Genomic DNA, 123,831 nt, shown 5'->3' on the forward strand with positions numbered 1-123,831 from the left:
AAAGGGTAATGGTCAATGTGGGAGACATGATTGGAAAATTTGCAGATGACACAAAAATTGACCACGTAGTTGATAATAAAGAGGATAGCTGTTGAGTTCAGAATTACATCAATGGTTTGGTTGAGTGGGCTTAAAGTGGCAAATGGAATTCAAATCAGAGAAGTGTGAGGTAATGCATTTGGGGAGGGCAAACAAAGCAAGGGAATACTCAATAAATGGGATGATATTGAGAAGGGTTGAGGGAGTGAGAGACTTTGAAGTGCATGTACACAGGTCCCGGGAAGGTGGCAGGACAGGTGGATAAGGGGTAAAGAAAGCATATGGGATGCTTTCTTTTATTGGGCGAGGTACTGAGTACAAAAGCAGGGATGTATTGCTGGACCTGTATGAAACACTGGTTGGGCCACAATTGGAATCTTGTGTACAGTTCTGGTCACCAAAGTACAGGAAGGACATAATTGCTCTTGGGAGAGTATAGAGAAGATTTACAAGAATGTTGTCAGAGCATGAAAATTGCAGCAATGAAGAAAGATTGGATAGGCTAGAATTGTTTTCCTTAGAACAGAGGAGGCTGCGGGGTGACCTAATTGAAGTCCACAAAATTGAGGGGGCCTAGACAGGAAAGACCTGTTCCCCCTAGCTGAGGGGTCAATTACCAGGGGACATAAATTTAAGGTGACTAGCAGCAGGATTAGAGGGGACATGAGGAAAAACTTTTTCACCCAAAGGGTGGTGGGCATCTGGAATTCAGTGCCTAAGTTGGTGGTTGAGGCTGAAACGCTCAACTCATTTAAAAGGTACCTGTACATGCATGAGAAGTGCTGTAACCTGCAAGGCTACAGACCAGGTGCTGGAAAGTGGGATTAAAAATGAGCAGCTAGTTTCTTTTTTCTCTTTTTATAGCCGGCGCAGACATGATGAGCTGAATGGCCTCTTTCTGCGCTATAACTTTTCTATGGTTCTATGGAAGCTTATGGAGGCTTGAAGCATGGAGGGCAGCTTGGATATTGTCAGGAAAGTCCAATATAGAGGTGATGCAGACATGGACTGGGGTTTCAACAGAGCAAGAGGGAACATACAGAGAGGGGCAAGGTTGAAGAGGTAGGAGAAAGCTAATTCAGGATCGAGTAGGACAGGTATCTGCTAGACGCGAGACATTTTTCTTATTAGCAAATGCCTCACATAATTGTTTGTGATGTGTTGGAGGTTGCAAGATGGTGAGGTGTATATCTTTGCTGAAAGGATTTGAAAAGCATATTAAAAAATATGCTTGGAGTCAATCAAGTAAGTATTTCTGATTGTTTCCTGGAAAACAGGCTATTCTATGCCCGCTGCTGATGGAAAAATAAGTATGTTCTCCAAAAGTACTATTTAAATTTAATAATTTGTGTACTTAACATGGAGGAACAGCTGTAAGATATGAGTTAGACAAATATTTATTTAATATGTGGCTTTTTAGCACTATATCAGATTTATACTTACAATATTTTTAATTAATATGAGTGAACTTCCTGTGGCTTAGTCCACGGCAAGTCAAGCAAAATGAATTAACAAATGTGTTAGTAAAACTGTCGATATACATGCAGGAATTGGAGGAAGATGCAGCTGCATATGCTACTATGTGTCAGAGAATGGTGATGCCCAAACAAGGAGTGTGTGACATACTTAGAAAATGTTAGACCTTATAGATTTAAGTATCGCTGAAAAAAGAGACATGTTGTCAAAGATTTCAATCCTGCACTCATCTAGACACATTCACAAGAATACCAAATCTCAAAGGGGACAACAATTTATACTGTATCAGAAGAGGTTGCTGATTGGTTGGCAAGTGGACTGTGATTGGTAGAGGTGCTGCCATGGAGAATGCTATACTTAGGTTCTGTACTACCAAGTGACTTAAAGTGATAATTGCTGGGCTATCTGGCTAGTTATGGTAAAGATACTTTTAAAGGTGTTCAGAATGTGGTTGGATGCTAGGCGGGGAGGACTTGAAGGGCTGACTCCAATGGTTGAATGCATGCATAATTACATCTTTGACCCTTGCTTTGACCTTGCAGTTTATTATCACTCTCTCAATGACATTACCGTCCTGTAACTGACTCCAACCTTTGGGAGAAAAACTTTCCCTAGCGTTTCAGGGAATGGCTGTGTTTTTAGCTTTTTATGTGACTTTTTTCTAACATCAATATAATTGCTATCTACAATATAAATACAACAATGTTGCAATATTACTCATCTATAATTGATTGCGTAAGAAGTTCTTCGTTATTTTCGTGAAAATAGGGTATTGGGCCTTGGATCAGGAACCAATCTCCCATTTATAACACTGTTCTAAGTTACAACATTTCGACTTGCAATGCATGGACTGTTCCCTGGTGTATTCTCCATGGCAATACCTTTACCAATCAGAGTCCACTTGCCAACCAATCAGCAACCTCTTCTCATGAAGAATAGATTGTTGTTCCCTTTGAGATTTGTGTCCTGATGAGTGCAAGATGAAAAGCTTCGATAACATGTCTCTTTTTTCAACAACGCTCAAGTAATGCACAGGCAGTCCTTGGACATATGACACAATTGGTTCCTGAAAACTGTGTCGTAAGTCGAAATGTCGTAACCTCCTACTGACTTTCCCATAAGAACAATGTTATAAATGGGGGATTGATTCCTGAACCAACCCTATTTTCACCAAAATAACCCAGAATTTTGAATTCTTATCAGTATGGATGAGTAATATCACCACGTTATCGTATTTATGTTGTAAATAGCAATCATATTGACATAAAAATCACATAAGCAGCTAAAAATACACATAGAAATATAGTATAGTCCTGTACTAACAGCATCGGAACAGCAACTGAGCATCTTGAGTCAGGAAGATGGGCGGCGCAGAACATTGATGTGCATGTATGAACGTTTCAACTTGTTTGCCAGCTTGGCATCGTAAAGTTGAAACCGACAGGGGAAAGTCAAAACAGGGTGTCAATTTATGAATGTCGTAAGTGCCGTTCGTCACAACTCGAACATCGTAAAGTCGAGCACTTCCTGTACTACCAAGCAACTATTTATAGATTTACACATTTGCTAACGTGCTCAACGTTTTAACTTTGCTAAAGTAACACCAAGAGTAAGACTTGTGTTTGGTTTATATGCCCTCATTTTCCAGGAACATCCGCACACCTTCCTCATTACTACCCTTTAACAAAGCCTTATCAGTCCTTCATAAGTGAATCTTCCCTCTAATATTTTATAGCCAGCTCACATCTGCTTTTTTATATTAAATATCAGAGGAAAAATATAGCCCTGTATGATAAATACCAGGTGTTTTATTCCAGTAAAATACACCAATCTTCATTAAGCTTTAACCCCCCATTCCTAACCTTAAACAGGTCTGCCAAAAATGGGAAGTATGAGAGAAATAATCACCTCAGGGGAATTCACTGCCTCTGTCTGCCCTTCTAAAGCATATACTTTTTAAAGTAGCAAAGTTTTAAAACTGGAACTCGACAAGCAACTGATTGATCTCAGATTGAGTGCATGAACTTTATGGCTATTTAAATTTTAAAAGGCTCCTCAGACACTAATAACTACACTGATCATCATACATTCCTGGCATCTATTTGCTTTTGTGTAAATAACAGCAAAATCCAACAGACACACCCAGGTGTAACTCAAGTGGAAAATCTAGGTCATGTGGCCCACAAAGCTGCATAGAATGCACCCAACTACCAAAAGCAAATGTTCCAGCACTATTGATACATACAACACATTGTGGATCAGTCTGCCTTCCGTTCGCCCATTAAAAACAGAACGACTCCATTCCTCACCTTGAATCCACCTCTGTGTAAGGATTCTTCCTGCAGCCACTAGTTTGTGGTGTGCTTTCATTAACGCTTCCCACCTTTTGCTCACTGTCATAAACCTTGTCAGCCATCCTGATCTAAAACAATAAGCAGTTTTAATAGCTTGCATTAGATATAATCAAAACAGACCACTGGTTTAAGTATATTCATCTAATTTACTCCTCTCTTCGGGGCTGAAAATCTATTTGGTGCTTTGCCCAAGTCCTATTCTCAACTCTCAGGCCTGATGAAGTGTCATCGACCTGAAATGTTAACTCAGTTCCTCTCTCCTAACCTGCTAACTATTTCCAGTATTTTCCGTTTTTATTGTAAATTTCCAGCATCCGCAGTATTTTACTTTTGCCCTAAGTCAGTACTGATCAGCAGGGGTCCATGAATCACACTCCAGCAGAAAAAGCAATCAAGGCCCAGCACCTCAAATTAGAATGAACAAGCCTGTCAGTCTCAGGATATAAAATTCTATATCACAGCTATGGGGAAAGAATAAATGAATGGGCCAAATGCGACTGCTCTTTCAAAAAGCAATGCGACAGGAACAATGGGCTCTATGGCCTCCTGTGCTGTATGATTCTATGGAATTTTAAAAGGAAGCACTCATAATTTACATTTGTTTGCTTTGTCGCTCAACTGGGAGCAGGAGAAGTTTTGAACCAAACCAGCCCTCTGTGGCAAACTCAATAGTCCTATAATTGAATTCCTAATTCAGAAGAGAAATTCAGAAACACCTCTACACACAAAAGGTGGAGGAAGTTTGGAACTCTCTTCTGTAAACAGCAATTGATTTCAGATCTGTGACTGATAGGTTTCTGTTAACCCAAAGGTATTAAGGGACATGGGACAAAGGCAGTTATGTGGAATTAGGTCACAGATCAGACAACGATATGGCAGATCACTTAACAGAATAACCAGCTGGAGGAGCTAAATAGTCTCCTCCTGTTGCAATGGGCATTCCAGAGAACGATTGACTGGCTCCTAGTGAGACCTGCAGGGGTAGAAATATCGCAAAGAGCTGGATTTTCTTGCTGTACTCAACTCTGGATTGCTTTGCAAGCACCTCCCAGGCCGCCAAGATAATATTGGTTGGGTGAGCTACACACCCTAGATGGCCCATCCATCTAGGGGTCAATCATGCATGGAGCTGGGTTACCCTTGAAACAGCTTCCACCACTGGGATAGTCAAATGGCGGTCGGTGGGTGGGTGGGTGGGTGGGTGGGGGGGGAGGGTGGAGAAAGGGAACTCATTTTCCTGCCTGGAACAGTACAGTGGTGTGCATTGGCTGATTTGGGCCATATAAACCTGCGCTGACCAGCCCTGCAGGTACATACATGTGCTTATTATTAAACAGTGAATTAGACAATTTTGTTTTGTTCAATTATTGAAATGCATTTAGTTCCAGATAATTGTCATTGCACGACACCAAAACCCACTTGTATTGCTGCCTTACCTTTTATTTATTTTCTATAAACTATAGGTACATAGGAATTAGGGAGTTTGTGAGCCTGCTGCCTCTTGCCTCTGGCTGCCCAGGCCCGTTGCTAAGGGCCGCACCACCGCCCCTCACCCGCGTGACCGCGATGCGTTCCTGTGACGTCAGACGCCGCCACGCAGACGCATCTGATTCATACCTGGTACCTTTTCCCGCGCTCTCTCTCCCCGCTCCGCGTGGACCCCTCCCAAGTGCAAACCCAGCCTTGGCCCTGGCGTGCATTGTTAACAAGTGCTCTGAGATAGTGAATATTTGAGCTAGGAGGGTCCTCCCCTAATTCCTTTTTTCACTCGACCCATCTTGCAAAAATACCAAAATAAGAATGGATGGCATCACCTACACCCTGCAAGATTATAAAAAAGAAATCTGCGTTTATATAGCGCCTTTCGGGACTACAGGTCCTTCCCCAAGCGCTTTACACCCAATTAAGTACTCTATTGGAATAAGAACAAAAAAAAGTTGTAAGGTTTCACCTGATGAAAGGTCATGGTCCTGAAACGTTAACTCTTGTTTCTCTCCACAGATGCTACCTGACCTGCTGAGTTTTACAGCTGTTTTTGGTTTCTTATTTCAGGTTTTCAGCCTCCACAGCATTTATGGCTTTTGTATAAGTACTTCATTGATTAGTGTTGTAATGCAGGACATGTCGCAGCCAATTTGCACATAGGAAGTTCCCATACATGGCAATGTGATCATGACCAGATAAGGTGTTTTTGTGACGTTGATTGAGGGATGAATATTGGCCAGGACACCAGGAATAACTGTCCTGTTCTTCTTATAAATTGTGCCATGGGATCTTTCACGTCCACTTGAGAGGGCAGACAGGTCTTCAGTTTAATGTCTCAACCACTGACCATAAGAACTCACTCATAATGGGCAGGGGTATTTTTCATATTACATTTCCAGGAAGACATTGACATCTATCTACTTGTCCATGTATCCATTTGATTATTTACAATTTTTTATTCACTCAGGGCATGTGAGTGTCCCTGGCTAAGCCAATATTTATTGCCCACCCCTAACTACCCTTGAAAAGGTGGTGATGAGCTGCTTTCTTGAACTGCTACAATCCATCTGGTACAGGTGTATCCACAATGCTAATAAGGAAGTTCGAGGTTTTTGACCCAGCAACGGTGAAAGAACAGCGATATAGTTCCAAGTCAGGATGGTGTGTGGCTTGGAGGGGTGTTTGCAGGTCGTGATGTTCCTATGCATCTGCTGCCCTTGTCCTTCCAGGTGGTAGAGGTCACGTGTTTGGAAGGTGCTGTAAGAAGATCCTTGGTGAGTTGCTGCAGTGCATCATGTAGATGGCACACACTGCTACCAGTGCGACGGCGGTGGAGGGAGTGAATGTTTAAGGTGGCAGTGGGGTGTTGGCCAAGTGGCTGCTTTGTCCTGGATGGTGTTGAGCTTCTTGAGTGTTTTTAGAGCAGCACTCATCAAGCCAAGTGGAGAGTATTCCATCACACTCCTGACTTGTGCCAAGGCCCAGGTCTACTTGACACCTTTGGTCTCTTTTTATATATATTACATCTACTGAATTTACACCTTGTCCTACAATCCACCTTGACCAATACCACTGGAGATCCACTGGCACCAAGAAGAAATTTCCATTCATCAGTTTAGCAAATTTGTTGATCTCAATTTATCTCATGTGACAAGATTCATAAGCAATGGTGGCGTTGTGGTTATATTACTGGACTTAGTTATCCCAAAGCTCAGACTATCTAGAGATGTGGGTTGTAAGCTATTACATGAAGCTATTAATGTATATAATATTATTGGAAAATATTTTTCTTTTAAAATAGAGGTTTAGTCTGAGGGTGTGTCTTAATTGGATTAAAACCAGCTGGTCTGGGTGCTTTGATGTATACTAGTTTTGATATGTAAGAGAGATAGAGTGTATTTGCATTTTTTGAATAGAGCATTCAAGAAGTGGGGTGAATAGCAGATTTATATTGCTAATAAAATTGATACTGTGAAAGGGGTTTTACTGTTAGAAGAGGCTGGGGATACAATGAGAATTTATATTCAATGGGCTGTGCTAGGTATAACTTCAGCAGTTTTGTGCCTAGAGCAGAGACAATGTGAGATCAAAAGCAGCTGCAACCCTCCAACTGTCCCCACAGGAACCAGAGTGAAAAGAACCTCATTTTGAATTCGTAAGGTGAAAATACTTTGCCTGGTGTCTGGTTAGGTCTATGAGTTGCTGTTTGCCTTAATGGAGATTAGGTTAGGAATTTGTTAAAAGTTATAATTGTAGTACTTTGTAGCCAGGTGTATATATTTAACTTGTATAAATTCATAAAATGTTTAATTTAGCTTAATATAAAACCTCTCGAGAACTGGTGGTCTGATCTCTGAATTTAGAGTTGCATCTCAAACATATCACTTAAAATGATAGGTTTTGACAGTTGTTTAAAGTTTCCCTATGGGATTTTTAAATAACTCAGCTTTACCAACTGCACAGGCATAACAAGTTCGAATCTGACTACGCTAGTTGGGGAATTTAAATTCAATTAATTAAATCCAGAATGAAAAAGTGGTATCAGTAATGGTGACCCCGAAACTATGATTCTGTCATTAGTGTGCTTTGGGGGAGGAAACCTACCATTCTTATCTAGTCTAGCCTATATGTAACTCCAAGCCCACAGCAATGTGCTTGATGCTTAAATGCCCTAGTAAGCCCAGCAAGTATGAAAGTAAAACGAGCACTGTGGGGTACCTTCATCTGGATTGTAGCAGTTCAAGAAGGCAGCTCACCACCATCTTCCCAAGGGCAATAAATGCTGCTCTTGTTAGTGGCATCCATATCCCCTGAATAAACAAATGTTTTAAAAATAATTGCACAGTGCTTTAACTAATTTGAGTGGGACTATTTGTCTTGGGAAACATGTCAACAATAAAGAGGTAGCTAACATGAATACAAACGGAAATACACCCATCAGATGAAAAAGTATTGTGAATTGACTGTCTCCACAATGCATCTGTATGTGACACAGATGTGGCACCATCTATAGGTGTGGAATTTCATTTGGGTATTTAAATTTCATAATTTACAAAAGCTTCAGTTGAGTTCCACTTCAGAGAAAGTTTCCATCCCTTCATAACAACCTGACCATTTTTTCACGCTTACAGCATGCGATGCGCCACAGAAATAAAAGGTGTATGCTTTTTCTCCTCTTCTCTCTCTCTCTGCCAATCGATAGTCTGTGAAGATCTTGTGTCATGTTGCCAGATGGAAGCTTCCAGAACAATTCTGCCTGAATGGATGTGCTGGTTCTGACAGCTGCTGCAACTGCAGCATGGAGCCACCGGGGGAATGAGATTTTCAACAGCGTGTGCAACATCAGCAGTGAGTTGAAATAGCTTCGGCTTAGCAACCTGCATCCTTTACAGATTGAGGTCAGGTGTTATTAAATATCATCCTTTTAACAAAACAAAGCATTGTTTATCTTTTTCTCAATCCTGGAGATGTTTTTGAAAGAAAGCTGTGTATTTATATAACATCTTCCACATTCTCAGGAAATCCCAGCGCACTCCACAGCTAATGAGGTACTTCTTTAGAGTGTATTCACTTTTATGTATGAATTGTGGCAGCCAATTTGTACACAGCAAACCCCCATAAACAGCAACAATCAGATAATCTGTTTTTGTGATGTTAATTGAGGGATAAATATTGGCCAGCACACTGGGGAGAGCTCCCCTGCTCTTTTTCAAAATAGTGCAATGGGATCTTGTACTCCAACTGAGAGAGTAGACAGGGCCTCAAGTTTAATGTTTCATTCAAAAGGCAGCACTTCCAACAGTGTATCACTCCTTCAGTACTGCACTGGAGTGCCTTGTTAAGATTTTTTTTTTGCTTAAATCTCTGGGATGGGACGTCAATGGTAAATTCACTTCCAAGGGAGACAGTAGACATCCATGACTGCACCCAAGTGCCCTTTCTCTGCCTGTGAGCCCACACTGTAGGTTTTGACTGGTTCTTTGACCACCAACAGAAAATGCTGTAAAAACTCAACAGGCTAGCAGCATCTGTACTGCAGAGCTCTGAAAAAGTGTCATATGAACTTGAAACGTTAACTCCGTTTCTCTCTCCACAGATGCTGCTAGACCTGCTGAGTTTTTCCAGCATTTTCTGTTTTTGTTTCAGATTTCCAGCATCCGCAGTATTTTTCTTTTATCTTTGACCGCCAAACTCGATTCCCTCCTTACATGCCATCTACTCCTCCCATTCTCCGACACTAGATAGTGGGAAAGGTGGCTGAAATTACCCTCCCTAGTCCATGGAGTGAAAGGCCAAATGTAGCTCCCTCCAGATGCTGCCCTCATGACTTCAATGCAAACTTAGAACTTCTGGTCCATGAAGTTCAGGACCAACAACACACGGCACATTTACACATGGAACCAAGGGGCAATAGCTCTGGCTCCTTCCAATTGTTGTTGGGTCTTAAACTTTTTAAGTATTCAGAGTTCACAAACAAAAACTCACTCAAATTACAGGACACAATTTGGAGTGGCTTGCAAGGTAATAACACCAGGGCGGGTTAACACAACTTCATAAACCCAACAGTTTATAAGCATTGTCTCCAACCTTTTCTGTGGCACTGGCTTATAGCACGTAATGCAATGCAATTTCATTTTGCCATTTTTCTCCAAGTTATCTATCCAAGCCTCTCCCCAGTCCTAAAGATGCTGATTCACAACTATGGTTGGTTCAATGGCCATCGATCGTCATCCCCTGGCTGTTCATGAAGCCGTGAATATGAGAATATTTACGTTAGCATAAGAGAGAAATGTTCTGATTGCCGGAAATATGAAATAGAAGCAGTGTGTAAATACTCAGCAGCTCACGTAGCCTCCAAGAGACAGAAAAAACAGAGTTAACGTTTCAGGCTGATGAGCTTTTGTCAGAGCTGGAAGAAATTAGAGACTTAACAGCTTTTAAAGTGCAGAGCCAGGGTAAAGGGAAGACCAAAAGTGGAGGTCTGTTATAGGGTAAAGGTCAGGAGGGAATAAACGACAAAAGGGATGATGGTGTAAGATAAAAGAGGGCGGTAATGGGACAAGTAAAAGGATAATGGATGGGTCCGGGGATAGTATAAATGGTCAGTGCAGAACTATCAACCAGCATCTCAAGTCTAGAAGCAGTGATTATGATCTAAGTCAACATTAAGGCCAGAAGACTGTAAAAGTGCTTCACTAACAGATAAATTGCTCAAGTTCGCATTGAGCAGACTCCAGAAAGATAAACAGGAAATGCTGCAAATACTCAGTAGGTCAGGCAGCATCTGTGGAGAGAGGAACAAAATTAACGTTCAGGGTCAATGATCTTTCATGACTTTGCCGAACAAAATCCATTAATCCTGGTTTTCAATTGACCTTTGGTCTCAGTGGCTTTTTGTTGGGGTGGGGGGTGCAGGGGAGAGTTCTGCATCTCCACTGCCCTTTGTGTGAAGAAATGCTTCCTGATATTACCCCTTAACAGCCTGACTCTAATTCTGATTTTGAGGTCATTCTGGCCTCAGCTACCAGAGGAAGTAATTTTTCTCTATCTGCCTTTAATCATTTTAAACACAGTTTGTCTTAAACGCAGATTGTGAGCTGAATGTATGAATCAAACAAGAGCATTTGCAAGTGACAGTGGGAAAAGAGAATTGCATCAGATTTCTTCTGGGCTCCAATCATTGAACTGAAAGGTATGGGCTATCGATGTGAAGCTGGTTTAAAGCCAAGTGATTAACCCCATCCAGCTTATAATCAATTTTCACATCTGCAGTGTTCCATTCATGGATCTCTTCACCACAACAAAAAAAAAATAACTTGACCATTAAAGATCCAACTACCAAATATGGTAAAATGCCTACTTCTTTTAACATTGAGAAGCCAGAATAAAAAAATGATGGCCCACAGTCCAATACACCACCAAGGTTAACAGGAGTAGCAGACATGAAGCAAAGGAGATTAAAAGCTGTTGTTTAAATCGCACCTTATGATTACAGCTCTAAGCATTTATACCCATTAATTTTTGAAGTGCCAGGGATTGGACACTTTGCTTATATAGAAGCTACAGCAGAGAAGGTTAAGGGGAGATTTAATAGAGATGTTCAAAATTATTAAGGGTTTTGATTGTGTAGAGGGGGAGAAACAGTTTCCACTTTCAGAAGGGTCAATAACTAGAGGGGATGGATTTAAGATAATTGGCAAAAGACCCAGAGACGAGATGAGAATTATTTTAAAATGTATTTTTTATGATCTGGAACATGCTGCTTGAAGGGTGATGGAAGTAAGTTCAATAGTACCTTCCAAAAGATAATTAGCTATATAATTGAAAAGGGGAAATGTTCAGGGCTATGGGGAAACAATGGTGAAATAGGACTAAATGGCTAGTGCTTTCACAGAGATGGGCTGAATGGCCTCATTTTGCACTAAAAGATTCTATGATCCTTTAATATGCAAAATAATAACTTCCCTAAAGACATTTTGTTCAGATCTCCAAAGCCACAAAAAACTGCACAAAAACTAATTGTACATTATGTCAGTACCTTTGATAAGCCCAATAGGAGTTGGGTTCCTATCACTTTCCATTTCGGTGTTAGCTCCACAATCAGCAACATTATCAGATAGAACTGACCTCATCTAACTGGTGTTACCTTAAGAACATAAGAACTAGGAGCAGCAGTAGGCAATTCAGCCCCTTGAGCCTGCCCCGCCATTCATTACGATCATGGCTGATCTCATTTTGGCCTCAATTCCAATTTTCCACCCTCTCCCCATAACCTTTCAACCCATTACTAATTAAAAATCTGTCTATTTCCTCCTTAAATTTATTCAGCGTCCTGGCATCCACTACGCTCTGAGGTAGTGAATTCCACAGATTCACGACCCTTTGAGAAAAGTAATTCCTCCACATCTCTGAGTTAAATCTACCACCCCTTAGCCTAAAACTATGACCTCTTGTTCTAGAATGCCCCAGAAGGGGAAACATCCGCTCCACGTCTACTTTGTCTACCCTCTTTAGTATCTTATATACCTCATTTAGATCTCCTCTCATCCTTCTAAACTCTAGCGAGTATAGGCCTAAACTGCTCAATCTCTCCTCTTAAGACAAGCCCCGCATCTCTGGAATCAATCTAGTGAACCTCCTCTGAACCTCCTCCAATGCAATTACATCCTTCCTCAAGTCAAGGGGACCAAAACTGTGCACAGTACTCCAGGTGTGGTCTCACCAATGCCTTGTACAGTTGCAACAACACTTCCCTATTTTTATACTCTATTTCTTTAGCAATAAATGCCAAATTTTCATTTGCCTTCCTTATTACCTGTTGTATCTGCATACTAGCTTTCAGCGATTCATGCACGAGGACACCCAGATCCCTCTGCACTGAAGCATTCTGAAGTTTCTCTCCATTTAAATAATAAGTCGACTTTTTATTCTTCTGACCAAAATGGATAACCTCACACTTATCCATGTTAAACTCCATCTGCCAAACTTTGGCCCATTCACCTAACCTGTCCATATCCATTTGTAAATTTATTATTTCTTCATTGCAACTTACTTTCCCACCTCTTTTGGTGTCATCTGCAAATTTAGCTATAGTACCTTCTATCCCTGAATCCAAGTCATTAATATATCTTAATGGAGTAAATAACATTAAAAGAAAAATGAATTGCCAAAGTCTTGGATAAAAGTCCTAATAAAGGTTGCTTCTTTATTGGGTTTCTTGATTGTTGATACTACCAGGTCTCGTGCTTTCAGTTGCTGGTGCAGTGGCTGCACTGTGTGCTATCCACAGGATGCACTGCAGCAACCCATCATGGCTTCTTCAACATCGCTTCCCAAACCCACAACCTCCGTCAACTAAAAGGACAGCAGGTGCACGGCAATATGATCATCTCCAAATACTCCTCCCAGACACACACCATCCTGGCTTGGCCATTTCTTCATTGGCGCTAGATCGAAATCCTGGAACTCCCCATCTAATAACGCTGTGGGAGCATCCTCACCCCCATGGACTACAGCAGTTCAAGAAAGTTGCTCATCAGGACTTTTCCAAGGGGAGCACATCAACATCATTGCTGTAATGCCAAAGAGCCATAGGTATCTCTCTCCATTAAAGAAAGACAATTTTGGCAACTCTTAGCTTGAGGGGCACCACTCCGCAAAGGGCAAGGGTAACTGGGTAAGTGCTCACATTGCTAGGGACACCCATTATCCCAAGAATGAAGATTTTTAAAAAAAAACACAGGCAGCAAACAGTGACGCCAAAGTAACATTAGATTTGTCAAGGCCATTAGCCAGGAGCACACAGTAAGAAATGAGGAGAGGAAAACAGGACAATAAAAGAACGGGGAAGTCACATAAAGACTTAAGGCATCTGTAAAGGGAGATGCACACTCACTTTCACCCTGACCTTTGTTCAGCCTCTACTGCAGGCTCCAAAAAAAAAAGATTAACGTTTGGATGGAGAAACTTTACCGTGAACTAGATAGAGCATGATGGAATATTTGTCTGTAGAAATGAACCTGGAGGTGACTTACTGCGTTGCAGGCTTAAGAAGAATCCACTGCAGCAGGAAATGACAACCTATTCCCAATAAATTATTGATGTGCGAGTGACAATGTGAAGGGGCATACGAGCAATTAGAAGTGGCACTTACAGGATTTGCTTTTTCAATGCCATGTCTATTTTTCTCTACTTCTCCCCAAGCGGCTGCATCTTAACTGAGATATGGGTTCCACGGGCATCAGTCACCTACAGTGCCTCATTCAAGTGGCCATCTTTCACGTGTGAACCTCAACAATACGCGTCTGCAAGCTATTACCACAGAAATACATAACTGTCAGGAAAACATAATTCTCATAACTTTATTCGAATTTATTGTAAAATAGTGGCATCTGTGTCCATATGTGTCTCTGACTGTGTGTGAGACTTAACTGGGTTAAAGCAGCTGGTCTGAAGGCTTTGATGTAAACATGGTAAACATGGGGGAAGTCTAGAATGTAAGGTGTAAAAGGGCATTTGCGTTTTTAAACAAACCAGATTAGATTCTTTTCAAAGGATGGGTAAAATGTGTCATCTAACCAGGTGAAGTTTAGAAACAGTATGTTTATTTTTCCCAAAGATTACTGGTAAAACTTAGTGCTGTGAGAGATTTTTATTATCAGGACGATAAAGTCCAAAGACATAGTGAAACAATGGGAATTCGCACTCAAAGGGGAAACTATGTATAAAGGAGTAAAGGCTGTGCGTAAGAGTAGGCATTTTTAAGATCTAACAAATGTGAAAAGCCTTCGGCATCTATGCCTCAAGCTGCTGTTTTCAAACAGCAGAAGTTAAGGAAACTCACTTTGATCTGACTGGGTCAGGGTATTGTGTGTCACTTTGCCTGAGTCTTTTAAAATCTGTGTGTCTTACCATTGCCTTAACGAAAGTGTAACTGTGAGTCAGTTTAAGTAGGGGATTTAGAAGTTATCATAGTAATAATTTGTAGATTTATATATGTGTTTAAAATCATTTCTCTTACTAATAAATGTTTCATCTAGTTTTGTAAAAGCCTATAAGACTTGGTGGTCTTATTATTACTGAATTCAAGGCACGCATTTCAAAATTTATACAAATTGCAAAACAAGCTGTGGCAATTTTTTCAAGTTTCCCTTTGGGATTTGAACAACTCAGCATTTACCATTGGCTGTGCCATAACAGTAACGATATCATGCCTCTGAGGTAGTAAAACATCCCAAGGCACTTCATAGAAGTGTAACTCAGACAAAAATTGACACTGAGCTCAAGGGGGAGGCATTAGGACAGGTGATTTAAAACTTTGTGGATTTTAAGTAGCATCTTAAAGGAGGATTTGTCACACATCACCCCTGTTCACACTGACCTACCTTATGTCCCGCTCAAGCAATACCTCGATTTTAAAATTCTCATCCTTGTTTCAAAGTCCCTCCATGGCCTAGCCCCTCCCTATCTCGCTCACACGACAACCCTCTGAGTTAGCTGTGCTCATCTAATCCTGGCCTCTCTGGTTTTAAATGTTCCACTATTGGTGGCTACCCCTTCAGCTGCCTGTGCCCTATGTTCTGGAATTTCCTCCCTAAATCTCATTGCTCACTACTTCTTTCCTCCTTTAAGATACTCCTTAAAACCTACCTCTTTGACCAAGCTTTTGGCCACTGCCCTAATATTGCCCTTTGTGGCTGTGTTCAACTTTGCTTCATAATGCTCACATTCAGCGTCTTGGGACGTTTATTTCATTAAAGGTGTTAAATAAACACAAGTTATAACTGTTGTTGTTAAGAGTTGCAGAGAGATTTAGGGTGGAATTAGGGGCTAGATGACTAAAGGCACAGCCATCAGAACAAAGGAGTGCAGGACGCATAAGAGATCAGTTAGAACAATGCAGTGTTATCGGGGGGATAGAACATAGAAGTTAGAACATGGAGACAAACTAACCCATCCCATATCTTTAAACCCATTTTTTTCATCCACTTATCCAATCTTATTGTGAAGGTTGACATAGTTTCTGCCTCAAATACCAAAGAAAGTCCTGACAGAAATACTTGCATTTCTATAATGTCTTTCGCACCCACAGGATGTCCCAAAGTGTTTACAGTCAGTGGAGCACTTTTGAAGTCATTGCAGTAATGTAGGAAACACGACAGCCAATTTGTGCACGTCAGCTCCCACAAACAACAAAGTGATGAATGACCAGCTAATTATTTTTCAAAATAGTGCCATGGGGCCTTTACATACACCTGAGGGGCAGACAAGGCCTCAGTTTAATCATCCAAATGATGGTACCTCCAAAAGTGCAGCACTTCTTCAGTACTATACTGGAGTGTTGGCCTAGATTTTTTTCTCAAGTCTCTGGAGTAGATCTTGAACCCACAACATTGAGAAAAGACTGCAAGATTCATGCACTTGCCACTGAGTTGTGGCTGACTGGGAAATGATTTCTAGAACTCTCTATGTGTGAAAAATTTTCTCCTTCTCTCTGTTTTAAACTTCTTACATTTAATTTTGTGTTCATAAGCCTCCTCACTTTTAGCACCTCAACAACAAGAAACAGTCTGTTCCATCCTTTCTTTATCATATTGCCCCATAACTCATGTTGTTCTGGTGAAAAATACCTCAACTTTTTAATAGTTTAGCCTTTTTTAATAATTGTATTTCCTTCTGCTAGTTAGTAGCCTAGTGAATCTACATTGTGCCCTTTCCAAAACCTCAATATTCTTCCTGGAGTGTGGAGCCCAATTCAGCACACAGTATTCTAATCGTGGTCTTATTAACATAGGGTTATCATTAATTCTTCACTTCCATATTTTATGCCTCAACAAGTTAAACAAGTGACTGAAGCAGATGCAGCACATTTATAAATAGGATTAAGGCGTATGTATATATCTACAAGACATTGAATCATAGATTGATACAGAACAGGAGGTCATTCGGCTCATTGTGCCTTGTGCAGCTCTTAGAAAGGTCTGTTGAATTCCCCTGCTCTTTCCCCAGCAACCTGTGAAATTTTCCCCCTTCAAGTAATTATCCAATTCCCTTTAGAAAGTTACTGTTGAATTTGCTTCCACTATTCTTTGAGGCAACACATTGCAGATAACAACAACTTGCAGCATTAGAACAAATTTTCATTTTTGCCTCTTGTTCTTCTACCAATTCCCTTAAATTGGTGACAACTCTGACCCTTCTGTCTTGGAAACAGTTTCTCCTTATTTACTCTATTGAAATGCTTCATGATTTTGAACACCTCTATTACATCTCCCTTAACTTCCTCTTCTATACACACAAAATTTGCAGATATATCTAAGAGATGATACCTCAGAGTAAACATGAAATTGATGACTGTGCCTTTGTGTCACTGTGAGCATAGCCTTCAATGGATCATGGCCTGTTTCTCAAAAGTGGCTGACGACGATGGACTATCCATCAGCTTAAGGAATAGAGAGATATCCAACCACTACCAAATTCTGACTATGCCCTACCTACTATAACTATCAATGACGCCACCCTGAAGACTATCAATAACTTCATCAGTCTCGGAAGCACAATCTCCAGAAATGTCTATATTAACAGCAAGGTGACAAATGGAATAGCCAGAGCAAGGTCAGTATGTGCTCGTTTACGCAAGAGACTGTGGAGGAAATGAGGCATCAAACTTACAACAAAACTTGCTGTGTGCAAAGCCATGGTAATACCTACCCTCCTATATGCCTATGAGGCATGAGCTACTTACTCCAGACATATTAAGCAGTTGGGCAGGTTCCATATGAGATGCATTCACAACATCAGGGGCATCAAATGTGAAGACAAAGTGCCCAATGCTCTAAAGAGCAGAAGCATCTGGAATTGAAGCACTCATCATCAGAACCCAGCTGAGATGGAGTGAATGTGTAGTACTTACAACTGATGATAAAATCCCCAAGGTGGTCATGTATTAACAACTTAAACTTGGATACCACCTGTGCGGTAGGCTGAGATTAAGGTTCAAGGAAATGCGCCTGTCCACCACAGACTGAGAGGAAAATGCACAAGAAAGAAACTGCCTGGGAAGCAATCTCAAGCAGGGGCATTATTTCCTTCCAACAGCAAAGGTAGCAAAGGACAAAGGGCAAGCCAGAAAGATTGGACCATCTCAATATAGTCTGACAATTCGTTCTTGCCCGCACTGTGGAAAGCCATGAACGCCTACAATCAGGCTCCACAGCCACGTTAGAATGCACAACAGATGACCCTACGCATGCAAGAGACAGCCATCCAATGATAACGCAATGATGACAAGGTCAGGAGACAATTATTAAAGACACGTGAGAGTGAGTGTCATTGATCGGTGAACATATCTCAGAATCAGAATGCCTAGACAGATGGTTGCTAAGGAACCAGCAAAGTTGTGTGTGATGCTGCTACTATGCAATAAGCATCACCTAGAGAGCTCAGGGAGGTTCCAGTTCAAACCTCTACTTTGTGCTTTTAGCTGTTCTCAGACAGGGTGGTAGGAAGGGTCACTAAAATAGGCCTCAGCAGCCGTAAATTGGAGGTGTTACATCAATTTCTCCCCTCCCCCAACCCGCCCCTTCAGGCCTGTGACTCCCTGCTGCAGTCAGAACAAGGTGTACATCAGGTGACAAAAGGACTAAGCTTCATTGTGATGCCCCACGGTCCATCAAGTTGCCAGCACCCACTGCTCATGTTCACACATGAAGACCTGTGTCAGCTGTAAGCCAGCCAGCTCCTGTGGAAATGGAAGACGAGCAGCCTTCAACTCCTGTGGAAGACAAGAACCAGGAGGAGGCACCACCTGCGGAAGCCCAGGAGGAGGCACCACCTGCAGAAGCCCAGGAGGAGGCACCACCTGCGGAAGCCCAGGAGGAGACACCACCTGCAGAAGCCCAGGAGGAGACACCACCTGCAAAAGCCCAGGAGGAGGCACCACCTGCAGAAGCCCAGGAGGAGGCACCACCTGCAGAAGCCCAGGAGGAGGCACCACCTGCAGAAGCCCAGGAGAAGGCACCACCTGCGGAAGCCCAGGAGGAGGCACCACCTGCGGAAGCCCAGGAGGAGGCACCACCTGCGGAAGCCCAGGAGGAGGCACCACCTGCAGAAGCCCAGGAGGAGGCACCACCTGCAGAAGCCCAGGAGGAGACACCACCTGCAGAAGCCCGGGAAGAAGCACCACCTGCAGAAGCCCAAGAAGAAGCACCACCTGCAGAAGCCCAAGAAGAAGCACCACCTGCAGAAGCCCAAGAAGAAGCACCACCTGCAGAAGCCCAAGAAGAAGCACCACCTGCAGAAGCCCAGGAAGAAGCACCACCTGCAGAAGCCAAGGAAGAAGCACCACCTGCAGAAGCCCGGGAGGAGGCACCACCTGCAGAAGCCAAGGAAGAAGCACCACCTGCAGAAGCTCGGGAGGAGGCACCACCTGCAGAAGCCCAGGAAGAAGCACCACCTGCAGAAGCCAAGGAAGAAGCACCACCTGCAGAAGCCCGGGAGGAGGCACCACCTGCAGAAGCCAAGGAGGAGGCACCACCTGCAGAAGCCCGGGAGGAGGCACCACCTCCAGAAGCCAAGGAAGAAGCACCACCTGCAGAAGCCAAGGAAGAAGCACCGCCTGCGGAGCAGAAAAAAGAGGCACCGCCTGCAGAGCAGCAGAAAGAGGCACCGCCTGCGGTGGCGCAGGAGAAACCTGAGGGAGAAACCTGTGAAAAACCAAAATCAGAAGAGGAAAAGGAAAAAGAGGAAAAAGAAAAAGCGCAAAAAGCTGGAGAAACCTGTGAAAAACCAAAATCAGAAGAGGAAAAGGAAAAAGAGAAAAAAGAAAAAGCGCAAAAAGCTGGAGAAACCTGTGAAAAACCAAAATCAGAAGAGGAAAAAGATAAAGGGGGAGAAGACGACTGTACTAGAGAACACGAAAAGCCGCTAGAGAACGCCTGTGCAGAAGCAAAATCAAAAGATAAAAAGGGAAAAGATGACACTGGTGCAAAACCAAAATCAGTAGAGGTAAAAGCTGAAGACGCTTGTGCAAAACCAAAGTCCGAACAGGAAAAAGCAAAATCAGCAGACGACGGTGGCTGTAAGTTCAAGGAACCAAGAAAAGACAGCACTGATGACCACAGCGAGAAACAAAAGGCAGCAGAAGACAAAGTCTGTACATGCAGAGGTTCGGCAGGAGCGAGCAATGATAGAAATGCACAATCAAAACCAGATGTTGGTGGCTGCAAATGGAAAGAACCAACAAGGGACAGCCAAGATAGAAACTCAAAATCAACAGGGTCCAACCAATGTTCAAAAGCAAAGCAATCCTTCTGCAGCTGTGGAAATCCAAAACCGCCTGCAGCCAAAACCTGTGCAGCTGCTCAGCCAGGAATCTGCATCTGTGGAAACAAACATTCAGAAAACAAATCCTGTGGGCATTCGCACCATTAGGCAGCACACGTAATCCTACGTGAAATGGGTTTGGGATAGTTTCCCCCGAGCTTCTTATAGGGAATGGGCCTGCAGCGCTGAACAACTCTTGATTTGGCAATATTACTCAAGAGATTTAGCTTTTAATTAATGACCAATCACTGCTGTGAGAAATGGAAAAGTGTGACACCAGTGCAATATGGGGTTTGCCTGAGCAGAGAACTTTACCCTGTCTCTAACAAGGCTGACACTGATATTTTCTATTTCCCAACACTTTGATGAGCGGAAACAAATTCTCACCAAGCCCACCACCCACATCGCCCCTGCCTTAAGTCAATGAACATTAATGGACTAATGGCAGAGAGAGAGAGAGAGAGAGATGAGAATGCTTTAAATTAGAATCTTTAAGATAACAATATAATCAATGCCAAGATCCACAACTAAAGACACACACATGGGTCACCATCTCATGGTATGTGCACTCCAGTGATGCTATGTACTGGAATAGGAGGGGAGGGCATGAAGCAGACACCACAACACAGTAGTTATCAATCCCACCAACAAGAGAGCGCTTATATGTCTCCCTTTATCAGGTTCTGCACCACATGACAATCTAATTGAACATATTGGCCTCTCACCTTGCCAGTCACAAACATCTCCCCCAGTGCTGCAGCAAAAATATATTTGGATCTTCCTGTTGTATAAACTGAAAAAGAATCTGCCCCCCACTCTGCTGCTGCTGCTACAGATCAGCGACTCACTAGGAGCATCAGAGCATGAAGACAAAGTTAGCTGGTAACTAAGATGGTCCTGTCAGAAGGTATTGAAAATGAAAGGAAATGCCAATTACATGGGTAAATACTCAGCTATTGACCCCTGGCTGAGAAGCATGATTGATCCCTTATATTCTTCATTTACTGTGCTTTTTGTTTTGTGTGAATTTGCGGCTCATCTGTCAGTATCAGAATTTTGAATAACCCTTCATTCTTGAGGAAAAGTGTTAGCACCAAGTATTCACAGTCAGATATGGTGCACTTAGATGCAAAGGAATAATGCGAACATAGAGACAGGAGAAGATCATTCAGCCATTCATTCAGTGAGATCATGGCTGATCTATATCCCATCTCCATCCACTCATCTTGGCTCCATATCCCTTAAATGTCCTTACATACCAAGACCATCTCTTCTGCCAATTTGCCTTTATCCCAAATTCCAAAGTATCATCTGCCCCCACTCCCACCAGCCCCAACCATGTCTAATATTTACCTCACAGCAGCCATCATTATGGAGTGGATGGTCTCGCTGCATCAAGGTCATGTGGAGGGCAATCAGATGTAAAGTAAAGCTGCCTCTACTCTGTATAGTATCTGTTCAAGATTGTTTGGGATGAAGATCAAGAACCTTGTTCAGCCTGTATGATCACATCCTTACAGATTACTAACCATACCATTTTCCCCTTAGCAACTAGCTGCTACCCAATGCCCCAAGCTCAACCTCAGACAAACAGCCCCTACTGCATCAGTGTCACTTTTTTGTCCTCAGTGGCAGTGGAATAACCTGGAATCCCCCTGGAATAACACAAGAGATCCCTCTTAAAAGCACAAGTGACATGACCATCAGCTGAATCTGCTTTGAGGTCCATTCTCGGACTAGGCTTCTTCTTATGCGTCTGGGATTTAGATCAACTCTCAGAGACCTCAGAATCATGGACAAGTACAAGACCATCGCTGCTGTGAATATGATAGAAAACGTACAACTGTCAATCGTTGTGTGTGACAATACTGACCCCATGAGACGTAATTCACAACACAGTGCTGAGTAAGCTAATCTGAACTATGCTGGCAATAAAGAAACGTGTATTGGCCCAGGCTGAGGTTACATCTCTGTGTGTATTTATTTTCAGGGCACCTAACATGTCAATTCAATGTAATCAATAAAGAAATATGAATGACAAACTATAATACTAAATTGGTAGAGCTTACGTCAGTCAAGAACAACCTTTACTGGTCAAACGATACCTTGAGCATAGACGGGCATCCTTCGCAGGACAATGTACTATTCACAGCCGGGGGGACCAGGTATATGGTCAAAAGAGGAATGGAGGAGGCTTAGGCATGGATCCCATCCATCCAGAGCCAGACCTTTCAGGCGTGAAATTAGGAAACATTGCTACACGCAAAAGATGGTGGAAGTTTGGAACTCTCTTCCGTAATGGCAGCTAATGCTGGGTCAATTGTTAGTTTTAAGTTTGAGATATATTTTTATTAATCATAGGTCATACGGGTAATGGGGCAAATGTAGGTACATGAAGTACGGGAAAGATGGTGGTGTATTGGTAATGTCACTGGACTAGTAATCCAGAAGCCCAGACTAATGCTCTGGCAAATGGGTTCAAATCCCACCATGGAAGCTGGTGGAATTCGAATTAAACTAATAAATCTGGAATATAAAGCTAGCCTCAGGAATGGTGACCATAAAACCTTAATCGATTTTTGTAAAGGAAGGAAACCTGCCATCCTTATCTGGTCTGGCCCACATGTGACTCCAGATCCACATCAGTGTGGCTAACTCTTAACTGTTCTGAAATAGCCTAGCAAGCCCCTTGGCCCAAGGGCAATTAGAGATGGGGTCAACAAATGCTGGTCTTGCCAGTGATGCCCAGGTTCCATGAAAGAATTTAAAAAAAGGTTGTAGATCAGCCATTATCTCACTGAATGTTGTGACCGGCTTGAGGAGTTGAATGGCCTTTCCGTTCCACTCAGTCAAAGACAAAAATATCAAGCCCTAGAGGTGATGCAGGGAGGCCCGTCTAGTGACAAGGACTTTACGTATGAGATAAAACAGTGGGAGAAGCAACCTTAGAAAAGTAGATAAGATAGAGGATGGCATGGATGAGGTAAATCTGGAACAGAACTTCAGGGTAAGTCAAGGAAGCAGGTCAAATAGGGCACGGGCTCAAGCTGGTAAAACCAAATGTACGATGAAAAGCAGGAAGAATTTCTTCACAAGGTGTGATCAGTGCTTAGAATGTACTCCGTCCTAGCTTTGGTAGTGGATGCAGAAACCTTAGAGAGTTTCAGAAGCCGGAGGGGGGACTACAGGCTTTCCTGTCTAGATGGATGAGCTAAGTTAGCTGACTGCCCTTCCTCCCCTGAACATGTTGGACTTAAAGTGAATTGGCCATGTTTCCACTTCTGACTTGCAGTTCCAGCATCAAGAACTCCCAAGTTAGGTATAGCAAAGTTTTAGAAGCTCCCTCTTCCCTGCCCAAACCACATGTCTTAACCCCAATCTTTGGAAACGCACCAAAGTGGCATGTGGCCCATTCCACACACAATTCAAAGTTATGTTAAACTTGTATAGGATTCTAGTTAGGCCACACTTAAATAACACTGTGCAGAATTCTATGCTATGAAAAAAAGACATAGAAACAATGGAGAAAGTGAAAAATAAATAAGCAAGAATGGTACAAAAACTAAGTATTCAAAGCTGCCAGGAAAGATTGAATACATTGAGATTTTCCTCTTTAGAAAAGAGATATAGAGGTGATCCAACAGAACTCTTTAAAATTATGATGGGGCTTGATACATTGGATGTAGAGAAGATGTTTCCATTTGTGGGGTATGCAAAACTAGAAGTCATAAATATAAGCTAAGCATTAATAAATCCAATAGGAATTCAGAAGTTTCTTTACCCAGGGAGTGATGAGAATGTGGAACTCACTACCACAAGGAGCCATTGGGGTGAATAGCATAGATGCATTCAAGGGGAAGTTAGATAAAAACATGTGGGACGAAGGATTAGAAGGATATGTTGATCGGGGTAGAAGAAATAGAATAGGAGGAAGCTTTTACCGAGCATAAACACCAGCACGGACTCTTGGGCTGAATAGCCAGTTTCTGTCGATTCTATGTAAATTGAAAGAATGTGGTCCAGAATAAGAGGAATGAAGAAAATTAGGGTTAGAAAAAGCTTACTTACTTCAGGCTGTCACTGGTTAAAATAAAAACACCTCCTAAGCCTCATTATCTCAAGGATTATCCGTCATGTATCTCAGTTCCACTTATTTTTTTTCACTTGCGTTTCTTCATTTCACACGCTGACTCCTCACTCTCTGCACTTGTTTTCGCCTGAGTGACAGCAATTTCACATGGTGGCAACTGCATGGTAGCATGAAAGCCCGTCGCCATGGCAACCTCATCAGTAACCAGTCTTTTCACACAGTATTGGAACAGGAGGTGCTTGTGCCATTGATGGAATACTTGAGATCCTCTCACTCAGCATGGCCCTTCTCTTGGTGAAGATGCATTGGTCACCCAGGGGCAAGCAGTTAAGGTGAAGCCATGGTGAAGTACTGACTCATACCGAGAAATAGAACTTACACTTCTGTAGCACCTTTCACGTTAATTATCACTCCTACTTAAGTACCTGAGCACATAAGCTTGGCTGATACTTCAGTGCAGAAAGTGCTGCATTGTCAAAGGTGTCAAGAGAAATGTTAAACTTAGAACCCATCTACCTGTTCAGTTGAATGTCAAAGATAAGGCAACACTATAAAAGGAGCAGGGAGTTCTCCCAGTGTCCTGGCCAACATTTCTCTCAGCAACTAACTCCACAACAAACAGATAAACTTGTCACTTATCTCATTGTTTGTGGGATCTTGCCGCATTACAGCAGTGACTACATTTTAAAAATAATCCATTACATTTGAAGCAGTCTGTGGTAGCCTGAGGATGCCATGTTCTACAGAAATGAATGATTTTTCTTCTTTCAGTTTCAGGTTCTAGAACAAATTAGCAGAGCTCCCAGTGACCAAGAGAATTACTGTACATAATGGAAACTGTAGCTTCAGCACAGAACCCATTACCTCAACACTGGGCCAGATCCACAAGCGAACGTCAGCATTCTGAAAAGGGGAAAAAAATAACATGCATTTATATACCACCCTTCACAACGTCCAGGCGTTCCAAAGAGCCTTGCAGCCAATATGCACTTTTTGAAGTGTAGTCACTGTTGAAATATAAAAGACATGGGGCAGCCCATTTGCGCACTGCAAGGTTCCACAAATAGCAATGGGATAATGACCAGATAATTCGCTCTCAAGACATTGGTTTAGGGATAAATATTGGTCAGGTCCCAGGGAACACTTCCCTGCTCTTCTTCGAAATAGTGCCACGGGATCTTGTGCATCTACCTGAGGGGGCAGATGGGGCCTTGGTTTAACATCTCATCTGGAAGACCGTACGTCTGACAGGACATGTGGCCTGGACAGATAAGGGGTTTTTCAGAACAAGTTAACTAAATAATAGTGAGCTATGATACAGATGGTATTTACTTATTTTTACTTTATTTTTATACACAGTTTATGATATATCAAAGAGCTTTATAAGCACTAAGTTACATTTTGCTGCCACTGCTATTATACAGCAGGCAATTTGTATACATCAAGGATCCACAAATAGCAATGAACTGCATGTTCAGTTAATCTATCTTGGTTTATTGGATGAATAATAAATGCTGGCCGAGACACCAGCTGCTCTTAGAATTGTGCAGCGGGATCTGCTACCTGTCTTGTGCACACAGAGCCTCGGTTTAAGCATCTCATCCGAAAGACGGCATGTCTAACAACGTGGCACTCCCTCAGTAACGCACTGGAGCATCAGCTGTAGTGAGGCTTAGAACACACAGCCCTCCGTGTCAGAGGCAAGCACTCTGCCTGTTGCGTCAGGCTGACACCCACAGCTAGTTTAATATTTCAGTTATAATGTTTTAAGGGTACTTATAAACACACATTTTAACTGAAGTAACCAGGAGATTAGGAGTTGGGAGCCCGGCTGTAATATATTAACCGGCGTGAGTAACCTTTCTATTCGTTCATGGTGTTGCTGGCCAGGCCATCATTTATTGCCCATCCCTAATTGCTCTTGAGAAGATAGAGGTGAGCTGCCTTCTTGGACCACAGTGCTGAGGGGCTTGCCAGGCCATTTCAGCCGACATTTAAGAGTCAACCACATTGTTGTGGGTCTGGAGTCACATGTAGGCCATGTGAGGACAGCAGATTTCCTTCCCTAAAGGACATTAGTGAACCAGATGGGTTTTTACGACAATGGTTTCATGGTCATCATTAGATTTTTAATTCCAGAGTTTTATTGAATTCAACAAAATTGCCTTGGTGGGATTCAAACTCAGGTCCCTGGTTACTCTGGGTCTTTGGATTACTAGTCTAGTGACAATACCACTATGCCACCGCCTCCCTGAGAGAGTTAATAAAGAGAATGTGTGTGTCAATGATTTTTCATTTTCATTTTGAAAATGGATTTTCTTAATATATTGGATTTTTAAAAATATTTTGGTAAACCTTAGAGGAGTCTATGCTGGCAAGAAAACACCATGTGAGGGTAAATAACTCAATGGGCAGATCATGTATAAATCAGGAATGCCCTGTTATAATCTCTATCAGTGGCATTAGATGATGTGTGTCAGAACAGTGATTGAAGTATAATTAGCTTCAGTGGCTTGGGCAGTGAAGGAACACTCCCACTCTTCTTTATCCATCCGGATTCCGGGGAGTTCCAGTGTGGACGTTAGTTAGAGCTTGGATTGGATGTGGGTGTTATGCCCTACACCCCCAGGACTGCTTTCTCTCTGGTTGAATATCCTGGTTACATTCCCCATCAGAGTTCACACATGAAGAATAGACACTCATGGAAGTTACCACAGGGCACAAGTTTCAGAAGGTGAAGCTGGAGAAGGACAGAAGAAACTTTCATTTGCATATTTAGCTTCTTTCTGCTTTGTCTCTTTTTCTGTTTATCTTTCCCCGCTTTTTATTTATTATAGACAGTTTTCCTCTTTTTTTTATCACCACTTAATCCATCATTTTCTGTTCATTGTGTCTTCTTTCTGTTTTCTGGTCTTGTATCTTCCTCCCTTGTTGTCTCCTCCATTTTCCCTTATCATGTTTTTACTTCCCTTCCAATTCCATAAAATCCAAAGGATTAAAGGCACCACCCATGATCGGTGATTTGCTGATAAACAGCCAATAGTAGTAGAGGGATATACACAGCCTCAGTGAGCATTAATAAGCTCCTGAGCTTTAAAATCTCTTGTACTGGGAGCCAGGGAGGGACCTGGTGAAGGAATCAGCTCCGGCTATCTTAAGGACATCCAGTCATTATACAGCCTGCAGCTGAAAGAGCCAGATGGATATTACCAAACAGCAGACTGCTCGGAATACAGACTCATTATCTTTAAAGAGACTTGGTTACTTGGAATCTGAATATGCCTAGACGGGGGACTCTACTTCTAATTTGTCTGTAAGTATGAAGCAAAGCAGGAGTCAACCAAACAGTGCACTGCTGATCTTCACCTTGTAGAATGAGACCAACAGCACCCTTTGTCTTCTGGGTCTGGGAATCTTTTTCAGCCGACATCCCACTGGCAGCATCTTAACAGAAACACCCGTGACTTTTTTTTTTAAAAAAAAAAAAGAAATTCAATTGACGCCTCGACAAATTTTCAGCTATGGACCAAGAGTCAACTCTGCTGGCAGGCAATGCTACTAACTTTACAGATGTGCTGGGTCACGCATTTCAATACTCACTCTCCTCCAGCGATGTGCTCTACAGCGACTATAAACCCCCTCAGAGAGAACTGATCCCTTTGCCCAAAGCCGTGCTCTACCTACTCATGGCTGCCCTAGTGGTGGTGGCAGTGGCTTATGCCATTGTGGGACATCTCCTTAAAGATCTTGCATATGACTTTGCAGGTGAGTTCAATGCGACTTATCATTTAAGATGGGGGTAGGTGAAATGCTTTTTGGACTTGGTTGCTTTGTTATTAAAGGGGAGAGAGTCAATGGTGAAGATGAATTTCCTATTGTAAGTTTCTTTCAGCAGTTTATATTGCAGAGTGTCTTTTAACCGAATGTTACACACTGAATCCCCTAAGATCAACCTGAGGATTGAAGTCAAAGAGTGGTCGTCAGTCTGTTTAACTCTTTCCTTCCCACCACTCTTCTCCACAGCTGACACTCCGATGCAGGGTTATGAGCCTGCTGCGTTGTCAGAGATGTGGGATTAGTTTTTAGTTGATCCTATCTGCCTGATCAGGTGGACCATAAAAGACCTTGTGACACCAATTGAAGAGCAAGGGATCTCCCCCAGTGTTCTGGCCAACATTCCTTCCTCAACCAACAGCATCAGAAAATCAGATTAAACTGCCATATACTTAATTGTTTGTAGAGGCTTTTGGCACAGCTTCCAACTCCGTGACCTCTACTACCTCGATTGAGGGCAACAGGCACATGGGGACACCACCACCTGCAAGCTCCCCTCTAAGCAACACACTATCCTGATTGGAACTATATTACCTCGCTGTTCCTTCACTGGCGTTGGGTCAAAATCCTGGAACTCCCTCCCTAGCACATTCTTGGTGTACTGATACCACACAGATTGCAGCAGTTCAAGAAGGTGGTTCACCACCACCTTTCAAAGGCAATTAAGGATGGACAATAAACGGTCAGCAACACTCACATCCAAAGAATATATAAAATCACTGCAGTATTTGCCAATACAAGGTTAGTACACTCCAAAAAAAAGGATTCATTATGTTGACATAACAAGCAACTGTAAAAATCCAAATACTTAACTACTTGCAATCCAATGTGTGCAATTTTGATTTCCTTGCTCTAAAGCAAATTGCCTTTGTAGACTTACAAGCCTGGTCAATTAAGGTTGCCCGATTTAACTCTGAGGTTCTCAGTAAACTCTGGGGGAATCACTAGCTGTTACTGGATTTTAAGAGCTCCCGCAATCTCATGGACTGAGGAACTCCACAGAGCTAGGTTCACCACAGTGGAAGGAGATGTTGTTTGAACAGCTTAAAATTCTCTGGCAGGCAGCTAGTACGTGGAGATGGAACTTGCAAGGAGTTAAAAGCAGGGCGACACTTTGGGAATAAAGGACAGGGAAAGCAAAGGGTGCCTGTTTACTGTGTCACTAGAGACACAATCAATAGAGAACGACTTCATTATTTTGTTCTGATCATCACCCTCTCTCCGGAAGGCAAGTCTCTCACCGAGGCACAATTATAGAGGGGCTAGCCCCATCTAAACGCCTATCCTTTGAATAACCAGCAGGCTATTTGACCATGGGGACCATCACAGTTGTCTGTTCCTGTTCCAACTTGCTGTCCTGACTCAGACACGATCCACATCCCTAGGCCTGAAAGGCCAACCAATACCTTAGCAGAGATCAGCCAAATTGAGAGATCGAACCAGATGGCCCTTGGGTGTGGGAACCATATGGTGGTTTTGGGGGGGGGGGGGGGCATGTATTTATCCACCAATGCCTGGCCTGTGTTGAGTTATTTCACCTTTAAGACCACAACCTCCAATTCATGTAAGTAGGTACATCATGACCTCAAGTAGAGACCAATGGCTCTTAGTTCAAATCGATGCTATTAGAGTTTAGCAATGTGGTCACCTAACAAAGCGCTGACTAGGGATTACAACTGGGTAACTCACAGCCCTTGCCTTGCAACACACTGAGAATGGTTGATACTTTAAAAGGGTGATCTGCTGAGTTGGATTATTCAGCCTCACCCTGTTAAATTGCTGCTATTAATAGTGAGCAGCATGCTATCAAGGAGCTGGGTGACCTGTGCTTAATCCATGCTTAGTTGCACTAAAAGCCTCCCAGATCTTACAAGCCTTGTTTAAAAGAAGTGACAGTTTAATCATCTCTCTGTTGGGGGTCTGTTCTCATTCAGTACTATCTGTGATCAAAAATGACGGTCAATCTGCAAATGTATTGTTTATACAGCTCAGGGAGCGCATCGAATGATTACACATATCTATCAACACACGCCTACTCTTGTTAATCTTTCAGCACTGCTTAGAACCATGAGCAGTTAATCTCTATTTACATCAATCAGATGTTACAGTCTTAATGGGACAACCAATTACAGATAGCTCAACTGAGCAACAGAATAATACATCAGTGCATCACATGGTACAAGACTCCAGCTGTTATATGGTGATCCTTGAGCAATGCCACAGGAGATCAGTTATATTATTTCTCAAAACCCTCGCTTCTGCTGGCTAGAGAGCAGAAAAACGGTTTTGTACAGTGACTGATGCATTTCAATTTGATATGCTATTGCTGCTATGTTGTAGAAAATGCAACTGCAATGGACAAATATGAATCTTTAGAATTGAAAAGCAGCTGTCATTAATGTGATCAGAACTTTAATCATCCAGTGTCTAGTCTCATCCTGGGCAATCTGTGACAAAGGAAGATCCCAGCAAATTGGGAACTGGGTGACGCTGGCAAAGGCTGCACTGATTGTCCATCCCTGGTTGCCTCAAGGTGTTGGCGGGATCTTTTCTTGGACTGTTGGCAGCAGAGGTTTACTAGAATAGCACCAGCAATGAGACATGTCAGCTAATGTGAAGCGAATAGAAAAACTGGATTGCTCTCGGTGTCTGGAATTCCCTGCCAGAGGAGGTGGTGGAAGCAGGCATGACAGTGGTGTTTAAAAGGCTGCTTGACAAATACATGAATAGGATGGGAATAGAGGGATACGGACCCCGGAAGTGCAAAATGTTTTAGTTGACGGGCAATATGATCGGCGCAGGCTTGGAGGGCCGAAGGGCCTGTTCCTGTGTTGTACTTTTCTTTGTTCTTTGTTCTGAGAAAGTTGAACGCGTCCAAAATTATGAAGGACTAAACTTTTCCCACTGGCAGAGAGCTGCCAATCAGGGAACAGATTCGAAATCATTGGCAAAAGAAACAGGAAGGGAGAGGAAGAAAGGAAACCTTGCAAAGGAAAAAAAAACGCAGGGCAATAGGGAAAGTACAGAAAAGAACATCAGCAGATGGGCTGGGGTTTTTTTTTTAAAACAGTCCAGCTGATTTTCATGGTTACATTCCCTGGTGCTAGCCTATAAATAACCAGATTTACCAAATTCAACAATTTACCAAGATGGGATTTGAATATCTGGCCCCTAGAATATTTCTCCAAAATCATAATTATGATAACTATGTCCCTTGAGAAACCAAATCACTCCAACGTTCCAAACTAGGGAAAGACCAAGACATCACTCCAACAGATAACCAATCATTTATCTTCTGTCTGTATGAATATAGTATTTCCACAGAAGGCAGCCATTACATTTCCACTATTAAAATATGGAATATTAAACTAGTCTCAGCAGTGATTACATCAGTAATGGCCTAGGAAGACATTCAGTTGTGGCACTCGGAAATGGCAACAAAGCTGGCCTTGCCAACAATGACCGCATCCCATGAAAAACTAAAGGAAAGCTTCAATGTTTAAGTGGGATGTAGTGACTGCAATGTCCCGCACCATCTGCTGATTCCATCTTTAAGTCACTTCACCTACCAATCCTGAAACAAAATTGACTGCTACATAATAACAGTGGGAAAACTTTAAAATCACAATTCTCTAGTTGTACAGCTCTTTGGGATGTATAAATCTAAGTTCCTGGAATAAAAGTCATGCAGTGGTTGAGTATCTCTCTCCTGTTCTCTAGCCTTACTGCTGAGGAGCCAAGTTACACTGATTTAGCTGATGACAGTCATGGCTTTGTGAGAATACGGATTCAAACTCCACCCCAGCACAGAATCTAAACTGGCACTGCAGTACCAAGGGAACGCTGTATTGGTCAAGATGTTAAACCAATCCTTCATGGCACAGTTCAACGATGAGCAAGGAGCTCTTCCAATCTCCTGCCCACTATTTATCCCTCAACCAGCATACCCACAACAGAATAAATGATCATCTCTCTCATTGCTGTTTGCAAAGATTGTGTTTGATGCAAATTGGCTACTTCAGTTTCTTACATAATTAATAGCTAAAAAAAATGTGAAGTGTTTTGGGACATATTAGGGACGTTAAAGCTGCTAGAGAAATGCAACTTTGCCATCTCTCTTCAAACAATCTTTCAAATAACCAGGGAGTAAGTTAAGCAAATGAGCCAGACTTGAGATGTTTTCTGCCAGTGAGTTATATGATCTGGGACACAGCCAATAAGAGTGATGAAGCAGTTTGAGTGGCCTCCAGTACTGTATCATTCTATAATTTTAGATGATAGAAATCATATCCACTTCAAGTAAGTTGTCTTCCTTCAAATGTTTTCCCAATAGATTGCATATTTGGTCCAAGGCAGCACGATACTGAGACCGGCAATGATCTGAAGTGCACCACGCATGAAACGTCCTTGTACCCTCTTCAGAATCAGGAGGAAGTCCAAATCCCAGAAGAGGAGACTCTGGATCTACCGCAGGAGACGTGATTTCAGAAACAGGAATTGAGGGATGGATTCACCAAAGAAGACTTGAACAGCAAAATCCTCATCCCATCAGTAACACCAACCAAACTCATTTCAATGGCATCAACCACCACCAACACTGAGCTGGTATCTTGAAACTGATAACGTTGACAAATTGGTCAAGTTTACTTGTGACATTTTAAATCCCTAATGTATTTCCTGATTTGGTTTAGCTTCGGATGGTCTTCTCTCTAGGCTGCAACAAGAGCATTAATTTTCCCTCTTAGCTCACCCCTATCATATTTGGAATAATCTCTTGTTGCTATTCTCTGCACCTACCCTTCAAACTTGCGCATCCCTGGTGAACATCTGGCAAATTCTGTTTGCTTCAAGCAAACGTTCTAGGTTTTAAATGCTTGAAATTTGAGCAGTTTCCACGCACGTTATCGGTGAGTCTCAATACCACTCAACTGATGGACGTGGCAGCAGTGTTGCATGAAAAAATACGGTGATTTGTCACGGGGTTATAAAGATTTGCTGGTAAAGCAAAGCAGCACTTCAAAAAACTGCTAAAAATCGCTCATTAACTTGGATTAGTGATTTGGTATGGCACAACATGCAGCAATTTCCTACTCACCACATGCTACTCTTGCAATTGTATATGGAAATCCTGGAGACATCTTCCCGGATTCACTCGTTCTAATTCCCGGCAATATCCTTTATTAAATATTCTGGACCTGAAATACTGGCACTGTATCAGTCTGTACAGATTCAATATTTTATAAAGAAAGTAAAACATTGACATGGGTACCCAATTGTCAACCGTCCCAGAGCCGTGAAATTTTCCAGCCCTTGATTTCAATGCTATTCTGGTTGCAGTGCTGGTGTAACCACCTCTTCCTCTCACCCCAGTTGGCACAGGTGGATGATTGCCAATTGTCCCAACCAACAGGAAAGTGACCATCCGAGGGTGGACCCGCAGATGGTAAATTAGCTTATTGTTTAGCTCCTGTGCCTAGACACAAGAAAGCTAACACAAATAACAGTTAATGCTGTGGTGAATGATATTCCAAGCCACTTGCATCATAATTTGGCTCTCTGAAGTTCCCCAGAATGGATAGCAATTCCTCCTAGCAGAGGATGCAGCCGATGAGCAGCATGCTTGCTGTGAACAGAACATCCATAGCATGTCAACTAATAGTAACAGTCTAGAATTGGTGCTTCTGCACAAGGGCTAGGCTTGGTTGAATTGGATAATGCACGAGACTGGTCACATCTGCTTTCAGCTGCAGAAATCTCAGGCTTTGAGAAGTTAGCACATTGTTACTGACCCCATTAACAGCCCAATAGTTTAAATGGGCAAATGTGGTGCTCAGCTGCACTGACTAGACTGACCTCTGGTCCATGTTGAGTTAGTTGATCTCAGCCAAGGTGACAAATAGGATGCTATAATTGATAAAAGCAAAAAACTGCAGATGCTGGAAATCCAAAACAAAAATAAAAATAAAAATACAAATACCTGGAAAAACTCAGCAGGTCTGGAGAGGAACACAGTTAATCACTTTATCACCCCACCAGCCTCCATATTCAAAGAATCATCCTCTGCCATTTCCACCAACTCCAGCATGATGCCACCACCAAACACATCTTCCCTTCACCCCCCTGGCGGCATTCCGCAGGGATTGTTCCATCTGGGACACCCTGGTCCACTCCTCCATCACCCCCCTACACCTCAACCCCCTCCCACAGCACCTTCCCATGCAACCTCAGAAGGTGCAACACCTGCCACTTTACTTCCCCTCTCCTCACCATCCAAGGGCCCAAACACTCCTTTCAAGTGAAGCAGCATTTCACTCGCACTTCCCTCAATTTAGTCAACTGCATTCGTTGCTCCCAATGCGGTTTCCTCTACATGGGAGAGACCAAACGCAGGCTGGATGACTGCTTTGCAGAACACCTCCGGTCTGTCCGCAAGTATGACCCAGACCTCTCTGTCGCTTGCCATTTCAACACACCACCCTGCTCTCATGCCCACATGTCTATCCTTGGCCTGCTGCATTGCTGCAGTGAAGCTCAACGCAAACTGGAGGAACAGCACCTCATCTTCCGACTAGGCACTTTACAGCCTTCCGGACTGAATATTGAGTTCAACAATTTTAGATCATGAACTCTCTCCTCCATCCCCACCCCCTTTTTTACCTCTACCTTTTAGCCTATTTCAATTCCTTCCCCCCATCCCCACTACGGCTATCTGTACCTTGCTTGTCCTGCTTTCTACCCTTAATTAGCACATTCCTTAGATAATATCACCACCTTCAACACCTCTTTGTCCTTTTGTCTGTGACATCTTTTGGTTATCTCCACCTATCACTGGCCCTCTATCCAGCTCTTCTTGTCCCACCGCCCACCACCCCCCCCCCAAACCAGCTTATATTTTCACCTCTCTTCTATTTTTACTTAGTTCTGTTGAAGAGTCATACGGACACGAAACGTTAGCTGTGGCCCTCTCCGCAGATGCTGCCAGACCTGCTGAGTTTTTCCAGGTATTTTTATTTTTGCTATAATTGATAGTTCGCTTTGGTCCCTGGAATGAGTGTGTGTGGGTGCACACGCATGGCATCAGGTTCAAAAATGAAGCCCTCAGTGGTGGAGCAGTCTGCCAGCAATGTCCAGGTTTGCATGTGAATGGCTGCCCAAGGCTTTATGCAAAATTTCCCTCTTACCCCAGTGTCACACATCATTTCTCCCACTCACTCCCAAACAAACAAAAAGAATGTCAGATTTTTGATGAGCCTAGAATACCAGCAATAACCTCTCCGTGGATATTACAGGCTGACCTTTTACTCACAAAGAATCTAAAACTACTAACACCTTGGGTTGGTTGGCCAAGAGAAGAAACACCATAGAATTCACATCATACACTTTGCTCCATTTATTGTTTTACTGTTTTGTTATTGATTTACAGTTCCCATTTAATTTTCTGATATAAGATGATCATCATAAACGCACTTCTCAGGAATCAAGACGCTTTAAACATGTGATAATGAGGTATGTGCCACAGTGACAGCTTTTCAAGATGCCACTGTATAAAACGAAGAGAGGGAGGGGGCCAGGACCACATTAAAATTAAAAAAAGGACTGCAGATTGACCAAAACCACTTCCTTTCCTTCTAGTTGGTTTAGTCACTTCATACTGGGTTTTATATACTGTTGGTTAGGCAGGGAGGAGCTGATGGCTCCAGTATATCCGCCCATTCATCAGAACATTTCAGGTAGCACCCCAAACAGAAATTGTAACTTTTACTCTGATTAGCCTGCAGTTCAATTCCAGCTTCCACTTCTATTTTAAGTTGATATCTCTCACATTTCGGCAAGAACCATGTGTAAACTTGCCAGTTCCCTGCAACACCTTGAAAGGTCAACTTAAAAGAGGGAAATGAATCGCAAACATCACAATTTTGCACAAGGAATTCCAGAGGCAGTGAAAATGGCAAACCATTTCCCAGGGCGACAAAGCCCAAAATATTACTTTATTCTTCCTCTCCCCGATTCCCCAAATTTAAGTATAGCAAAACCTTTTCTCGGGCTAAAGGAGTGTTGAGCACATGCTTCGGTAAAAGTCCGTTTGTGCTGCATCAATGCCCAAATGCTAGGAGTCCAGGCGGCAGACTGGGCTATCATACACCATCTGCAGGTTCACCTTGTGCCCCACCAGCTCACGGATGTTGTTGATTCCGTACTTGATCATGGTTGGCCTAGAAAGCAATAAATAAAAATGGTAAAATTAAAATGGATCTTGGATTTTTGTTTCCTGGATGTTTGGGATTGACACTGGGTCAAAGGCAAGGGTTAGCAGGAAGGCGGGGGGGGGGGAAATAAAGCATACATTAGACCTTGACTACATGCAGCCCCGATGTCAACTACAGACTGATGAACACACAACAATGCCAATCATGCTTATGAATCCTTCGGTGTGAATAGCAAGATGGATACTACATCAGAAGCTGCCAAACCAACAGAAGCTACTTGTGGTAACTACATCCCAGGACAGAGGAGCATGACGTTCATAAAGAAAACACGTATCAGTTTAGGGGTGCTGAACGCTATTCAGTGGATGTGAAATTGTGCAAGAACAGAATGTCACTAGAATCAATCATATAGAATCTTACAGCACAGGAGATGGGAAGAAATTTCTTTATCGAGCATTGTAAATCTTTGGAATCGTCTACACCAGAGAGTTGATAATGTTTCATTGTTCAGTATACTTAAGGCTGGGATAGACAGCTTTTTGGTCTCTCAGGGAATCAAGGAATATGGGGAATGGGCAGGAAAGTAGTTAAAGCAGAAGATCAGCCATGATTGCATTGAAAGGTGGAGCAGACTCGAGGGGCCTTATGGTCTACTCCTGCTCCTGTTTTTTAAGAATCCCTTCAACTCATCATACCTGTGCCAGCTCTTTGTAGAACCTATCCGATTTAGTTTCGCTCTTTACTCAAGCATATATCCCATTATCTTTTGAAAGCCACTGCTTCAACCATCCTTTCATGCGACGCAAAACAACTTGCTGCATTAAAAAAAATCTAATCTTCCCTCTGGCTCTTTTACCTCTACTGATGCTGTGGTTAATTTAACTCCGACCAGGAATGGTGCCCAGCAGCTTCTTTGCTTGCCAAATGCACCTGATGGAACCATTTATTGGTTATACTTTATACTTACTTTATATTTGGAACACCTTCGGTCTGTCTGCAAGCATGACCCAGACGTCCCTATCGCTTGCCATTTCAACACACCACCTGCTCTCATGCCCACATGTCTGTCCTTGGCCTGCTGCATTGTTCCAATGAAGCTCAACGCAAGCTGGAGGAACAGCACCTCATCTTCCGACTAGGCACTTAACAGCCTTCCGGACTGAATATTGAGTTCAACAACTTTAGATCATGAACTCTCTCCTCCATCCCCACCCCCTTTCCGGTCCCTCTTTTTTAAAATAATTTATATATATTTTTCTTTTCCCACCTATTTCTATTATTTTTAAATGTATTTCCATCCATTGTTTTATCTCTACCTTTTAGCCTATTTCGATCCCTTCCCCCCACCCCACCCCTACTAGGGCTATCTGTACCTTGCTCGTCCTGCTTTCTACCCTTAATCTCCCCATTAGCACATTCCTTAGCTAATATCACCACCGTCAACACCCCTTTGTCCTTTTGTCTATGACATCTTTTGATTATCTCCACCTATTACTGGCCCTCTATCCAGCTCTACCTATCCCACCCCCCCTTAAACCAGCTTATATTTCACCTCTTTTCTAATTTTCCTTAGTTCTGTTGAAGAGTCATACAGACTCGAAACGTTAACTGTGTTCCTCTCCGCAGATGCTGTCAGACCTGCTGAGATTTTCCAGGTATTTTTGTTTTTGTATTGGTTATACTTGTTTGGACCAAAAATACATTGCAATAGAATCAAGAAAGAATCAAAAAGGCAAAACATTCCAAGTGGCATTATGCAATTCCTAAGGATTATCTCTTTGTGAACAGCTCACCTAATCACCCAGGGACAATGTGGGGAACAAGAAAGACTGAAGAGATGGCATAAACACAAAAAAAAGGGACAAATTGCATTTTGATTTTAGAATACTTCACTTGTAACTACATAGCATTTCAGTTGGGTTTTTCTGTTGAAGGAGAATGAGTTCAGACAACACTGGCAACTACAAAGGAGTTAAGGACAAACTGTTTTTAATTTACTGTCCAAATAAATCCTCCTGATCAGGTGATGGGAGATAATTGATTCTGGCACATATTTGAAACTGTCAGCACTTATAAAGTTACAGAACAAAGCTGTGGTTTCCTACCCTATAAGAAACAATATCAGGTGAATGTATCTGCGCTATTTATAAACGGAATAGAAGGGACATTGATGTAATGCATTTGAAGTTATGCAGAGGACGTTCTTTAAATTTGGACCATGTGCCTAGTGACCGCTAAAAGCGACTGTGAATAATCCCCAAGCTCCTCCTCACCCTTAGCCATCTCCTAATGTTCTGCCCTCTTGGCGCCAGCTGTATTCAGGAATTGGGAATTATTTCAAGTCAGACAGGCACGACCGACATCTTACTGAGCAAATAGAATAGCTGTGAGGCAAGGGACCGATTTTTAAAAATTCCTTGGATTATCAATCAAGATGCTTTGTCTCGGCCCTTGACTAGAAGTCATTGCCCCAACAGAATTTCCTGAAAAGAAAATTACACTACAGCATTGAGTTTGAACTGATGTGGGATTATGGCCAAGATTCATTTGCTCACAGTCATCTCCATTTTTAGAACCAAAGAAAACCCTTTTCCCCTAAGTCTTATTTGTTATGGGCACACTAACACGCCAACAAACAGCCAATTTATGAGCAAAGTCAGGAGGGAGGGCGAATGCACAAGACTTCCAACCCACAAACACATTTTTCCTCAGTTTTCTTTCTTAGTCTCACAGGTAAGTGTGATCCATGGATCAACAGGTAGAACTCTAGCCCCACAGTCAGAAGGATATGGGCTCACACTCCAGAGAGTTGAGTAGGTAACCTAGGTTGACACTCAAGAGTGCAGTACTGTCGGAGGTGCCATCTTTCAAAGGGTCAATTTGATCTTTTGGATGGATATAAAAGGATCACAGGGTGCTCTTACAAAGAGGGGCAGGGGAGATCTGCCTAGTGGCCTGGCCAACATTTATTCCTGAACCCACACCACTAAACAGATTATCTGGTCATTGCCACATTGCTGTTTGTCGTAGCTTGCTGTGCACAACTTGGCTGCCCTGTTTCCTACTGTACAATGGTGGCTATGCTTCAAGAGTACTTTATTGGCTGAAATATCACTGTGGGGCAGCCCAAGATCATGAAAGGCACTGTATAAATACAGGTCGCAGCGGGGCAGAACTGCCATTAGATGCCGTCACATTCATTGCCACGGAGAAAGCCTTCATGGTTCTGCTCTGCTCTTTGGTGAAAGATGCGTTCTGTAGGAAAAATGCTCAAAAGTACTAGAGGCTCAACTCCTGCCCAGCACAGGTGAGGCGAGTCTTCACAGCAGTTCAGCATGCCTGGGAGCCAATTATCTACCCAAAGAATTTTACACACCTCAAAAGGAAAACTGAAAAAGGTTACTGTCGTTGTGGCCTCAAAGTTTGGCATCAATGACGTGGGAAAAATTCAAATGAGATTACATGTCCAGGGACTGATTCTTAATTAATGCCTTGAGCTCTGAAGCCCACATCAGTGAATTGCTGGGATTTAGTTGATGAATAACTTTTAAGCCTTGTGCTACACAGTGGAATTGAACTGAGGGCAATTCAGTAAGAAGATTACTGGAGTACTGAAGGTTTACAGCACAGGCTACATGAGTGATTATTAGATGCTGGAAACCTCATCCAATCACATTTTACACAGAAGCGGGTGGATGAGTAGCTGCTGGGTAAAGTGGATTCTATTCTCAAGGCTAAATAACATGCAGTGAAAAACTGGTATTGAAGTGACGAGCTGACTGAGGAGTGTAAATTAAATCTGTCTACATCAGCTCCTCCTGTGGGAAGTTTTAGGCGAAAGAGAATTGAAAAGCTCCAGACCTTTTTCTGTCAATTAAGTAATAGAAACAGACGCATATTCTTCTACATGGGGCAATCTGGACTGTTAAACTGACATGGGAATGGAACACTTCTCCATTTCGTGCATCCAGTGTTAGCATCAAGTTCTCCCTACTCAGGTGCAGCTTGTGTTCGGTACTTGGGGCATTAAATCCAGAGCCTGCCCACACAAGTGCTTACCCTTCAGGGGGTCACAATCGTTATCAGGAGTCCAGCCTGATTTCCTCTCTCTATCCCAAGGTGTGTAGAAACTAACTGCATCCTCCAACCACCGCCCTAGTTAAGCAGGAATAGAACTTGTCTGTAGAATTCAGTTACTTACTGCATTAAACAGCTGGGCCATCAGGAGAGTGCTGTAGCTAACAGCACTCACGGGTATGAAAATGCACATGAAAGTATAGCTTGTTTGACTTCAACAGCTTTATTCTAGGTGCTAATTTGTCTCAATTTTGTTCAGTGCTAAAATAAAACTGCAAAATCCCATCAGCTGTTTAAACCTGCTTCACACACATCAGCTGCCCACCTGCCCCCAACACGAGAACGAATAAATTAAAAAAAAATAAATGCAAGTTCTATGTTTTCTTTAAAATTTGTCACCTACAATCTGGGGTAAATTTGTTGAGGCAGTGCAGGATGTGCTCTGAAGGCTACAAACACATTCTCATTAAAGTTTATAATCACCTTTCCAGTTGTGCCAACCCAGGTTGCTACTTACCGCTCAAGAGAGAGGCCCCAGGCAATCACGGTCACATTTTCCGGCAGACCCATAGGAAGCAGCATCTCGGGGCGGAAAACACCAGAATTCCCAACTTCCACCCACTTCTTCAACCCTGGAGAAAGCAGAACATTTCTCTAAATGCAGCACAAGATCCTTTGATCAGAGACCATTCCCTGTCTGTGAACAGCTCCAAGTGTCTGTAGCCGACAAGAATTCAATAAGGACAAAATAAAATGGACGCCAATAAAATCATCCTAATCATCAGTTTTGGGATTTGGTACAACACCAAATGTTTCTACAAGTACTGTAGCTCTTTTTAAAAGTGCAAATTGCTTTTAGAATGGGATTTGCAATCAACAAAGCCCATAAAGAGTTTATGTTCATGGACCCACTGATTAAACAAATGGGTCATGCAAGCATGGATTAAAACAAAAAGCTAAAATAAGTTAATTAACAGTAAAATCATGAACCTTTTGACTGCAGTGTTTCTAAGCATCACCTTGCTCTCTGTCAATGACTCTCCTTCCTGAGTCAAAGGCTGTGGGTTCAACCCCCACCACAGACCTGAGCATGTAATTTACAACATCAGTGTAGCATTGAGGGAGTGCTGTATTGTCAGAGATGCTGAAGCTCGGATGTTAAACCAAGGACTCATCTTCTTGAAGAGTGGAGAGCTCTCCCAGTGGTCCAGCCGATATGCTTCCCTCAACCATCAAAAACATTCATTTCCTATTTATGGGGGGGGGTTCTTGTTGTGAACAAAATGGCCGCCTAGTGACAATGGCAGCGCGTCAAAAATATATTAGTTCTCAAAGTTCTTTACCATGTAAATTTTGTACTTAAGCTGAGGGATGTTACTGCACAAAACAGAAAGCATTCGATGGCCTGCTCACCCAAAGGATCTTAGGTCTTAGTTGGAGCAGTACTAATGTTGCTACTTTGGGTTCTGTGCTTGTGACATAGGGGATCTTGTTGTTCATCATTCAGCGGCTACTCCTGCAAGATGTGACAGGAAGGGAGAGTGAGAGGCAAGTCAACCTTAGCAGTGATAGCCCCGTGGACAAACAACCTGCCATATGTATGGATCCCCAATGAAGAATTCAAGTGAGATGGTGGGCGAAGTCTTGAAACCCAACCTCAACAAAAGTAAGTGTGTTGCGAAGGGGGACAGAAAAATACTATGTAAATTCAACCTGGGGTAAACGGTACATTGTTTTAATGTAAGTTTATTAAAGTCTGAGAGTCTTAGATGACAATAAAAAGGTTATTAAACATCCAATTAAACACTGGTTGGATGAGGCATTACCACTGCATGAACTTTGAACTGCCTGTGATTTGCTAGATCAGGCCTTAGCACTTACCTTCATGATAGCTGAAGATCTCCATACTAGGCTCTGTGTAGGGGTTGAAGGCTGGCTTATAACGTAGTTTGGTTATACCTGTCAACAGGAGAAAGACTCTGAAAAACCTCATTTATAAAATGGAAAAATTAAGACAATGCACACTTTTTAATCATTAAACCCGAGTTTTCAACAGAAAGGCAAGAAAAAGTAGGGCAGAAGACAAGATGTATGATCGTTCAGTGATTATGTTACTGGACTAGCAATCCAAAGGCCAGGACCATTATTCCAAAGAATGAGTGTCCAAATCCCACCTTTGCATTTTGAGAATTTAAAGTCAGTTTCAAAAAGTAAATTGTAAATTAAAGTTACAAAAATAGTGATCATGTGACACACTGGCTCACCAATGTCCCTTAGTGAAGGAAACTTGCTGTCTTTCCTCAGTATGTGTGACTTGAGTCCCACACTAATATGGGAACTGCCTTCGGAAATGGGTTCAGCAAGCCACTCGTGGCTTCAACAAACCACCATCATCTTCCAGCTAGGAAACTATGGAATATACTCCAACCATACCAGCACATCCAGGGAATTAATACTTTTCTTAAGAATAAAAGAATGAACAGTGGCACTTTACTTGTTTTAAAAACTGTGGATTATAGGAGTGAGGCAGGTGAGTTAGACAATTGGCATTACTGGGCTGGCTGGCGTGAGAGCTGAATTAACATGGCCAGTTGAAAGCATCCAACAATGACTTATTTCCATTGATGTTAAAATTCAACTTCCTCACTTCAATCTGTACAGCCACCCTAACCTCCCATCCAACAAGGTCTTTAGCACTGGAACAACCATGAAGAAAAAAAATGGATGAGTAAAAATATATCAATTTTTTATTAAATGAATCCATAACTGTCCAAAAAAATACAATAAAAAAGGGTTCCAACGATAACATTATTCTTTTAAAGTTTCCAAAGAGACACACGCTTCACAATGTATCAGTAGGTACAATTATTTTCCTGTGCCAAGTCAGTTACAGGAAGGAACAGAGAAGAACCACACAATGAGATAAGGTCTCACCAAGTTTGTTGAAGAACTGTTGGAGAACTCCCATCAGATCGCCCAGGGTCAGATCATAATCTGCTACCACCCCCTCAATCTGGTGAAACTCTGCCAAGTGAGTGGCGTCCAGTGTTTCATTACGGAAGACACGGTCGATGGAGAAATACTTCACGGGTGTGAACGCTTCCTGTACAGTTAGGAGGAAGACCGTTACAGAACATGTTATCACATTGATTAGGGTAGGACAGGAAAGTGAGAGAATTGCTTTGGCGACAGTACAAAGCACAGCATAAAAGTTGTACTTTTTAACTGCTTTAAATTGTGCTTCATATCGTTCTCTTCCCCCAAGTTCATGGCTGAACTTCAGAAAGATCCATTTAATATGGTCTTCCTAGAGGTCTCCCAAATACACATTACTTGAGTATTCCTGATAAAAGACATTTTGTCAAAGATTTTCATCTTGCACTCATCAGGACAAGCACAAGAATACCAACGGCAGGGGAAGCAACAATGTTACACTGTACAAGAGTAATTAGTTGGCAGTGGACTCTTGACTGGTACAGGCATTGCCATGGAGGATGCACCAGTTAATGCTGACTGACAGTTAACTGCCTAGCATTGTTTGAAATTTAAACCAAGCAGCTTGATTCTGATTGGTCAAGGCACTGCTCGGAGAAATGAACCAGCGAATCGTGATTGCCCTGAAGAGTGCAAGATGAAAAGCTTTGACAAAATGTCTTTTTTCAGTAACACTCGAGTTCTGTACTACCAAACAACTATTTAAATACACATTAATTAACCAGCAGCAGTTGAGTAGAGGACACAGCACCCTACTACCCCAGCACGTGAGCGAGATCCATGTGTCAGGACCCAGGAACTCTGGTATCCCACTAAAATCAGCAGCCATGAGCCCAACCCCACCCCCCACATCAGGGAGCAGTGGCTCCTGTGCTTCACTACACCCCACGTGAAAGAATTCTTATATTTGCCTTTTTACTGTTTGTTCATATCTCTCAACACAAACCTCACTGGCATTGATGTGGTAGTGAGTGGAGCCCCACTCACTACCTTCTCAATGACAGTGAGGTTTGTGTTACGCAGAATGACCCTGTGTGCAGGACACAATTCTCTTTGGTCAGGGAGCACTGCAAAAGCTTGCAGGGCTGGTCATCCACTGCAAAAGCTTGCAGGGCTGGTCATCTCACACCAGATTTTACACGCCAGTGGATGAACAAAGACTTGAGGTTACACTATGACAGCACCCTTAGTCCAACTAGCTTTTTTACCTTTTTTTGTATTAAACATCCACAGGAGATTATACAGTTGCTTCCAATCGCCCACTTTACTTGTGGAATGATTCTAGGATCATATGACTTAGGAGCAGGAGTAGGCCATTCAGCCCTTTCTGCCTGCTCTGTCTTTCCATAAGATCATGACTGATCTGGTTGTGGCTCAACTCCGCCTTCCTGTCTGCACCCCATAACCCTCAAACCCCTTGCCAATCAAAAGTCTTTCTAACTCAGCCTTGAAGAAATTCAATGACCCAGCCTCCATTGCTTTCCGGGGAAGAGATGCCACAGACAAATGACCCATAGAGAAAAAACTTCTCCTCATCTCTGTTTTACCTCATGTAGCTACAGGGCAATAACCCAAAGGTCTGTCAATACTTGGAGCTTCTAATGCTCCCGACTGTCTTTTTATTGTATTGGGGAGGGAAAAGACAAAAGGCAAGAGAAAAGAGAATTCACATCATGTAATGGAGGTGACTTTCAGCCACTTTGGTTGAGAAAATGCACTCCATTTTAATGTATTGCCTTTAAAACACTATAAAAAGGGGCATTCAAGCATAAACATCACTTCTCATATGTGCTGCCTCCTTTTCATCCTTATTTGGAACTTTAAAAAAAAAATCAATTTTACATGTGATTAAAAACATTAATTTGATTTTCAGCACTACCAAGGTTAAGGCATACTGTGCTGTTCTTTGACTGCTACAATGAACATACCTACATACTAAAGGCTTGTGGAGGCGCTGTTCTGATGGTCTAGCTGGTTAAAAAAGGGAGTAGCTGAACTGCTGACACCTGAGATTTGATCCCTGACCTGTTCTGGTGTCCGTCGTCAGGCATGTTTGCTGCTTAGCACCCTAGGAACTGAGGAGAAAATCAAGCAGGTCTAGGGTCTCCATCCTGATTACTGTTGTAAATCGCATGCATGCAGGGCTAGCCGGAGGTCTCACACGTGAAGAGCAGCCGTAAGGGTGGAGCACTGGATACTGTGGGCACCTGTGAAATTATTCCCTAGCAGGGGCAAGGGAGGAGGAAAAAAAAATCAACTCACCTTTTGGGCAAGTTTGTACAGCATCCGTGCACTGACAGCTGTTGTGTGTGTTCGCAAGAGATTCTTCTGCGCTTCCTCAATCTTCCAGTCATATTTATACCTGGATACAGGCACAAACAGTTACAGGAGGAACTGAAAAGAGTGCAACATTTGCACAACTTTACATGTGGCGCACTTCTCTTCGACTTGATATAGAAATCCTTTTTAATAAGATTCAGTCATTGTCTCTCCCTCCATCACTGACGCTCAGTAGCAGCAGTGGCACCATTGACCAGATGCACTGCAGCAACGCGCCAAGGCTCCTTTGACAGCACCTTCCAAATCTGAGGCCTCTCACATCTAAAAGGACAAAGGGAGCAAGCGCATAGGAACACCACCACTTCCAAACTCCTGTCCAAGTCACACATCATCCTGACTTGGAAATGCATCACTGTTCCAGGGTTTTGACCCAAGTGACAGTGAAGGAAATCCTTCCTGAACGGCACAGTGGGTGTACCTACACCACAAGGGCTGCAGTAGTTAAAACTTTTCCTCAAGGTTAAAGCAAATTAGTGCAGATACTGGAAATCTGAAACTAAAACAAAAAAAAACACAACAGGTCAATTTGCATCTGTGGAGAGAACAAACATGTTCAGTTCTGTGCCAGGGCTGCCCCTGAAATTTAAACACCACTTCTCCACAGAGGCTGACTGACTTGCATTTTTCTCAGACCTTCCCAAAGTGCTAAACAGCCAATAAAGTACTTCAGAAGTGTGGTTCACTGTTGTAATATAGGAAATGCGGCAGCCAATTTGTGCACAGCAAGCTCCCACAAACCGAAACACTAACCAGGTAATTTATCAGTGGTGCTGGATGAAAATTATACAAATCCAATGTAAAAGCTCCTTACATTATTGCTTTACAGCATTATACAGACAAATAAAACATGCAACTCCTAAATTTAACATAAATAATTAGTGCAGACTTACCCCTGGGATCCATATCCACCCTCTGAATGGACTCTCTTTACTCTTTCGAGGTAATCCATTGGAAATTGTGTTGCAGTGGCTGGCTCTGGGAGTGGTTAAAAGGCAAAAAGCAGGAATACTTAATAAACAAAAAATCCAAAAAGGGTGTCTTTTCATTATTTCCTATTCCACAGAACATAACATGGCACAACCTAGTGACTTCTACACAGATGTAGCTAATATCACTCCTCCATTAAGCTACCAGAGTCATGGCATTCGATAAACAGAGTGGCAAAATATGGGGTTGGAACAATCAATTAAAGGAGGCTTCCTTTATCCAGCATACTACTGCGTGTCACACAAACATTTCAAACTAAGATTACTTTTGAAGTGCAGTCACTGTTAAGGAATAAGTATGCAGCTATTTTTCACACAGATCAATCAGCTGAATACCTAGGAAATCTGTTCTTTACTTGGAGGAATGCTGACACACAAGGCAAGATTGTGGGGGTTGTAAATTTAGAAGCCGTGGGCAAGAGAGAGATGTGCACTTACGCACAGCAAAGAGATACCAGGCAGCATCAGTTTTTTAAAGAAGTAACGTTGCAGGCCACACTTCTAGACCTTGTAGCTGTGAATTAAAGGAACAAGGCTTGGGAGCAGCTGCCAGTCAACTCTTTAACATGCCACATGGGCTGCAACGGTTCAAGAAGGAATCTCACCACCACCACCTCAAGGGCAATTAGAGATGGGTAATAAATGCTGGCCTAGCCAGTGAGCCCCCACCCTGTGAAAAAATAAATAATTTTTAAAAATAGGCCAATGGGTGGGGGTGTGCTCACACTAGAAGAAGCAAAATGAAAAGAAATCAATTGATTAAGACAATATTTGGTGGTCATGGCTTCTAAAAAATACTCTTTCCTTGAAGGCCATCCTAATTTTGGTCCTCATCTCCTCTCACCTGAAGCCCTAGCTTCACAAGTGTAGAAATGTCAACCAAATGCTCAATACCAACACATGAGCAGAGCTACTTAGCCTTGCTGAACAGTATAGCTGAGCCCAATCCCACCCTCACCCTACTCGCATGTACCATCAAGTAGATGGCAGTCAGGTGAGAACAACTCTGGCTTACCTTTCCCCTCCCTGGTACACTGGCACCAAGCAGTGCCTCCTGGGGAGGCCAATGAACTGATCACAAAATAAATCTGTTTGTCTCAGTCATAGTTTGTGTCAGTTTTGAAGAAGTCATATCCGACTCAAAACGTTAACTCTGTTTCTCTCTCCACAGATGCTGCCAGGACTGCTGAGTATCTGCAGTGCTTTGTGCTTTTATTCCTGTTTGTCTCTGTATTGGGTCATGCGACCCACAGCCACTGGGCTTAGAAGATGGCATTTTAACTTTCTGTACTACTGCCCCACACCCAAAGCCCCCCCCCCTCCAAAGTGAGAAAGGTTTCGTACCAGACAGGAAGAATGTGTCATGTTGGTCCCGGGCTGGGTGTTGCTGTGGTTGAAAGAGGGAGTCAAAGTTCCAGAACGAACTCTCTATGAAGTTATTGGTTGGCATTTCTGTGAAACTGAAGATTTAATGATGTTTATTAGACCTCCATTGAAGGATGGTAGGAATTTTTCTTCCACATGGTGTTGCTTTGGTCAGCAAAACAACACCAATAAAATCACATGGAAAGAGTATAATCGCACTCTGCTATAGCATTCACCAAACTAAAACTGCAATTGGAGATTCACTAACATGAGACACTAAAGGTCGTTTTACTCCTCAAAAGACCGAACTAGGAGTCCGGGGTCTTGTATCTAACTGGCAGCAAATATTTCCAAAATAAGAAAAAGTGTTGGGTAGAAACAGCAGATTAATTTTTCCAGGTGTTGACTCTTCTTCAGGTCTGACCATTTTGGCCCTTCAAACCAGTAGAATGCTCCATAATCTTTAGGATAGATGCTAACAGGATGCTCTATCTGCCCATTCAGGTGATCCAAAAATATCTCAAAGCCTTATTGAAGACTAGCAAGGAAGCTGGACAGAGTGTTTGGGATGTGGAACTTACTGCCACATCCCTAATTTGGTTGTTTGATCCAAAAAATAGTCACTAATTTCCTCCCTACAACCAACTGATGAGGGGTTGAGGGTTATAAGCTGATGAGGGGATAAGCAGATGAGGGTTTTGCAAAGCAGGACGTCACGTCTTTGCCAGTTTCCTGGAGCTGACTTAAGATAAGCCAGCAGTTAGTGCTTAGATCGCAGGTATGCACACAATTCCACATCGGGGAAGGGAAGGGTGCCCTTTGTACCGGTGCACCATTACACAGGGATCTGGCAGCTTTGCAGATAGGGGCAAGGGAGGGAGGGATGTAGTTTAATGTGGAGAAATGTAACACCACAAAAGCGGAGGAATGAAACAAGACAAGAGAGATACTGGGAGATCCAAGAGGGTTAGTGGAAAGCATCTTTTAAACAGTCAACACAACGCGCACTTGTGGTGAAAAAGGCAAAGGGCCCGGCCTCAAAATGAGTACAAAGAAAGGCAACTATGTTCAATGTTGAAGGGGGTGCAGGAACACCGGGGGTGTATAGGTACTTAAATCTTTGAAGGTGGCAGAACAAGTTGCGCATGCCATTTAAAAACAAAGTATACGGGATCCTTAGCTTTATAAAGAGGTGTGAAGTACAAAAGCAAGGAAGTTATGCTAAACACTTTTTTAAAAAAAAATAAGTAGTTGTGGGCCACAATTGGAATGTTGTGACCAATCCTGGGAATTTAGTAAGGATGCCCAGACTTTAGAGGATGCAGAGAAGATTGCTAGAATGGTATCAGGGATGCAGGACTTCTGTTATGTGGAGAGACTAAGCGAGCTAGGGTTGTCTCCTAAGGTTAAAGGGAGGCTTATTAGAGGTCAAATCATGAAGGATTTTGTTAGAATAAATAAGGAGAAGCATAAGGGTCAGTAACCAGAGAACAGATTTATGAAGGTGTAGAATGCTCTGCCTGAAAGAGTGATGAAAGCAAATTCAACAGTAACTTTCAAAAAGGAGTTGGTTAAATACTCGAAAAGTAAACATTTACATGGTTATAGGAAGAGCAGGACTAATTGGATAGCTCTTTCAAAGTTGGCACAAACATGATGGGACAAATAACCTCCAATTGTGCTGTATCATTTTAAGATCACTCCAACACAGACCATGAACACAAATTTCCTTTTTACTTCACTCCTTAATTATAATTCATGGCGGTCTTGTGCACAATGGGTAAGTGTCCCTGCCTCTGAGCCAGAAGCTCTGGGTTCAAGTTCCACTCCGGGTCTTGATGGCCAAGGAAAGTGTGTTCATAATGTGATCAAACAGGTTATCAACTTGTAAATCCTTCCAACACATGCCAATGGCAGACAGTAAAAGCAGGAGAGATTCATGGTCAGCTATGTGATGGAAAGAAACTGGAGCCTCTGCCATCACTATCCATAGCTCTAGGCTGCAACATGCATGTAGCCACAGTGACTCAGACTCTTTTGGGGGGTGGTGCCAGTCAGCTGGACAGCTGGTGTGGACCAGATTGGTGCCAACGGCGTGGGGCTCAATCCCTGGTCTAGATGGGGCAGGGCCTGGGACCAGCCTCCTCGCCCTACGCATGGTGGAGATTGGAGATCGTGGGACTGTGAATAGGACCAGCCTTTTAATGAGTGGCCTTGGAATGCAATCAACTAAGGTGGCTAATCGTTGATCAATTTAGGTGTTTAAAAAAAGGAACTTCACCTACCCCATTTCCAGGAATATCTGTCGGAACTGCGTTCTGACTTTCATCAGGGGATGCAGGTGGCCACATTCCGGAATGATGCCCATGGCATCAAAGTTGTATGACTTGAACTTCTTCTCTCTCCACGAACCACTGTCAACAGATTTCACATGGACCCATCAGAGATCACAGTGCTGACTTCAGCAACAGTAACCCACAGGCTCAACTTCATTTAGAGCAATTTGTGCTTTGTAATGGGTACAAAAATTAGCAAATATTTCTAGTTCAGAATAGGAATGGAATTTGGTTAAGATGGAATGGCAGGCTGCTAAAATAGCAGGCAAAAGGTCACAAATGTCCACCGTGTGATGCTGGATGCATCACGACCCAGAACCATCCAATGAAGTATTATTCAGCATTAAGAGGAGGGGAACAAATAAAAATCAACCAATTCTGCTTCCCAATTACCAGCTATGAGCAGTGTGTTCACTCTCCAGTCATGCAAACAGCACCAGGCTCAACTGCAAGATCTTTCTGTACCCAAAAGACAATCACCACCCAGTGAAACACTTTCGTCATCACATACTGAAGGCCCACTGACCCTCCCATTGAACAGTTTCCAGCAAGTGTCAATTGCTGTGCATTCTTAGAGAAAGGAAAACTAACGAAAAAAAAACGCTTATTTAAACTCAAACTAATGGTCCAGTACTGGTCGTAAGTGCAAGTTGTGTTACTGCTTAGTTAGGTCTCCAGTTTATTAGCTGCTGGTCAAATGCTTTGTTACCGTCCCATAGTATGGTAGTTACTGACCTACCCATTATGGCTAGCACATTCACTGGGGTACAAGCTAAAAGCGTTCAACAGAACAGGTTTCTACATAAGCCATAATGCCTTGGGCTTTAATTACTGTGAAGTCCTTACACCTGTTTTGACTAGTTCCAACATCTTACTTGGCTATCATCTCTGGGGTAAGCTCAGTATCCTGTTTAACCACTGTGGTGCTAAATGAGCTTCCTTTGGTGATCCAATAGGTCTTCAGAGTCCTACAGAAAAGCAGAGTGAAATGGTTAGTGAAATGGTCACTTCAATATAGACGACTTCAATTTCCTGTTATTCGCCCTGTCCCTCACCCTCCAGTCAGTTGACTGACCACAGCACAAGCTGACAGATAGACAGATGATATTTTCTGGCCTCCACCTGATGCCATTCTGAACATACCTCCCAAAGCAGTGTGAAGATCAAATGAATGAACTTGGATTTATAGAGTGCATTTCACGACACAAAGCACTTTACAGCCAATGAAGTATTTTTGAAGTGCAGTCAATATAGGAAATGTAGCAGCCAGTTTACACAGAGCAAGGTCCCAAAAACAGTAATGTGATAGTGACTAGATCATCCGCTCTTTAAATATGTTGATTGAAGGATAAATATCAGCAGAACACCAGGGAAAACTCCTTTGATCTCCGAAAACTGTGCTGTGGGGTTTTCAACCTCCACCCAAGGGCCAGACTCTGTTGAACTCTCATCAACAGACAGAACCTCCAACACTCCAAAGTGTCAGCCTTAGAATATGGGTTCAAGTCACTGAAGTGGGACTTGAACCCACAAACTTGTGACTCAGAGGCAAGAATGTCACCACTAAGGCAGCCCAATCTGACTGACATTTCATCTTTTCTTCCGAGTCTGGGGATATGCAGCTGGCAGGTCTCTGGCTGCTGCTCGATACATATTACAGTACATGGCTGAACAAGTTCTCACTGTGGATGTATGGGAACAAATGCTGTCACTGGTACAGCCTGGAGTTCTACTTACTGATAACGAAGGTAAGAGTCCATGGGATCCAAGGCAATTTGGCGAATTGGATCCCAAATTGGCTGAGTGGCAGAAAGCTGAGGGTGATTGTAAGGGGGGGGGGGGGTGTGGTTTGACTGGATACCTGTGTCCATAGGGGTTCCACAGGGATCGGTGTTGGTTCCCTTGCAGTTTGAGATATACATAAACGACTTAGACTTGAATGTAGGAGGGTTGATCAGGAAGTTCGCGGATGACACAAAAATTGCTGGGGTGGTAAATAGTGAGGAGGAGAGCCTTAGATTACAGGAGGATATAGATGGGCTGGTCAGTGGCAAATGGAATTTAAGCTGGATAAGTGTGTAGTGATGCACTGGGGCAGGACAAACAAGGCACAGGAATACACGATGAATGGTGGGACCCTGGAAAGTACCAAGGATCAGAGGGACCTTGGTGTGCATGTCCATTGGTCCCTTAAGGTAGTGGGACAGGTAGATAAGGTGGTTAAGAAGGCATATGGGATACTTGCCTTTATTAGCCGAGACATGGAATATAAGAGCAGGGAGGTTATGCTGGAACTGTATAAAACGCTGGTTAGGCCACAGCTAGAGTATTGCGTGCAGTTCTGGAATCAGCATTATAGGAAAGATGTGATTGCACTAGAGAGAGTGCAGAGGAGATTTACCAGGATGTTGCCTGGGCTAGAGAGTTTTAATTATGAGGAAAGATTGGATAGACTGGGGTTTTTTCCCCTAGAGCAGAGGAGATTGACATGATTGAGGTGTTTGAAATTATGAGGGGCATAGATAAGGTAGACACGAAAGAACCTTACCCCTTGGTGGAGGGATCAATAACCAGAGGGCATAGATTTAAGGTAAGGGGCAGGGGGTTAGAGGGGATGTGAGGAAGAATTTTTTCACCCAGAGGGTGGTGAGAATCTGGAACTCACTGCCTGAAAGAGTGGTAGAGGCAGAAACCCTCATAACATTTAAGAAGTATTTGGATGTGCACTTACGATGCTATGGCGTACAAGGCTATGGGCCTAGTGCTGGAAAATGGGATTAGAATAGTTAGCTACTTGTTTGACCGGCGCAGACTCAATGGGCCGAAGGCCTTTTTCTGTGCTGTAGACCTCTGACTCCATTATTATGAAAGAGTTGCAGTAATGCCCATCTGTTTGACACAAAGCACCTAGAGGCCATGTTTGAGTGGCCTCTAAGGCTGGTAATAAATAAAATTAATCACAGAAGACTGCTGCAATGTGTGATGTTCTTCATTCATCACCTCAAATAGCTTTCAGCACTGGTGACAGAACTGTTTGAAAAGCCATATGATATTGAGTACACATCCTGAAAACCAACAAGCTGAGACTTGTAAGTGTGACCCTTCATTGATGAACAAATTAAGATAAAGAGGAAAATCAGCATGTATATATTGTTCAGAGAGAAAGGACAGGGGGTTCACTGGGACGAATAAAAGAAAATGCAGAAACCTGATGAAGGAGTGGTCAGAGGGGAAGTGACAGACTGGGAAGGAAGTATGTTAGCTAACTGCAAACAGCTCAAAATTCTCAGTACCACCCTGATAAGGGCTGTCGGAAAAGCAGTGAAAACCATACAAGATTCAAACAAGTTTGAAACAGAGGATGGGCACAAAAAAAACCAGTAAAACATTCTGAAAGAATACTCCCAACAAATATTCACCAGGAAAGACATGAGCAACATTACCCCTCCAAACAAAAAAGGCACCCCCAAGTAAAATTGATAGCTTTATTATTAATAACACAGAGCCCTAGAGAAGCAAAGAACTCACCTCAGTCTAACTGGCACCAAGAAGCAGCAAGAGAGATCAAGCGTGAACAAATGTGCGTAGAGCTCTATTCTCCACAGCAAGGTACGTGGTAATGTTGGGAGGGAGGGTGTGTGAGGAGGCTGTACACCTTCACAGCATCCATATGAAGTTTTAAAAGTTGGAAATTCAAAGGTTTAATACACCATTTAAGCAAGTTAAAAGACAGCTTTACACTAGCAGAGAGTTGTACTGTAGACGCTGTGGGTTCAGATTAGCACAGATGGCTGCCTGGAGGCACTTGGCTTCAGTGTGGTTAGACATCAGATCTGCCGCTCTGTTTCAAAGGGTCCCTGAAACCTATGTGCAGTTGCACTGCGCTGTATAAAAATGTGCTGGTGGGCATTTTCCTCCACTACAGTATAACATTTCACGGCATCATGGTATCTTACAGCATATAGGGAAGCCATTCAGCCAATCGTGCTTATGCCAGCTCTTTGAAAGAGCTATCCAATTCGCTCCATTCCCCTTCTCTTTTCCCTAGCCCTGCAATTTTTTTTCCTTTTCGTGCATAGATTCAACTCCCTTTTGAAAGTCACTATTGAATCTGTTTCTGTTGCTGCCAACCAGTTACAGATGGGAAATTTATTAGAGTTTCTTCCTACAATGCAGTTTCTAATTTCTTTTCGAAAAACAACTACTTGAGTTCCCCTATGCCGGATGGACTGCAGCGATTCAAGAAGGCAACTCGCTATCATCTTCAAGGGCAATCAGGGGTGGGCAAGGAATGTTCGCCTTGCCAGCAACGATCAAATCTCATGGACAATTAAGAAAAATAAAGAGTCCAAGCAAGGTCTTCTCAGTCCATATAAAATATTATAATAGAAAATTCCCTCTCAGTACTTTTTGAATTTACCCCGGTCTCCCTCAGAGACCGCAATCAAGCTCGATGTCTTTATAACATCCGAGTATTGGTGCAAAGCTACATAGTACCTACTGCCACCCACAGAAAAGAGCTTGCAATTACAGCTCCTTTCCCTATATCGAGCCCCTCAATTTTGTCTCACTAGTTCCTAAAGCCTCGCAGAGCAGCGCATCAATGCAACTAATATCTCCCTCCCCACCACCCCTCCATACAGCTTCCACACCCTTCCTCCCAACTTCCCGTCTTGGGGTGGGGGAAGGTGAAGCTCTACACACATCTGCCCACACCTGATGAGCTCTGCCATTGATGCTTCTGGATAAAGTGAGGTACATTTGCTCACATCCTGGTTCTGACACCTCCCATGGTCAAACAGCTTGTGGACACTTTAAGCAAATAACGTTGGTGGGAGGTAGGGGAGGAAGATCTCAAACAACACTGGAGGGACTTGAATAGAAAAAAGACACAAGGAGGCAAAGCATTTGGAAGACTTACACTTCGCTGAGCAGTTTCCTCTTTTTCAGTTCATTCTTCTCCTTGTCGTCCAGGCTGCCATCCTTTCTCTGCTGGACTAGCAGCAGCTTATTTTTGACAGCATCTTCAATACAATCAGTCTATTGGAGAAAGGCAAGTTACAGCAGAGTGTTTGCTCAATAACAATAAGAAAATTAATCTTAATTTGGTCCCCAGCATAATGAGAATGTAAACATCACAAGATTGGTTGTTGAAATAAATCATTCCACACCAGGTTCTTGATACAAGAGAAAGTGTAGTTAACCCCATGTCAATTAACACCTTTGAAAAGAAACTGGATGAACTGTGAAAGGGGATTGATCCATGGTTATGGAGTCATCTCTGAACTGAACTGATCCATGTATGGCTTAGAAAGTGAATATGAAGTTCTGTTTGGTCAGAGGGGATAGAGGCCCTAACTGAGGTAAATGTGTACAGGCTGCAGGACGAGTGGGTTGGATGGCTGAATGGTCCTTTTCCTTTAGTTTTAAGCTGCAATGCAGAAAAAGTGGGTGTGATGGAACGAAGCCCCTTCATCTCCTTGTTTTTCCAACTTGTTTGCTACCCCATGGCCCCACTCAATGACTAACTACTACTTGCTGGGAAGACACAGAGGACTGGGAGTTGCCACCTATTGATTGGCTGAGGGGGGCAATGGGGAAATTGTCTGTCCACCACTCAATTCCCCTCTCGAGGGCACGAGTGGTGAGTGAGACAGGGAATTCACCATCCTGGAGATCCAAAGTACAGGTCACACATCTCACCAGCTTTGCTCCAGGTTCAATCGCTACTTGCCAAGTGCTGCAGGCAAAAAAACCATTCAATGCATTTTTATCTTGTCTGGAGAATTAAAGTGTTGAAATGACTGTGAGTACTGGCACACAAACACTCAACACATTGATGTGGAGGAATTAAATAACACATTTTAAATAGGTTAAAATAGTGGACAAAGCTATGGCATAAAGACTCTTGTGTTTTTAATATTTGCACACTTATTATGCCATAGTCTAATTTATCCAGATGCAGGGATTCTCCTTTGGAATGTCAGAATAATTACAATTACATGTTCATATATTTGTCATCCTGTGATCAAACACTGTTGAAATCAGAAGGGGGAGGGGGTGAACTTGATCAGGACTGCAAATAACACATCGGTAACTGTCAACTGTGTTGGATGCCGACAACCAAATCAATAAGGGCTCTGGTTCAATCACACATTTGTGTTGAATTAGGTTAAGGGAAGAAAAATAGAAGTTAGCCATTCCTCCTGCTTGTGATCACTTACCCGGTGACTTCAGCAGGCATATGACTGTGTAAAGATTTCAGGGGAGGGGCGGAGTGGGGCCGAGAGAGAGACAGACAGACAGAGAGAGAGAGAGAGAGAGACAGAGCGAGACAAAAGAAAACAAGGGAGGAAGAAAAGATAAAATACCTGCATTCAGGGCTGCAATGGAAAGCAGTTTAAAAACGGAGAATATATTTTGGGAAGAATCACCACTAATAACCCTATTATTTATTATATACTGCCTGGTGAGAACAGAGTGACAGGATCCAAAACAAAAATAAAAATAGCTAGAAAAACTCAGCAGGTCTGGCAGCAAGTGTGGAGAGGAGCACAGTTAACATTTCGAGTCCGTGTGACTCTTCAACAGAACGGACTGCAATGTTTGTCAAGCTAGGCATTGGTGTAGTAAGAACCTTATCTCAGATGTGCCTTCAGGGGTAGGTACTGAACTCAGGCTAGATGCTTCTCCCAAGACAGGTACAAGGTGTGACAGCAAGGGGACTGGCCTGCTCAGCAGGACATCATGGATGGACATTAGTCAATGAAACATGAATCAAAAGGAGGGACACATCATAAGAAATGCTGGTTAACACCATGAAAAAACATGCATGTTAATTTGGTTCTGTTATCAGATCACGTGACAAATTGTGTTGCAATTGACCTGCAGTTACATCATGCTGCACCATAAGCTTCACTGATATTTTCCATATGAATGTAATGCTTTTCAAAACATTTACTTAAGTTAAAGTAAATGGATTTATAATTTTGGATGAAGAGATTTGATGCCTTCTTTGCAGAATACAAGCACATAGTCTTGTCAAAAAGGCAGACAGGACTTTGGGGGGCTTAACATTCCATTTGAAGAATGGCACCTCTAACAAAGCTGCATTCCCACAGTAATGCACTGAGTGTCAGCTCACATTCCATACTGAAGTCCTGCTTAAGGTTCCAACTTACAGTGGCCTGACCCAGAGGTGAGCAGGAGACTAACTAGGCAGAGATGAACCATGTGAAATAAGGAACTACTTGAAATAATCACAATGCTTAAGCTCAGTTCCGTGGAAGGGTGTAAATTAAAAACATTTTATCCATGCTCTCCATGGATGCTCTCTGACCTGGCTGAGCATTTCCAGAGTGTTTCCTGCTTCAGATTTCCAATGCCTGCAGCATTTTACTTTATCTAAGTCAGGAAGATATAATAGTTCTCATATCATCATTGGAATTTATTGTAAAATAGAGTAATAGTGGGATGTGTCTATATGTGTGTGTATGTGTGTGTGTGTGAGAGAGAGAGAGAGAGAGAGAGAAAGAAAGAGACTTAAGTGGATTAAAGGCAGCTGGTCTGAAGGCTTTGATGTGAACATGGTAAACATAGGGAAGTTTAGAATGTAAGGTAAAAGGACATTTGCATTTGTAAATAAACCAGTCTAGATGGTCTTCAAACGAGGGGTGAAATGTGTCACGCAGCCAGATGAAGTTTGGAAACAGTGTGTTTATTTTTCCCAAAGATTACTAGCAAAACTTAGTGCTATAAGAGGTTTTTATTATCAGGAAGATAAAGTCCAAAGACATAGTGAAACAATGGGAATTTGCATTCAAAGGGGAAAGTATGTATAAAGGAGCAAAGGCTGCGTGTAAGGGGAGGCATTTTAAGATCTTACAAGTGTGAAAAGCCTTCAGCATCTATGCTTCAAGCTGCTGTCTTCAAAGAACTGAAGCTAAGAAAACTCACTTTGAATTCAACTTGCTCAGGGTATCGTGTTTCTTTGCTTGGGTCTTTTAAAATCTGTATCTTACTGTTGCCTTAATGAAAGTAGTAAATGGGATTCAGATTAAGTAGGGGATTTAGAAGTTATCACAGTAGCAATTTGTAGATCTATGTGTGTGTTTAAAATTATTCCTCCTATTAATAAATGTTTAATCTAAAAACCTATAAGACCTAGTGGTCTTATTACAACTGAATTCAAGGCATGTATCTCAAAATTTACACAAATTGCAAATAAGTTGTGGTAGTTGTTTCAAGTTTCGCTCTGGGATTTGAACAACTCAGCATTTACCATCGGCTGTGCCATAACAATCTACATCTAAACTGTTAGTTCTCAGAAAAAAAACTTCCCCTTTGCCTGAGTGTGACTGTCGTAGGCATGTCCAATGACATCAATAGGAGAATACTATGCCTTTATACAGTGCATTCTCCTGCACAACAGTACACTTGCTGAAGATTTATAATGAACACCACAGTGATGAATATGGACTCAAACACATACAAAAACAAATATTAAAAGATATAGTTTCAGCATTCCTGGTTACCTTCCAGCTCACCCTACAATATCCCCTGAAAACTAGCTGGATGACTTGCAACAGAGAAAAGTATTCTATCGTTGTTCTCAAACCACAACTATAAACTAGTAAATGCAAAGATTTTGTACAGAAAATTCTTTTCCATCGCAGTTGTTAAAGGGCAAGAAAACAAAACTGATTGCTGAAAATTTGAAAGAGGACAGAAACTGGTGAACACACCAAGTCAGGCAGTCAACACTTGAGAAGATTGGCGGGTGGGATAAGGTTAAATCAACAAGCGAGACAGGTCATTGTCAGGCAGACACCTTAGAAAAATGTTGACGTTTCGAGTCCTCATGACCCTTCAACAGAACAGTTCTGTTGAAGGGTCATGAAGACTTGAAATGTCAACTCTTTTCTTCTCCGCCGATGCTGCCAGACCTGCTGAATTTTTCCAGGTATTTCGGTTTTTGTTTTGGATTTCCAGCATCCACAGTTTTTTGTTTTTATCTTTTTATTTTTTACACCTTAGAAAAATCTCCATCTGAAACCAAACCATTAACCCATCTGGTTTGTTTTCTGTTGCTCACAGTCCCACTGAGCATCGCTGACAGTTTCTGATTTCAACTCTCATAGACTACAGTCCTTGAGGATGGTGGGGGGGCGGGGGGGGGGGGGGGGTTTGTGTGTGTGTGTGTGTGTGTGTGTGTGTCTGTGTGTGTGTGTGTGTGAGAGAGAGGTCAGGGAGAAAATCCAATTTCAAAAAGAGAATGCTGACTTTAGTCAGTAAAATCTGATAGCTCTGCAAGCATTATGAAAGAGCGAAGTTACATAGATATCAGGGAGCTTAAGACCAACCCATCAACCTACAGCCTTATAGATCCGAGGTCCCCCTTCAGCACTCTTGTCTATGCGGATCCACTTGCTGGACATGGCTTTGTTGAAACCCACTTTTCCGCTCGGGAGTTTCTGTGCAAAAAAAAAGTCAGTTTTTGAAGGCAGCGTTAAATCCTTTGCAAATAACACTACTAAATTCAATTTGCACTTCACAATGGAATCAGCATGATTAGATGCCACTCAAGACAGGCCCAAGACTTCTTAGACTGTACAGCAATCCTCTACAATGTGCTCACCATCAGGTCACTCTGAGTAATTCCATTTGGTGGAATCGCATTAAAGACTCGAGCTTCATGACTGCCTTTCTCCACGATCTCTTTTCCTTCATCAGTCAGCTCCCAGTGCTTGCTGGATCGCAGCTCTGCTTCAATCACCTGCAACAAGAAGAAATCAGAACATGGGCTTTGCTCAGCAGCACGATAGCACGTTGGTTATATGACTGGACCAGTAAGCCAGAGTCCTGGACTTTATAAACTGGAGACAGGAGTTCAAAACTCATCATGGCAGGGTTCCTGCCCTTCATCATTAGCCTATGACCCCATTGTGGAGTATGCATGTGTGGAGTTTGGGCAAGGTTTTGGCTAGCTGTGCTGTGATGCCCTCTGCAGTTGAATAACCCAATATGAATTCAGCCTATTGCTTAACCAGAGAATGTGGAATGCACTACCACAAGGAATAATTGAGGCAAATAACAAGACTGCATTTAAGGGGAAGCTAGATAAATAAGATTGTGCTTATAGACTGAGATGAAGAGGGATGAGAAGTGGCTCATTTGGAGCATAAAGACCAGCACAGATCATTAGGGCTGAATGGACTGTCTGTGCTTTGCATGCAATGTAATTGAGGAAGTGGAGAAAATCTTCAGTGGTTCACCTTGGAGTAACTACAACACATATCCTATCAGTAATGTGTAACTGCAGCATGAGAAGTTTCTCATAGTTTCCAGTATAACTTAATCCAAAACAGAGAGAATGAAAGCAAGACATTCAGATGTAAAATATCCATTGCTGGCAGATATATAAACAATAGCACCATATTAAATTTCCTGCAGACCTGCAGCATTACAATGCATCTATATCAGCAGGCCCAGTCACAGCACAAAAATCCCAGGAAATTTTGGTACGTGACCTAAACTTGTAAAAGATTCATCTATACTCTGTTCTATTCCTTTCTTAGCATTTACTTAGATAACTGTGAAGATAGGATCGTGCTATTGTGAGCTAACATTCTGGCCCATCTCAACAACTCACCAAAGCTCCTTAGACAGCACCTTCTAAACCCACGACCGCTATCATCTAGGAAGACAATACACCACCACCTGAAAGATCCCCTCCAAGCCACTCACAATCCTGACTTGGAAATATATCATCGTTCCTTCACTGTTGCTGGGTCAAAATCCCGGAACTCCCTCCCGAAACAGCACTGTAGACGTACCTACGCCACAAGACGGAAGCTCACCACTATCTTCTCAAGAGCGATTAGGGATGGGCAATAAATGCTGACCGAGCCAGCGATGCCCACATCCAGTAAGTGAATAAAAAAAACACAAATACTGAGCAGCATCACATGTACTGTGATTGGTTTTGCATTAGCTGTACCACTTCAGAATCTGCACAGTCTCACCAGTTCCCCAGCTGACGCTCAGGGCACAAAGCAACCTAACTTCTGGCATTCATCAGCAAGAAAGTCTGAGCCAGCACAATCCCACCACATACAGGCTGCAGTATGCATCAACTGCAAGATGCATTGCATAGCTCACCAAGGCTTCTATTATAGCGCCTCCCAAACCCACAACCTCTACTACCTAGACTGCAGGCGCATACGAACATCATCATCTGCAAGTTCACCTAAAAATCACATACATCCCAGCCTAGATCTGTAATCAGCCATTCCTTCATCATCTTTGAGTCAAAAAGCTGTAAATTCCTACTCAGCGGTGCTGTGGAAGCACCTTAACCATTCAATGTTTAACAAAATGTGGTTCACCATCACCTTCTCAAGGTGGACATGTGGGGATGAGCAATAAATTAAAATAAGACTCTGTTCCCCTCCTGTATTTCCAACACAGAATTATCTAATCAAACTCAACAGGGGAGGCCATTACCTGGGCAGGCCGGCCCGCTGCCTGCCTGGACCACCTGACCCGCTTACTGTCCACCTGCCTGGACCAACTGGCCTGCTGCCCGCCTGCCCGGACCGGCTGGCCTGCTGCCTGCCTGGACCACCTGACCTGCTTACTGTCCGCCTGCCCAGACCGGCTGGCCCGCTGCCCGCCTGCCCGGACCAGCTGGCCTGCTTACTGCCCGCCTGCCGGGACCATTTGACCCGCTGCCTGCCCACCTGCCTGGCCCGCTGCCTGCCCGTCTGCTCAGACCACCTGACCCACTACCTACCCACCTGCCTGGCCTGCTGCCTGCCCGTCTGCACGGCCCGCTGCCTGCCGGTCTGCCCGGACCACTTGGCCCGCTGCCTGCCCGTCTGCCCAGACTTGCTGTCTGCCCACCTGCCCGGACCACCTGGCCCGCTGCCTGCCCACCTGCCCGGACCACCTGGCCCGCTGCCTGCCCACCTGCCCGGACCACCTGGCCCGTTGCCTGCCCGGACTGGCTGGCCCATTAATTCCCTCCAAGGAAAACAATCCCTGCCTTTCCAATCCATCTACACAACTGAAGTTCCTGATTCCTGAAACCACTCCTGAGAATCTCCTCCGCAGCCCCCTCCAATGCCCTGACATCTTTCCCAAAGTGTTGGACATTATTAATGATCAATGGGCCCACCTCTGTCTGTCAGTCTGGGTGGGTGGGGGCCGCTGTCGGTCTAGATGAGCGAATGAGAGATGGCTGAGGTTATGTCCTCATCTTTTCCCCATTTCTCTCTCCCTCACTCACTCCCAATGAAGTGACTCAATGACTAGTTCCTCCACCCTCATCACTCTCCATGATTGACTATTCCTCCCAGAGCCCCAGCCCGGGGCGGCCACCACCGCCGCCGCCACACTTACATCGCCCAGCGTCTGCAGGCTCTTGACGGCCCCCACCAAGGCCTGGTGGTCGAAGCCCAGGCGGCTGGCCAGCTCGGCACTGTCGATTCCCCCCTCCGCCTCCTGAACCTGAAGCTGCACCAACAGTGCCTCCTGCAGCGCCCGCTCCGCCATCTTGCGGCATCAGCCTCACCCCTGACCCCGCGACCCCTCACCCCAGCGCACTAAACACGCCCAAAACAGGGAGAGAAAACAAAAAAAAAACCTCACTAAAATCAAAAAATAAACATTTCCCGGAGCACCTGAAGAGCCCCGGCACCAATCGCTGTAAATTTACACGCCGTTTAAAATACTATTTTTTTCCCCTCATCTGGCTTTGAAGCTGGTCACGTGCCTGCATCAACCGCCTGAGTCAACGTGGTTCGTATTTTCCACCTTAAGCCCATTGATGTCTTAGACACTCATGCAATGGTTACGGAAAGAGGCCGTTCGGCCCATCGTGTCCGTGTTGGCTCTCAATAAGAGCAATTCACTGTAGACCCATTGCTCTGCTTAACGGTTGCCAACCCTCCAGGACTGACCTGGAGCCTCCAGGAATTGGAGGGTCAATCTAAAGGACATTGCTGTGCGCAATCTTGGGGAAGATAAAATATTGGGAATGGGGTGGGGGGGGGGGGGAGGGGGGGCGGTGGTGGAGAAATGTGTTGTTATTATGCCAGTCAAGCATCATCCAATTGGCTAATGTGTCTTCTTGCTTTCCAATTGGTGTAGCAGTGTGTCACAAGGATGGATGGGCTGATGGACTAATGGCTGAAGTGTAGGGGCACAGCATGTGATGAAACACCTAGGAATATGTTTAATTATGGTTGGCAACCCTACCCCTGCCATTTGCCCCATAGTCCGGAAAATCTTTCCTTTTCAGATAATGATCTAATTTTCTTTTGGTTAGCCACGATTGAATCTGCCTCCGCCACACTCTCGGGCAGTGCATTCCCAATCACGACCACTTACTTTGTGAGAAAAGTTTTTCCTCATGTCTCCGTTGCTTCTTTTGCCAATCACCTTAAATCTTCAGCTTGTGCCCTCTGGTTCTCAACCCCTCTGCCAATGGGAACAGGTTCTCTCCAGCATCCACTCCATCCAGACCCCTCATAATCCTGAACACCTCCACCAAATCTCCCCCAGTCCCCTCCACTCCAAGGAAAACAATACCAGCCTTTGCAATCCATCTACACAACTGAAGTTCCTCATCCCTGGAACCACTCCTGCGAATCTCCTCCGCACCCCCTCCAATGCCCTGACATCTTTCCCAAAGTGTTGGATATTATTAATGATCATACACTATAGATATTAATTATTTTAAATAACTTTCTTCCTCTGCAACAACAATTTGCATTTATATAGAGCCTTTAATGCAATTAAATCCCCCAAGGTGTTTCACAGGTGCATTATAAAGCAAAATTTGACACCAATCCATATAAGGAGATATTATAAGTCGGGTGGGCAAAATTTGATCAAAGAGATAGGTTCTAAAGAGTTTCTTAAAGGAGAAAAGAGAGGTGGAGAGGTTTAGGGACGGAATTCCAGAGCTTAGGGACTTGGCAGCTGAAGGCATCGATGGTGGACCAGTTAAAATCAGGGATGCTCAAGGGGCCAGAATTCGATGTCAGCATATACATTGGAGGGTTATGTCACTGGAAGAGATTATAGAGTTAGGGCATGTACAGGTCATGGAGGGATTTAAAAGCAAGGATGAGACTTTTAAGATCAAGACATTGCTTGACCAGGAGCTAACGTACGTCAGCGAGCACAGGATTGATAGGTGAACAAGACTTGGTTAAGACAAGGGCAGCACAATTTTGGATAATCTCAAGTTTACAGAGGGTGGAAGGTGAGACCAGCCAGAAGTGCATCGGAATAGTCAAGTCTAGATGTAACAAAGGCATGAATAAGCAGCTGGTGACCTGAAACAGCGATGAAGTCAGTAATGTTTTGGAGGTGGAAAAAGGTAATCTTAGTGATGGCACTTATATGAGATTGGAAGCTCATCTTGGAGTCAAATATGACTGGTTTAGTCTCAGCCTGTTGCCAGGGAGAGGGTTGGCATTCTTAGAGGAAATTACTGCTCATCCAATACTTCATGTTGGATAAGCAGTCTAATAATTTAACAACAGCGGAGGAATTGAGAGAGATAGAGCATCTGTCGTCAATGTAAATGTGAAAACTAATGCTGTCAAAGGAATGAGAAATAGGAGGGGGCCAAGGATAAATAGGTTGTCCTTGGGGTACACCAGAGGTAATGATGCAAGAGCAGAAGGGAAGCCATTGCAAAAGATTCTCTGGCTACAATTAGTTGAAAAGAATGGAATAATCCCATCCAACTGGATGACAGTGGAGAGGCTTTGGAGCAGAATGGTGTGGTCAACCGTGTCAAAGGCTTCAGGTCAAGAAGGATGATGAGCTGTAGTTTACCTTTGTATAGCCATCTAGGATTTCATTTTGATCAAGAGCTGAATCAATGCTGTGGCAGGGGTGGAAGCCTGATTGGAGGGATTTGTGCATCGAGGATCAAAGTGAACCTGATAACCAAAAACATAAAAGTCTGGTGGTTGTGCAAGGTGCTATATAATTGCAAGTCTTTCTTTCTTTGAACCCTTTCATTAATTCATAGAGATGTCAACTCCTCCAGTTGGAGACTACTGAGGGAACAAAAGAAGTTCCTACCTAACTCCCTATCCAACAGCACTATGGCAGTACCTTCATCACACAGACTGCAGCAGTTCAAGAAGTTTGCTGATCACCACCTCCTCAAGGACAACTGAGGATGGGCTATAAATGCTGGCCGGTATTCCTGGAAGTTTGATAATATCACATTTGATCACGTGATGTTTATCCTGTCTTTAATCATACCCACACTCTTACACTTAAGGGTTTGTTTAGCAAGATTCCACTCCTGGTGAACATGGGTCAGAAAGTTGGGGCTCGCTATCAGTCTGTGCTGAGACCAGAACATTGCAAGATCACTCCCTCAATGAAGACCTTTTTGAAAATCATTCCTTATGTTCTGAGTCTTTAAAATTCTGTTATTATTTAATCATTCCCTGGATGTGGGCATCTCTAGCTAGACCAGCATTTATTGCCCATTGTGCTTGAGCCAACTTTTTAAAAAGATCTTTTCAGCTAATCCCATGCTCTTTCCCCACATCTCTATAAATGCTTCCCCTTATGAGTATTTATCCAATTCTTTTTTGAAAATTATTATTGAATCTGTATCCACCGCCCTTTCAGACAGTGCATTCCAGATCATAAAGTGTTCTGGTTCTTTTGCCAATTATCTTAAATCTGTGTCTTCAGGTTATGGACCCTTCTGCTGCTGTTTCTCCTTATTTAATCTATCAAAACCCTTCACGTATTTGAACACTTCTATCTAATCTTTCATGAACCTCCTCTGCTCAAAGGAGAACAATTTCAGCTTCTCTAGTCTCTTCATATAGATATAGTCATTCATACCTGATACCAGTTAATAATTCTCCTGTGCACCCTCTCTAAAGCCTTGACATCCTTGGTGTCCAGAATTGGCCACAATACTCCCACGGGGCCTAATTGCTACTTTTGCTAACATCCTGACTCCCTTTCTCCTTTTTCCTAGGCAGTCCTTTGGGACTGAGGATGATTTCTTTTCTGAGGTGGCTGACAAGTCCAATGCGCGATCTGCAGACTCTGCCACATGCAGGGCAGACGGTGCTTGAAGGGTTGGGTAGATGAGATTTTGGAAGTTAGTGCGCTCTCTCCGTTGCCTCAACTTCGCCTCTGCATGTTCCCGATGAGGTCTGCCAATGTGCTTGGTGCCTTCACGAATGAACCTCCTCCATTTTAGTCACAGGCCAGGGACTCCCATGAGCCGATGGGGATGTTTGACCTTCAGGGATGCTTTGATGTCATCCCTAAAGCATGTCCTCATGAGAGTCTCCTGCTGTGGCCGAATTCCCAGCAGAGTAGTTGTTTTGGGATAAAAACAGAAACAGAAATACCTGGAAAAACTCAGCAGGTCTGGCAGCATCGGCGGAGAAGAGCACAGTTGACGTTTCATGTCCTCATGACCCTTCAACAGAGTCAGGTGTCAGGCATACGAATGACATGTCCTGCTCTGCGGAGCTGTGGTTTTTTTTCGAGTGATAGTACTTCAATGCTAGACCTGAATCCAACACCAATAGAACAGGTTAAGCGGCATTCCATTGTCTGGTAAGCTATGTAGGTGCATCATGATTTTTTCATTAATTGTATGTCACACTCATTATAAGGCTCTCAAATGTGTACTTAGCGCCATAGGCTAACAAATTTTCCTATATTTGCATTTTGTATTTCCAGTTTAGTTCATAGCAATTCAACATATCAACAACCTTGTTATCACATGCAAAATACCCTCAGTTTCAATAAAAGCAGTCTGCATTTGCACTTTATTAACATTAATTGTGCTAAAGAAGAGTAATTTAATATCACTGAAATGATCTACAAACCCAGCATAAAGTATCATATATTTAAACACGCATTTCCATACTATCTGCTTCTGCAAGCTTACAGGCCTTCATTCCCCTGATTCATTCCTCTGTGTATTCTCTCCTGATGTCCTTTCTCCTCCTGGAGGAGCAGGCTCGAGGGGCTGAATGGCCTACTCCTGCTCCTAAATCTTATGTAATTTGCATGTTCCATCTCTCATTTTCCTGTTTTCTTTCGATATAATTGTTATCTTTCTTATGCCATCCTTTAAGTCAACAATAACAGCTTGTATTTATATGGCATCTTTAATGTAATAAGACATCACAAGGTGCTTCACAGGAACATTATAAAACAAAATATGGCACTGAGCCACATAAGGTGATATTAGGTCAGACGACCATTAAGCTTGGTCAAAGAGATAGGTTTTAAGGAATGTTTTAAAGAAGGAAAGCAAGGTAGAGAGGTGGAACGTTTTAGGAAATGAATTCCAGGAGGTAGGGTCTAAGATACATGATGACATTTGAAATCACAATCGGCAATACAGCTGTGATTAAAATCGAGGATACAAAAAGACTCCAGAATTAAATAAGCACAGATATCTCAGAGGGATGTGGAGCTGGAGGAGATTACAGAGATTGGGAGGGGTGAGACCATGGAGGATTTAAGGATGAGAATTTTAAAATTGAGGCTTAATCCGGAGCCAGTGTAGGTCAGCGAACACGGGAGTGATGGGTGGACTGGACTTGCTGCGAATCAGGACGTGAGTAGCAGACTTTTGGATGACCTCAACTTTATGAAGGACAGAATGTGGGAGTCAGCGAGGAGTGAATTGGAATATTCAAATCTTGTGGTAACAAAGGGACAGAGGATGGTTTCAGCAAGAGATGAGCTGAGACAAGGATGAAGTTGAACGCTGTTATAAATGTGGAAATAGGCAGTCTTAGTGATGGTACAAATACACGTTTTATCTGAACATGTTTTTTTGGTCAGTCTGTTTTTTTATCTCTTAACCAAAACACCATCTTGCATTTATGCAGTGCCTTTAACATAGCAAAATGTCCCAAGGCACTTAACATGAACATAATCAAACAAACAAATCTGACACGCTGCCACATAAGAAGATATCAGGACAAGTGATGAAAAGTTTTGTCAAAGATGTAGGTTTTAAGCAGCATCTTAAAGGAGGGGAAAGAGAGAGAGGTGGAGAGGTTTAGTGATGTAATTCCAGATCTTAAAGCTTAGCTGGGCAAAGATGCTGCTGCAGACGGTGAGGGTAAAGGAAGTCTTGGACAGGAAAAGACCAGAATTGGAGGAACACGGAATTCTTGGAGGGCAAGAGGAAGACATTGAGACAGGGAGAAGTGAAAACAAGGAGGGATTTGAAAATAGGAATGCAAATTTTAAATTCCTGTTGTTGACAGATGGTAGCCAATGTAGGTCAGTGAGCACAGGGATGGTAGGTGAACAGGACTTCATCATCAGTTCAACAGGGTGAGCAGTTTGTATCTCTGTTGGCTCTGCCTATGGTGTGGAAAGAGAACCTTGTCAAATAAGTGCAACTCCAACTTTATTTCTGTTCATTTAGCAGCATAATTACAACCATTTTATTGTCACTGTGAAAGCAGAAAAATTTGAAAGATTCTGGTGGAGCATCAATGGATAAGCCACAGGTTTCCCACAAGCTGAGCACTGCTTGATGATATGGTTTGTGGGCTGTTTAAAGCTGTCTTCTAATTATCTGAGACGCATAGCAGACCTGATGCTACATGTGCCTCTGGAAACGTGGTGACAATTGATCAGGTATTTACATAGAATTTATACAGCACAGAAGCAGGCCATTTGGCCAAACTACTCCCACCCTACTTTCTCTCATCCTAGCAGCATATCTGTCTATTCCTTTCTCCCTTGTGTACTTATCTGTCTACCCCTTAAATGCACCCATGCTACTTATCTCGACTATTCCATGTGGTAGCAAGTTCCACATTCTAATCATTATCTGGGTTAAAAAAAGTTTCTCTATTAGAGTTATTCCTGATATTTATATTAAAGGCCCCTGATTTTGGATTGAGGCCTTGTGGCCTATTGGTAGCATACCTATCTCTGGGCTAGAAACTCTAGGTTCAAGTCCCACTCCAGGACTTGATGGCCATGGAAGGTGCAGTCATAACGTGGCCAAACAGGTTGATTATCAGCCTGTAAATCCTTCCAATACACTTGAAAGCAGGTGGTAAAAGTGGGAAAATTTCCTTGTCAGTCATGTTTCAGAAGATAATGGCAAAACACTGCTGTACTTTACCAAGCATAATCATGGGCCAATTCAATGGAAGTCCATAGTTGCCAATGCCCTCTTAGGGCATGGTACCTTCTGGAGGATTTTCGGACTTCCTCACAAACAGAAACATTTTCTCTATATCCAGTCCTTCAGAATTTTAAAGACTTCCATTAGAGCTTTTGCTTTTCTAGAGCAAGACCCCCAGTCTGTTCAGTCTCTCCAGATGGGTGTAGCCTGTCAAATTCTGGTCTCATTCTTGCAAATCTTTTTGACACCTTCAGTGCCTCAACATTGTATCATGGAGACCAGAAATATGCCCAGCATGCTAAACATGGTCTAACCACGCTTCTATAATCTCACTGCTTTTCCATTCTGTTTGTCTCGAAATGAGCCTCAGGGATAAAAACAGGAAGTGCTTGAAATACTCAGCAGATCTGACAGCATCAGTGGAAAGAGAAAGTGTTAATGTTTTGAGTTGAACTGAAGAACAGTCATATTGGACTCGAACTGTTAACTCTGTTCCTCTCTCCACAGATGCTGCCAGACTGCTGAGAATTTCTGGCACTTTCTGTTTTTATTTCATATTTCTGGCATCTGCAGTATTTTACTTTTATTAAATGAGCCTCAAGACTGTATTCGCAATTTTTTCATGGCAGCAATGAGCCTTTGACAGGTCTCCTGAAACAAGAAAGCTACTCAATAAGAATGCTTCTTAGAACCCACTGATAAGACAGATAACAGTTTCAGTACAATTGCATTCAGTAAAATACAATGCAAAATAGAACGAATGGCCCTACCATATAAGATTTGTAAGGTAGAATGATACGTCTGGCTACTTTCCTTTTGTCTGTTTTTGTGTAGAGTTTAAACGCCGGTCAGGAATTCACCAATGGCAATGCCAGATCCTGTGTTGCAAATGAAGTGGAATATTTCACCCCTTGAATTTTTAAATTTCAGGCTTCAGATGTCACACTAGTTTATTGACTGACACACTGTGAGCAAGATGGGAGTATAAGAAAAAGAAAAAGGAAGTCTTGCAGTTCTTATATTGCCTTTTGTGACAGGTTAATCTGTTATGATGATATTAGTTGCGGGATAAAGTCCTCTTTGAATGGTGCTGTGAGATGCTTTATGTCCATCCTTTGGGCGCTCGATTGCTTTGAAATGACCTTCCATTTTGGGATCGTTCCTTCTCTGCTTTCCTTGCGCACATATTATTTTCAGGCATTCTGTCATTAATGAATTGCATAATACAAATATACTTTTGCCTTTAGCTTATTACAGTCGCCAGTCTGTGCTTGTGAGTACATCCCCTGTGAAAAGAATCATCATGTGAAGTTATGGAAGAGCTTCAAACAGACAAACAGTGGAAATGGTAAATAGATGGATTGAAATGTGTCTAAACGTCTGATAATGCTCCTGTGAATGTTAAAGGTGCTATATAATTGCAAGTTTTTGTTGTATCTGACATCTCATCCAAAAGACAAAACCAAAGACAAAAATGTCTTTAGAGTTTAGAAGAATGAAAAGTAGTCTCATAGAAACATTAAATTCTTAGAGGGCTTGACAAGATAGATGCTAAGAGCCTATTTCCCTGGCTGAACCACCTAGAACTAGTGATCATAGTCTCGGAATAAAAGGTTGAAGGGGGCATCACTGAGGGGGCTACGAATGCTCAGTCATTGAGTATTCAAGACTGAGATCAATAATTATTTAGGCACCATCAGGGAATCAAACAATATGGGGATTAGAGAAGAGGGGAGTTGATGCAAAAGGTCAGCCATGATCAAATTGAATAGGGGAGCAGACTCGGGGGGATGTATGGCCTACTTCTGCTTCTATTTCTTACATTCTTCTCAGACCGATAGATTTTTGATAGGCAAGAGTTTTAAGAGGACGTGAAGCTAAGGCAGTGGCTGGAGTTGAGATACAGATCAGCCAATGATCACAATGAATGGCGGAACAGGCTCCAGGCGCTCAAACAATGCAGAACTTCCTCAGTCCTGCACTGATGTGTTCGCCCAGCATTCACCGTTGCCATTTGCTGTTTGGGCTGAAACTTTTGAGCCTGAGACTGCTAAGAAGAGGTGGAGGCCAACAACCATTGAATTGCATCCCAGAAGCAGCACCTTTAGGAATTTCAGGGTAAAAGTAGTGGCTTGTTAAATTGCACGTGCTGGAAAATGTGCGAAAATTACTTTGGAGGTTCCTCCAGCATGTTTAATGCTTTATACGTATTGGTGTGTTTCTTGTATTAAAGTGGTTTTCAAATTATAGCATTGTCTAAGTTATGAAAAAAAAATCCTTTGTGACCTTCTCTGATTGACAGGCACAGCGACCAATCAGGTGCGGGCGCCGGGGAAAGGGGCAGATCTCCCGGCCTTTCCACCGTCTGAACATGTGGTCGTTGCCCATTGGCCAGAGCCCGTCGCCATGACGTTTCGTCCAGCCAATAATCTTCAGCCATCTGGGCAGCCGCGCAACCTAGTGTGCTGGCCATGGTGGTTGCTGGGGGGGGGGGGGAAGGGGAGCATTGGAGCGGCGGCGACCGGGGCCAATCGGAGGAGGGGAAATCACCCGCAGTGCCAGGCGCGACCAATCAAAAGGCTCAGCGGTGAGAGGTGGGGGTGGGACTTAGTTAACTGTGAAGTTTGACTGACGTGCGCTGTATAAAGCATCAGTGGGAGTTACTTCATTCCTGGTGCTTTCAGTTGTGTCAAACGTGCTTTGGTCGTTGTATTTTCCCCTTATATTTAGCCAAAAAAAAGTAATTGAGTAAAGATAGATAGTAAAATACCCCCAATTAAAAGATGAAAACCAGGTTGCTGCTTTGCCTGCTTGTTGCCGTGGCAGCTGCAGACCCCACAGTTTATTTTAAGGAGGAATTTTCTGATGGAGGTGAGTTGAGGAGGAGGAGGAGGAGGGAAGGAAGCAGGAGGCCATCCTTCCTCTTTTAAAAAAAAACCCTGAAGTTATATTTATTCGTTGCATTTGCAGCTTTTGATTTTAAAAATAGTCATTTTTAAGAAATTAGATGCGTACCTGGAATTGTAAATGATGATTATCCAGCTTTTCTGGATCAATCCAGATTACATGTGTGTGTGTGTGTGAGAGAGAGAGAGAGAGCGTGTGATGGGGGTTGGAAGGGTTGAGGAGGGAGTTGTAAAGCTATTAAAGGAAGTGTTTTTTTTTAATATAAACTTTTTTAAAATAATGTACTCCTGGTGTAATAGCTTCATTTGAAATCAAAATGGTAGAGGTAAGTAAACTTTTTTGTTTCACTTTCTTTCTCATTTTTTTAAAACAAAAAATGAAAGTTCCAATCAAAATTTCGAAGATTAATTTTTTTTAAATTATTCACTTTAGCATCTGGTGAGTTGTAGCTAATGATGTCACCCCCTTCCAATATCTGTTTTGTGTGTACTTGCATCAATAAGTTTTTTTTAAAAATTTTTTAAAATATGTTTGAATCTTTTAACAGGACCTTTAGGTTTCTATGAAAGGTATACGTGAGGTCTTTAGAACTGTAATTTTAAAGATTTTCTTTATTTTGTGAAGTCCTTAATTATCCAATTTCATGGAGTGGGTCAATTTCCTTGCTACGCCCTCAGTATTTGAGGGTCTTGTTCCACAGGTATGTCTGTCTCTATCTAGCTATCTATCCATCCAGTTTAAAAATATATAAGTTTGGATCTGAACTTTTTTAAAAGCCAAAAAAGGTTGTAATGTATTTCTGCTGTGTAGAAACAACAACCTTGTGTGGTGCTTTTTTGCAATAAATGCTGTCACTGTAAAATGTGCTGGATTGTATGTCCTGCAACTTGTGCTGGTATTCAGGTTTGCCAGAAGGAATTATAAATGTGAACAAATATCATCTCTTAATTATATTTATTTTGACATGTATTTTACATCAACTTCAATGATTAGTAAATCAAGTTATTTTTCTTGGGGCTAAGTTGAGATATCATATGGGTAAGTATGGGTTGCAAATGTCTCAAAATCCTCTAGCTCCTGTATGTTAACCAGTTATCAACAGAGTAAGGTAAAGCAACTCAACTTGTTAATGTTGTTTCTCATCAGTTATCTCATCTGGTTTCGTTGTGGGAACCTTGAAGCTATTTCAGTTTTTTTTCCTGATGTCCCAGTCCTTCATGAGGTGTCACACACACAGTCCTAGGCCCAAGCTCTTGCTCTGTGTTGAATTAGCTAATCTCAGCTGGGTGACTGAGGAGTGCTGGAATTTGCTCATTTTGGTTAGGAAAAGGGAAGTTGGCCACTACCTAGCTTCTTATCACTATCTAGCTTTATTCGGTGCCTCTTGCAAAGTGGTTTAGATTCATTAAGGCTTTACCCCGCTTCGACCTCTGCTCCCTGCTTTCCCTGTCCAAAAGCCTGGAGACACATAATGTGTAAGGTTGCACAAGCAAACTACAATATTGTGAAATACAGGATGGCTGTGGAAAGTGTAGAATAAAGTAGGGAACTGATGCCTTTGTCTGGAAGAAAGATGAAATCCTGTTTTATGGATCACTTTTTAGTTTTTGCTGGATTTTGTTTCCAGTTTCTGTTTGTGATTTACGAATTCTCTTTTTTAATATTAGAATTCCTTGGGTGTTAATGCCTAATCTTGCTGCCTACCTTGTTTTGGAGGGTGAGCTTGTCCACCATTGGCTCAATCATCAGTGCGAGGATAGGGCTGAACTAGGGTTATTCTTCGCTTTACTGCTAATGGCCGTGTGTGTTTATAACTCATTTTTATTATAGTGAAACACCCCAAGGTCTTTACGAAAACGTAATCCAACAAATAATAACATAGATCGAAAGAACATGACGTTAGGACATGTGAGCAAACTGTTGGAAGAGCAGTGGGATTTAGGAGGCATTGTAGAAGGGGAAAGAGTGGTGGAAAAATTTGAGGAGGAAACTTATCTTGAGGCTAAAACCTGCTCTTGAGGGATTAGTTCAAAAGTGCCATGGGTGTGATCTAAGACCAGTAGTAAAGATAGCTCAAGGGAAGTAACTTGAGAGGTTGGAAAGTGGGGAATTAATGGGAGAGTGTAATCAATGATTGGGAATGACTCGCTGAATGTAAAAATCCCAACGCAGTCAAAATATGAAATGTCTGATCATGATCAATTAGTTATTTTTCATGCATTAACTAAAGTAAGATGTAGTTGGTTATGAAAAATGACTGGTATGTTGGACTGAGTTGACCAAATGTAGGGGAGCAGATGACCAGTTCATTGAGTGAAGGATGTTTGCCTGAGGTAGGTCTGAATTTTCTGAAGTACTAAAGTGCTGTTTACAAGGATGAAAACCACCTTGTGGTGGGGGAAAAGGAATTCTTCAAATTCCTGCTCCCTGTAAGCTATTTTTCTTCCCCCCTCTCTCTAAAGTCTGCATTGCAGATTTAACAGGGCCACTCAGTTCCTCTGTCTAGGGCACTATTTAAACTCTCCTGATGCTGGAACCAGCTTCCTTGTCAGGAAGAGTGAGTGACTGCTTGTCTTTTGCGTTCCCCTTCACTCCATGCAGGAATGTCCTTACCTGAGTATTTGCTTCTGTAGCAAGAATTTAATTGTTACATGTGGGCAACTATTGCTGAAGTACTACTGTCAGGTCAGAACAAATGCCAAGACTCCTCCTCCTGAGATGAGTGTAATCTATTTCATAGGCTAGGAAAGGGCAGTAATTTCCAGATAATTGTTTCTTCTTTAGCAGCGATTAGTGCTGATGGTGCTAAATTCCCTATATGGTTCCAGGGCTAATTAACAGGCAGATATTGGGTGTAGTTGATCAGTTAATACTGTGTCTTTCTGTTGTGCAGCTCAAAAGATGGTTTTAACTTAAAATGTATTGACGCAGCCAGCACTTAGCTATTCTCACCTTGATGCAATTGAAGGTGAGTTTGTGTGCATTTGGGTGGCTAGATGTTAATCTAGTGACAGTAGGTGTAAGTGTTCTTGAACGAAAGCTTCATCAGTCCTCCAAAGCTACACCTGTCTTTTTATAGGTGCTGTTGTACTCAAGCTTGCTTGCCTTTTAAAAGCTGGAGTGAAATATTTGCAGATGCTGGACAACTGAAATAAAAGCTGAAAATGTTGGAAAACACTCTGGACAGGCAGCATCTGTGGAGAGAGAAACAGTCAACGTTTCAAGTTGATGACCTTCCATCCAGTTCAGTTGAGCTAAAGCATTAACTCTCTCCACTGAAACAGCCTGTTCTACTGAGTGAGCGTCTTCAGCGTTCCCTGCTTTTCTTATTAAAACATCTGCTTTTATTAAAACATCTGCTTTTGGACTGTCTTTTCTTTTTGATTTTTGATCCTGCTGCCTTAAGCTGGCCCCTGATACTTGTACTGAAAACCTGTTTACCCTGTATGGGTAGCTGACTTGTAGAACCAATTTTTACCTGCATCTGAGTTTGCTATTAGACCACTGGGTGTACCAAGCATGAGATAGGGACAGAGTAGAGCATATGGCCCATGGAGCTTGCTCTGCCAACGTTTTAACCTGAACCTGGTAAACTGCACACTTGGGATCTGATGCGAAAAAAAACATTTTTATTTTTAAATGAAAGTTGTAGTTTATGAAGATTCTGTGTGACACACATGCCAGCTGCAAGAGTATATATAGTTCCCTTGTCAATCCTGTTGCCCTATCCCTGGGATTAAACCCAGAAGTGTAGAGTGAACCAAGCATGCTCCTTAATGGTCACAGTAGATGGTCTGCCCCTTTTTTCAAAGGATTGGAATCCCTCAAGTCATATCCCTCTAATTTTAAGGCATGATCGGTTGTGCATCAGCAGGCCAAAATTGCAATATCTTCCATTTAAGAATGAGCCAAGCTTGCAGCAGTGTTGGTTTATATTGCGCAAACCCCCCTGCCTTGCATGGGGCTTTGAAGTGTTGCCAATTTTAAGTAGCCACTTGCTGTGTGCGTGCTGGTCCTGGTGAATTACCAGTATTTCAAGGGGTCCCATCTGTTTTGATCCTATCATTTACTGGGAGATTAATGTGACAAAACATTTATGTATTTTCCCCTTTATTTCTTTTAAATTTTTGTTTCTGCTTGCTATTGTGGCTTTTGCCAGGAGTGTAGGTATCTTTTAAAGCTGATCTAAAAAGAATATTAAAACCGTTAAGTGGCTTCAACCATGTCATAAAAATTTGCTGTCTGCCTTCAAATCTTCTCTTAGGCTACAAACCAGGACGATTTTTATTAACGGGTTCTGATGACCGACCTGAAACATTAATTCTGTTTCTCTCTCCATAGATGCTGCAAGACTTGCTGAGCATTTTCCAGATTTTCCTGTTAAATTTCAGATTTCCAGCTTCTGCAGTGTTGTATTTTTAATTAATAATTCGTTGGCTTACATTCCATGTACATGAGTGGGCTAAATATTTACCTGGGTTATTGGCACTTTGAAGATCCCAATTGTTAATCTGTCTATACAAATGCAGAATCTTGTATTTTTTTTTGTTAATTGTGCTATTTCATATGCTGACTGTCCTTTGCATTTCCAGCACTTGTGTTCTTATGCTTTTTTAAAACTTCAGATTGATGCTTATCCAATGCCTATCATTGCTCTGGAGAAAATAAATCATGTGGCTCTTCCTACTCCTATCCCCCTCCAACCAATTTCCTCCCCTGCTGATGCCCATAAGGATGTTGAATCCTTATTGTCATACAGTTGCTGGTCACCATTTTTGGTATCTTGGTCCAAGCAGCCACTATTCACTAAGGAGACCCCTGGCAAACTATTTACCCACGTGAGGTGTCACAGCTGAGCCCGCTCTTATTGTGTGGCAAGAGATTACTTGTCCTTCTTCAGTAGAAGTGACAGAATAATTATTGCAAAGGGAGCTCAGATGGATTTTTCAGGCTCGGGGACATGAGACCCATTGTAACTCTTATTGACGTCCAGACTGTGATTCAGCATCAAGCCTTTGATCTTCCTTGTCCTTGTGTGTCAAGTATTTTGGATAAATTTGAGGCATTGGGAAATCTCTTGGCTAATTTAAATTTGAATCCACACAATCAATAGTTAATTTCACACCTCTTAAATTAGGCCATTGGGATTATATGTTTATAGGTAATTCACCCTTTTACTTTATTATAATCAAGTTATGCAACTACTTTTTTTACATCTGTCTCTAATCTGGTTTAAATGTTGACACTCCCACCTTGTTAAAGTTTTGGTGTAAAGTAAATTTTATCTTTGAATAGTTGCTGTAAAATGCAAACTAGGTATGCTTAGTGTCAATTTGTTTCATTTCACTTGGCCAGTTATAGTAGGCTTGACTTAACTGAGCTCCATATATAATAGGAAAATCCTATTGAGATGCCACCTAGAGGCCTGACAAAATGGCGGTGATGGGTAATAGATTCAAACTGCACCCTTTTTACTGCTGTTTACAATTAGTGAGGTTTTCAGAATTTTTTTGTGAATTGATTTTTCTTTTGTCTTTGGCTTTGCACTTTTTTTGCATTTTACAATGTAGCTATCTTTTGTATTGTGCAACAGATATCTGGACGCAGCGATGGATTGAATCAAAGCACAAATCCGACTATGGAAAGTTCAAGCTGACTCCTGGCAAATTTTATGGTGATGCTGAGAAAGATAAAGGTATGGGAGTTTCTCCCTGTTGGTTTAAACTCCAAATGGGTGGTGTGCTGTTTCCTGTGACTATTATCACCAGTTGTGGTTAAAAAGGGGATCCCATACGTTATCACTAGCTGCTGTGAGTATTGCTGGATATCTTAATCTAATCTTTCCCTGTAGGGAAGTCTCATTGTTTCTTCTCCAAGCTAAGTTTTCGTTCTCAACCATGTGTTAGAGGGTGACTTTGGTCCCTTGACCTCTGTCGCCACTAAATGACCAATTTGGCCCTCCACATTTCAGATATTGATTTTTAATTCCTTAATAAGGGAAGTCCAGGTAATGGAAGAAAGAAGTATTGAGACCTCAAGAATAAATACAACCCTCCTTATGTTTCATTGGTCTGACTGTAGTGTGGGACTGAACCCTTGCATGATTGTGCGGAGAAGATAAAAAGGAGGTTCAATTGCCTTGAGTGAGGGGAGAAAGTGACTGAATAGTAAAAAAATTCTGTTAAATGTGAAGGCTGGAATATATTTCAAGACAGTATTGCATCAAAAGATTGCGATGGGCTCGTGCTATAAGACTTAATCTTGTGGCTTCTCAACTTCATTATTTCCTTGTAGCATGCTCCAGGGTGCTGTTTGTAATGTGTGGCAGTGTTGCCTTGCCTGTTTTATGGCTCTGTGTATACTGGTATATAAAAGCACTTGACGGAGTTGAATCTCCAACCTCATCAGCTTTGAGTGCATTGTGACCAGGCTTGTCAATAAGACCCGGTTTGTGGTTCTTACTGCTGTAGTTTCTATTGACCTTCGGCCTTGCCTCTTTCTGCTTTTCTGTATTTGTTTTCCTTATGAAAGCTCCAGCCTGCATGGTTTTTTGCTTTGAGAGAAAAAAATGTGAAGAATCAGGCTTGGATTATCAACATCTCACTAGCTGAAGAGGCAGTAGAGTTGCTGTGGGGTGAGGCTGCCTCTGTTTATGGATTTTGGTCAATTCAGAGGAGGGGGTGTGCCTCTTTCCAAGAGGTTTTCCACCGATTTGAGAACTGATGGGACTTGTGGGTTGCTGCCAGCTGAGTACTGTGCTGCTTCTGCATGACTTGAGCTCTTGACGTCAATGCTGTGACACATTTGCAAGTCAGTTGCTGATTCAGACCTGTATACTCTTTGGGGAGCCTTGGACGCCGATGAAAAATTCAAGTTGGTCAATCTAATCTGAAACCAATCCCTTTCCATGTATTGAAACTGGGAGAATTGGCCATACTTCTGGGATTGTAAATTGCAGTAAAGCTTTGAAATGCATGTAGTTATTACATAATAAAATTCTATTTAAAGTCATTAGGGGTGTTTTATGCTTAATGGCAAATGTGGTTTCCTGCATGTTACAAATAAACACTGCTTGAACTTTCCTATTGTTCAGGGTAACACAGGCCCTTTGTCATAGCTATAATGAATTTCTAGAGGTGTTGATTCTACTGCCTGCAGTCTGATCAACTATGGATAAAAGTGGAAATGTTGGGAGCGTGCAGTTGAGAGCTTATTACAGCTGGACTCCAGAAACTGGCAGTGCAACACAAATGCACCTTGCATCTGTATTGGAGTCTTGTCATTGGTATTTATTGCCTGGCCACTGTTCGGATTGGTTTAAAGTTTCCATTTGTACAGAACTTGTGCTACTTCATTTAACCTCTTTGTGCTCATTTATTGTCTATTCTTATTCAATTCTAGGACTTCAGACGAGTGAGGATGCCAGATTCTATGCAATGTCTGCAAAGTTTGAACCCTTCAGCAACGAAGGGAAGACTCTTGTTGTCCAATTCACAGTCAAGCACGAGCAGACAATTGACTGTGGAGGTGGATATGTGAAGATCTTTCCATCGACCCTCGATCAGTCTGATATGCACGGAGACTCCAACTACAATATTATGTTTGGTAAGTTTTTTGAGTAGAACCCTACATTTTTTTTTTTTTTCACACCTTCCCTAGTCTAGGAATACTGAGCAAATGTGAGGAGGCAGTGTGGTCTCCCTTCTGCCCACAGGAGCTTGGATGAGACTAGAAAAACACTGCACATGGAAGGCTGAACCCTCTAATCCACCTCCCATTGTTCCATAGTGCAGACTTTGTCCTGTGCCACTCCTCCCCATTTTTGTATACAAATTGAGCCCAAGAACTCCAACCCACTATGCCTTAGACTGCTATTATTTGTGCATACTATAAGTTTGTACCTTGTTGACCTATGATTAATTTTGTGCTCCTTAAAGGAGAAGAAATCTTTGGTGTTACATTGTGCATCATGTTTATAATTGGTTGTCTGGACTTGTACTAGATCAATAAGGTTCCAATTTTACACTGCACTGCGGCTGAATAATTGTTTGAAGGGAAAAATTAGGAACCAAATAAAAATTACTGTGAAGTTACGATGCCAGATTTGCAATGTCAGATATTGGAAAATTTAAAAGTGAGTGAGAATGATGGTATTTGCTGCTCTTGTAATTCCCAGGTCCTGACATTTGTGGCCCAGGAACCAAGAAAGTCCATGTGATTTTCAATTACAAAGGGAAGAATCACTTGATTTCCAAGGATATTCGTTGCAAGGTGAGTAACTGCTTTACCTTGTACCAGGAGTTACAGCAGGCATTTTGACAAACCATAACATGGAAGTAGATATAGACATTCCTTGCTATTTATCATATGTGCTGTCTAATATGTAAAATTCCTTTTTCCATTCCATGCTCTGCCTGAAGGCAGGTCCTTGGCTGCTTGTCTGTTGAAGCTTCCCCATGGGCCATTTTTCCTTAGAAAAGATTTTGGTTTGCCATTGCCTTCCACTGAGATTGGAGGCAAATCCCAAGTTCACATCAGCTGGAACAGGAATTGAGCCCATGCCATTGGCATTCTGACCCACACACGCGCGCGCACACACACACACACACTTTTGGTAGTCCAGCAGCTTTAACCATTCGGCCAAATTGGTCAAAGCAGCTGTAAACCCATTTTTTTCTCTTTTTAACTAGGATGATGAATTTACACATCTCTACACCCTCATTGTCCGTCCAGACAATACTTATGAGGTGAAAATTGACAACCAAAAAGTTGAATCAGGCAGTTTGGAAGAAGACTGGGACTTCCTCCCACCCAAGAAAATCAAGGATCCGGAAGCTAAGAAACCAGAAGACTGGGATGAACGTGCAAAGATCGATGATCCAGAGGATAAAAAACCTGATGTAAGTAAACTTCTTACAGACATTGAAGTGCTGCAAAGATGAGAGAAATTTCTGTGCTGCCTCACTCATTTAAACCATTGCTAATTTCAGGACTGGGAGAAACCAGAACACATTCCTGACCCTGATGCCAAGAAACCCGAAGACTGGGATGATGAGATGGATGGTGAATGGGAGCCACCTATGATTCAGAACAGTGAATACAAGGTAATGGCTCAGCCTTTTTGTAGAAAACCAATGCAAAAGTTTTTTTTTAAATCAGTTGTCAAGATATCTGACCCAGATTGTATCTGTTAACCTGGTATATTCTGTTTGAGTTGTAGACTAGTGTAATCCGCTGCTGCATTGTATTGTCATATGTAACACCTGGGAATATAATGCAGCCTGTAACCAATTTTTGACAGGGGAGGTGAGGGTTGTTTAGACTATGGGGTCCCAGGTAGAAACTAGCGATAGTAAATTTAGTTACAAGTTATATGCTGACAATTTTTTCTTATTGTTGGATGAAGTACAACCATCAGTTTTTTGAGCATGAAGGGAAATTGGCCAACATGTAGTCATTTATACAAGATTTGAGTTTTAAGGCCACTGCACTTCTTTCTTATCGCATGACTTGCTTTATTCTAATCTTACTGTGCAGTGACAAATGCCAGAATGTTCTGTTCGCACTGGTGTGACTACTGTCTGTCTATCAAGACCACTTTAGTAATTGCTTGCCACAAAAGTCTTCAGACACTGAAGTCATGTGGTAACTTGTACTTAAAGCCCATTTCTGCCAAAGTTCTAGATTGGCCTTGAACCTTAACCTCAACTTTATGTAGTAACTTTGTGGCTTCACCTGCTTGATTGCCCTCGATTTACTGATTTTTAAAAACAGACCAAACCATTTCAACATCACTGCTTGGCACAAATGCCAGGATAGCTCTTTCAACCCCTCCACTGTTCCTCTGCACAAGACTGGGAATTGCAATAGTCCCAGTTTATTTTTGTTAACTGACTGTCTCAATTTGAATTGTGCAGGCCCGATGACCGATCAAATCTGGCTTCTTATTTGCTGTTTGGTGGGGGGCTGGTGGAGAAAAAGTGCTTTCTCTTTTTTGGTATTGTTTGTTTGCCTTCATCATACCTACTTGTTTAAGGTTCAGAAAAAGTAACTGAATCTAATTTTTTTTGCACTAGGGTGAATGGAAACCACGTCAGATTGATAATCCAGATTACAAGGGCAAATGGATTCACCCTGAAATTGATAATCCTGAGTACACAGCAGATTCCAGCCTTTACAGTTACAAGGATATTGGTGTGATTGGTCTAGATCTGTGGCAGGTTAGTGCAACTTATTTCCCTTGGAAAGGAGATTTTGTTGTAATGTTTCCTGTTCCAACCCCTTTTTTTTCTTTAGATTCTCAAACTATTAACTGGGTGTCTGCACCATTGGTTTCATTGCCCTTTGTGGCCGGCAAAGCCTCAGCTGTAGTTTCTATTTCTTTGTGCTTATTTCTTGCCATGTTCTTTTATGTCCTGTTTTACAGTTCATGGCCTACAGGCGTGGAAATTTCAATTCTTGGGTCCCTCGCCCTCATTGGTGACAAGTTTTTAAATATGTCCATCTTGAGACATGATGATTAATGGAAATGTTCATTTTAAGCTCTGGCCTACAGTGCTTCATAATTTTCTAATTGGCCCATAAAGGCAAAGTTTGGGCACTTCCATATGGCGAGCTATTGGTCAGGCCGCAAGAAGAAAAAACCATTTTGACTCAGCACATGTGCTGCAAAAGCTTTCTGTTTAAAACTGTTTTAATTCCTCTATATTCTGCTGATGCCTCCCTAAAAACACAGCATAAATGCGAGATTGACTTGCTTTTTTCTCATAAAGGACTAGCATGGCATATCCTTGTGCATTTGTCCAAAATATTTATTTTGTATTTGTTCAAGCAACAAACTGTATAAGCAGCAAATCTTGTTTCAGCAACGGTTTTGAAAGAGTGTAGTGTTTCTGATAGGTTAACAAAGGAGAAACTGCTTTTACAGGCTGAAGGCAAAATAGCCACACCCAATGCAAGCCAGTATTTTAAATATTCTACCCCCCCCCCCTCTTTTCTTCTTGTAATTTGCTTCCTCCTGCCATTTGTGGAAATGAGCATTATAGGGGCTAGAGGTGCAGAATTTTAATGTCCTGCTCCAAAGATGTGAGAGCTAGTTATCTACCTTAGACCATGCTTTTCCTTCCTGTTCTCTTTTAGCCTCCCCCCCCACCCCCCGCAAAGCTGGTTATCTCTACGGAATGGATGTATTCCATATGATGCTATATCATCGTACAGATGTGACCCAAGTTGTTGAGTTGATATTTTTTTTCAATTCTTCAGGTTAAATCTGGGACAATATTTGATAATTTCCTGATCACAGATGATGAAAAATTTGCAGAAAAATTTGGAACAGAAACCTGGGGAGCAACTAAGGTAAGGGTGTAATACCAGCCCTGCAGGCAGGTGAATCGTTTGTTAAAGGATTGGCTGCAGAAGCAGAATGGGAGAAACAGGATTATTAAGAATTTTAAGTTTGTTTGAAATGTGTTTCCAGCCCTTAAACAATCACTGACATTCTGACCTTTCCCTTCTGGGACTTATGTTCTGATCTAACAGGGGGCAGGAATGAAAAAAATCTCTTTCTGAAGGTGTAATGGTTATATGGAATTAATTATGGCAGTGGCAGCCTGGTTCAGAGTAAATGCCAATTCATGACACCACTGCCAAAAATTCAGCGATTTGAGCAGTAAAGTGACTTTTTTTTTTAAAGCCCTTAAGAATAGCTTTGTGAACAGAGCTAGGGACTTGAATGGCTTGGCTCTCCTAATGCTGATACACCTTTCTTAACGTGCAAGTTCTAAACTAACAAATTAAAAAGACTCGGCATCCCCTGTACAATTTACAGTGGGATTTGCCACTTGAGTAGGTGCTGTTTTTTTTTCTTTAAAAAAGGCCAACAATTTGTAATACCAGGCTATAGCAAATCTAAGGTAGCGCATCTCTTTTCTCCACATCTGAAATATTCTTATGTAATAGTGTTAGAATCTGCGCTAAATACACTGATCCCTAAAATGATATAGGAAAATAACACTGCAATGTATAATTTAAATGTTATTGCCAGCTGTTGCTTAGATTAAAATGGTCTCTTCAGACAAAACTCTTATTGTGGGACAATTTTTAATTAGAATGCTTGATGATAACTGTATGTAGCATTTCTTGCTTCACTGAAATCCTAGTACCTATTTGTGTATTTGTAGAATGTGTTCAGAGCAGTTTCTTCACACCATGACTGAGTTGATTTTTGTCTTTTCAGGATCCAGAAAAGAAAATGAAGGAGCAACAGGATGAAGAAGAGCGAAAGAAACGAGAGGAGGAAGAGAAGGATAAGGAGGATGATGCTGAAGGAGATGAGGAAGAGGATGAGGATGAAGAGAAAGAAGAAAAAGAGGAAGATGAGGAAGAGGAGGAGGAGGAAGAAGAAACAGATACTGCTCCAAAGGATGAGTTATAAAGATTGTAACAAATGTTGGGAGAATGAATGGCAGCAGAGCTATGTGCAGAAAAGAACCTTTTACACAAAGCAATTGGGACCCCTTATTGGAATGTTCTTTTTGTTTACAAACAAATTAGAGAAATGAGTTAGGGTCTTTAGGGTTGGGGGCAAAAAAGGGGATGAGATCTTATATTGGAAAAATATATCCACTGAGGAAGGGACTACTGAGATTTCTAAACCTTGATTACTAAAATATATTTGGATCACTAAAGATATCACCTTCATAATGGTGGGGAAGGATCTAACCCTGATAATGGAACTCAGACTGTTTTGCATATTCAACACAGCAATCTGGATACAAGAAATAGCCACAATGATCCTGGAAATCACCTGAGCATTGTTCACAATGGGCTGGCCTTTTTTTGCTGTTTTAACTGAGGCGTTAACTTTTTTTAACCTCCTATTATATGGGTCAACCCCTCAGTTAAAAGTTGGTACAAGCCCTTAAGTATAATTACAGTAATGCTTGTTGCTAGTAATTTCCAAACTTTGGTTCTTATGCTGTTGGGTTAGTTTATTTTGTGTCTACTTATCTAGATGGACATAATACACTGAACCATGTCTGAGATCTTACAGTTGATGCCAGTTAATTTCCAGGGAGCACTGCTTTATAAGGTTTTTTGTTTTTGAACCACTCAATTCCCAAGTGTAATTAAAATCTGGTGATGGGGTTTAACATAATGGGGATGATCTGATTTAAATTGACCAATTTCACTTCCATCTGGGGTTTTCCCATTAACAGGCTTCAACTGTAAGTGTAATTGTACAGCTGCCTTTATCCACTCGGAGAACAATTGTGTTGAGCAGGACTGCACTGGTTATATACATGGATGTTTATTGGCTCCTTCCAAATCCAGGGTCAACTTTGCCTTTGTATTTTGCATTCTTTATATAGGGGTTTCAAAGAGGGGCAGGGGGGATTCTTTATTTCCAACAAAAAAAAAGGAGACTTAAAATTTCTGTACAGACCAAGTCTAAAAGTTTTGTCATTTTAATCCGTTATTTAAATGTTGTAAATTGGTGATTTAATCGATGACAGTGTTTGGAAAACTTGAGTTCTCTGTGTGCAATACAGAAATACGTTTGATCACATTTCTACAATAAATACCAATGGAAGTGAAATGACTTCTGTTTTTCTTCCAAGTTTGGAACCATTTGTAGTTCTTTGAATTTCTAGGGATTGGTGGTAATATCAGCATAGATTTGCTGGTTTACTGTAGGAATGAACAAAACATTGAGTTGCCAGGTGAAACCAGTGGGGTGCTGCAAGGATCAGTGCTTAGGTCTCAGCTATCTGCAATCCATATCAACAAATTAAATAAGGGGACATAATAAAATGTATCCAAGCTTGCTGGCAACACAAAGTTAAGTTTGAAAGTAAGTTAAGAAAACCAGACTGCAAAGGGATATGGACAGATTAAGTGGACATGAAAATGACCAATGTAATGTGAAATTCAAGATATTCATTTTGATATGGGGGTGGGGGGGTGGAGGAGAATGTTTAATTGGTTGAGACTTTGAAATCTTGCTGTTCAGCGGGACCTGGGTGTCATTGTGCTCGTCATGCTTAACATAAAAGTTGCTTTAATTGCTGGTTTTATATTTGCTATTATTACAAAGGGGTTGGTGTACAAGGGTAAAATTTTACAGCAACTTTTATATAGGGCCTTGGTGAGACCATACCTGGAATACTGCGTGCAGGTCTGGTCTCCTTTCTTAAAAGATCGTTACACTTTCAGGGAGTGTAACAAGGGGTTCATGATATTGATGAGATATCCTCAAGTTTAGAAGAATGGAAGGTAATCTCATAGCCAAATGTATGAAATGATTAAGGAGCTTGACCAAGTATATGCCAGGAGGATGTTTTTCTGGCTATGGAGTCCACAATTAGGGGTCATGGTCTCTGGGATAAAGAGTTGGCCCATTTTGTACTGAGCTGTTTCTTCATCCGGATGTAAATCTTTGGAATTCTACTCTAGAAGCCTGTAGATGTTCTCTTTTTTTTTTCTTGAGTGTCACTGGCAAGGCCAGTATTTGTTACCTGTTCTTAATTGCCCTTGAGAAGATGACAGTCAATTCCCTCCTGCCTTGAACCACTGCAGTCCATGTGGCGTGGCACCCACAGTGGTATTCGGGAGGGAGTTCCAGGATCTTGACCCAGTGACTGTGAAGGAACAGCAATATATTTCTGAGGATGGTGTGGTAGATACAGCCAGATGTCTCTTTTTGTTGTGGGGATAGGGCAGGAACATTGACTTCAAGTAGAAGATCTGCCAAGTCATTGAATTGCAGAGCGGCTGGCACTCCATGGTCTTGTCCTGCTATTTATGTTTTGCAGCTGGGATGTTTGGGAGTATAGGATAAAGTCAGGGAAGGGCTCATGGCTAAATCTTGTTATATTTACTGCACTGTGCTTTTTGATATTCTTCCAGAGTTGACCCCATTGGGTATCCCTGCTGATCAATCATTTCCTACGCTCCTACCTCCATTTTCTCAGCTGGCTTGAAATGCAATCACTGAAGCTGAATTTTATAGCACTGTAGGAGGTGAATTCATCCATCATGCATGTGCTGGCTTGGTCCCATTCCTATCTTGGATAAATAATAGAAAAATAAAAAATACTTCCCTATTAAGAGCTGTTAGATTCTGCTCCCACAGTTTTTAGGCATTTTCCCATTTCCTAACAAGTTTGTGCTTTGTTCTTTTGGTGATCTTTTTCTCAATTTATCCCCTTGATGAAGTACTAGACCTTTTTCGTTTTTTTTTTTTTTTGCTGCTTTTTCTTTCACAACATATTGAAATGTGGAAAATGAATTTGACTATAATTTTGGAATGTGGAGTGCAATTGACAGAAGTCAGCTGCTTTTGCTATAATAAGATTTCTATTATACTAATTATTCATGGTTGTTCACTATTTAAGCCATTTTCTAAGGCCTGGAGAACACTACTGCAGTCGCTTGATAAAAGAAGAACCACTCCATGGCTAAGGTGCTGGGCGGTGACCATTGTCTTTTTGTCCTTTGGGGGCTGACACACTAAGCGTCTTCCAAAATGGAACTGGGTCTCAAAGGGAAGAGAGAAACTTGTGGAAGAACAAACAAATGTAACTGATAACTCGAGTTAATATCGCTGAAGCCAACTGAACAACTCCAAAAGTCAACATGCTCTGAATTTAGCATATCAACAGTAAGATGGTTCTGGTTCTGGATCTGCCTGGCTGTATGTTGGGCCAATGGTTATTCGAACTTTTTTGAGGTGGAGAAGTTGTGCGCGTGCTAAGTTTTTTTTGTAGTTGATTAAGAACAATTACGTATTTCAGTTGTTCTATGGCTGTCATGAGCTATTAACCTGAATTTTCCATTGATGCAGATGTGGTGCAGTGCATTGTGACTCATGAAATGCTTTGGGACATTCTGAGAATCTGAGATCAGACACTTAACAGAACAAAAGTATTTTTCACACCCACAACCAGGGAACATTTAGGAATCTGTCACCATGAAGGAGGGGAAAAAGGTTAAAGTGATTTGGATGGCACAGACTTTTGACGAGACTTATTTCAGAGAAATTAATAATACTTCAATGAACATCTGAATGTTTACATATGAAAACTCTTATAGTCAGCTGTGGGCAGCACTCAAGCCTACAACCTTCTCACTCAGGCAAAAGTCCGACTCCAGAAAATCAAGGCTGATGTACCCAATGCACTACTGAGGGAGTGTTGCACTGTCAAATATAGAGCCTTTTGGATGAGACGTTAAACCAAGACTCCCACCTGCCATCAGCTGCATGTAAAACAATCCATGGCACCATTTCAAAGAACAGAGGCATTATCCCTGGTGCACTGGTCAATAATTATCCCTCAATAAACATCACCAGCCAGTCATTACCATATTGTTATTTGTGGGAGCTTGCTGTGTGCAAATTGGCTGCTACATTACAACGTTGACTACACAGCTGCGTATTTATTGATAGTGAAGTGCTTTGGGACACTCTGAGGTCATGAAAGGTGCTATGCAAAGGTTCATCAAGCTGATAAGTTCATTCTTGCTTCCTTCCCCAGAGGCTACCTGATGTGCTGAGTGTTTCTAATAATCACTTGGTAGTACAGAACTTGAGTATTGCTGAAAAAAGAAATGTGCTGTCAAAGCTTTATGTCTTGTGCTTGTCAGGACAGATTCACAAGAGTCCACTTGCCAACCGATCAGCACTCTCTTCTGGGGCAGTATAAATTGTTGTTCCTTTTAGAATTGGTATTTCTTTTCTGTGTTTATGTTATATCAATACAAGTTTTTTTTTTCTCTATAGTTGCACGTTTATATATAAGTAGGGTAGTCTATGGTAAAAGTGTGGAGAAAATGAGGACTTAAGTGAAGCAAGTCAGTGTGATTTATCAGTTAGGTCACATGACGCGGCCGGTCGCTATGGTAATGACGCTGCGGCCGCCACCGCAAACGCAGCGTTTGCGTCAAGATGGTGACGGTCTGAGGCTGTCTCGGCCTGGTGGAAATTTCCAGCAAATTGAAGGCGGCGGCGATTCGGCCGGCGGAGTGCGATCGCTTTCCCCTCCCCAGGGGGAGGGGAAGCAGGCGGCCCTCGCCATGCTCATCACCGTGAAAACGCTGCAGCAGCAAACCTTCAAAATCGAGATCGACCCGGAGAAGACGGTGAGGGAGGAAGACCCCTCCTCCCCTCCTCTCTCCCACTGCCCCTCTGTCCCCTCCCCCTCTCTTCCCTCTCTCTCCCCTCCCACTCCTCTCCCCCTCCCCCTCCCTCTCTGTCCCCTCCCCCCCCTCCCCACCCACTCCCCTCTCCCTCCTCTCTCCCACTCCCCCTCTGTCCCCTCCCCCTCTCTTCCCTCTCTCTCCCCTCCCACTCCTCTCCCCCTCCCCCTCCCTCTCTGTCCCCTCCCCCTCCTCTTCTCTCCCTCCCCACCCACTCCCCTCTCCCTCCCCTCTCCCACTCCCCCTCTCTCTCCCCTCCCACTCCCCCTCCCCCCTACTACTCCCCCTCACTCCCCTCCCCCTCTCTCTCCCCTCACACTCCCCCCTCTCTCTCCCCTCCCACTCCCCCCTCTCTCTCCCCCTCCCACTCCCCACTCTCTCTCCCCCTCCCCCTCTCTCCCCTCCCACTCCCCTCCACCCTCTCCCTTCCCCCTCCACCCTCTCTCTCCCCTCCCACTCCCCCCTCTCTCTCCCCCTCTCTCCCCCCTCCCACTCCCTTCCCCCTTCTCTCTCCCCTCCCCCTCCCCAATCTCTCCCATCCCCTTCTCTCACTCCCCTCTCCCTCCCCCTCCCCCACTCCCTCTCCCCTCCCCCCCCGTCATTTCTCCCCTACTCCAGGTCGTCTTGCCGCCTGCCCTTGTTGTCTCCCCACCCCTCCCCCCGTCGTCGTCTCCCCCACCCCTCCCCCGTCATCTACCCTTCCTCCCCGTTGTCTCCCCCCCCCCCCCCACCCCCAAGCCAAAATGGATTGGAAATTCCCAGCTGATCTGTAGAGAGAGAAACTGAGCTTGTGTTTTGAATCCAATATGATTCTTCTTTGGAACTCATGTTAACCTTGCTCTGGAGGTGTGGATCCTCCTTGTTGATGGTGCATGCATCCGGTTTGCGAGGCTCTTTATGAATGATGTACATTTTAAAAAAAAAATTGAAGTGCCAGGGCAGCTGCTCATCTGCGCACAGTAAGGTCCCACAAACTATTGTGAAATTAACTGCCTCCTTTTTAGTGATAAAAACAAAAAAACTGCAGATGCTGGAAATCCAAAACAAAAACAATTACCTGGAAAAACTCAGCAGGTCTGGCAGCATCGGCGGAGAAGAAAAGAGTTGACGTTTCGAGTCCTCATGACCCTTCGACAGAACTTGAGTTCGAGTCCAAGAAAGAGTTGAAATATAAGCTGGTTTAAGGTGTGTGTGTGGGGGGCGGAGAGAGAGAGAGAGAGAGAGAGAGAAGTGGAGTGGGGGTGTGGTTGTAGGGACAAACAAGCAGTGATAGAAGCAGATCATCAAAAGATGTCAACAACAATAGAACAAAAGAACACATAGGTGTTAAAGTTGGTGATATTATCTAAACTAATGTGCTAATTAAGAATGGATGGTAGGGCACTCAAGGTATAGCTCTAGTGGGGGTGGGGAGAGCATAAAAGATGTAAAAAAATTTGTCCGCAAGAATGACCCAAACCTCCCTGTCGCTTACCATTTTAACACTCCACCCTGCTCTCTTGCCCACATGTCTGTCCTTGGCTTGCTGCATTGTTCCAGTGAAGCCCAACGCAAACTGGAGGAACAACACCTCCTTCCGACTAGGCACTTTACAGCCTTCCGGACTGAATATTGAATTCAACAACTTTAGGTCGTGAGCTCCCTCCCCCATCCCCACCCCCTTTCTGTTTCCCCCTTCCTTTTCTTTTTTTTCCAATAAATTATATAGATTTTCCTTTTCCCACCTATTTCCATTATTTAAAAAAAAAATTTCTTTACATCTTTTATGCTCTGCCCACCCCCACTAGAGCTATACCTTGAGTGCCCTACCATCCATTCTTAATTAGCACATTTGTTTAGATAATATCACCAACTTTAACTTTAACACCTATGTGTTCTTTTGTTCTATTGTTGTTGACATCTTTTGATGATCTGCTTCTATTACTGCTTGTTTGTCCCTACAACCACACCCCCACTCCACTTCTCTCTCTCTCTCTCTCCGCCCCCCACACACACACCTTAAACCAGCTTATACTTCAACTCTTTCCTGGACTCGAACTCAAGTTCTGTCGAAGGGTCATGAGGACTCGAAACATCAACTTTTTTCTTCTCCGCCGATGCTGCCAGACCTGCTGAGTTTTTCCAGGTAATTCTGTTTTTGTTTTTCCTTTTTAGTGATGTTGGTTGAGGGATCAATGTTGGCACCCAGCCCCACCTTTCCAGGATACTGGAGATAACCTGCCTTCCTCATCCTCCCAGCGCCTTAATTGAGTGATGCCCTTTGGTATGGGGTGAAAAATTGATTTGTGGAATAGCCCTGCCTGCACTTAATGAGTAGGATGGCTTTAGTTTGAAGGTTATCAGTCTTCTGTGCCTGGGTGCAATCTGGTTTTAGCTGGGTAAATTCCATTAAGTATCCTTGTGAATACTGAGAATTCTAAAACTTGGTGATTGCTAATCTATGTCAGAACTTAAAGCTCCAACAAGTGGGTCAAAGCTGGAGAGAAATAATGCTCTCTATACCAAGCTAATGAAAACTCTATGTGGGTGGATTTCTCGGTATTTTGAATGGATATGAAGTTTTATTTGCTAGTGAAATTTCTAATTATCTCCATTTAAGGAGAGTAGACTGTAATTTAGTTCGAAGATTCTTCAGGATGAGGATTAATGGGACCTGGATAGGCCAGTGTATGACTGCAGGCTGTGATCATTCCTACCCGGCTGTAGATAATTCTGCAATGTAATGTCTTAATAGACAGTGTCATCCTAGCTTGGCAGTGGGAAGCTTACAAATGGCCAGGCACTGATAAGATGCTCACTTTTATTTGGATAAACTACAGGACTACCCAGATGCACATTTACAAATCATTCTTGCCAACCTTTTACCCTGACATTTCTTTGGCAAAGGTAAATGAGGTTTGCCCCGATCAGGAAAGAGTGTGTACTCCATATTGACCCAATAGTGATGCTACTTGTTTGAGGCTCTTAAGCCACGATGAATGGGTTTTACAACTGGCCGGTCAGGCAAAAGGAAAAAACTGAGGAAAGTCAGTGCTGGTGAGTGGAGCACTCTTCCTGGTGTTTGTATCACTCAGTCAGGTATATAATAATACGATACAGTCAACCATGACCCTGCCCAACTTCAAAAGAATGCCACTTATAGCTCCAACTATGACATGTTCATATTTCTTAAAGAAGCCTTTCTGAGTTCCATAAGTGAGATCGCCAATTAAGTGCCATCATGACCTAAATGCAGAGAACCCATTTTTTTCGCATGTGACTTTAGAGAGCAGAGGTCTTCCTCTCAACCGTTTTGCCTTGACCCAGCTCTCAGAATTGTTAACCTCCCTGCACCACACAGCTCGCTTTACTGCCAGATTAAGAATACCTGAAGTGATAACTAATAATCTTTGTATCAATACCTGGAGGTACCTGAAGGTCTGTAATTTGGGAAGATTGATGTTTGGCCGTGCCCTAGGGTCAATAATTTAATAAACTGCTGGAGAATTGATCCCAGCTTGTATGCTGACAGTAATTTGTGGGAATATTAATATCATTTTCTGCAGGGGCAATGGGTTATAACCTCCAGAAACTGTAATGTTTGGTCATTAACAATGACAAATAACCTGTGGAGGCATCCCTTAAATGGGAGTAATTAGTGCAGGAATATTGAGGCTTGATTCACTGCAATACTTAGCCCCTCTCTGCATTAAATATATTCTACTGTTGGCTTATTAACCTGTGTCATATGTCAGCAGTTATGTAATGTTTTAGTGCTGCTGCTGCCATTCGTGTGACTCAGCAGTGGCAGTCTGGCCCCTGAACCAGAACATTGTGGACTCAGGGACTTGACCAGATAATCTAGGTTGACACTTTGATACAGTACTGAGTGCTGTGTTGCTCCAGAGACCTGCATCAATGTGAAACATTAAATTCAGACCCTGTCTGCTTGTTCAGGCGGATATAAAAGATCCTCCACAATTTTTCATGGAAGACTTGGGATTTTCCCTGTCGTTTGACAAGCATTAATTCCTTGGTGATTTACTATTTATCCCCTCCACTTATGTTTGCGGAGCCTTGTGCACAAATTGACTGCCACATTTGTCTTCAGAACAACAGTGACCACACTTAAGAACTAATTCATTGGCTTTAATCTTTGGGAGTATTAATCGGGGTATCTTCAAGGATGTGCTTTTGGATGTCCTTTCTGTTCTTTTTCACATGTGCTGGAGTATTCATACCTTGCAAGTGCTAGCCATATTATTGCCTGTGTTAATAGCATGAATTCTAATATATAGTGTTAATAGTGCATTAGTCACCTTAAACGGTGTTAATAATTTTTATATGCCGACAGTAATTTAAAAAAATGTATTCCTTAAATTATCAATTGTAGAATTACCAGGACTACCAATCAATTGTACCAGTACTGCCATTTTGAATTCCCTGGATGTTGGCACCAAAGATAATGTCATTAAAATTATATTGTAGATTATTTATAATATTTGGCCAGCTGTGTATTTTTCCCCTTACTGAGTTGAAGCCTGTTGTGCTACGGTTCCAGTTGCACTGGGAGCCCTGGTCTATTTGCCTATGAATTTGCGGTCAGCACTGGAAACCCAGTTGAGGGTTTTTTTTTGCTTCCCTAATGCATTGGCATAGAGGCCATTTATGGAGCTCCCAAATGTTTATCTGGTATCAGCTAACTCAGTGGAGTTAAAGGCAGACTTTAAGGAGGTGTTAAGGCAAAGTTTAAAGTCTTAAACTTTAAGGTTGAACTCTTGACTGGAAGGGTCACTGTTTTGGTTATTATCAATGCTGTGTGTTCGGTGTCTGATTGTTTATTACTGTCTTTACAAAATGTTATTTGATAGGTGCAAGCATTGAAAGAATGTATTGAAGCAGAAAAGGGCACTGGTTTCCCTGTTGCTGGTCAGAAACTCATATATGCTGGAAAGATTCTGAGCAACGATGTACAGCTCAAGGAATACAAGATCGACGAGAAGAATTTTGTTGTCGTTATGGTAACAAAGGTGTGCAACATTTTTGGGTTTATAGCAGTGGAGCCCCGTTTTTAACCAGAATGGTTCCAGGATGAGGGCTTTTAGCTACCAGGTTAGGTTGGAAAAGCTGGGGTTGTTCTCCTTGGAGCAAAGGAGATTGAGGGGAGATTTGATGGAGGTGGGCAAGATTGTGACAGGCTTAGATAAGGTAGACAAAGAAAAACTGCTCCCGCTAACTGATGGTACAAGGATAGGGACCACAGATTTAAGGTTTTCGGCAAGAGATGCAGGGGGAATGTGAGGAAGAGCTTTTTCTTGCAGTGGGTGGCAATCACCTGGAACTTGCTGCTTACAAGGGTGGTGGAAGCAAAGACGATGAATGATTTCAAAAGGAACTTTTTTGAAACACACTTTAATTTGTATTGTGCACATGCAGGAGGTTAGAGTTTGAGAGTGGGGACTGAAGAGTTTTATCTCATTAGCAGGATTTGTGTTTTTCTAGATTTCCTCCAATTTCCACCACCCTCATCATGGACTCATTCATTTAATTTCAGTGTATGTTACAGAGGAATGATGCATTCGTTGTGCATTATAACATGATGCCTAATTGCTAATTAACTCAATGACTTTGGACAGAGACTTTATTAAGAGTGCAACTTTATCTTTTAAAATCCCAGCCTAAGAGTACCCCCACTGAAACAGGATCTGTTTCTACGGTTACACCATCTGCCACACAGTCGCAGCTAGAAGGAGAGGAGAAACAGAATGCGGATGATGGAAGCCAGGCCCAGACTATTACCAGCTCTGTTTCAATATCGAGGTAAAAGATAATGACATTAGATCAAACCAGTGACTCTCAGATTCCCTTGAAGAGAAAGGAAAAATGCTGTAATGTGTTTTTTTCTCAAGGTGTAGAAAGGACTCTTTGACTTGATGAAAAATACAGGGGCATTTTTCAGGTTTACTGTTAAGTTTCTCCAGCGGAAGCTCCCCTTGGTCAGTTGGTAAGTTTACTCCCTGGTGCGTTGCTGAGCCATGTAGATTGTAACAACAACAGCAACACAAACTTACATTTATATAGCGCCTTTAATATAGTGAAACATGCCATTATGCTCCATAGCAGCATTATAAAATAAAGTAAGTTGCCAAGCCACATAAGGAGCTATTAGGTCAGATGACCAAAAGCTTGGTGAAAGAGGTAGGTCTTAAGAAGTGTCTTAAAGGAGGAAAGCAAGATGGAGTGGTGTTCCACTCCAGGGAATTCCAGGGCTCGGGGCCTAGACAACTGAAGGCACAGCCATAATGGTGGTACAATTATAATTGGGATTGCACAAGAGGCCAGAATTAGAGGAGCACAGATATCCTGAAGTGTGGTTGGAGAGATTAGAGGTAGAGAGGGGCAAGGTCATGGAGGGACTTGAAAACAAGACTAGGCGGTTCCTCGGTTAAATCTACAGCGGTGCCATCTTAGTTGATCTCAGACTGGCAGCAGTGGGAACTCTACAGTTGGCCTCAGTGCCCTGGACTAGGGTGGTGAACAAAGTAAGCCAGTTTCTGATCATTATTCCACACCCACTGTCAAAAAGTGGGCAGTTGTCAAATGAGGCTAAAATCAACTTGATCTCTGATGCCTTTCATGGTCGAATAGCACTTTGATGCTTGGCTTGAATGTAGGGAATGGCCTACTGGGTGAGGAAATTAAGGCAACCAGCAACTGTGAAACTCTGCCCTGCATCAGTGAACACCTTTAGAAGAGGAGTGGAGAAGCAAGGAATAAAAGGGCGAGTGGGAAAACCTGTCTCTGGAGGTAGTAATTCAGAGCTGTGTTCCTTTCCATCTGTTGCTTGGTGGAAGTCAGTTGAAACTGGCACAATGGACAGCCTGTTGTTGGTGTGTCAGAGTGCCAGCGCACTCTCCTATCAATAGTAGGATTTGAGTACCCAGAAATATGTTTCCTAACTGGATTCAGTGTTTGCTGGCTGACCTGAGTATTTCCAGAAAATTTTCTGTATTTACTTCAGATTTTCAGTATCTGTCATACTTTGTTTGAATATCAGTTCCGGGAGATAAGTGTCTGTGAGCTAGCTCTCCGTATGCCTACAACTAAATCTTGGCTCCCTTATCCCACCTTCCAAATCATAGACTCACAAATGCCCTGGCTCTCCAATTCTGCCACCAGGAATGGAGAGCCAGACATTGTGGCACCAAAGCAGGGAGCCAACCAGTGGACATTGATCTCTTAGAATCTGGAGTAAACATGTGCCAGTGCTGTAGAAGCTTCAGAACGATGTCATGTTACTAAATTATTGGTTAAAGATGCCTCTTAAATTTGTATTCACAGCTCGATGCCCTCTTCAGGGAGTGATATACTCTCCGCCCCGTTGTCAGTCAGCGATCTGCACCCTGCTCAAGTATCAATGATCGACTTAATCTCGGAACCAGGGTTGCAGAGTGACTTGCCTGACCACTTGCCCCATGATGGTGCTAACACAACACCAGGTCAGTAAATCCATAACCTTTATTTTTCAGTAAACTAAGAGATGGGACCAAGAGAAGAAACAGCCAAGTCAACCACGATCAATTATTAAAAGCTGTACTGACAACTGGTGATTTGCTATTGCCGTGAAAATTCCTCTACAGTTGTAATAACTGTAAACCAGTGATGCCAGGATTCTACAATCATGAACTGCAAGAGGGAACTGTAAATATTCACCATTGTCTGATCTAATGCCAAGAAGTTAATTGTTTGTTCATCAATTTATTTTATCTATAAGATGTCAAATATATGATAAGTCCTGTGCCATAGTTTGCACTCCCTGTGTCACATCTACTTCTGGTAACTCTTTCTCTGCTTGGTAATACCTCTGTTATTATTTGAAGACATTGAGCAGCTCTATGGAAGTTCTGCTGGTACTTGTGTTTATTACATCTGTTAACCTGAGATTGACAAGAGTCATGTTGAACAATGGCTGCTTTTTTGCTGTGTTCCACTGCTGGGTGCTGATGGACATACTGAAGAATGATGTAACTTTGCGATTACCAGTATACCACATGAGTGTATTTATATTATAAAACACTTAAATTGCTCCTTTCTAGTGAGGGACACGGCTTACGAGACCATGCTGTCAGAAATCATATCGATGGGTTATGAGCGTGAGCAGGTGGTGGCGGCACTAAGGGCAAGCTTCAATAACCCGCACAGGGCTGTGGAGTACCTGTTGACGGTAAGGTGTGTGTGTGGACAGGGATGGGTGCTGTTCACACCATTTGCTGCTTGTTTATCTGACTGTTCCTGGCAAAGTAATAGGTCGGGGGTTGGGGGGGGTGGGGTGTGTGTGTGTGTGTGTGTGTGTGTGTGTGTGTGTGAGAGAGGGAGAGAGAGATGGGGATGTTGTCCTTCGCAATACATGTCGGTTAACTTGCCACTTCTCCCTTCTCCCTCAAATGCTTGTTTAGTTTCCCCTTAAATGCATCTATACTATTCACTTCAATGCTCAATGCTCCAAGTGATAGCAAGCTCCACACTCTTTCCACTCTTTGGGTAAAGAAGTTTTTTCTGAATTCCCTGTTTTCTTCTAGAAAAGAAAATGCACATTTAGTCCATGCAAACAAGGTGGGTGAGGAAGAGATGAGATTAAATCTTACTTGGAACTATATCGCTGTTCCTTCACTGTCGCTGGGTTAAAATCCCTTCCTAACAGCATTGTGGGTGTACCTATACCACATGGACTGCAGCGGTTCAAGAAGGCAGCTCACCACCACCTTCTCAAGGGCAATTAGGGATGGGGAACAAATGCTGGCCTGGCCAGTGACGCCCATAAATATATAAAATGCAAAATAGCATCTCCAAGTGATTTTTCTTTGGGTATGTGTTATAATGACCTTGTCTAAGCTGAAATGTTGAGCTTGATAATGAGACAGTATATGCTGTATTTACAGTGCATTTTATTAAACAATAATAAGCAGTATTTTTGTACAGAAATTTTAGTGTTGGTATGTAGGCTAGCACAGCAGAATAACTGAAGTTGGGAGAGGGAATGATGGAGGATGCAGCATTTATACTGTACCATAATATCTCACTGTTGTAAACTTAGCTATTTGACCTTGCTGCCAGCGCCACGTTGAACCTCTCTTTTCCTCTCTTTTTGTTTAAGGGTATGCCTGATAGTCCAGTGCAGGAGAGTGCAGTGTCTCAAGATAGTCTTGAATCTGGTCCATTAACTAACCCAGGGCAACCAGGTAAGGAACACTGTGCACTTTTGTGCTTACAAGTAACTTCTGATGAAAGATCGTCGACCTGAATCATTAACTCTGTTTCTCTTTCCACTGATGTTGAGTATTTTCAGCATTTTCAATTCTTATTTGACAAAGCTTCTGATTGTTTATCGTGCTGAAATATTTGTGGGTGTTTGCTGCAGTTGTCGGAACTTTTGTTTTGATTTTTCCTCCCCCATTCTTTCTTAGTGCTGTGTCTCCTTTCTGGAGTACAGTGCCATAGGGTGCTGGGTAGGGTGCCATAGATGCCGTGGGCCCTTGGCACGAGCCATCATTTATGTATGAGTTGAGATCTTGCAGATGGTGGGTTATTTAACTGTAAGGGTAGTTAACGAAACCTGATGTCCAGATGGGTAGTTTTGTTGCATGGTGGTTGATGCTGGAACTGATTCTGCTTGAGCCCTTGCTTTTATTTGCTTACTTGCTGCTGATGTTCCTTCTTTCTGTGACAATGTTCATTCTGAGCCGGGACCCTCGGCACTGAGTGTCAAGAGACTATTCGGCTTCGGGGAGCATCACTGCTGAGTTGGTTCTTGTTCCCATGAGGCCACTGGATTAGGATAAGGAGTGGGAGCCCGGGCTTCTTTACCCTTCCCTGACTTGAGGGCACCAAAATGTTACTGCTTTTTGCTGTATTCTCAGAGTGCATGTTCAGTAAGGACCAGGGCATCAAGGTTGGACAGTAAGGTTTGTCTGGCTTTGTGTTTCACCAGGCAATGTATTAATGCACTAGAGGGCCGGCATGGACTCAGATGGGCCGAATAGCCTTGACTCTGTGACCAGATTGCAAGCCTCTTTCAATAATGCCCTGAAAGCAGTCACTACAAGGAGGCTAACTTCTGTTTTGTTCCCTTCCCTTCCTGCCTTGGACTACCTCACCTGTTCTTGGCAGCTCCCCACAGTGGCATGAGTTCAGGATTTCAGCAGTTTGATGCAGATAATACGTTCGCCATTCTCCAATCATGTCGCCTGATTCAAACACTTTTTTAAAAAAATCCTTTTCTTCCTTATTTTCCACTTAGCTGAGAACCCTTTGGAATTTCTCCAAGATCTGCCCCAGTTTCAGAACATGAGGCAAGTACTTCAGCAGAATCCATCAATGTTACCTGCCCTGCTTCAGCAGCTGGGCAGAGAGAACCCACAGCTACTACAGGTAAGGGTGAAAAGCCTTCAGCTGCTTTAGAGCATTGTTTACAACAACCTAACTTCAGAGGTACACAAAATCATTAATGGTGTAGGAAAGGTGGGCATACTTCAAGTTAAACTGCGGCATTAGGACAGATGTGTGACTAGCAAAAGGAGCGAAGTGAGACAATTCTGCATGCACAAAGCAACAAATTTGCAGATTGGGTAGTGGGGCCAGAAAACTTAGTATAATTTAAGAAGCTTGGATGTTGTGACTGAGGGAAGTGTAGGAGTTTTAATCTGGTTAAACCAAGTTAGAGGAATGGCCTACCTTAATCAATCTTGACACTGCAGTTTTTCATCTTAGTGAGTGCAAAGAGTAATATATAAGGAATATGTATTCAGCTGTGTTAATTTAGAAGTCTTAAATTTTCATTTATGTGGGGAAGTAATATTATTTCCAGTGTTATTGCCAAACACACACGCATTGGGACAGGGAATTGTTTTCCTTGAAAACAAGGAAGATGCTCAATAATAATTCTAATATCCATCACTATTGCTTCTGTGTTTTGACGTATTCTGGTTAATTTTGATCAGGAATTATTTCTGACAAGCCTGACGTGATCATTTTTTTTAGATCTGGTTACGGTTGGCATTTTTTGGTGGGCGAGCCCTTAATTTTAGGCAGGCTTTTGTTTATTCTGTGTGTGTTTGTTTTAATTGATTCTTGGTATGCGAGTGACATTAGCAGAGTCTCATTTTGCCCTTCCCTAGTTGCCTTGAAGTCATTAGGAATCAACTATTTAGTGTTGTTCATGGTCATTTGCATTAGCCTGCAAATTGTTATGTTTATTGAATTCAGTTTCACAGTATGGTGGGACTGGAACGCAGGAACTTGGAGCTGTTCATCCATTGCCTGTGGGGCTACTGTACCTTGTTGTAGGTATAAGTTTTGCAAAGATGTTGCTTTGACATGCTGTGAAAAGAGGTGGGACTACAGAGCAAGGTCTGGTACCATGAAGGAATGAGTTGGAGAAATGGAAGAATATAATTTGAAAACTTTATTTCTTTGTCCCTCCATCAACAAAATTGATTCCAGCCCTAAGTCTCAGCAGGCAATTTAAAAGGATGGCTTTCATATGGCATTACAGCACTGCTTTTTTGCTTTTCAATGTATCACCTTGGCTTAGTTGGTAGCATTGGCACCTGTGTCATGTTGTGGGCTCACACCTCACTGGCTGCTTCAGCACATGATGTGGGCTAGCACTTCAATGTCATTGGGGCAGTGTTGCATTGCCCCATGTGCTGTCTTTTGACTGAGGCATTAAACTGAGGCCCCAGCTGCCTTAAGTGGATGTAAGAGATCCCATGGCACTATTTGGAGAAGAGCAGGGGCATTCCACCCTCAACTCAAACAAAACCTGGTTGCAGCAGTCTATGGGGCCTTTCTGCGTCCAAATTGGCTGCTTTGTCCGTCAGTGGAACAGCCACTACTCCTCAAAACTGATGCGTTGGTTGTGAAATGCCTTGAGATTCTCTGACGATTTATAAATTCAAGGGATTGATTTCCTTTTTTAGTTTAGATGGAGAAGTCTTGGATAGTGCATTTTTTCCCTTAAATGGACATTCTCCTAGTCTTAAGGCCAATATTTTTCTTGACAAATGCCACTAAAATTCAAGTTAACTGGTTGTGGCATGCTCCTGGCCCGAGTGGCTGCATCAAAAGAGTCATTCTATTTCAAAATTAATTCATGGTGTATGAGGCGCCTGTTGATGTTTTGATGTGATAGGGTTCTATGTGAATGCGAGTATAATCATCGGCAATGACTTTCCTGCAGCAAATCAGCCAGCACCAAGAACACTTCATCCAGATGTTAAATGAGCCTGTGGAGGATGCTGCTGAGATTGAAGGGGAGATGGGAGCGGTTGGAGAGGATACGTCGCAATCAAGCTTTGTTCAGGTTACACCCCAAGAGAAGGAAGCCATAGAGCGGGTCAGTGAAAACTATCAAAGAAACATAGCTAAACTAGAAGAGATCTTTTTATAAAATTGAAAACATCTTTTCTACCTCCTATGCAGTTTTAACACTTTGGGCTTTCGGTAATGAATTATTTATTAACACCCCTCATCAACCCTTCAAACATTATCCAGATGAAAATTTCTTGAAAGTGATGTAATTTATTCGTTATCTTTCCTCCCCTCTTTCCCTGAGGATACTGACTTGTGTTGGTTATGTTTACATAAGGTGCCAGACGTTCTCCAGTACCTCGGCCATTCATCATCAGTGTTGGCAGGCTGTTGTAGCCAAACCCATCCTAATCTTGAACCCCTGAAGAAGAGTCATACAGACTCGAAATGTCAACTCTGTTTCTCTCTCCACAGATGCTGTCAGACCTGCTGAGTTTTTCCAGCATTTTCTGTTTTTGTTCCATCCTAACCTTGCCCAGTATCGACTTATGTACATCGTTAGCAGGGTCGCAGGCAGTGTTCCTGCTAATGTCCCTGAGCTGTGTGCGGCCCGTTTGTTGCACTGCGCACTCCCTTTAAGATTGCTGCACTGCTGAGTACGCATGTATTTTAAAGGAGCCTGTCTCGTGGCCTGTTAATCCCTGGCACGGCACATTCCCAATTGTTGCCCAGCTGCGCACCTGCTTAGAGGGAAAGATTTTCCACTGGCAGGGAATCAGGTAAAGAAACGCTGACTGAACTCTTTACCTTCCCTAACGTAAGGCCGCCGAGGTCAATTTTAGCATCCCAAATGCTGCCCTGGTTGAGACCAACAATACAACTCAGCACAGCATAGGGACCTTGTGACGGTTTTGGCTTTGCACTATGCGAATGATGCACTTTTTCATTTCAGATCGAGAGAGATCCATCAGGTCGATCGTTAGTGAGGAAAGATAGCTTCCCACTTTCAGTAATGTTTAGTCAGGGACTGCAATTCATGGTGGCTTTGTGGCTTTCTATTGAATCTCAAACTCAGTTCTCTTGTAATTCCTTGAAGGTGGAAATGGTCCTTACAGATATTGTAAATATGCTATTTTTGTGTGTGTATATATAGATATGTATATATATGTGTGTGTGTGTGTGTGTGTGCATATGTGTGTGCACACACATGCATGCACAATATTTCTTGACTGAAGATTGGAACAGTTTTTCTTTTGGCTGTTGTCCAATATTACTGCAGTAACGCTCAATCAGAAGCATTTCTCTTCCAAAGTACAGCTGCAGAAAGGCAACATATGGGCTCATTGGCTTGGGTGACTCAGACTGGATAAAAGGCACAGGACAGATGGCAGGATATTATGAGGCTGCAGCCTAACCAAGAGATACAAGTCACAAGAGTGAAGCCTGGGCAGTATGTTAGTTTTTTTTTTCTCCTCATTTGTTCTTGGAGAAAGCAAAGCAGGGGCTACTAAGAGTCAAGTACGATGGTTACATAATGATCAGACCAGGTAAACATGGCAGGTTTCCTTCCCTGTAGAATATTTGTGAACGACAATAAATCTTTTTTTAAACAAAAAGGCAGCAGTTTACCCAATCATGTTCTGGTGCCAACCCACAATTTATTGAATTTAAATCTTATCACTGGCCACAGTGGGATTTGAACTCTCAACCTCTGGATTACTAGTACCATAAACTGCCAAACCCATCTGGTTGCTGTCAACAAATGTCCAGTGTTGGGCTGTAAGGAACTTTTATTCAAGGCCTTCACAAAGGCAGATCCAATATCACTGATGGCAACCACGGCTTTAGATAGTGTGGGCAAACTACGGTCGAGCTGTTCTGGGGGTGTGGTCAGTCTGGGTAATGTTGGTAATTTGGATGGTAAAGTGGGATCTGTGACCTATGCCCAATGGGTCCTTAGCAAATTCAGTCTCGAGAAGAGATTAGCTTAAGTGCCACTAATGATAGTAATCATGGACTCCTGGAGTTTATTTTCTTTCTTTGGGAACTTGGTTGAGCAGGCATTTCCCAGACATTTTTTCCTGAAATTGGGCATTTTTAAAAATTGCCTCCCCCTGCCCCCAACCCCCAGGAGTTATCAGTACCAGTAGTTGAGAGGCTGATGTACAGGTGCACAAAGGCAACATCTGGGCTTACTCTGGCTTGGGTGAGATAGCGTAGTTAGCAGGGTCAGTGTGATGGTTCTGATGGTCTTTTCTTAATGTACCTATGGGTGAATCCCAGAGCAATTTATCATCTGTATCACATAGATAGCTCTGGTAGGCTGTCCAATATGAAGGTTACTGACAAGAGTATAAATCCTTTGAGTGATTTATTTTTCTCCATTCCCATCCCCAAGGTGCTGGCTTCTGCTGGGTATTGTTCTACAGGCACCAGCTGCTCCACAGGCTCCCTCTTAAGTGACCATCTTACACAGATTTATAGACAGACTGTTTAATTGCTCTTTCCTGAGGCGTCTGGACAGGGTGGATGTAAAGAGAGGCGGTTTCTTCTTGTGGAAAAATCTAGAACTAAGGGGTCACTGTTTAAAAATAAAGGGTCACCCATTTAAAACAGAGATGAGGTGAAATTGTTTCACTCAGAGGGTTGAGTGTCTTTGGAACTCTCTTCTTGAAAAGGCAGTGGAAGCAGAGTTTTTGAATATTTTTAAGGCAGAGGTGGATAGATTCTTGGTAAGTGGGGGGGTGAAAGGTTAATGGGGGTAGGTGGGATGCAGATTTAAAGTTACTATCAGATCAGCCATGATCTTATTAAATGGCGGAGCAGCTCGAGGACCTGAATGGCCTCCTCCTACTTGTTCGTATGTTCCTGACATCCCTACACATCACTACCTCTGGCCGATCACTGGATAGCAATTCGGAATGAAAATCCTACATTGTTTTCTCCCCTCCCCATCCTTTGGGTACAAAGGACAATTGCAATTTCATCTCCGACCATGTCAGATGAGACCAGCTGAGTCAGCACAGAGCAGCGATCGATGGAATCTATTTGCAAGTGTCAATACAATACTTCCATTTATGTTGATAGCATTGAGATCTGATTATAGTCAGCAGATCATTACGAATAATTAGTTACTCATTCATAATTTATTTTTCTCTTCATAATTGTTAAAAATTATGGGAAAAAAAGATGATTGAAGGGAAACAGTTCAGTTAAAATGTAATAATTCACTGCAACTTAAAAGAAAAGAGTGTTTGATGTACCCCAGCCGCTGAAAATATGGCTTAAATTTCAAGTTAAAGCTCTTAATTCAGAAGCGCTGGAAGGTCTCTGCTCCCAGCCTGCCTGTTGGGCCTGTTTTGGGTTTGTTATTCCAAGCATCCTGCATTTGCAGTTTGGTATTTCTTTTCAATTTTATCTTGATAAAGTTCTTGCCCTCGTTTGCAAATTCCACCATGGCTTGCACCCTCCGACATATCTGTGCCCCTCCAGTTCTGGCCTTTTAAGCATCCTTGGTTTCCATCACTCCACCATTGCAGTCGTGCCTTCAGTTGCTCTGAAAAATCCCTCCCTAAACCTCTGGGCCTCCCTCTCTTTCTCTGTCTTTTAAGGTGCTCCGTAAAACCTACCTCTTTGGCGCCTGTCCTAATTTCCCCACGTGGCTTGATGTCAAATTTTGTTTAAAAAAGGCTCTTGTGATGCAAGTGGCAATGTTTTACCACATTAAAGGCACTATATAAATGCAAGTTCTTGTACTTGTTTGTCATCTGGTTTTTCCCTTTCTTTCTCTTGCGCAGTTAAAAGCTTTGGGTTTCCCGGAAGGCCTGGTCATTCAGGCTTATTTTGCTTGTGAGAAGAACGAAAATCTGGCAGCAAATTTTTTGCTGCAGCAGAACTTTGACGATGAATGAAGAACAGGGAAGAGACTCCCGGCAGACCTTGGAGGTCCGATGATCTGCTCTCCAGCGTGTGAACCAACTTCAGTAGAAACGCTGTCAATCAGCTCTGTACGTGAATAATGATAGGAATAACTATTAGAGACTGTACATTACAGTTCATGGTGGGGGCTAGAAACACAACTAATTTTAACCTGGAAGGCTACAAGTTGAAATGGGGGAGAGTTGGGGGTTCTTCAATATTAAATCAAAAGAAAATTGTAAATATAACTTGTTTACTGGGTTTAAAGATTTGTTTTCACCTCATATAATTCAAGATTAAACCCACCCAAAAATGGGGAACATGGGGGGTGTGAGAGGATCTGTATTCATCTGCCTGGATAGTGAGAGCGTTCCCCCTAATTTTGTGAATCCCGGAACACCAGTGCACTAACTGCCTACTTTAATAGCAGCCGCTTCTCAGCCGATGTGTGCAGGACAAATGGGTACTTGACTGGACCTTGTTTCTATTTTATCTTCCACGCCTTCGTTTTCACATTCACCCTTTCTTTGTATGTCTGTGTTTAGTGGAATATCTTGCATCTGGACCATCGTGTGACAACAGTTTGCAACCAAGTCATCAAGATCACATTGTAAAGTGGTTCATTTCTTGCACAACGGCTACGGCCTATGGGCCTGTGGGGTACGTTATTTTTTTCCTGTTAGCCCACTTAAAAAAAAATGATTACGACAAGGGGATAGAATTTTGTTTTCTTCACGGTGTCATTATCGCTTTGTCAAGACAAAGACACCTGTCTTCAAGAGTTTCCGTGTAATTAAAGGTTATTTTTAATTAATTTGGGATTGACGTGTGTTGACTTATTCCCCCAGTTATGAAAGGATTAAATTGTGTGATATTGCTGGGTGCCCATTGTTGTGGTCAGGCCGTAGAAATCCAGGTTTGCCTACTGTTCTGAGCAGAGTTAGGTGATCTGAAATGGGGCAGTTGTTAGGATGCTACAGTTAGCCTCAGTCCCAACTAGGTTAAGACCTGGCACTCCCTTGCCTTGTGTTAGAAAATTTATGTATAGATGTCATTAAAACAGTAAATGCTAGAAATACACAGCAGTTCTGACAGCACCTGAGAAGAGAAAAGCAGAGTTAGCATTTCAGGTCAGATGATGAAAAGATCACTGACCTGAAACGTTAACTCTGTCTCTGTCTGTGTCTCTCTCTCTCCCTCTCTCTCCACAGATGCTGCCAAAGCTGCTGAATATTTCCAGCATTTTCTGCCTTTGTAGCAGATTTCCAGCACCCGCAGTATTTTGCTCTTGTGTACAGGCGTTAGCCGTGCCACACAATGGCAATGCTCTCACTCCTGAGTCAGAAGGGCACTGGTTCAAGTCTTACTCTGGAAACCTGAACACAAAATCCAGGAGTGACACTCCAGATGTTAAACTGAAGCCCTGTCTACCCTCTAGGAAGATCCCACGGCAGCACCTGAAGAAGCGCATGGGAGTTCTTCCTGGTGTTCCGGCCAAGTCTTATCCCTCAACCAACACTGCTAAAACATTATCTGTCACGTTGCTGTTTTTGGGAGCTTGCTGTGCGTAAATTGGTTATCGCATTAGAACAGGGCCTACACTTTGGAAGTACGGTGCTTTGGAATGTCCTGACTGGCGCTATATAGATGCAGGTTTCTCATTCTCCTTTCACTTCATCCATTTCAGAAAGATAGAAGGCTGCGTGATTGTTTGAGTCCATGTTTATCCTACCGAGCAGCTCTCCTGTATTCAGGAACCTTTTTCTTATTCGGAAATAAACCTATAGCAGAAGAAACGAGAGGCTAACCACAAACAAATAAATTACTTAACTAATTTTGTTGGACTTTTTTTTTTACCCAGCAACATCTGCCAATCACCAAAATTAAGATTTTAAACTGAAGAACAAAAAAATAATTTTCACATTTCACAATAACGTGGTTAAATCCACAATTATGAATTACAGTACATAAATATAATATAAATATTACAAAATATATAAAAATAGAATAACTGATACATTCACTATGAGGAGAGATTGAGGAGACTGGGTCTGTTATTCTCTTAGAGTTTAGAAGAGTGAGAGGTGATCTCATTGAGACGTACAAAATACTTAACAGGGCTCAACAGGGCAGATGCAGGAAGGATGTTTCCTGTGACTAGGGCAGGTGTCTAGAACCAGGGGATAGACTCGCCGAATAAGGGGTCAGCCGTTTACGACTGAGATGAGGAAGAATTTCTCTTGAAGGATGGTGAATCTTCGGAATTCCCTGTGGAGGCTCAGTATGTTCAAGACAGAGCTTGATAGATTTCTAGATGTTAAAGACATCAAGGGATATGGGGAGAGTGCAAGAAAATGGTGTTGAGACAGAAGATAAGCCATGATGTAGTTGAATGGCAGAGCAGGTTCAAGGGGCCCATGACCTACTCCTCCTATTTTCTATGTTCCTATGTTAGAATTTGCAGATTTTAAATCATAGAACAATATGGCAAAGGAAAAGGCCATTTGATCCATCCTGTCTGGCCCTTTAGAACTTTCCTATAAATCCCGGATTCCCCTGCCCTTTTCCCAAATCTCTGTAATTCCTTTCATTTCCAGTTTTGATATCTGTTCACCTTCGGGCTTCAGCATATCCCAGAACCCTTGGAGCTCTGACTGGCTACTCATCCCCCACAACAGTTGAGGGAATTTTACAAGGGCCACCGATGCAACCTGAGCACTCAAGAAGGTGGTGGTGAGCTGCCATCTTGAGCTGCTGCAGTCCACGTAGTGTAGGTACACCCACAGTGCTGTTAGGCACAGAGCTCCAGGATTCTGACCCGGTGATGGCGAAGGAACAGTGATATCGTTCCAAGTCAGGATGGTGTGAGACTTGGAGAACGTACAGGTGATGCAGCATTTCCTATTTTCTGACGCCGCTTCTGTCTCTGTTCTCTGAATCGTTTCAGAAACCACCTGGAGAATTTTTAATGGTAATCTTTCACATTTAAGCCATTAACAAATGCTTAATTTTTAACGAGGGAGAGAAAATGGAGGGTGGATTGCTGTTGTGAAACAAATCATAGACTTTATCGGGTAATGCTGGAATTCTCTGGTTATTAGAGTCATAAAGTTATACAGCACAGAAACAGGCACTTTGGCCCATCGTGTCCATGCCAGCCATCAAGCACCTATCTATTCTAATCCTATTTTCTAGCACTTGGCCCATAGCCCTGTATGCCATGGCATTTCAAGTGCTCATCTAAATACTTCTTAAATGTTGTGAGAGTTCCTGCCTCTACCACCCCCTCAGGCAATGTGTTTAGGATTCCAACCCCCTCTGGGTGAAAAACGCATTTCCTCAAATCCTCTAAACCTCCTGCCCCTTACCTTAAATCTATGCCCCTAACACCTTCCCCTGAGGGGAAAGGTTTCTTCCTATCTATGCCCCTCATCAGGTCCCCTCTCAGCCTTCTCTGCTCTTAGGAAAACAACACTGGCCTATCTAGTCTCTCCATGACTCATCAGTTTTATTTTTACCTAAGATAACCCAACTTTTGAAACCTTTTCAATTAGGAGTGTGATAGAATACTCGCCACTTGCCTGAATGAGTGTCTAACAACACTCCATAAGCTCGGCAGCATCCAGGACAAAGCAGCCCACTTAATCGGCCCCTCATCCACCAACATTCACTCTCTTCCCCCACTGGCATACTAATTCTAATTAATTACATCTGTGTCAATTATAATAATGCATAGTTGCCAGCTATGATAATAAGGGGCATTTTTCATTGATTGGACATTAGACCACGATTGGATACTAAATCTTTTAAGGTTTAATACTACCGCAGCACGCTCTGCATTCGTGCATGAATCATTGAAAACTCCTCTCTCTCTCTCTCTCTCTCTCTCACACACACACACACACACACACACTCACACACTCACTCCTAAATCAGTCAGCTCAGATAGCAATGGGAAAGTGCCTCGGAACGCGTTGAAGTCTGCCTTAGTTCAAGGGCTGCTCATCGCAGCAAAGGGTTTAGGGTTGCCAACCCTCCAGGATTGGCCTGGAACCTCCAGAAATTGAAGATCAGTCTCCAGGACACTGCTGTCTGCAACCCTGGCAAAAAAAAAAATCGTCAGGACATTTAAAAAAAAAAGATTGTTTTCTTGCCATTTTATTTGAAAATTTCCCTTTCCCAGATATATAAAAAATAATGAAAATTTGGGGCGGGTGGGGGGGTGGGGGGTGTGGAAAAGGCTGTTGGGCTGACAGTCGAGCATCATCCAATCGGGTAATGAATCATTTTGCTTTCCAGTTGGCGTAGGAAGGCAGAGACATTAGGGATTTAAAAAAAAGATTGGATCAGACTGGCTGTGGTTTTGTCTCATTTCTTTATTGAAGTGATACTCCCCATATAGACTGTTGCCTAAAGAATAGTCCCTAGTCTGGAGATAGTTGCTGTAGGATCACATGTGCCAGAAAGGCTTGAGACGGGGTGTTTGGGGGGGTGGGGGGGGAAGCAGATAGCCAGGGAGAGTATAAGATTGTAGGAGTTGACTTGGGGAATGGAAACAAGCGAGTCTGTTTTTCTCTGTAGTTAATGACCTATTAGTGGAATCCCACTTTCCGAAATGCCACTTTACAATCGTGTGGCGTCACCATCACTGATGTGTTACAGAAAGAAACCAGTATTCATGGAAAGAAGCCACAGTGTGTTCCAGAATGGGTTTTACTGGGAAGCTTGGTGCCCAGCATCGGAGGAAGGGTAGTCCTGGATCCCCCTCTTGTGGCCACTTCCAGAATGCAACACCTCATTCCTGTCGTCTTCACTGTTGATTTGTGGGGCTGGGAAAATCAGCAGTTAACAGCTAAAGAAAGACTTGCATTTATATAGGGCTTTTCATGGCCACCAGATGTCTCCGTTTTTTTTTTCTCTTTACTCTGTCACGGGATGCGGGAGTCGCTGGCAAGACCAGCATTTGTTGCCCGTCCCTAATTGCCCGTTGAACTGAGTGGCATTTCAGAGTCAACCACATTGCTGTGGGGCTGGAGTCACGTGTAGGCTAGATTGGATAAGGATGGAAGATTTCCTTACTTAAAAAGGCATGAGTGAACCAGAAGGGTTTTTACAGCAATCAAAGATATTTGTCATGGTCACTATCACTGAGACTAGCTTTCAATTCCAGATGTATTAATTGAATTTAAATTCCAGCAGCTGCTGTGGTGGGATTTGAACCCATATTAATACTCGAGATAAAAGCAGGAACCTCGATAACGCGTGGCTTCCTTCAGCTAAGCAGGCAGACGGGACCTTGTTTTATTGCCACTCCTGAAAGACACCACCACTGACAGTGCAGCGCTCCCTCAGTACTGCACTTGAAGTATCAGCACGGATTTTTGTGCTGGACCGGGGTGGAGGGGGTTGAACCAGGACCTTGTGACTCAGAGGTGAGGGTGCTGAGCCAGCCGGTTTGTAGGCAGACCAGATCAACACAAGCTTGGGTGAGGTTGGAGGGTGGGGGGTGGTGCCACAGGGTGAAAAGGCCAGGAAAGAAAAGAGTTGCTTTAGCCTGCAAGCAAAAGAAAAATGTCAAGGTTACAACATTCCCTTTTGACAACCAACTTGAGATTGGCTGTTTATCACAGTAGCAGGGGAAAAGTGTGGATTAAACACGAAGTAAAGGGCCTTCAGCAATCTACTTTTGACACCACAGAACCATAGAAAAGTTACAGCACAGAAGGAGGCCATTCGGCCCATCTTGTCCATGCCAGCCCGAGGACAACCAGGTGCCCTTCCTAATCCCCCCTTCCTGCACCCGGCCCATAGCCCTGCAGCTTACAGCACTTAACCTGCAGATCCAGGTACTTTTGAAAAGAGTTTAAAGTTTCTGCCTCTACCACCAACTTGGGCAGCAAATTCCAGACACCCTCTGGGTAAAAAAGTTCTTCCTCATGTCCCCCCTACACCTTCTGCCACTTATCTTGAATCTATGCCCCCTGGTTCTACAATCCTCCACCAAGGCAAACAATTTTATCCTGTCCACCAGTCTCAGATATCCCTGGCAATTTCTATCTGCAGTCATCCCGGTGGCACTCTTTGAGTGAGGTTATAAGTTCAGTGCCACTATGGGTTCCCAACCAGGCATGGTCAGGGCTAGAGACTCTCCAAGCTTAAGAGATATTTTGAATAATTTAAAGGATCTGTTTTAAATAAATAATGAGTTATTCCACATTTGAGTATTGCTGAAAAAAGGATACTTTTTTTGCTGAAGCTTTTTGCCTTGCACTCATCAGGACAATTCACAAGAACACCAAGCGTGACAACAATTTATACTGTATGAGAAGAGAGAAGAAAAATTCTATTTTTTTTCAGCAATCCTCTTAGGTTCTGTACTTTCAAATGACTACTTATTCCACACTGCCATACTTGGCATGCCTATCTAGCAATCTAAGTAAAACCGTAACAAAATAAAACCTTGATGGAGAATGCAAAAGAGGTTTATGAGAATGGTTCCAGGGATGAGACACTTCAGTTATCAGGAAAAGATTGGAGCAGTTGGGACTGTTTTCCTTGGAGAGGAGAAGACTAAGGGGAGATTTGACAGAAGTTTTCAAAATCATGAGGGGCCTGGACAGAGTGGATAGGGAGAAACTGTTCCTGCTTGTAAAAGGATTGTGAACCTGAGGGCACAGTTTTAAAGTGTTTCGCAAAAGAAGCAAATGTGAGGTGAGAAAAAAACTTTTCCACAGATTGAGGAGTTAGGGTTTGGAATGCGCTGCCTGGAAGTGTGGTGGAGGCAGGTTCAGTTGAGGCTTTCAAGAGGACATTGCATGATTATTTAAATAGAAACAATGTGCAGGGTTACAGGGAAAAGGCAGGAGATTGGCACCAAGTTAAAATGCTTGGCGAGCTGGTGCAGACACGATGGGCCGAATGGCCTCCTTCTGCATCGTAACGATTCTGTAATAGTTGAATTTGCAAAAACTGTTAAGTCAGGTGACGGGGTTTTGGTTTAAAGCCTTAGGCACCGCTTATAATTAACAAGATCCTACTCGAAATCTGCAATCAACCTTGATGCCTTTATTTTATTAATTGCTACTACCTGCCCATTGTTTGAATAAAGTATGAAATACCTGTGTGAATGCTAGGAAATGAGGTGCAACTGTGCAAGAATGCAGCAAGTTAGTAAAGGCACATTTCCACGTTGGTAAAATAAATTCAAGCTTTATTATATCTCTTCCCCACGCTGCTTTCTGCTGTTTGTTGTTAGTTTTGCTCTCCCTATGATAGCTCATTACAGCTGCTAACACCTTTGTCTATGAGTCATAAGGTAACGTGGTCAAGTGTCACTCCAGGATTTGAGAACATCATTTGAACTAACACTGTGGTGCGTGACTGAGGGAGTGGTTCCATTTTACATGAGGAGATATTCCGACCAGCATTAATCCCTCGATCAATTTTGTTTTAAAAGATTAAAAACAGATTAACTGGCTTTAGTCTCATTGCGATTTATGGACCCCTGAGTGCAGACTAGCTGCCACACGTGTCTAGAAGATTGCAACAATACCAACTCACATTTACATAGCACGGTTAAATCATCTCAAAATGCTTAACAAAAGTGGTAACAATAAAAACATTTTTGACACCCAAGAGTGAGGAGGATAACTGTAAACTGCAGGAGGATATCAATGGACTGGTCAGGTGGGCAGAGCAGTGGCAAGTGGAATTCAACCTGGAGAAGTGTGAGGTAATGCACTTGGGGAGGGCTAACAGGACGAGGGATTACACCATGAATGGTAGGGCCCTGGAAAGTACTGAAGATCAGAGGGACCCTTGGCGTGCATATCCACAGATCCCTGAGGGTAGCAGGGCAGGTAGATAAGGTGGTTAAGGAGGCATATGGGATACTTGCCATTATTAACTGAGGCACAGAATACAAGAGCAGGGAGGTTATGCTGGAACTGTATAAAACGCTGGTTAGGGCACAACTGTAGTACTGTGTGCAGTTCTGGTCACCACATTACAGGAAGGATGTGATTGCACTGGAGAGGGTGCAGAGGAGATTTACCAGGATGCTGCCTGTGCTGGAGGGTCTGAGCTATGAGGAAAGATTAGATAGGCTGGGGCTGTTTTCCTTGGAGCAGCGAAGGTTGAGAGGGGACCTGATAGAGGTGTATAAGATTATGAGGGATTATAGATAGGGTGGATAGGAAGGCACTTTTTCCATGAGTAGAGGGGTCAATAACCAGGGGGCATAGATTTAAGTTAAGAGGTAGAAGGCTAAGAGGTGAGTTGAGGAGAAATTTTTTCACCCAGAGGGTGGTGGGAGTCTGGAACTCACTGCCTGAAAGAGTGGTTGGGTCAGAAACTCTCATAACATTTAAGGAGTATTTAGATATTCACTTGCGTTGCCATAACCTCCAGGGCTATGGGCCAAACGCTGGAAAATGGGATTAGTGTGGTCAGGTCTTTGTTGACTGGCACAGACATGATGGGCCGAATGGCTGTAAACATCTATGGGCAGAATTTTGCCCTTGGTGGGTGGGCTCGGTGGGGGCTGGCGGGGGTGGTGGGGAAGCCGCCCGCTGCCCGCGATGGGCACCGCACCGCGATTTCATGCTGGTGGGGGCCAATGAAGGCCCCGCCCGGTGCGAGCCGTAAGCGGCAGCGCCGAGCGGGAAGGAGGATGGCGAGCGGGGCCGAGGGCTTCGAAATCTCCCCGAGGCACGGAGCTGCCTCGGGGAGATGAAACGCTGTTAAAAACAAAAAGGAAATAAAAGTGTAATAAAACACGTCCCCTCTTAGTGACTCCGCCACACGAGCAGGGACATGTTATTAATTCAATTGTAAAACATTTACTTCATTCTTATTGGCTTTTGGAAACCTCATCCCGCCCATGGATGAGATTTCCGAAAAATTGCCAAGGTGAAAAGTTTAGGTTAATTGATTATTTAACGGCCTTAACAGGCCTTCTCATCGTTGGTGGGCGCTGCCGACCGAACTATCCCACAACCGTGGGTTGATGTTGCCACGCTCGGCCGATGTCAACGGGCGATATTTCATGCTGGGCTGGGCGCGAGTCAGGCACATGCCTGCCCACTGAGCTAATATTTCTGCCCCATGAGCCTCAACCTACGAGTCTATGAGAAGGCAGAATCAAAAACACACACTGGATCAATGATTTTGATTTTGATGAGCATCAATTTGGTTTTGATGAGCATCTTAAAAGATGAGGAGAGGCTTTGGGGAAGGTGTCTAAAAGATTACGGCTAAGGCATGCTGCAGTGGTGGAGCGGTTAAAACCGTGGACGCTGTAGCACCCGTGCCGAGCTCTGAGCGCACAAATAGCACTATGTAAACACAAGTCTCGCTTCTTAGTCAGAAGGTTGTGGGTTCAGGCCTTACTCCAGGGATTTGAGCACTAAACCTAGTCTTGATACTCCCAGGGCAGTACTGGGGGAGTGCTGCGCTCTCAGGAGTGCCATCTTTTGGAGGAGATGTTGACCCCTGTCTGCACTCAGGTGGGTGTAACGGATCCCACGGCACTATTTTGGCCGGCTTCCTGGCCAATATTTATCCCTCAATCATCATCGCTAGAACAGATTATCTGGATGTTATCACATTGCTGTTTGTGGGAGCATGCTGTGTGCAAATTGGCTGCCACGTTTCCTACATTGCAACAGTGACTACGCTGTAAATGGTTAGGGATGTCCTGAGATTGTGAAAGGCAGTATATAAATGCAATTTTTTCTTCCTTTACGATCACTAGAGAGATGTGGAGAAAACTCGTAATCACTTGATTCCTTGTAATCTCATGGAGTCAGTATTGACAGAAGAAGTGTTCTGGGGCAGCAATGGGTCTTTGTGACTGATGGAGGTTATAGCTGCAATTTATAAGGTAAATATTTGACTCCAATAAAATGAGAAGCAAGCTCTGGAGTTCTTGGTGGGTAAATGTAGTCTAATATTTTATAGGTTAGAAAGATTCCAGGTTCAAGTTCTCCTTTGTAGCTGAATCTATTTGGGACATTACAACTGAGCTCAGTATCCTGGGCAAGGATAGGGGCAATGACCATCTCCAACAAGAGAGAATCTGACCATTGCCCCTTGTCATTCAATGGCATTACCATCACTTGCAACATCCTGGGGGTTACCATTGACCAGAAACTGAACTGGACTAGCCATATAAATACTGTGGCTACAAGAGCAGGTCAGAAGTGAGTAACTCGCACTAGACACTAGGAATCCTGCGGCGAGTAGCTCACCTCCTGACTCCCCAAAGCCTGTCCACCATCTACAAGTCACAAGTCAGGAATGTGATGGAATACTCCCCACTTGCCTGGATGCAGCTCCCACAACACTCAAGAAGCTTGACACCATCCAGGACAAAGCAGCCTGCTTGATTGGCACCCCATCCACAAACATGCACTCCCTCCACCACCGACGCACAAAAGCAGCAGTGCGTACCATCTACAAACTGCACTGCAGGAATTCACCGATGATCCTTAGATAGCACCTTCCAAACCCACGACTACTATCATCTAGAAGGACAAGGGCAGCAAATAGATGGGAACACAACCACCTGGAAGTTCCCCTTCAAATCACGCACCATCCTGACTTGGAAATATATTGTCGTTCCTTCACTGTCACTGGGTCAAAATCCTGGAACTTCTTACCAGCAATATGGGTGTACCTACACCACATGGGCTGCAGCGGTTCAAGCAGGCAGCTCACCACCACCTTCTCAAGGGCAACTAGGGATGGGCAATAAATGCTGGCCCAGCCAGTGAAGCCCACATCCTGTGAATGAATGAATGTGCCCCACCCTGCTATCAGTCATAATCTACACCACACTCTAGCCACCTAAGCTATCTAAGTCCTCAGCAATCCCTACAGTCTACTAGAATTCACTGCCTTATGCCACAAGAAGCTCAACAACCTTACCATAGATACTTTTTATTCCTGCCCGCTCTGGCCTTCAGTGCACTCAGTCCCCTATTACTTGAACTACTAACCCTTCATAAGGGCAAGGAACTGGCAGAGCTTTGCTCCCAGCATGAGGAAGTGATATTGGGGGAAAACAAGAAAGGGTAATAAACAAAGCCTGCAAAATAAAGATCATCAAAGTTCATAATAGTTTACAATAACCTTTCTGCACCTTAAGTCTCAGAGGGCGGCCTATGGGAATGAGACTAATGATGCCTGAGCAACGTGGGGTAGAGCAGCTAAATACTAGCTCAAAAAGGAAGTGCTGCTCTTTTTCAGGAGCAGGCAGAACAAACAAGAGCTCTTATATGGGTGTAGCATAGTCTATGACCAAAGAACACCCTCTCACCCTGAGGTACCATCGATCCCTTTTCTTTTCTCAGGCAGTGTTGGTTATTGTTTAAACACAGGAAATGCCTGAGCACTTGAGAGAAAGTGCTAAGATAAGACATTTACAATTGCACATCATGCCAGCTAATGGGCGGGGGACCACAGTGTGAACTTTGGTGGTTGAATTGTAGATCCATAGCAGCCAGAGTAAGGGAGCCAGCTGCTGCATTGAACTTACAGCACAGAAACAGACCATTCGGCCCATCTAGTCTATGCTGGTGTTTATGTTCCATACAGGCCTCTTCTCACTGAACTTTATCTCCCCCATCACCATATCCCTCTATTCTTTTCTCTCTCATGTGTTTACTAGCTTCCTCTTAAATGCATCTTTGCCCTTCACCTCAACGACTCCCTGTGGTAGTGAGTTCCACATTTTCACCACTCTCTGGGTAAAGAATTTTCTCCTGAATTCCCTATTGGATTTATTAGTGACTAAATTATATATTGATGGCCCCAGGATTGGCCAGGAGTCTCCAGGAATTAAAGATCAATCGCCAGGACAATGCTGTGCACAACCCTGGAGAAAAAAATCATCGGGACATTAAAAAAAATTTTTTTTGTCGTTTTCTTTGAACATTTCTCTTTATCAGATATAAAGTTATTGAAAATGGTAAAAGAGGCTGTTTGGCTGACAGTCAAGCATCATCTAATTGGGTAATGTGTCTTATCTTTCCAATTGGTGTAGGAAGGCAGTGCGTCACAAGGATGGATGTGTTGGCCGACTAATGGCTGGAGCGTGGGGGCAAGTCATGTGATAAAACCTCCAGGAATACATTTAATCATAGTTGGCAACTCTAATGGACCCCTAGTTATGTTCGCAGCCACAAGTGGAAACATCTTCTCCACCTCAAACCTGTTGAAGGCCTTCAGGTCACCCCGGTTTAGTTGTGTGAGTGCAGGGAGCCCAGCTCATGTAAAAGCAAGGCCCAGTGCAGCTATTGAGACAGGGAGGTGAATGCTACTGAACAAAGACCGTTGCAGGAGGAGGCCCATCATAGCTGTGCCAACATTTTGAAAGAGCTATCCAATTAGTCCCATGCTCTTTCCCAGTAGCCCCTAACCCTCTCTGTTCTAAAGGAGAGCAGCCCAGGCTTCTCTCGTCCCTCCACATAACAAGGTGCTAAAATGGAATTGTAAGACTTTTACAATTGCATGTAAATCTCCTCTATACCCTCAACAAGACCTTGACATTGCTTCTAAAGTTTGGTGCCAAAAATTGAACCGAATACTCCAGCTGAGGTTTATCAATGATTTATAAAGATTTAGTGTAGCTTTTATGCTTTTGTGCTCTAAGCCTATTTTGACAAAGCCAAGTATCCTGTCAGCATTTTTAAAAGCCTTATCAACCTGTCCCACCATCATCAAGGGTTTTCTGTATGTAAACCCCGAGTCTCTCCGATCCATCACTCCTTTAAAAATGCACAATTGAGAAAATAGCTAAGAATGCCCCTTTGGAGAATGCCTAAAATCAAACAAGACAAGATGGAGCCAAGATACAGAGGAATCCAGAACTTTCCTGACTCTCCCGACGGAAAATGCTTCGATGTGGCGCCGACTCCTGAGTTTCCATGCCAACGGGCCTGCCTACAATTGCATTTGAGCCACCCAGCTAGAGGTGGCGCTGTCACCTCCTCCCATTCAGGCTGCCCAGCGATAAGGTCCGAACTGCAACCAGTGGTTTCCTCCCAGCGAGGGCAAAGCTGCTCCAGGTAGAGGGTCACCTCACTCCAGCGATCTTTTTACCCAGCATTGGGCAACTCACCACCTCTGCAATGCTGACCCTAGCAGCAACACTGGGATGGGTGAAAGAAACACTCAGGCTAACAAACACTGGCTTCCATTCACTTTTGGTCTGGCAACTTTGTTTAAGGTTCCCATCCTTTTCTCTAATCCCTCGCCCTGTGACCACCAACAACTCTAAAATTCTGGCCCTTTGCACACCCCTGATTTTCACTGCTCCACCATTGGTGGCCACACTTTCGGTTGCTGAGGCCCTAAGGCTCTGTAATTCTCTCCCTAAACTGAACTCTCCAGCAGATTTCCTTCCCCTGGACATCAGCAGACATTCAACTCCAGATTTTTACTGGACTCGAACTTCATTATCTGCTGCGATCAGATTTGAACGTGGAGTCCCCGGAATATTAGCTTAGGGACAGTACCACTGCTTCACTTGTTAGTCAGGTGATGTTGAACCATATACATCTGGGACATCTCCAGTTCCGTCTCAGCTCCATGCCGAGTTAGTTAATTTCATCTTGGGTGGCACCAGGGGTTGGTCTTGGGTAGGAAGGCTGGAGATCACCCACCGTCCCCACTCTGAATGTGACTCCTGATGGAAATTGTACGCATGCGGACGTGGAGGTCCGGATGGCATCAAGCTCAGCTGTGAAGCCCCAGGCAGTCAAATAGTCTGCCAACATACGCCCACAAAGAATTCCAACTTGGGCAAGGGTGACTGGAGAGCAAGCAATGCTTGGCATGAATTGTTGGGGAGATAAATTGGGGAATAGAAATAATGATGAATAGACTGTGTCCACTTATACGCCTACTGGTGGAGCAAGTTTAAGACTGAACTTGAGTAACCTTGTTCTGAAGGTACAATTAGTTCAAGACAAACAAGTCTTCTGTATACTCCCAGGGGTATTTCATCGCTGCATTTGTTCACTAAACCAGTGATGTTTTCCCTAGAAGCCATTAGGGTAAATTTGCTGGTGACTTATTATGCAGTATATCTTAACTCATAGCAAGTCCCACTCAGCCATCATCAAAATAAATGACAGCCATTCGCTGACTTATTCCTCAGGGCAATGCCTTGACCAATCAGGGCCAAGCTGCCTGGTTTAAATTTCAAACAATGCTTGACAGTAAGTTAGTCATCACCAGTGGTGCATTCTCCATGGCGATGCCACTTGCCAACCAATCAGCATTCTCTTCACATACAGTATAAATTGTTGTTTCCCCCTTATACTGGTATTCTTGCAAGTCTGATGAGTGCAAGGTGAAAAGCTTAGACATGTCTCTCTTTTTTCAGCAATACTCATAGGGCAATCCTCTCCAGGAGTCAATCTACTGAACCATTGTTTTACCCCCTTTAAGGCATGTATATCCTTCCTTAGGTAAGGAGACCAAAACTGTACACAGTACACCAGCTGTGATCTCACCATAATTACAGCAAGACTTCTTTTACTTCTACTTGGACTTTCTTGCAATGAAGGCTAACCAGCTTTTTTCAGTGATCTTACTGAACCTACCAAGTTTATGCTGAGATTTGCATGAGACCCTCTCCCCCCACCCCTGCCTCCCACCCACCATACACACACACACATCAGATTCGGGTGACCCACCACAGTATCTCACGCACCATACTGGCTGTTTAAAGTTGGCGAGGGAGATCCACAGGAGATCCATCCTTCAGATCAGTCACAATTTGTGTTGGATGACAGGACAGGCTTGAGGGGCTGAATGGTCTATCCGTGTGCTTGTGTCCCTTCCAGCCCTTGCCTCTGCATCCCTTCCTGGGACAACTGGCGCCTGTTTAAAAGCAGGTCCTGCTGAGAGAAGGTCCGGAGACGGGCAGAGAAGGGGGATTCACAACTCGGGCCCACAAGACTGATCGGCTCGGCCTCTCACTCACCGGTCTCTTGTCCGGTCCACTGGGTTCAACCCTCGCTGTGAAATAAAACCGTGGCTCACGGGGTTTCCTTGTGAGGCCACTTCCTCATCAGATCTTGCTTTTCTGGTCTGGCAACTTTTTCTCCATTCCGACAGAGGAATTGCACCAGTTAGTGCCCTCGTCGGCTTGCATGAGTTACAAAATTAATTGACACGGGTCATTCTGACATTAAAGCAATGCAAAAATTCTGCAGGCGGTGTGAGTCGGTACTCAGTTTGTAGTTTCCTGCTTCTCGTTTCAATTGTCTCCCCAGTTCCCCTGGCGGGTTGCTGGGTTATGATTTTCATAGCTGGTTGCAACCACAGAATCAAGAGGCCACTCGGCCCCTCGTGTCTGCACCGGCCAAGAAACGAGTCCCCACCCGCCCCCGCCCCGGCCTAATCCCACTTTCCAGCATTTGCTCTGTAGCCCTGCAGGTTACAGCACTTGAGGTTCATGTCCAGACACCTTTTAAATGAGTTGAGGGCTTCTGCCTCTACCAGCTCTTTCAGGCAGTGAGTTCCAGACCCTCACAACCCTCTGGGTGAATAAAAGTTCCTCATCTCCCCTCTAATCTTTTACCAGTCACTTTAAATCTATGCCCCCTAGTCACTGACCTCTCTGCTGAAGTAAATCGGTCTTTCGTGTCCACTCTATCCAGGCCCCTCACAATTTTGTACATCTCAATAAAATCTCCCCTCAGACTCCCCTGTTCCAAGAAGAACAACCCCAGCCTATTCCAATCTTTCCTTATAGCTGCAATTTTCCTGTCCTGGCAACATCCTGGTAAATCTCCTCTGTACCCTCTCGAGTGCAGTCACAACCTTTCTGTAATGAGGTGACCAGGACTGCACACAGTGCTCCAGTTGTGGCCTAGCTAATGTTTTATACAGTTCCAGCAAAACCTCCCTGCTCGTAAATTCTACACCTTGGCTAATAAAGTAAAAGGTTCCATATGACATGTTAACTGCCTTTATCGACCTTCAGGGATCTGTGGACCAGGTTTGAGCTTGCCAGTAGACTATTGAACTGGAGGTGGCATCACTGCAAACCTTGATCCTCACCTGGCACCTGCAGTTCCACTGGAGGTGACCTTCCCATTCTTGACTCAGGGCTACTGAGACCCAATCTTAGTCCTACTACTGCGACCCGAGACCAGCTAACTCAGTGCCAAACCTGGGATCTTCTTACTCTTTATGGTTCAACAATAAATTGCATTTATATAGCGCCTTTAATGTGGTGACACGTACCGAGACTGGACAGGATGGTAAGTCAGACAGAAATGGACACCGACCCTAAGAAAGGTGGGGGGAGGGGGAGGGGGGAAGGTGGGGGATGGGGAGGGAGGGAGGGAGGGAGGAGGGGGAGGAGAGGGAGGGAGGAGGCAGGAAGGGGAGGGGAGGATGGGGAGGGGAGGAGGGGGTGGGAGGAGGGAGAGAGAGGGGAGAGGAGGAGGGGGAGAGGGGGAAGGAGGAGGAGGGGATGGGGAGGGAAGGGAGAGGGAAAGGGGGTAGTGGTGGGGGGAGGGGAGGGGAGGGGGGAGTTGGGAGGTGGTGGGGGAGGGGGGTGGTGGGGGTGGGGGAGGGGAGGGAGAGGGGGAGGTGGTGGGGGAAGGGGGAGGGGAGGGGGGAGTTGGGAGGTGGTGGGGGAGGGGGAGACAAGTACTTTTTTTTTCAAAGTATTTTTTGCCTCCTGAGCCTCCCTGGGTGCGATGGTCAGGGCAGAGCCAACCCTTTTGTCTGTTGCCCATTTCATAGCTTTGAGCCTAGTCTGCAACAACAACTTACATTTATATAGCACCTTTCATGTAGCAAACCCTCCTCGGGGTGCTTCACGGGAGCGTTATCAGCGAAAGGAGATCTCAGAACAAATGTCGAAAAGCTTGAGCAAAGAGGTATGTTTTGAGGAGCAGAGAGAGAGGTAGTGAGTTGGACAGATTTATGGAGGGAGTTCCAGAGATTCGGGTCCTGGTAGTTGAAGGCTATTGGACTGGTTGCTCGCTATAGGCCATGCTGGGTATTTACTTTTATTGCAGTCGATGGAATTAAATTTCTTGAAGTGAGTATGACAGGCAACACATCCGGGTACCACTCGTTCTGTGTTCAATTGCTACCCCAAAATGTTTTACAAATTGAGGCCCAATAAAAAAGGTATCCTAGTTGGGTTCTTCCACCAACTGTGACGATTTCCCTCTAAACCCCACTGTTCTGGCACTGACTGATGGTGGTGTAGTGACAATGTCACAGAACCCAGGCTTAATGCGTCCTGGGAACATTGGTTTCAAATCCCATCATGGCAGCGGGTGGAATTTAAATTCAGGAATTGAAAACTAGTCTCAGTGGTGATGACTATAAAGCTAGGATTGATTGTGGTTTAAAAATCCATATGGTTCACTAGGGAAATCTGCCGTCCTTCCTCTGGCCTGGCCTACGTGTGACTCCAAACCCACAGCGGTGCTGATTCTCCAACTAACCCCCTGAAATGGTCTAACAAGCGCCTCAGTTCAGGGACAATAAGGATATGGGCACCAATCCTGCCCTTAACCCCAGAAGGGGGTTAAAAGCAGCAAACCCTTTTGAAATCATTGAACTGGAATTCTATTTTCAGCTATTCAAGACCAGTTGAGATCAGTACCAAGTCATTTCCCAAGTTTTGACTGGTTTTTTTTCTCTCTTCACCCCCTTCTCGTCCCATGAAAGGATAAAGGGGGTTGGGAGCAGAATTGACCAAGTTGAACATTACTGGGTGGTCAGGAATCAAAGAAAAAAGAAATCATTTTATCGTGGGACTTTAAAAATAAAAAAAATTGAGGGCATCACTGGTTGACTGCGAAAGGGGATTCAAGACGTGAGTGGTCCAGGTGTAGGTATTGTTGAGAAGCGCAGCGACGGCCGACAGTCGGTGACTCCCTAAAGAGGCAGCCCTG

The 123,831-nt window shown here is 43.1% G+C and overlaps 4 protein-coding genes across 6 annotated transcripts in view; 2 read left to right on the plus strand and 2 right to left on the minus strand.

Moving 5' to 3' along the window:
• Positions 1-5,425, minus strand: part of LOC121271382 (synaptonemal complex central element protein 2-like) — a 12,862-nt gene extending 7,437 nt beyond the window's left edge. Inside the window, exons 1-2 of the mRNA XM_041177356.1 lie at positions 5,306-5,425; positions 3,825-3,937 (exon numbers count right to left, since the gene is read on the minus strand). Coding sequence (XP_041033290.1) covers positions 3,825-3,931 — 107 coding nt within the window. The 5' untranslated portion in view covers positions 3,932-3,937; positions 5,306-5,425. The remainder of the gene's footprint in view (positions 1-3,824; positions 3,938-5,305) is intronic.
• Positions 5,426-35,476: 30,051 nt separating this feature from the next.
• Positions 35,477-62,998, minus strand: farsa (phenylalanyl-tRNA synthetase subunit alpha). Its single transcript, XM_041177402.1, has 13 exons — positions 62,809-62,998; positions 60,044-60,181; positions 59,781-59,879; positions 55,328-55,446; positions 51,282-51,374; positions 50,356-50,484; positions 48,050-48,165; positions 46,610-46,694; positions 45,642-45,741; positions 43,320-43,488; positions 42,267-42,344; positions 40,903-41,017; positions 35,477-36,314 (listed from the first exon to the last, which is right to left on the minus strand). The coding sequence occupies exons 1-13, from the start codon at positions 62,959-62,961 to the stop codon at positions 36,209-36,211; spliced, it is 1,500 nt and encodes a 499-aa protein (XP_041033336.1). The 5' UTR covers positions 62,962-62,998; the 3' UTR covers positions 35,477-36,208.
• A 9,207-nt stretch (positions 62,999-72,205) lies between these two features.
• On the plus strand, positions 72,206-86,087 carry LOC121271338 (calreticulin-like). The gene is made up of 9 exons (XM_041177277.1): positions 72,206-72,454; positions 78,084-78,185; positions 79,892-80,095; positions 80,667-80,761; positions 81,181-81,390; positions 81,481-81,594; positions 82,567-82,710; positions 83,753-83,845; positions 84,726-86,087. The coding sequence occupies exons 1-9, from the start codon at positions 72,367-72,369 to the stop codon at positions 84,921-84,923; spliced, it is 1,248 nt and encodes a 415-aa protein (XP_041033211.1). The 5' UTR covers positions 72,206-72,366; the 3' UTR covers positions 84,924-86,087.
• Positions 86,088-89,416: 3,329 nt separating this feature from the next.
• Positions 89,417-106,706, plus strand: LOC121271402 (UV excision repair protein RAD23 homolog A-like). 3 transcript variants are annotated; one of them, XR_005941712.1, is made up of 10 exons: positions 89,417-89,629; positions 94,537-94,695; positions 95,343-95,485; positions 97,007-97,164; positions 97,762-97,889; positions 98,820-98,904; positions 99,963-100,093; positions 101,904-102,059; positions 105,772-105,981; positions 106,438-106,706. XR_005941712.1 is itself a non-coding variant. In XM_041177390.1 (10 exons), the coding sequence occupies exons 3-10, from the start codon at positions 94,684-94,686 to the stop codon at positions 105,883-105,885; spliced, it is 927 nt and encodes a 308-aa protein (XP_041033324.1). In that variant the 5' UTR covers positions 89,507-89,629; positions 92,573-92,722; positions 94,537-94,683; the 3' UTR covers positions 105,886-106,706. The 3 variants fall into 3 exon arrangements, 2 of the variants coding, with proteins under 2 accessions (XP_041033323.1, XP_041033324.1); XM_041177390.1 differs by adding an exon at positions 92,573-92,722 and having other exon boundaries at positions 89,507-89,629; positions 105,772-106,706; XM_041177389.1 differs by having other exon boundaries at positions 105,772-106,706.
• The last annotated feature ends 17,125 nt before the right edge of the window (positions 106,707-123,831 follow it).

Source organism: Carcharodon carcharias, chromosome 30 (assembly GCF_017639515.1).
Source record: "Carcharodon carcharias isolate sCarCar2 chromosome 30, sCarCar2.pri, whole genome shotgun sequence".
Lineage (NCBI taxonomy): Eukaryota > Metazoa > Chordata > Chondrichthyes > Lamniformes > Lamnidae > Carcharodon > Carcharodon carcharias.

Coding starts and splice junctions, on each gene's coding strand:
- farsa (XM_041177402.1), bottom strand. CDS start 62,961: ATGGCGGAGCGGGCGCTGCAGGAGGCACTGTTGGTGCAGCTTCAGGTT. Junction 59,880..60,043: donor TTACTCAGAGTGACCTGATG/GTGAGCACATTG, acceptor TTTTTTGCACAG/AAACTCCCGAGCGGAAAAGT. Junction 51,375..55,327: donor AGGAAACTGCTCAGCGAAGT/GTAAGTCTTCCA, acceptor GCTTTTCTGTAG/GACTCTGAAGACCTATTGGA.
- LOC121271338 (XM_041177277.1), top strand. CDS start 72,367: ATGAAAACCAGGTTGCTGCTTTGCCTGCTTGTTGCCGTGGCAGCTGCA. Junction 81,595..82,566: donor TTCAGAACAGTGAATACAAG/GTAATGGCTCAG, acceptor TTTTTGCACTAG/GGTGAATGGAAACCACGTCA. Junction 83,846..84,725: donor AAACCTGGGGAGCAACTAAG/GTAAGGGTGTAA, acceptor TTGTCTTTTCAG/GATCCAGAAAAGAAAATGAA.
- LOC121271402 (XM_041177389.1), top strand. CDS start 89,564: ATGCTCATCACCGTGAAAACGCTGCAGCAGCAAACCTTCAAAATCGAG. Junction 97,165..97,761: donor TGGTGCTAACACAACACCAG/GTCAGTAAATCC, acceptor GCTCCTTTCTAG/TGAGGGACACGGCTTACGAG. Junction 97,890..98,819: donor CTGTGGAGTACCTGTTGACG/GTAAGGTGTGTG, acceptor TTTTTGTTTAAG/GGTATGCCTGATAGTCCAGT.